Below are 141,335 nucleotides of genomic sequence, written 5' to 3'. Positions count from 1 at the left end.
GAACCATATCTAGTTGCCAAAATCCAGGACCTGATCAACACACTTGACGCACTCATCCAAGAAGCCTCCAGTTTTTACTGTGAACTCCAGCTGTAGGCTATCAAAGTAGCACAAATGGGCTACATAGCAGGCGGAGGCTTCAGCAGACTGCATACTGTCATACATGCGTGTTCAAGCCTCTGCTTAGAGCACCAGCTCTGATCTGATTGTTCTTGATGGAAATGTGACTGGACAGACGTCCTGAGATGAGCTCCAGTCATTGTTATGGCAGTACCCCCACCCTGCAGCTAGTTCAGCAGAAAGATGTCCCCCACCCCTCCACGCTGCCAGAGTAGTGCAGGCCCTCCTGGATGAGGAGCATATCCAGATGCTTCCTTGACCAGCATTATGTTGTAACAAGTTTCCTGTCGAGGATGACTGGGACATGCAGGATCAGCATGCTTATCAGAGCCAAACGCAACCGCTGCAAATGTCCAAAAATGGAGGGCAGTTCTTTGACAACAGATTGAATACTTATACAGTCTTTGCACAGACGAGTGACCACTTTCACCACATCCACAGGAGGCTTTACCTCATATTAAACACCTACCATATGGTCTATGATATCATTTGAAAAACAAACTTTAATTGAACTCATTCCTCAACATTACCTGACCGTCAGGTTTTGTATGTTTTTGAACTTACCTCAGTACAAGAGCGCAGCTCTGTGGCGTAACCAAACATGTCATTTAGTGGGATCTGTTGGAACAAACAGGATGACATTCGAGTTAAAGCAGGACAAGAAAGCGGGTGAAACTGGAGATAAGCACTGTATCGTTTATATTTACTGGACTTACATCAGCATAAAGAGTGAAGTATCCTTCACCCCCATCCTGTCCTGTGATGACGCCGTGGCGGCGGTTTACTCCAGCAATGACGGCTCCTTGAAACTCCTGGGGTGCAACGACTTCCACGGACATGATTGGCTCCAGGATCACTGCGTTGGCCTTTTCCATAGCTGTGGAGAAAACGGTGAACCCAGCGGCAACATAAACCAGATATTTTTCAGCTGAATCGGACACAAATGGAAAAAACAAACAGAAGGGCGTCCTCACCTTGTTTTAGAGCGCCCTCTCCTGCGCGGATAAAGGAGATCTCATTGGAGTCGACCATGTGGTGCGCTCCGTCTTCCAGGAGGAATCGGACTCCTGAGATCTTGTGCCCGCTCAGAGGGCCCTTCTCACAGGCGTCCTTGAAGCCCTGCAGCACGATGGGGGAAGGAGGGAGAAAATCGAGACTTTAAATTTGGAATCGCTTCCACTTGTGTTTAAAACTTATTCTGTGAGACCACGTGAAAGTGTTTGCATGCCTTTTCAACAGCTGGCACAAACTGCTTTGGGACGTTGGTTCCAACAGTTTGATCTTCAAACTCCAGTTTGGTGTAATGGTCTGACTCGAGAGGCTCGAGGACCCCGATGACTTTACCGTACTGCCCGGAGCCGCCACTCTGCTTCTTATGGGTGAAGTCAAATCTACGAGAGAGTGGGGGGAACACTTGTTAACATAGAGCGACACAACAGGAAGTAGATGATCCAAATGTATGCACCAATCAAATCAAAGAACCACCATAACCAAGAATACTCTTAAGAAACTAAAGTAGGTTTAAGTACTGGAATGTACAGTTTTATTTTGGGTTTATAACAAAGTATTTGCATATCCTAGGCTGTTTTAATGAGGAAAGATGAGATGTAACTTTAACTATTCAGTACTTCTGATGATTGATGAAATTGCATTTATAAATATGTCTGTTGGGGATCTCTAATTTACTCCAAATATAAGATTGTACCAATACCAAGTATACTTAAGCTCCAGCTCTATCCACTAAAATGTGAACATTTCCTTCATATTTTAACTGAAGCTGAAACTCTCCATTACTATATAACCAAATTTGACCTACTTTACTAAGTTGCAAACATTTGCAGAGGTCTGTTTGCTGTAAAGCGCTGCTTTTTTTTTTTTTTTTAAAGTCAGGAGGAAGTGTTAAAAAGGGCTCTGTCTCTTTAAAAAGGGGCAGTCCTCAGTGAACTCTACTGTCAGAGGAAGTGGGAAGTTATCTTTCCATTTGCGCGAGGAGCAGCTGACTCGGAACACCGACTGTGAGGGGAAAAAACATTCCAGTTGGCAGAGATTCACTCCCCACTTTAATTCAGTTTGGGACACTTCACAGCTGCGTATCACTTCACCCTGTAAGAAAACACATGGTTTCTTTCCTGTATTGCTCAGTGGCTGTTGTGTGCAAAGCTGTGTTTGTCTACATAGCTGCTCACACCTAAAGATCAAAGTCCTCCAGGAACTGGAAGCCCTGCACAATAACCATCTTCTGTTCTCATTCACTCCTTTTCCCTCTCCCTCCACTTTCCACCCACAGATAAAGGCACGGACAGAGGAGGGAGCCGAGGAGGATGTGATGGCAACTGGCGAGCTGAACCCAAATCACTACCCTGCCAGGAGGGCAGCTCAGGTGGTCCAACACTACCTCAACACCCGGTACGGTTCACCATTCAGGCTGATCGGAGTGCAGACGGTCCACAGTGGGAACGCAGAGGTCAGCTGACCTTCAACACTGAAATATGTGAATATGCCACTGTAAATAAAAAACAACAACAACAACTTGAATTTCCAATTTTTCTTTCAGGATGTGGCAGACTCCGGAAGAAAGTATCAGCTGGAGCTCTCGGTGAATGATATCATAACCAATGTAGGACTTTCTTTTTTCTCTTTTTCTTTTAACCACAATGTGAGGAAAAAAGACATAATGGTGGAGGAGGGAGGGGGGGTGCAGCTGCAGCTTCTTAAGAACCACAAAGAGTAATGATCCACCTCTCAAATAGGGTGGAGGTAATCTGAATAAATGTCTTCACCCACTCCCAAACACAGCGTTATCTGTGTTTGCTGCTGCCTATTGAAAGATCCTACAAATAAATCTTAGGTATGGTAAACAATCTCACAGCGTCTGGCTTAGTGTGAGCAGGTCTGACAAGAATGACTAAACAGCCTATAAAAGGAGGCTTATGTTAGCTTGTATGATGGTGTGGTGCAACCTCGACTCATCTGGGCTACATCCACTCCCATTTCTTGCTCACTAAGAATGCCTTTACTATTCGTTTTTTGCTAACTTTGTTTTGTTTAACTCCTTCAGACTACACAGACTTGCTCTGCAGAGCTTTTCTTTCCAAAAGGAAAAGGGCAACAGCCACCTGAAGTCAAAGCCTCGCTTGAGGAGCTCCTTAAAATTGACATTAAAGCTCAAGAAGAGGCTCTATACCAAAAATACAAGACCAACCAAACCCTGATGTCTGCACAGTACTTACCAGGTAAGTCCAATAAAACAGGCTTAACTGTCCAAGCTACTGCAGTTCCACCCAATCAACACTGAAAGTCAGATTTTGCACAACAGTTGCGTTCAGACATTTCAACACTGTCGGTGCTGCGGTGTTCCTCTAAACATTGACAACACAAGTGCTGTCATCATGAACGCAGGACGCTTGAGAGATGAGACGTAACTGAGAACTCTAAACTTCCCTCAGACAGCCACGGTCACATCGAGCCCGACATGAAGCCTTTTTGGCATCTGGGCATTCTGGCCTCCAGCTTCATCATGCTGAATGAATCCACTGAAAACACTCTGTACAACGTGGCTCAGGTGGCCAACATCACTCAGCTGGTAGGTGCTTTACAAAAATTTAAATATGAGCTTATTATAAGAAATTGATCACGCCCCCCCCCCCTTAAGCCCCATGTCTGCACGATTTACTGAATACATACAGATTGTCAATAAAAGTCCTTCATGTGGTAAAACAAGACAGGTTATGTCGGCCATATAAACAAATGTATTAAGCCTTTAAAAAAAATTTTTTTGTTTTGTTTCCTACAGACAACTGAGGAGGACCACCTGGAGTTTGACTGTCACACACTGCTGCATGAAGTGGTGTCCCAGGTAGACACTTGGCTAAAAAATGCCTTTAAAAAGCCTGAAATGCTAAAATAAAACTTTTTATAATCCTAATAGATTTGGTACTTGTGGTGTGTTGGAGTAAATTAAACATGCACTTTACTGCACTCATGCTAAACTTTGCTATTCAATCTGAGCCACATTTTTGCATCCAGGGATCTCGCTGATCTGACATTTTTCTGTGCCGATACAGGAAATCATTCACTGGAAGATGCTGTTTACCTGGTCTCCTGCAGAGGGGGTTAAAGTGGTGCAGATGAAGCGGCTGCCTCACCGCCATGAAAGGGAAAAATCTCCAAAGACTAACTAATCTGTGGGTGTTCATCACACAGCCAAGACCACTTATTTGTCCTCACATCTTGTGGGGTCAAATATTGGCGCATAAATGGGTTTTTTTTGTTGTTGTTTTTTCATGATGATGCTACAAGCACTAGGCACAGATCTACTGCTGAAACCTAGAATTTACACTCTTAAATGCTTTAACTCATAAGTATATGATATACTGAAATTGTTTTAAATGTCTGTGTTTGGTCTATTTTAGCTTAAATAAACTGTTTACAATGACAAAGTATTTTGTGCGTGCTTGTATGTGCGTGCGCGTAAGGACAAAGACTATCAGGACGTACGGTACGGGACTGGTGATAGTCTCTCTGAAAGCTACTTTGGGTTTTCCCATCACACAGGGGCAGTTGTATTCCCTCTCCATCCTCTGAGAGAAAAAGAGCAAAAATAAACTTGGATTAGATCATAAAGGTTACTCAGAACAGAGATCTGTTAATTTGCAGAATTAAAGCCTTCATGGAAATACTACTGAAGTACTTTACTCCAAACTCCAAAATTAGCCTGAGATAAAGCAACGCTGGTAAGGCCAAAGACACTCACTAAATTATTTGATTCCCTCACTGAATTTGTTAGTTTGCTCACAAAGAAATTAACAGCCTAATTTTTCTAGTAGTTTCTAAAGTAGAGAGACGGAACAAATCTGTTACATAAACATTAGAAATTGATTTGAATGTCCTTGAGCGAAACAAGTATTCGATCCCCTTCATCCAAACTGGGCACACAGATTACAATCAGTCAATCAATTACAGACTCCTGATATCAACTTGTGTGTTTAAAGCACACCTGTCCACACAATCAGTTTCTTTCCAATGCACAACAGGGAGAAGAGTGTGGACCTGCACGAGGCTGGAATGGACTACAAGACCAATCCAAGCCCGTTTGTTTCTTTTTAAGTGAGTAAACTTACAGATTCAGCAGGGAGATGAAATAATTATCCCCACGTTATATAATGGATTTGATGAGATGTCCCATGAAACGTGCAACCTGTCTGAGTACCTGTGAGTAGATTTCCAGATGCAGCTCGCCCATGCCTGAGATGATGGTTTCTTTGCTCTCAGTGTCATAATGCACTCTAAACGTCGGGTCTTCTCTGGTGAAACGGTTGATTCCTTTAGAGAATTTATCCAGGTCGTTCTGTTCAGTCGCACAAGAGGAATTAATAATAAGAGGGAGTGACAAAGAGGTGGATTTAAGACTAGAGTTATAATAAAAGGCACGTCTTTCAGGTTAAACGAGTATTTTTACCTTGTTGGCTGGCTTCATCGCCATGGAAATGACAGGTTCAGGGATGTGAATGGACTCCTGTGGGTGTTAAAAATTGACATCAAATGAAGATGCTTCTCATGAGGCACAAAAACACTTTAAAAAGAAGCAGGTTTCTTTGTCTTTCGGGTGTCCTTTGCTTCTTACCATGGACAGGTCAGCAGTTGTCTTGGATGTGAAAGTGTCTCCGCTGGCACAGTCGATTCCAAACAGGGCACAGATATCTCCCGCATAAACCTCATCCACATCCTTTCAAAGCAGAGAGAGAGAGCACAAAAAGCAGGATGATTGTTTTTTAAAAATGATGATAGGAATGACTAAAAAACAGTTTCACATCTTGTTTTGATAGAAGATGGGTGCAAACATGTTGTTTTGGTGTCACAGGGGATGTGGTTGATATCTACACACTTGATTAAAGCCAAAAAGAGGAACCCAATCTTTCTGACCAGTCATGCTGCTCTGCTGTTTAATGTGCAAACCACAGATGGAAAACTGTGACCTCTCACAGCCTGCTGACGCAACGCCGGTTTGCTCTCACCTCCATCTGATCAGCATGAAGACGCACGAGCCTCTGAACTCTGACTTTCTTGCTTGTGCGTGTGTTGTAAATATATTCTCCCTTCTTCAGACAGCCTTGGTACACTCGTATGTACGTCAGCTGACCAAACCTCCCGGCCTGAAAGACAGGAAATAGCAGAACATGGCAAACTGAAGTATTTCTATTGCACAAATGTGCAGAAATAGAGAGATCACGAGGACATGAGACAGAACAGATGCTCTCTGTCAAACTGAATCACCTCCAGTTTGAAAGCCAGACCAACGTAGGGGTTTGCAGAGTCTCTCGTTGGGTCCATTTGAATCTTTTTGGTTTCAGTGGAATCTCTAACAGAGTGGAAAAACCCGCCAATGTTAGTGGAAAAAAAAAACAAACAACTTTTAATCTGATTTTGATTTAAATCTACAGTTTCAGGACACTTTGCATGCAAACTGACGTTCCTCTTCATACTCACTCTTCATTGAGGATGGCGTAGTTTTTGACTTCACTGGGGTTGGGCAGGTAATCCAGGACGGCGTCCAGTAGAGGCTGGACACCTTTGTTCTTCAGCGCTGTGCCCACCAACACTGGGGTGAAGAGACGCTGCACCGTAGCCCGGCGGATTGCTGCCTGGAAGGCAGTGAGGTGAAAACTGATTGAGACAAATGCCTTTATCTCTTCGCTGATGTGAAATGTTAATCTCAAAATTTGGATGTGAAAATTCTGAATGATTTTCAGGATTTCTATACAAACTTTGGGGTAACTGGTGATGCCAAATTTGGTATTTCCAGACTGATCAAAACTGACTCTCAGATATGTTTGCTTCTTTGGATCGCCACCACTTGTATCAAGTCTGAAATACAATCACCGGTCACTTTATTAGGTACACCTTGACAGTACTGGGTTGGACCTACTTTTTGCCTTAATTCTTTACGACACAGGAAACATTCCTGAGGTATTTTCATCCATGTTGACATGAGAGGATCGCAACGTTGCTGCAGATTTATCAGCTGCACATCCATGATGTGAATTTCATGTTCCACCACATCGCAAAGGTGCTCTACTAGGTTGAGATCCGGCGAACTGTGGTGTTCATTTGAGTACAATGAACTAATTGTCACGTTCAAGAAACCAGTTTGAGATGATTTGAGCTTTGTGACATGATGTGTTATCCTGCTGGAAGATTGGTGCACAGTGGTCATAAAGAGAACCTGCACGGTCAGCAACAATACTCAGGTTGGCTGCTGCATTTAATCATTCCTCAGATAGTACTAAGAGGCCAAAGTATCCCCCACACCATTACATCAGCACCAAACTGAACTGCTGATAAGAAGCAGGATGGATCAATACTTTCATGTCGTTTATGTCAAATTCGGACCATCTGAATGTCACAGCAGAAACAGTCCTCAGACCACAGCACCTTTTTTCATGTAAGTTGTACCGTCAGTTGCAGTCTTCTGCTGCTGTAACCCATCTGCTACAAGGTTCAATGTGACGTACATTCATTATCTTCATTTCTTGGTTATAACAAGTGGTTATTTAAGTTATTGTTGCCCTACTGATCTTTTACCTATGGGATCAACAAGGCATTTACACACAGACGATTGCTGCTCACTGGATGTTTTCTCCTTTTCTGACTATTCTCTGTAAACTCTAGAGATGGTTGTGCAGGAAAAACCCAGGAGATCAGCAGCTTCTGAAACCAAGCTGGTATCAACACCCATACCACATCCAGAGTCACTTAAATCACCTTTGTTCCCCAGTCCGATGCTCAGCTTGAACTTCAGCAGGTCATCCTGACCCTGTCTACATGCCTAATGCACTGAGTTGCTGCCATGTGATTGGCTGATTAGATATTCAGATTAACGAACAGTTGAACAGACGTACCTAATGAAATGACCAATAACTAGTGACTATACCTCAGATACCAGCGGGTTTAATTGAGGATTTTTTTTGTTTGTTTGTTTTTGTTGGAGTTTAGTTGACACTGTTAGATTTCACACAAACTGGTCTCTCAAACCTTCAGATCATCTTTGGTTGGAATTTTTTCCTCCAGGAACATCTCTCCCAAGATTTCATCAGCATTGGCGACACACTCCACCAGTTCCTGCCTGCGGTCTGCGGCCTCAGCTCGAAAATCTGCCGGGATCTCATCATAGCGCATAGTTTGCCTGCAGGAAGCACGACGCAGCTTTAAATATTTTATACAGATCAGACTCGTAAGGAAACTTGGTCTTATCCACAATTTCTATGGGACTGATGCAGATCGCAACAGTTTAATTGTACAATAGCTGACCTTAAGTCTAATTCATGGCAGAGGGAAAATAAAAACCACCCATTTACACATAAATTCATCTTACCCAAACTGTCCTTCGAAATACATGCTCCGCTCCTCTATGAGGTCAATGATGCCACGCATGTTCCCCTCCAGCCCGATGGGGATGTTCACAAACGCTGCGTTGTGGTTCAGTTTGGATCTTAAAAAAAGTAGAAAATTTCTTTAAAACTAGGAAAAAATCCAAAGAAAGAAACACACAGCTGCTTACTGCAAGAACCTAAAGAGCTCCTGTATATTCTCACATTTTACTGCTCTTTGATTTCATGCAAACTAATAAAATAATAAAAGTCCAGGAAAAGAAACGTTGAATACACCAAATGTGCAAACAAACAGGGGAAAAATATTGATTACTACACTGCAATCTAGTGTGCAATGTGGAATATGGGTTAAATATATTTGTTTTATTGCATTTACAAGCTGTATTATTGATTAAGAAGTTAGTCTTTGTGTTTGCTGCATTAATGAAACACTTAACACAGTCAGTGTCAGACATGAAAAAGCTGAGATACAAGGACTGGTCTACATTTTCTCAAGGGATTCTTCTGGCTAAAGATCCAAAGACTGAAACATGGAGTTAAAAATAAAAGTCCAACTACAGTGTCACTTTCAAGTTACCTCTAAGGATTTAGGGAGTTTATGATTTTGTTTTTTAAACTGCAACCTATAATAAATACATCCTTTAAAGGCACCCAGGTCCATCCAAGAAGGTCACTGTGGCCCCTCAGCTGATATCTTAAAAGTATAAGTACAATTAAGTCACATGGTTTGGTAATGGAAATGTTAAATACACACATTGCTGATAAGTTAATACAATTATCACCTAATCTGTATTATTATCCAGTTAAAAACTGCTTAAAGCACCAATCGTGGTGCCTGAAGAGGACATTCATGTTGGAGAACATGGGCCTATGCAAGTGAGACCTTAGGAAGTCAGCTACTCCTTAAATAACTTGTCTTTAAAGCATGCTCTCACCATGAGCATACTGTGCGTTTATGCTTGTTATGCACACCAGGTCAAGATGTGGTTTCAGATAAGTTGTTTATGCTTCAATTTTGCGTAGGTTGTAAAGGTGGCAGAACTAATCTCTCCTCAGTTTTTCTACCGACGTCTCAAAGCCTTTCAAAGCTGTTTGCTCATCCAGTCCATACACGTTATTCTTCAGTCCTCAGCCCTGTGGTGTAACGGCAAACATGCCGATGCGTCTGACTGTTCTCTCTGTGTGACGTGCAGAGATGGGCAGTAACGCGTTACTTGTAACGCGTTACTGTAATCCGATTACTTTTTTCAAGTAACTAGTAAAGTAAGGGATTACTATTGCAAAAACGGTAATTAGATTACCGTTACTTTCCCGTAGGAACGCTGCGTTACTGCGTTACTAAAACCGTGATTTTTTTGCGAGAATGTCTCATGACAGTGACATAAGCGAGTGCGACGTTTGTGACAACAGCTGTGTGCAGATCAACAATGGATAATATATCGAGTGCGGGAGAGAGTATGAGCGTGCAGCGTTTAAAGCGTGGAAGTACTGACCTTACTTTGAGTTTGATTCCATAAAAAGTGACAAAAACATTAGTGTCCATTAGCATTGTGCGTGGGAAGAAAACATCTTTTTACAGCGAAAAAAACCCCTAAACTTCCAAGCAAGCTCCGAGTGCGCTATGACGTAATGGAAAATTCACAGAGAAACTGCCGTATCCTTCCACTGACCGCTGCGGCACACCTGCACCAGGGTAAACCTCCGCCTACCCAACTCCTGCTGTACAGGTGAAAATAGAGCAACAGGACCGCTAGTCTTTGATTTTATTTATTTTCTGCTGTGTTTTACTTGCATCTATTTGAAAGAGTGAGTGTAAACACAAAAAAAAAAAAAATTTTATGTGCTGGAATGTGCAGAAAATAGGTTTAAATATTAAACAAATTTCTTCCAGTCAGAGAATGTTGCATATAATTAAATTTTTGCTTGATGCATAAAGTTAAAAGATTAAAATTAATAACACTATAAAAGTTTTAAAAAGAGACTTTTCCATTTGATTACATTTTGTATGATGGATTATGCAGAAAAAGTAGAATTGGGCTGAAAGATCTATCGCTTTATCACCTATTCAGGTTGTAAATCGTGTTTTTAAAAAGTAACTAAGTAATTAATTACTTTTGAAAATAAGTAATCAGTAAAGTAACGGGATTACTTTTTGGGGGAAGTAATCAGTAATTAGTTACTGATTACTTTTTTCAAGTAACTTGACCAACACTGGTGACGTGTGTGTACAAACCGTACCTCATCTGCTGCAGGGCTCGTCCGGGGTTGGCGCCCATTCGATCCAGCTTGTTGATGAAGGTGAGGAAGGGGACGCTGTAGCGTTTCATTTGTCTGTTTACCGTCATGGTTTGACACTGGACGCCTCCCACCGCGCACAGAACCAGCACGGCTCCATCCAGCACGCGCAGCGCACGCTCCACCTCGATGGTGAAGTCCACGTGACCTGTGAGGCACATCGAGTTCAGACGCACTCAAAATGAAAGTGCTGAAAATGTGCCTTCACACCCCTTCACATTTCTACCGCTGTTAAAGAGTTGACAGAAAAAAAATGATCAAAGCAGGGACGTTGCAACTGCATGACTGGTTCTGATTAAATGATAGAAATGCTAACATACAACATAGATGACTCGGGGCCACTGACACTCTCTGTTGAGAAAAAAAATGTCTGGCTTTTACGTGAGACTATAACATTCAAAGTTCTTTCAACTTTTATCCTCTGTTAAATTTTTGGTGGAGGAAAGTTACAATTACATCAGCTCTGAATCACTTTTCCACTTCCAAACAGACAATGTGAGCAGCTTTAGATCCTCAGGTGCACAAAAATGTTTAAAATACATTACAAATAAACAATCACGCCTCACTCTACAACACCACTAAGGTGCGAAGACTACAGCACACTTTAATTTTAATTCACGTGGCTTCTGTGGCAAACCACACAACAAAATAAAGCCTAATATTACCTGAATACTAGAAAGGCTTTAAAGAAGAGCCTGAGCAAGGCTGGATTTTGATGCTGTTGCAGTTTTATAAAGAGCTAAAACAAACAAAAATATCAACCGATTTTGATATCGGATGTGTGTTTTTGTTTTGTGTTTTTGAACCGCGTGACTCAAATAAACTGATCAGGACAGAAGGAAAACCAACCAATGACATCAGTGCTGTGAAAATGTATTATCCCCTGCCTCGTTACATCATTAACTGTCTAACGACATTCTTTTCAATTTCATTACCCACAAACAAGTCTAATTTCTACTGTAGAATCAACAAATCACTGACACAGAACCTGTCTGACAAAGTGAAGTGATGCTAAATGATCTCAAAAAGCAACACATCATGTCACATCATGTCAAAAGCTGAGAAACAAAGTCATTGACATTTATCAGTCTGGAAATGGTTATAAAGCCATTTACAGTGGGGCAAAAAAGTATTTAGTCAGCCACCAATTGTGCAAGTTCCCCCACTTAAAATGATGACAGAGGTCAGTAATTTGCACCAGAGGTACACTTCAACTGTGAGAGACAGAATGTGAAAAAAAAATCCATGAATCCACATGGTAGGATTTGTAAAGAATTTATTTGTAAATTAGGGTGGAAAATAAGTATTTGGTCACCTCAAACAAGGAAAATCTCTGGCTCTCACAGACCTGTAACGTCTTCTGTAAGAAGCTTTTCTGTCCCCCACTCGTTACCTGTATGAATGGCACCTGTTTGAACTCATCATCTGTATAAAAGACACCTGTCCACAGCCTCAAACAGTCAGACTCCAAACTCGTCTGAAGTTTGCCAGAGAGCACATGGATGATACAGCAGAGGATTGGGAGAATGTCATGTGGTCAGATGAAACCAAAGTAGAACTTTTTGGTATAAACTCAACTCGTCGTGTTTGGAGGAAGAAGAATACTGAGTTGCATCCCAAGAACACCATACCTACTGTGAAGCATGGGGGTGGAAACATCATGCTATGGGGCTGTTTTTCTGCCAAGGGGACAGGACGACTGATCCGTGTTAAGGACAGAATGAATGGGGCCATGTATCGTGAGATTTTGAGCCAAAACCTCCTTCCATCAGTGAGAACTTTGAAGATGAAACGAGGCTGGGTCTTCCAACATGACAATGATCCAAAACACACCGCCCGGGCAACAAAGGAGTGGCTCCGTAAGAAGCATTTGAAAGTCCTGGAGTGGCCTAGCCAGTCTCCAGACCTCAACCCCATAGAAAATCTGTGGCGGGAGTTGAAAGTCCGTGTTGCTCGGCGACAGCCCCAAAACATCACTGCTCTCGAGAAGATCTGCATGGAGGAATGGGCCAAAATACCAGCTACTGTGTGTGCAAACCTGGTAAAGACCTATAGTAAACGTTTGACCTCTGTTATTGCCAACAAAGGTTATGTTACAAAGTATTGAGTTGTATTTTTGTTATTGACCAAATACTTATTTTCCACCCTGATTTACGGATAAATTCTTTACAAATCCTACCATGTGGATTCATGGATTTTTTTTTTTTAAATTTATTTATTTTTTTTCACATTCTGTCTCTCACAGTTGAAGTGTACCTCTGGTGCAAATTACTGACCTCTGTCATCATTTTAAGTAGGGGAACTTGCACAATCGGTGGCTGACTAAATACTTTTTTGCCCCACTGTATATTGGATTCCTGTGAACTACAATGACAGGCATCATCCACAAATGGAGAAAACAGTGGTGAACTCCAAGAGTGCCCTGACAACGCATCCAGGAGGTCACAAAAAAACCCAGAAAAATGTCTGCATGCCTCACTTGCCTCAGTTAAGGTCAAAGTTCATGACTCAACAATAAGAAAGCAGTTGGGGAAAAAAAAAAAAGGCACAAAGGCTCTTCTCACATTTGCCAAAAAACATAGGGAAATGAGGCTGCTTCAGGAGCGACTTGAACAACTTGCAGAAAATCTTGAAGGAGAATGTCTGACCATGAGTTGTGCCCTGAAGCTCAAGAGCACTTGGGTTCTTCAGCAGAACACACCAGCAATTCCCCCTCTGACTGGCTCAAAAAATAAATAAATAAAATGAAGGTTTTGGATGGGCCTAGTCAAACCCATCTGTCACTCCTACAACACATCACCACTGCCTTGCTGTCCTCATGCATGTCCTGCACCACCCTCACATACTTCCCCGTCACTCCTGACTTCCTCGGTATCTCTTGGCACCCTATCAAATGCTTGTCTAGATCCAAAAAAGACACAGTGCAACTCCTTCTGACCTCCTCTATACCTCTCTATCAACCCTCTAAAATCAAATATCATATCTGTAGAGCTCTTTTTAAAAATTAAGGCGCTCACTGATCATCCCCTCTGTTCTTAACCTAGTGTCAACAACTCCCTCCCCTAGCTTTACGGTCTGGCTCATCAACTTTATTCTTTGTAGTTACTACAACTCTGCACATCACCCTTTTTTGTGAAAATCAATGCTAATACACTTCTCTTTTCTTCAGGCATCCTCTCACTCTCCAAGACTGTGTTAAACAATCTGGTCAAAACGGTCCATTGTCTTCTCTCCTAGACATCTCAATACCTACACAGGTAAGTATCTTCATAGCTGACCTCACTTCCTCTGCACTAGTAGCAGAGCAAGAGGTAAAAACTGCTTTGGAGTGAGTGCGGATCAGTCTGTCGATTCATTTTTGACCATTTACTGACAGTTAATGAACAGGTAATACTAAATTACCCTACCTGTGCAGCTCACCTCAGCAAACGTTACTTTGTAGTTACACAAAGCACCACAGTAATGAGTTACATTTTTACTAGGTGTATGTCTAATTACCTGGCGTGTCAATTATGTTGATGTTGTAATCTTTCCACACGGTGTATGTAGCAGCTGACTGGATGGTGATGCCTCGTTGTCTCTCCAACTCCATGGAGTCCATAGTGGCTCCAACGCCATCTTTCCCCTTCACCTAAACAACACAGGTGAGGGAAAGCATTCGTGAGCCTCACCTAAACGGAAAAAGGAGCTTGATAAAGACAATGAAACGGACTCACCTCATGGATCTCTGCTATCCTGCCGGTGTAGTAGAGCACGCGCTCGGTCAGGGTGGTTTTCCCAGAGTCGATGTGAGCGGAGATCCCGATGTTGCGGATCCTCTCGCTTGGAAAGACACCGGAGGAGCAGCTCCGGCAGCTGTTGATGAGCACCTGAGGATATGAAACCATCACAGTTCACTCGATCTACCGACTGTGAAACAAACTGGACTGAGGTCAAGTCAGCAGACCCGGGTTAGATAATATTACCTTTTTAAGTGTGACGGTTCCTCGCGCCGAAAGATGCGTTTTAGCTAAAAACATGCCCGCTTTTAACACCCTCATCTCGGCAACAGCTCAGTGGAGTACAGCTTGGTCGTAGTATTGCCCTGTTTAGATGACCCCGGTGCTGCTGACACCCCGGTGAAAGTCACGCCGGGACCCTAGCTGCTTGTGAAACGACTGCTTCCGGGTTTACGGAAGCCCAGAAGTACCAAAATCACAAACGTTTAAGTTTTCTCTTAAAACGCATTATTTATTTATTTGTCCCCTTTCTTTCTTTTAATGTTATTTAAATGTTAACGTGTTTTGAAAAGCCAAACGTGTTTAGCCACGAATCTTAATTTATCTGTTTGATAAATTATTTTTTAGGAAATAAAAAATATATCTCCAACTTGCACATGAAAAATATCTGAACCTTTGTGTTGACTGTCATGTCTATTTTATTTATCACCTATAGCACATTTAAACAACAGAAGTTGAACCAAAGTGCTTTATAAGCAAGCACATTTACATTCCAGGTCTTAAAGTAACCCAGTTTCAAATTACATGACAAGTTGAAAGGTGTGTTTCGTTGTGTTAACTGATTATTGTGGAAATTAAATTCACAGTCGTTAAAATCAGAATTCGTGATGATTCATCTCATAAATCATTACACACTGCTCTTCCCTTCATAAGCCACCTTTATAAGTTAAAAGTATCGGCATCAGCATTGGTATCGGCAATGATGGCCTTGTATTTATTTGGTATCATCAATACCAATTTTTTCAGTATCGCACACTGCTAGTTCACCACTAAAAAGAAAAAAAAGAGGTAATATCTCAAGATTTCAATTTACATCTGAAAACTCCAAATTTTAGTCATTAAATCGAAATTTCAGCATATTAAGTTGTCATTTTTACTTACAGATAGATAAAAAGAAATCACGGGCATTAACAAATTTCCATCCCATACTTCTAAATGTAAGAAATCCAAAATTATTTCTGGATGGTCAACTTTGGTATTTCTTGAATATCAAACACAAAAAAATGCAAATATAATTTTTTTAAGCTACCTTGCTGTTACGATGTTTACGCTTTTGATTTATCAGACTAAAATTTTTTTTAACCTTTCTCAATTGTAAAGGTTACTAACGGTTTTTCTTTAGCGCCTAAAAAGCCAAAATTCGTGGTGCACTTGAAGGTAACTCCATTAAATGACCTGTAGGCCACCGTCGGATCATTTTGAGTAGGTTTGTGACGTTTTCTTAGACATAATAAAGATTGTTTTGGGTGACAACATTTTGTTTGGTCGCCTTTTTCTTGGGTCTTTTCTTATTTACCGTACTTGTGGTTTTTAACTGAGCTAAATCGTGTTTCTTTTTTGTTTTTTTGTGGCCGTTACGTCTTGTCGTTTGGAAGCTCGTTAGCTTGTGCCACTTCAGGTGTCTCTGGAAGTTACTAAGCCTGAAAGTTAACGACACTTGCCTCCGTTTTACCAGCGCTTCCTCTTTTACTTTAACCACATGCTGATACTTCACTTCGTGCAGCAGCGATTCGCACACACTAGCTGAACAGCTCATGATCACAGACACATCATCATTTTCACGCCCTGCCAGAAGTTTTTAAAAACCTCTGCATCCCTGTCAGCTATTTTTAACTGTATACCATCGGAGGAGCACTTCAGGATCAGTCAGGTAAGGTTAGCTCAAGTTTTTGTGTGTGTGTGTGTGTGTTATTTTTTTTATCCGTTTGGTTGTTTTGCTTGGCTGAAAACGCGCAGATAAGACTTGTCTCTTCTTATTGTTTGATCACAGGAAACTGGTACGCGTTTTAATCTAGGGCCAAGTTAAAATCAGGATTTTAAAAAGCTCTAGTGCTGCCCAAGCTCAAATTGAAAGTGTGTGTTAAACCGCCCTTTAAACAAATGACTTACTGATAAGTCTCTTCATTTAGATTGGCTGTGTTTTCCATTTTAGCCACAAAGTGTACGCTGCTGATTGAACAAACAGATGAGTGGTTTTGATGGCAGTGCTTTACTGCCATTTATCACCCTGAGATCTATTTTAAGGGAGTGTTGTTGTTGTTTTAAATTTATTTTATTTTGTTGGGGGTTTTTTTAAGACTTGTTTTGAAATGATCAACTTCCCATAAACTATGTGTCACTGTATGAGCCCCTGCGGATGGCACAACATTCACAGTTATACAGGCCAGCGTGAGTCATTATATAGGATTAGTTATTATTTAGATTATGAATATAGTGAACTGTGTGGTTCTGTATGAGCTGTATTTTCCTTTGTTATCCTTGCTGTCTCATTTCCTGTAAGCACTCCTTTTGAGCTGTCACAGCAAATAACAATCACTTTACCTCACCGTGTTTCATTTATAATGTCGGAAAGGCTTTAAACGGCTTTCTGATAGAGGAAAAGTCATAATTTGACCCTTTTTAAACACTACTGTCTTTTGTATTTACATGAGAAATGTTGCAAAACAGCAATTCCTATGAACAGATAGAGGAAGTTGAACCTGTGTTTTGACATAGCTGACTAGAACGACTGTAAATGCATTATTAAAGGGAACAACCTGTGCTTTTTCTTGTTTTCTATTATTTATATATAGTGAATGATCAAATTAAAAAATAACAAAGGAACAAAAGTTAAGTAAGTGGGGTTAGCCTACCAGCAGCCTGAAGCGTCAAACTGCTGGTACACTGTACATAAAAGATGGACATGGCCATAGTGACATCACCTGTTGTTCATGAGTTCTCATTTTGAAGCACTGAGCCTAGCGTTGTTTCCGTCGCCATCTTGGTGGTTTGAAACTAACCGTGATAACAAGGCGGATCATGCGAAGAATCCAAAGGAGGCTGCAGCCCCGTAGGCTGGTAGCTTGTACAGTCGTTTATTGGAGATAATTATTTTCAAAAAATTCAAGTTTGACTTTAACTCAAGAAGGCTTGAAACTACCAACCAATACCATCAACACATCAGAAATAACATTAATAACTGCTGTAACAAAACATTTTCCCAAGTATTGGATAAAGTGTTTATTGTATCCAACTTATCTTGAAAATAAATATAGAAAAATCAGAGGAGTCGCCCTCTGCTGGCCTTTACAAAGTATGCAGGACATGCTGCCTTCTTCCATCTTTTCTATACAGGTAGTGAGACTTTTTTTTTTAAATTTATTTATGAGGGGCAGCAAATCAGAAGAAATCTGAATTAAAGAGGAGGGGAAGTGGATCTATGAGTGTTTCAGATAGTAAATGACTTCACAGGCAGCACCAAGGCCCAGTATAAGATAAAAGTGGGTTATTTTGCATGCTGTATCAGAATAGACAAAAGTACTCTTGTAAAGTCCATGAATAAAGATAAGTTAGAAGGGATCTTAATAGTTTAACCCTTTAACCAGTGGAAACAAGTTACGTCATAAAAGTAGACCATCTATATGGGCGAATTTGCTGTTGCAGCGATGAGCATTTAACATTTGTCTTCTTAAATAATCAAATTCTTACATATTAATTTAAAGTGATTGTTCTTTGCCTTGAAAAATGTCCAAATTATGTAATGCTGACTATTTAAACTCCTAATTTAGACATATCAATGCTTTGTTATATGACCACTATTCCCTATTGGGGGAATTTTTTTTATTTTTATTTTTATTTTTTGAAAGAAACATAAGGATAGCAGTCTAAATGAAGCTTACTGGGACAAATGAATCGTGTCCAGACACAGGAGGGCAGTATTAGACAGACGTGACTAATGGTGAAACTGACTAAATCTCAGTGAAACTTTTACAGTTTTCCCCCACATCAGCCCCCCCTGTAATATTTAAATCTTTGTTCTTGTCATATTTTCCTGTAATTATACTCCAGTGCAGTTTCCAGTGAGCCTTTATCTGACAGTTTCTGTCCTGTCGTCTGGAAATAATATGTGACTTTTAAGGGTGATTAAGCACATACGAGTTGGCATTCTTGAATCAAGCGCTGGTTTAAATGTGCGTTTGTTTTTGTATTATCATTGTGTCATCGGGGACTCTTTAGGTAAGGTAAGGGTTTAGGGTTTTATTTGTCTATTGTCCTTGCAATTTTATTTACTAAATCACACATCATCTGCTTTTTCCCACAGATCAGTATAATCCCAGATGATTAACAGGGATTGATCAATAGCACTAACTGAAGTGTGTGATTAATGGATTACCGTTGCTTGATGGAGTCACTGGCTAAGTAGTTTCGACTGTTTTCTAAATCATACTTTGAGGGTGTGTCTGGGTCACTGCTACTATTACGGCATGCAGGATGGGCCAAACTCGCTCTGCTCTATCGCACAGCACTGCCACCCGTGGCAGAGCGAAATGGAAAGCGGGCGAGACAGCCCGTCGACTTCGTATCCGCAGACCTGGGAGCGGAGAAAAATCGAAAAGTGACCAGTTAAACAGGAATCCGATGAAAAATAAAGTGCTGTCGTATTTGGGAAGGAGAAAGCGAGACTCTAGTCAGGGGGAAGCGGATTTGGGTGGCGGAAACGCAGCTGGAGATCCAGCAACGCGCCGCGGCCACAGAGTAGGAAAGTTGCCGAGGGACGAGGTGGTGTCGGGGGTTGGGGAACAGCGAGCAGCCGCGGGTTGTTTTGACACGCCATCCGGGCTAGATGGAAATACTGAACCGACACAGCACGTCGTGAACCGTGAAGCAACCGCTGGTTCATCCGATGCACCAGGCTTGGAAAGTAAGAGCTGTGAAGTCAGCGGCGCGGGCTGCGAGGAGCCGAAACCCGTGCGAAAGAACAATGCCTCGGATCCCCAGACGAGGGCCATGGAAGATAAGCCACTGGGGGGAAGCAACCACGATCCCATTGTGTCTCAGGATCGAGTATTAACTGGAAATAGCACGCGTTCATCCAACTCACCCCCTCTGAAGACCTCTGACCCGGACACTGAGGGGATTTTGTCTAGTTTGGCCTCGGATCAACTTTTGGACTGTGGACTTTCAATTAGGGACGATCAAGCCGAGGCTACAATGACAAAAACCGACTGTAGCACCGTTTCATGCACACCCAAAGCGACCGGCAAACTGAACAGCAGCTGCCCGGTTGAAACAAAGAGCCAAACGGACTCTGATCAGACCAGCCAGAGTCCACCAGGAGGCCAAAGTTTCCCAGGAACCATACCCAAGCTCATCATAACCAGAGACCCCAGTCCGAACCGCTCACAGGTCGCATCGAACCTGCTGAGAATGGAGCCCAACACCGGCTGTCTGGAGCCTCAACCGGACGACGAGTCCCCCTGCTCGGACAGCGGCTGCGGAGGGTCTCCCGCTCTGATGCGGTCCCCCAGGAAGCTGTCCAACTCCTCTTCCATCGGCCTGTCCTCCGCCTCGTCCTTCGAGGAGTCAGAGGACGACTTCACAGGCAGCGACATCGAGTCCAGCCGGTCTCTGTGCAGTCCGGAGGATGGGACGGGGGTGAGTGTCTATTCAAGTCTTCTTCCGCAACAGACAACTTTTATAAAGTTTTCTGTTCAGTTGCTTGCAATATATTCTTCATAAATATTTTAAAAGACCTTCAGCTGGACTCTGACAAGAAACCATAAACTGGTCTTACTACCAAAGCTACCAAAAAATGAGTAATGCAAATATTGTGCAATTGACCATATATGATGGCATTACAGTATTTGAAGCTATTCTTTCCATAAACAAACATGTTGTTAGGTGTGACCACACTGGAACTCATTGTAAAATGAAAATCAATCAAAAAGAAAATGATACAAGTCGGTAACTGACTAGGTATTACATATTAAAATGTAGTACACACACCCTGCATAGGAAATGTACAGTAAACATTCCTGAGTCCTGTGTCAACCTCAACCACAAACACTTTATTTTGTCATCAAATGTAAACAGTGTGTGAGAGCAGGTGTGTCAGTCACTGCTGGTGCTATAAAGACAGTCAAGGAAAGAAATTTGTTTAATATGTGTCACGTTGATAATAAAAGGTCATTATTTGTCAGGAGGTGGAGATTTTTCAGCTGCTGTGGTGCAAATGAGGGGAAAAGGGCCCATTCATTCAGGAGAGACTTTTGATCTAATGTGTGTCATGTGTGGTAGAAGGCTTTGACTCACACTGCCCTGATAATGAAACATGACTGTAACAAATTTAAACCCAAAGGAGAGGAAAATGGTTATTATTGCCAGCCCCCACTTCTGTGTCCTTCCATCACCCATGCCACATGATCGCATGGCTTTGATGAGCTCAGCCTGAGGACCATTTAAACATTGTTTGAATGCATTTCTTAACTGCTCGTCATTCGTTTACAGTCAGCACTTTGAGCTGTGACCAGCCTTCGTTATTAGAGAGCTTAGCCTGCAGACCCAAGAGGCTTACAGATTTTCCTCTCCTCCGTCCGGGAGAAGTAGCTTAAAGTTTAGTAGGAAGTTGTGATGATTTCCTCCGGTATCAGGAAGCTTTGATGCACTGTTGACTACCATGCATGGAATGCTTTAAAAACAGGATGTGTCTATCAGTATCTTCTTATCATCACGGTAGCTCTGTGAATGCTGAATGTCCAGGTTTTCATGCAGGGCCACATTACCAAGAAAGATTTTCAGCTGTCAGTGTTGTGATTCATACTGCGATGCCCAGGACATAATGATCTTCTGGTGGATGTGGCGGAAAACCCACCCTTTTAATTTATTTATTCATTTTCATAGATCAGGAAAGATTGAGAAATGCGTCACCCATGAAAATTGATGCACTTTGAAATTCACGGTCATACATTAGACCACCCCAGAGTCTCCTCTTTAACATATATTACTTTTGCTTTTCTCCAAATTGTTTAGTCCTTCTCAAAGAGCTGCACCAAACACAGGCCTCTTGAGACCACCGTGAGGTGGAGACAAGCTCCAGTTGATGTTTAATGATTTGATTATTCCTGTGAGTGAGGATCTAAATGTCAAAATAAAGACAGTGTGGGCAGCTTTCTTCCTTCATGCATGATTTTACAAAACAAAGTTCAGCAAAAACTTAATATAACTCGTGTCACGATGGCTTAATTAGATTAAGTATAAAAATAACATCCATATCGAGTCCACCCATCTAGTGATCTCAATCAACTGAAAGATGAACATTTTATCCACAGAAGTTTGTCTGTTACTGTCACAGCTTTAGTTGAGATCAAACATTCTTTCGACTTGTTTCAAATGTAAAACATCACAAAAAAATGAGAAAAACCACACCTTAATCTCTTCTAAGAAGCCAGTGTGGTATCTTCAGATGTTTGTTTTTCTATGTTCTGCAGTCTTAACATGCAAGCAGTGCTATAAAACAGAAACACTTTAAATCCTCGCATTCAAAAAGGAAAAACGAAGAGTTTTTGCTTGAAAATTATAAAAAATAAAACGCCTATAATTTATAATACCCCCTCATGTTTACCGTCCCCTTTGTCAGTCATTCGTTTAGTGTAAAGTCCATAAAATACCTCTGTCATGTTCAGATACACATTTCTGCAAACATATTGATTCACATATTGCATGTTTTGAGTGAACAGGACAGCGGACAGTGTAATTTCCTGGCTATTATAACAACACGCAGGAAGTGAGCAACCTGAGTAGTTGCACTTGAGGTGTTGTAACAAACAGGATGACGCTGGCCTGTGGTTTCTGATAAGAGCTGGTTTTAATGGGCATGTTTTGTCATATGTGCAGCTGTGTGGAAAACGCTTTTGTTTGTTGTAATTAATAGAAAGAGGGAGTGTGTGTGGCCGTGCCGTCAGCTCACAAACAAACCTAACATTTTCTTCATGAGGTGACGTGAGCAGATACTTGTTCGCGCATGCACGCACACAGACACACACACACAGAGCGATGCCGTCTTGCATTCAGAGTTCATTGTGTGTCATGGAAAATTGGGCTGAAGGCTGAGCTGGTTGCTAGGCAACGTCTTTGCCATATATGGTGTTTTTTTTTCTCTCCTTGTGTTGTTCGCTCCACCAACAGTGTCTACTCTGTCCCTGACATTTGAATGCTATAAGATATAAATTCCTGCCAACGTCTGCTGTGCACAGCAGCGCCGATATTTTTGCATGATCATGTCTTCCATGTGAGACACTCTTTCTCCCTCTACAGTTTGCCTGCACTTATATAAAAAGGCTTAATATTTTCCTCTTAACACACTGTGAAACATACAGTGGAACGGAAAACAAGAGGAAAATTAGAGTAAGCAGACAAAAGAAGGAGCGCGCACAGATGAAAAAGATGCAGCGAAACTTTGAACACGTAGCCTACACTTGATGATTATTCTTATTTATGCATGCTTATTCACTCATGAGCCACAATTGCAGACTTGTTTTCCGTCCCACACATCACTCCCACAGCACTTATACACAAAATCCACGATACAGGAAAGTCCACGTTAGTTAAAAGTTAGCTTCGCTTTTATGTATTTATGTGCACAACACAGAATTACCTGATACAAGATGTATCAGGTTAAGATGTAACGCCCGCAATGAAATAAAATCCAGTGGTGCAGGAAGCACCAGATTCAGAGTATCAACGCCTCGAGTAAAAATTCTCCATTACTTCCAAGCAAATCATTTGCTTTTGGAACGTTGGCTGTTTCTTATCAACAATCTATTAAGGAAGTAAAGAGCATCATATCTCTTAACCCTATATCACACCTATAAAACTGTGCCTAGCTGGATCATTAAACATGTTGTCTCTGGAGTATTTTTTAGGTCGCTGTTCTGTTTTTGTAACTGTGCGCATGTGCTTTAGTTTTTGCAATGTGTGACATTTTTAATGTTATATGGTTATGCTCCGGATCTTATCTTTGAATACGTGCTTCTGCACTTTTGTTTTTCCTATTACTGTCTATTATTTCCATCAATCTCCCAGGGACAAGATATGAAAATGAGCATGTATGACTTCATCTGGCACATTCACACTATGGACAATGTACACTGTACACTGCCCCGTTTTTAACAAACAAACAAAAGACAAACAAAAAAACAAGACCAACAGCTTTTGAGTAAAAGTACTCACAGCGTTTGGAGGGGGTGGGGTGGGGGAATCATCATTTCCTTCATTACATAAAATTAAAAGACGTGCATACAGTTAAAGAACACAATACTGGATCACAAAAAAAATCCAAAACCTGGAAAGCAGTGAGACTTAACCTCCTGTCATAAAAGGTAGAACGCTGTCATTGATCCTTTCTAAACCAGCAAATCAAATTTTGCTCATATATGCCATAACCCCCACACATGTCCTCATGTGTATAAATAAGTAATTTTGTTATTATGACTTGATGCACAAACACAAACTTTTAGTGTGGTTTGTAAAGTACAAGCAAAAAGCCGACTTAACCAGCCAATACATTTAATGGACTCCCAAGTGAGATATTGCTCATTTTTTACTGAAGAAAGATGTTACCAAAAATGACAGTTCCATATAAGGAGTCCTTCACTCATAAATCTGCAAGTTAAATACTTAATATGCGAGCTGGAAAGTGAGCTGCTTTTCTTAGCTCAAGGTTTCACTGGAACTATATCAGATTTTATGTAAATAAGAGTTGCCAAAATAATGTTTTTATAGTTAAATGTGCTCCGCAAATAGAATCGGTCGTTAGTGGAAAATCATTAAACAACACACTGAGATGTAATGTAGGTATAAGAGGTCGAATACTTCCAAGTATTCAGGAAACGGTGATATTAAAGGGAAAAAGTAGCAAATCCAGCAAATACCAAATGTATTTTCATTTGTCAGTGATATCAGCTGATGACGTAATACCGTGTTTCTGGCACATGCAAATAAACATTTCAAATATTATCAGATAAAAGAGATATGTGAGTCTGTTTTCTGCAGATGGTTTTCAGGCGGAGGTTGAAGCCGGTGCCATCTTCTGTGCGTTCACTGGCCCACCACAGTGGAGCTTCATGAGCTCTGAAGACTTGAGTGAAGGGAAAGGGATGTGGTTTATATAAAGTAGTTTTGAGAAAAGGTCTCTAAGAGTACCTGAAAACACGGTTCGGGTTTGCATACAGTATGGTGTCACTCTTGTAGCTGACTGTCGCTTGACAGGTTTAGTTTTGTCCCCGTGCACAAACGCACAACTCCGTAGGCCACATAGTAGTCAAGACCTCATCATGCAGACAAAAGAGGAGCTGTGGGACTATATGGAAATGTTTGTTGGCTCTACCCCCACCTGCACTGAATCTGGCAGGAGATTGGCTAAGCATGAGGCTCAGGATAGGCCCAGAGGGGATTAGAGGATGAGAGAGTGAGACAGGAGAGAAACAAAGGTTTACACTGGGAGAAAGCGAAGACGGCTCGCAGAGTGGGGGATTTGCGCCTTCGGGGAGACGGGGTGAATGATTTCAGGGATGAACTGCGAGTAACAGGACTAGTTCAAACAGGCAGAAAGTGGCGAGAGCCAGAAAAGGGACAGCCTTAGGACACTTGGTGGATATGTTTGATGACGGCAACAAAGAAATTGAGAAAGCGTGAAGAAATCAAAGGGTGGAGTACTAAAATTCTGCAATGGTGCAAATTGTGAATTAGAGTGACAAAAAGGAGGTTGTAGAGACGCACGAGTGATTATTTATCGGGCGATAAAGGAGACAAACAAACACCAAAAATTGACAGCTTGACTAAAGGTGATTTACCAGAGGAAGACCGAGCAGACAGTGGACTGAGTTAAAGGACGTTATAGATGACTGTGAAGGATCTCACGCCCACAGGGAGGCACGCGTCCCTGACGTTTGATTTAAGAGACCCTGTCCTGATGGCGGGGGGCATTTTGTGTTGGTTGCGTTCTCGTGTCGTCTCCGGGGTCGTGTGTATCTGTGTCGGCACCTGCCTCCTCCTCCGCTACTGCTCCGTTTGCCAGGTAAGAAAAGGGTCCAAAAATAATTATTGAGAGAGCAGAGATACTGATTCAAATTTAACCTACCTCAGCCACTGTTATAAATGTACGCTGATGTCATGCTTCCTCAGAAACATGATATAAGGGGAGATTGTATCAAAGAGACTTGGGTATTCAAATAGAAATTAAAAAAAGATTGCTGTTGTAGCTGTTACAGCATATGAGGGCTATCTGGCTCGCGTTCAGCCACAAAGAACTGTATCTGGGTTAAGAAGCCAGTAAGCCAGTAGCAGCAGGCTCACCATGCTGTACACCAAGTGCTGCTATAACAGCTAAAAAGTAAGGTTTTGGAAAGGTGTACTAAATATTAACATTATAATTTAATAGCACCAAAAGTTGAAGTAGCTCCCACAACTTGTTTTACCCAGCTGATCATTACAGGCCTCATTATGGGCTATAATTATTGAAGATGGGTCTTTTTCTCCTGACCACAGTGGCCTTTGGTGGCGGCTGTGCACATGGCCACAAATGGTCTACATATATTTCAAGGCAAAGAGTCTGTTACATTACTCGTGTTATTTTTTGACAATTTTACAAGCAAAGATGTGTTTTAATTTTTGAGTAATTAAAAAAAAAAAAAACCTTGTTAACTGGTGAGTCTTCTTTAGTGGGCACTTATTTCTTTTATATGCTGGAAAATCGCCACTAAAGGGCTACTGAAGTGGCAGTGAAACACCTTCCTCGTCTTGGATGCATACTTTACACATCTAAAGCAGAACATTCATGGCCCTTGTAACGTCTCTTAGCAGCGCCATTGTTGTCATTGTCTGCTGTGCTGGGAAGTGTTAGGGCCGGTGACATTCCTGGAATTGGATCCCATAGGTCTAGGAAATATGAAGAAGGGATGGGAGCACTACAGGGGGGAAAAAAAGAAAGTGGTAAAAGCAAGGGATCTCTGTCTGTTTCAAAGAAAAAAATTAAAAATAACCTCAAATGGGGGTTGATATGATAACTTTGTATGTTTGTGTTATGTGTACAGTTTTCATGAGTTATATAAAAGAAAGTGGAGATGGCGAGGGTTTGACTGTGTGGGGTGAAATGTGACCTCAGCATTTAAAACGTGTTTGTGTGTGTGTGGGACGGCTTCTTCGCTTTAAACTGAAACGTCGAAAGCTCTTTATGTGCTCTTTGATGGGCTTCTGAACATTTATCAAACCACCCTTTTAAGAACGCCTTAATGTCCACAAGAATATTAGCAGCATTAGTATTTGGCAGTGCATCTGCTGTTAAGGAGGTGCATTCAGCTCCACAGAGGCAGCACATTAAGCTGTCAGCATAGGGCCATCAGAGAGCCTGACCTGGACGAGGAAAGTGAAAGAAGAGAGGCTGAAGCATCACGTTTCTCCCCGCTCAGGCCTTCTGTCACTGAACTGGTCTTCAGATGGAAACAGATGCTGGTAATGACTAAATATTAGTGAGGAGAAGAAGTAAAAGATTTGATAAGTAAACAGATTCTGTTTGGGCCACAGGTGAATGCTATTTCTGGACTTGTGCATTCAGAAAACTAATATTTATCTGTGATCAGTAATCACAGCACGTCGTTACAGCTGGCAGGAAATCTAGTCAAATATTCAACTGTAAACTAAAAATGTTTAAATAAAGGTCGAGCATGTTTTGGGAATTTTAAGAGTCTTTCTAGAGTCTCTGGTGACAGTTTTCTTGCCTGAGTGGAAAGTTGAAATGTCGCTGGCTTTTGTTGTGGGTTCATTTGGATATTTTCCCTTTGAGTTTGAATATAACCGTTCTTTTTGCAAATAAAGAGAAGAGGAGTTTTGCTGAATAGGCTGAGATATTTGTATTTATTTGAAGTCTACTCAGAGATTTCGGTTAAGGTAAAGATCAGCTCAAACACATCCTGAGAGACTGTATGGGGTGTCAACAGGCAGTGGAAATAAGCAGGCTAGTAAGAGAGAAAAGAGAAAATAGATAATAGAAGTGTTTCATCACTGTGATCCTGCACATCTATTAGTGTTTGTCTGTGGGTCAAATGAAGGTGTGGTTTGCTCAGTTAAGTGAGCAAGAGGAATTTTTGTCATGTTGAAAATTCAGTCGTTTACGTCACATGTGGTGAAGTGCTGTTCTTCACCCAGACGAGGCTGAGGTTAGAGTAAGGTGAATCTGTGGGTGTCGTTTAAGATTAAGTCCACAGCCGTCTCTCGTTGACTCTCTTCACCTTCGGCCTCTTGCTAAAAATCCTGGTAGTGACCTGCTCTCTGTTTTAAGCAGAATTTCTTTTTATTGTAGGCTTCGTGCCATCTCATGTTAAGATTAAACCTGTTATCCATCCTGGGATCTGAGGTTGAGAAACTGATGATAAAAGATTTAAATGCACACTCATTCTAGTTCTTAGAATGGTTACAAACTTACATGTTTGATTCAAGTTATCGCACTAATATACCAGAATAAATAATCCACAATTAAAGTAAAACCCTTTGGAAAGTTTCATCCCGATACGTAAAACTGCTCCTTCTCCTTCAACTAAAAAGTGTTTTTAAGGCTTTCAAACTGTTGCGAACAGTTTAAACTTGAAGCATTTTTTCCCCCTTCTTCTTCTTCATTTGAGGTAAACGCATACGCAGTGTTTCCAGTGTGTTTATGTTCCTGGATTAAGACTGTTTTACTGTGACAGTTTCCAAGAGCAGCGGGGGGAAGGAATGCAGAGCAAAGGGAAGAGCAATCTCTCTCTCACACGCATACAGAGAGAAATAATTTAGTTGTAAAAAGATAACTTTTATGGTTATGGCCTCTTGCATTTTATTACTCGCAGAAACCGGTTTTGTTGCCTAGTGCTAATTTTCTTTCTGCTCCTTTAACCTAATTGTCTCTGTGCTTTAAACCGGTTTGGTGCATAGAAGCATTTTAGGACTTAATCAGCTGAAATGTAAAACACACACACACACACACACACACACACACACACACACACACACACACACACACACACACACACACACACACACACACACACACACACACACACCCAGAACTGGCTGTCCGTTTGTTGTGATTTCCCACACACATGTTCTAATCAATCAGTATCAGGCGCCTCTCTAACTGCTTGCGTCAAAGCGGCTGTTGCACAGTGTCCTTGTTCTAGTGTTTCCCAACACAGATTACTGTAACCCACACACAGGCCCACAAGCTCGCAAACACGGAGGTTCTGTTTTACGACACCACAGCGGAGGCTTTGGTAAATGTTTTATGAATGGGCTTTGTCGTGTATACGGCACACCTGGCCTTGGCTGCAGGGGAGGGTCTGTCCAATGTCTACTGATATGTTTGTGTGGGTATGAGGACAGTACAGGTTGGGTTTTCCTTTTAATGAGTAATCAGTCTTTTGGCCTGCACTCAGCTCAGTACTGTTTGTCCAGGAAAGAAAGCTCCTTTTCTGATTAGTCAGAGCTTCAGATTTATTATGTGTGTGACCGCCCATGCTTTTTTAAAAAACAAGGCGATGAAACCCTCTATTGTTTTTTTTCATCTTTCAGAGTAAGTCCTGGCACAAGCTGAAGACCATGGTTCACTGGTCCCCCTTTGTCGTGTCCTTCAAGAAGCGTTACCCATGGGTGCAGCTTGCTGGCCATGCAGGTATGTGTAAATGCAGGATATTTGTACACCTGCATATCAGATGCATTTATATGGAGGTTCCTTCTAAGAAAAGAACAAAAGATTTATGCTACTGTCGTATCTACTGAAAGGCTGGCAAGCATAAAGTTTAAGGGCAACAGTGCCGGCTCTATCCTGCTCACTTGTACGCCTTTTTTCAGATCTGCAGACAAACAAAAATGCACAGACATGTTGTAGTTTCTGATCTTTCTGTCTCATGCATCATTAATTTTCTTTCCCTATCTTTCTCCAAGGTAACTTCCAGGCTGGGGAGTACGGGCGTTTGTTGAAGCGATACTGTGAGTGTGAGCAGCAGTGCCTGCAGAAGCTAATGACGGACTCTCTGCGCCCCTACGTGCCCGGATATTACGGCATAGTACAAAAAGACGACCATGACTACAACCTGATGGATGACCTGCTGGCTGACTTTGACTCGCCTTCCATCATGGACTGCAAAATGGGCAGCAGGTAAGACTTGGCACGTGACAAAGAGAGTGTATTTGTGTAAAAAGCATTTTTCCAAAAACAGCTTGTGCCTTAGGAAGGCAAAATGATTCTTGAGAGTTTACCTTCACGCACATTTACTCTTGAATCGTGTATGTAGAATGAAGGCTGTGCAAACATTTAAATCTAACCCAAACTCTCAGGACTTACTTGGAGGAGGAGCTGACAAAAGCCAGGGAGCGTCCACGTTTGAGGAAGGACATGTACGACAAAATGATTGCCGTGGACCCCGGGGCTCCAACAGAGGAGGAACGGGCCAAGCAGGGTGTCCTCAAACCGCGGTACATGCAGTGGAGGGAGACACTTAGCTCCACCGCCACCCTGGGCTTCCGGATCGAAGGCATTAAGGTATGAGGTCATGCTGAACACACAAACACATCTAGCCTGAAGACCTCAGCTTCAAGAGAATAAACAGCTGTGCTTGTTGCTGCAAAGACGTAAACCAATCAGTGGGAGTAAACACTTATCAGTTTGTTCACAAGACAGACCACGTGCACTGGGGTGAAATGGAAAATGTGGTTGGTTAACATGCAGTCATTAGGGGGACTGTTTGTTCTTTCGAAAATAAATCCGAGGCTGGTTATCAGTTTGTGCCAATAGTGAATTTGCATGCTACTCAGAGACTAAAGAAAAAATGTGATGACACGCAGTGTATTAAAGGCTCGCTGCAGCTGTATTTTCCAGTTGAACGAGTTCTGTGACTGTGGAATTTATTTAGAGCCATTTGTTTCCACCTCGAACCTCAACAAAACACAACTGTTAAAACCTTCTGTTGTCCAGATAGTAGCGTGAATCGGCATGTATAAGCTGAAGTGAGTCATTATGACATTTTTGATGGTTTCCTTTTTTTCTATATAGAGAGCTGATGGAACCTGCAACACCAACTTTAAGAAGACAAAACACAGAGAGCAAGTGATGCAGGCCTTGGAGGACTTTGTCGATGGCAACACTCAGATTCTGGTATGTTGTTCAATTGTTATGTTTTGTAAATGCAAAAAAGCAAAAAGCAGGAATCAGCAGCTGCTTAGTTTAACTCGGCCGGTGAGAAGAGGAAACGGCTATCGTGGCTTTGTCAGCTCCTCTGTAGGTCACTAATAGGTTGTTCTGTTATTTAGAGGAGTCTCTCACTGACTCGCATCAGACACACAGACAACAAGCTGTTACTTTGTTCTTAGATTTGTACAAATAAGACAACCAGATGTGGCATGTTCATTAGTAAATCTTAGAGATGCTGCTTTATGCTCCACCGCTTCTCGGGTCTGCACTGTGCTCACTCTATACAGGACTTACATCCTTGTTTCACGCGGTAGCACCTGCATCAAACAAGGATGTAAGGTTTTACACTTACCTTTAAATAAGAAAGAAGAACAAAAAGTGTTTTGTTTGGGTTTTTTGGCTCCAATTTGCAAATTCCCACAGTCTCAGTTTCTGTGTCCTTTTTTTCTGTTTTCCTCAGAAACTCTACCTGCAGCGGTTGGAGGAACTACGCTCAGCCCTGGAGCAGTCACAGTTCTTCAGGACACACGAGGTGAGACGGACTCCGTTCTGACTTCTTCTAACAGACCTGTTGTCTGTGTTGCTGATTTGTTACAATCCCATCAGCGCTGCATACTTAAACTCACTGGTCTTGCTGGTTTATCGATTGCAGGTTGTGGGCAGCTCTCTTCTGTTTGTGCACGACGCCTCAGGAAAAGCGAAAGTCTGGATGATCGACTTTGGAAAAACGGTCCCCTTGCAGACACCTCAAACTCTCGACCATAGGACTCCCTGGGTGGAGGGCAACAGGGAGGACGGCTACCTGTGGGGACTGGACAACCTCATAGACATCTTCAGCACCATGCTCCCGGAGACTCCTTGAGCGAGACACAGGACTGCAGTAAGAGACTGATGGGATGTTGAAGAAGATTATACAAACTAAGAGTGACAGAGGAATGGCTAACAGAGGGCCACCACTTCAGTTACTCCTTTCAGGGCTCACACCAAGTGACTTTATCAACTTGTACCAGTGTGAGAAGGGCGGGCGAAGTGGAATATGCCAAAAGGTTAACGTTATGCATTATGTGGAATAAGGGGGCGGATGACACGAGCTGTTAAATTTAAAGCACAATTGTAACTTTGTTTTGTTTTACTTGGGCTGTGGTTTATTTTCTGAGAGTACAGGCCTCTGCACTCATGGACCTTTAGCAGTCACTTTTTATTGCAGAGACTCATCTCGCTCCTCCTCACAGCTCCCTCTGTTGGCGAGAGGTGGCCAGAGCAGCCACCTCCTCAGCCGTGATCTTGACCAACAGGAGCGTGTTTTTGTTTTTGTTGTTTGTTTGTTTTTTTTAAACGAGCCTCTGAGGAGTGTTGGATTTTTGTTTTTTTTGTTTTTATCATGGACCACTTTTGATGACTAAGTATACAGCAACACTAAAAGCAGTGGTCAGACCACGTGTTAACTAACTCAGCATGTAAATACAGTTTAATTTAACTTTGTTTTGTTTTTTCCTGCCTTGGTATAGCCTTCTTACTGTGTTTGTATGATTTCTGTGCCTGGCTTTTTAAAAAAAGAAACTGAGCTATCTGATCATTCCACTTGCAGTGGACTCGTGCTATTTTACTTCCAAAAGAGTTCACCCAAGTATGAATCGATTTACATTGAAATCCCACAGTTTTAACTTTTCTTGGAAACAGAAAGTTTTTTTCTTAATTGGACTTTTGTATGAAAATGCAGTGATTTTTAGTAAGAAGCTCGACAGCCTTGTTTGTCTGAAGTTTGTTGCACTATGGATTCTCACAAAGCCATTGAACAAAACATGTCTGTGCGTCTCCAGCAGAGGTTTAAGTATTGGGTTTACTGTTCAACGTAAATATTTCTGCCTGTTATCTCGATTCGCTGATCAGTGTTGCTTTAGTCTGTGAAACTGGAATTACCCGATTAATCTGATCAGTTCGTGTGGGCTCTGACTTACACACAAACTCAAAACCCAAAAAAAATAAAAATAAAATCTGTGTATGAGCGATGACGGGTGTCTGAGTAAAACAGAGGTTAAAGGACACCGCTGTAAACATAATTAAGCTAGGATAGACAGGAGGAATGTGGGTATTTACATTTTTGTATGCAACATTGAAAGTTTACAAAGAAGCGACACTGTTATACGTGCAGGCCGTGCTTGTGAGCATGTGCATCAGATCCCGACGGGAATGTGACGCATTGGTGAACGTCAAGTGTCCAGTCTTCCTTTGACAGTGTCAGGCAGCACTGTTTAGGTGGGTGGGGGTGTGGGCGTGTGGTTAACTCGGCACGAACATTTCCCACACAAGTGCTGTGAACACGTGACTTAACAAGATTGGAATTCGAATTCAGGAGTTTAGATTTTTCATCTCCGAAGGGTAAACATGGCAGGAGAGACGGATAGTATAGTGTTTACAAAGTGTTAAAAACCTTTGCCCAGAAAGTCTCTATATTTGTAAAATGTCAAACTATCAGGTTTTCAAAGAGGGTGCTGCTTTGTAAGCAAGAAAACTGGATTCGTGACCACATTTTGTATTTCAAAGGCAGCGCTTTTCACAGAAAGAACAGACGGACTGATTGAAACTGTTTATAAACCTCTGCTTTGTCCAGACGGTCGTGGATTACAATAAAATGAAAGTGGAGAGTTTTCAGAGTTTTGGGGGATTTTTATTGTAATTTTTTTTTCAGTTCTTTGTGCAAACACACACACACACACACCAAATCATATACTTTTGTAAAAGAGCGCTGAATCAAGATGATCTAACATTTAATTATAAATTTAACACTACTGTAAGAATATGTCCTGTTCAGTCAGCTGTGACCTTTTATCACAAGTTTCTAAATAAAACCAGATGAATCATTTTGTGTTGAACTGTCCCTGAAAACTGAGATGGTGGAAACTTTGTGTAAAAACTAGATGACAATTTATTTTTGGTTGATAAGAAAATTAGCAGTCCACAAGTACAGAGACAAGAAAACCACCTTAATGAAGATCAGAATCAAAATACTTTTATAATCCCAAAGGAAATTATGTAGATGTGACAGAAGCTTCTTTTTTTTTTAAATTTTTATAAGTAAATTAGGAATCAAAGTGCTAGTTTATCATTTTGGCTGTAGAAATTTCACATTTAGATGAACTTGCATGATTTAGAGGTCATACTATGCCTCAGCGCTGAGGAATGGCTTGCGATTTCCATCATCTGTCAAACATGCTGGAGGCGCTGTTATAGTATGGGCGTATCGATGGTGTGACTGCTGACAGAAGCAGCAGGACGACTTCTGAAGTGTGCATGACTTCTGCTCAAATTCAGCCAAACGCTGCAAAACTGGTGCTTCATAAACAACCTACAAGCTTCTTAAGGGGGACAAACTGTAAGCTTATAAATGGGTTAGTCACAATTATTTAACTAAGCCGGATTTTTACTTGGTAACGGGCCTGCAGGGAGGAAATAAAGCATTTCATAACATCCAGCCAGGCTTCATGCAGTCGCCAACTGCAAATGAGGTTCATCGGAGCAGATTTTATAATTATCTTAGTTTATCTGATTGTCTTTGAGCCCATGGAAACTGATGGGCTGTTCACATTCATTTGTCTACTCACACATTTTAAGAGTGCATGATCAAAATGACTTCCGCGTCTTTCTTTTTTTTTTTGTACAACAATGGTTCAAAATTAGAGAGAAAACCATGATTTCACACACCAGTTACACAAAATTCTGACGGCATTGCAAAATCAACAAGTCTTCTGATCTTGTCACACGTTAATGGCCAGTGTGAGTTACGGGTTGAAGCCAGCATGTATCCTGTAGTGTCTGTAGGATTTGAGTTGAAGGAAACTGAACATTTATGGCTCTTATAGATGTTTCACCTCCTAACTGAAAGGCTTTTTCAGTTCTAAAGGCTAATGAGGAGTCTCGGGTATTCAGTATGTCTTCAGTGTGGTTTTTACCGTGGAGGCGGTCTTTAACTCACCCTGTAATCACGCGTCACTGCTACATGAGTCAAGATATAAATTCTTTGAACTGCCTTCAATTGAAGCGGTTAAAACTACCGTGATGTGGATGATTGAGGACCTGCACAACTAGAAGTATGTTTTCAGCGCCTGACAAAAACACTGCAACAACCAGCACAGGCTTTTATCGCCTGACATATTTTCTATGCTCTCTGCTCCATAAAAGCATTCATTTGAATGACAGAAAAGTAAACCTGTTTGATTTAGCAGTGTTTAAACAAGCTCAACAGCAGCCAGAAAAGCAACATTTGAAACCCTATTTCTCCACTCCTGTTTAAAGTGGGGGGTTTTTCACCTCACTCACTGTTATCACTGTCAGGAGGAATTTCCCCCGACATGCCCATCCTGCTCCTTCCAATATTTTCTGTCAAAATGTTTTTAAAGCCGCCTATACTGTGCAAATAAATGTGATAATAAGCGGCAGCATGAGACACGATAGCAAACACACTCACAAACATTATTGGACTGCTTTTTAAGGTTTTTGACCATTCTGGTTTGCTGCAACCATATAAAAAACTTATCTGAACAAAGGACTGAAGGTCATTTAACACCGAGAATGCTGCAAAAAAGCAACATAAAAGTCAGAAATTTCTTTATCCAAACTTGCTGGGTAATTTATATACACCGAACGTGTTGTGTTTTTCAAAAAACACTGTGAGCAAAATGAAGTAGATGTCAAACTGAGAGGAGCTGAGATTCAAACTGAGATTCTGGGTTCATCAGATTGTCACGAGAAGGAAGCAGCAGGGAGAACTTGATGGTTTGATCCAGGAGTTAAAGCTGTGTCACAACTGCTTTCGTGCATATTTCAGGATGTCAGTGGGGCAGTTCGAGCTCTTGTTGGCAGAGTTGGGATTGGTGGAGGTAGAGGAATCTTTTCAGAGAGCCGACTGACCCAGAGCAGCGTCCAGCTGTGCATCTGACGTAAAATAGTATTACGTTACTATTAAGTATATCATTGCATATTCGGTACTGTGCTATGAGCATGCTTTTTTCCAAAAGCAGTGATCTGATTGAAAAATTGGAAAGATTGAGCTTGGTTCGAGAAAATAAATGTTCCAAACAAATTCCTCCAGATAAATTACACGGTCTGTCTCCTTAACTGTTTATTTTAAAATCCATTAAGGTGGTGTAACAGGCAAAAATTACATAAACACTGTTCCTCTCCAAATAAATTGTGGATATTCTAAAAAAAAAAAAAAAAAAAAAATTTATATATATATATATATATATATATATATATATATATATATATATATATATATATATATATATATATATATATAGCTAGCTTTTACAGTTAAACTGACACAATCCTTGTTAGTGGAAAATTATAAGACGACTACACATTTTACAAAAACAGTGACCAGAGCATGGCTGAACATGTGGGTGTGGCTTCTCCCTGATAACCCTTACGGTACTTTAAAGCCCTTTTAATTAAATAAATAATGTGTGTCTGCTTCACTGTGTGGATCTTGTGTGGAGCATCACCGCCTTTCCAGCCAGACCGGCCTCCACCCCTCCTTTGGGAACCACATACTTGGTGCCATCACTGGCTCTCTGAGGGTCCATCATCCTCAGCTGCCCATTGCTCTGAGCTACAGTGTCCAAACTCCACAGCTGGTAGCGCATGCTTTTACCTTGCTTAGCGAGGATGTAAACATCTCTGAGCGCCGTGCTGCCGGCAGGACAAGATGAGCTGCTGTCGGCGGCGAGGTAGAGCCACGGCAGAGAGGGATCAGGCTGAACATGCTCTTTACTCACACTCCCCTGGTCCACACCGAGGAGAACGCCTGGAATGAATAAACTCTGTTACTGTGTGGTCTGATTAGTCAAACTAGGCTCACTTTAAGGGAAATCCTACATAATAAACCCTGCCTTAGGTTGGGTTAGCTATTCATTCTTACCTGAAGCAACTGCCCAGTGCGCTCTGTGGCCACTACGCTGGCACGGCTCGTGGTTGTAATCCTCGTCATAGCTGTAAAAACTGTCAAGGAGTTTTGCTTTTCTCTTTAATCACAAATCCAAATCTACTGCTTTTCCTTCACAGCAACCCTTTCCCCATGGTTTGGTCCAGGATACGGGATGAGAACAGGCTGTCTCCCCCACAGGTGTGAGATGATGGCTGCAGCATTATTACCACTCAGACCCCCCGAAAGGAGCTTGGCCTTGCAGCCACACACCTCTTCTGCCAGCAGGGCCATATTGTCAGCTGACAAAATAAAAAGCTTAATGAGAACATAAAGAAATCAAAATTCACCAGCTTGAAACTGAATGTTTACTTGCTTGTGAAACATTAAATTAAATATCGGCTGCAAAATGTGTCATAAAGTTCCAAATGTTTAATCACAGCCTCCACCTGTTTCTTTTGCGTTTTTTTTTTTGCTCCCAAATACAAACAGACCTGAAGAGTTCACACATTTTTATTTTATACCCGAGAACATTTCACCCTGAGCCGTGTATCCCCTGCTCAGAGCTGTCTGAACCACCGTCTCCATGTCGACACTCAGCCGCGGCTGCCGTAGGTAAGCAGCCATCCACAAAGCCACCAGACCACACCTACAAAGTTACCAGAAATAACACACTGAATAAATATGTCACCCACTCACGTAAAAGAAGTCAGGTAAACCAAATAACTAAAAACAATAAAATACTACAGAAGTTTAAAATTGTTGTGGAAACTGGCGTGCTATGCAACATACTTCTTAACCAAAAATAGATTGAGTTGTTGAGTGACAGGTATTACAGTGACACTTCACTTTAGTGACTTACTGTGGACCATCTTGAATGAGTGATGGCACGTAGGTGTTCGCCAGAATCCACTGCAGGTCCTTCCTGAAACTGAAGAACAAACAAATGGCACTGCATAACACGAAGGCATGGAGCTTGTTAACCGTTTATCTGCTGCACTTACACAAATGAAAAAGTTTTTTTCTCAGCCATGAATCAATTCTAAGCATCAGTTCCATATGTTGTGTCATATTATCTGCATCAAAACTGTAGCAGTTTACGGCATGTGAGTGTTTCCTATCCCCAACTGTTTCTAATCCCTGCTTTCTGATTCTTTTATAGTCACGTGTTAATCAACTGGCTGATAACTGTATTGGCTGCTAAGGTTTCAGGATACTTTGAGGAGTCAAATGCCAGCATTATAAAAAGCTTCTTTCACAGGACTATCATGTACAGTACTGTGCAAACGTCTTGAGCCACCCTTCATTTCATCCCGTTTTGCTATAAAATTTGAAATAGGTTGTCTTTGGATGATGACTGCTTTTCATTCAATTCAGTGGAATTCAGTTTTATTTATACAGCACCAGATCACAACAACCGTCGCCTCAAGGTGCTTTATATTGTAAGGTAGACCCTACATTAATACATAAAGAGTAAAACTCAACAACCATACGACCCCCTATGAGCAGGCACTTTGGCAACAGTGGGAAGGAAAAACTCCCTTTTTAACAGGAAGAAGCCTTGAGCAGAACCAGGCTCAGGAAAGAGCCGCCATCTGCCGTGACCGGTTGGGATGAGGGGGGAGGGGAGGAAGACGGGACAAAAGACATGCCACGGAAGAGAGCCAGAGATAATTAATAAGTAATGATTCAACTCAGAGAGGTCTATTAACACATAGTGAGTGAGAAAGGTGACTAAAGAAGCACTCAGTGCATCATGGGAATCCCCCAGCAGCCTACACCTATTGCAGCACATAGTTAGTGCTGGATCAGGGTCACCTTTATTCCACTGACACTGTGTTTGGAATCATTGTCATGCTGAAAATGAATTTGTTGCCAGTTAGATGCTTTCCAGATGGTACTGATGGTGGATCAAAATGTGATGGTATTTTTCTGCATTTATAATTCCATCTCGTGTAATTCGGCATACCTCAGCCTTTTCTCCCTGTTTTCCTTCCTTAAGAACAGCTTCTTGAAAGACACACTTTCAGTGAGACCATTTCTGATGAGGCTTCAGTGAACAGTAGATGGATAAACTGAAAGGCCAGATCCATCTGATTCTGCTTCCAGTCTTTAATGGATTTCTTCTTATTTTACAAGGACATTTCTTCCAGATATTTTTCATCTGCTGAAGTTTTTTAGGCCTTTCACTTCTTTTGTCTTCTATTTTGCAATTTTCTCAAATATTTAAGAACACACTACACACCAAGCAAAAATACCATTTTATGTCTGCCAAATTGTATTATCTGACACTTTTTCATAGATTCAACTAAAGAAATGGGAACAAATTATGTTTTTATATAATAGGCTGCTAGTAACAAAGTGCCCAAAGATACAATTTAAAATAAGTACTTTTCCAAGTTGTCTGTAATGTGACTCACACTGACAACGGTTTGAGTTAGGTTCCCTTTTTTATGCTATGATTCATAGGTCAATATTAAGTTGCACAAAAAAGATTATTCCTCTGAATAAACGTCAAATGGGAGGACTGGACTGAGAATGAGTGGAAAAAGCAGCCAATGCCCAAAGAAAAACTTTTCAAAGACCTTCAGAAAGTCTGAAGAACTATTGTTAAAGACCAATTTTAAAAAAATGACAAGAAGGTCTCACTCTTGGCTCAGGACTTTTGCCCCAATCTTGACATTCAGTTTTATTGACTCCATGTCAGAGATATATTCAGGCAACTCTCTGTTCTTGGGGTTAAGCTACAATGCAATAATATCACAATATAATAGGATAATGCAACTTTGTAGCAAAGTTGTAGTAGTACTCAATACAAAACAACATAACCATCAGAGAAACACACTCTTTGTATACAGTCCATTGTGGTGTCTGTGCGTGTACTATTTTTAAACTTTTTAATTAAATAACAAATCTCTCACTTTACTACTGTCTTTCATCCTTCCTGTGAGATTCATTTTCATCACTGCAAGCTAGTTAAGGTCTCTCTTTACTTTAATTCATAATTACAGCCATTTAGGTATATTACAGTTATTTGTTATATTTTGTAACTTTGTAGCATTATTTCATTTAGTTTAGCTAGTTACTGTTCTTAACGTCTTGGAGCAGCTGTGATCACATAATTACCTGTGTGATTAATAAAGTATCCTGATTCTGATTGTGGGACACTTATCGACTCATAAGTTCATCCGTTCAGACATCTGACCAGGATGCCTCCAGGACAATACAGGAGAGGTATTTTGGGCCGGCCCAGGACACACTGAAGAGATTATATCTCTGAGATTTTCCCGAGCAAACCCACTGTCCCCTCAGGAGAGATGGAGGAAGATGAGAAGGAGGTCTGCTGCCCCCACCACCCACATAAGTGGCAGAAAATAGATGCATATATTGCTCTGTCAATACTTTATCTCACTGCTCACTGGTTCTGGATTATATAACTGTACATTCTGAGATGTGTCCTGGTCCGTGGGTTTTGTTATGTTTTAGGTTTTCTGGACTTTAGATTTCTTTTCACTGTTATTCCTTAAGATTTTTATTTTTAAGCTTTTTACTTGAATTCTGGTTTATATTGGTTATTAATAGGTAACTCTTTGTTTAGCCTAGCCTCCCCACGTGTCTTCTTGTATCTTGTAGTTAAGTTGTTGTCTCTGTGTTAGGTGTCCCTCTGTTACATTACTCACTTGGTGAATCCTTGCCTCTTATGTTTGGTTTTTAGTTCCTGTGTCTTTGATTAGTTTAAGCGCATGGTTGTGTTGTTTGTCCCTAAAAACATCATCAAAGATAAGTTACACAGTCATGGCTGATTATGCTGCACATGGATTTTTAATCAATAACCTGTATGGCTGTGCTGGCAGATGAAACATTTGAACTGCACAATGGATCCGCTTGATCAACTTGAGCATGACTGTGTGTGACAAATGTCTGCCAAGCATGTGAGCACTTAAAAATGTGCAGATTTATGTGCAGATTTATCAATTTTCCACACAAAGCGAAAACATTCATGATAAAAACCTGACCTGGTCTCCCTCTGACTGATCAGCAAGCAAGCCTCTGTGTGATCTCCCTCTACAGCACGTCTACTGCTGGCTATAGTCTGATACAGCTTCTTCTTTGGTGCTGACGTTTGAGGTGGTGTACATGGAGCAGGTGGAGGAGGTGGAGGTGGCAGGGAGCATTCCATTGACATCTTCTTTTATCCTGAGGAATTCTGGACTAATAAAGTAGAAATTAGTTAGAAAACGGGGGCAAGCTGCAGCAAGCCAGTATAAACTGTAATTATAGAACCTGCAACTACCTGCCCAACTTCGACTTCTTCTTATAATAAGCTAATAACTAAACCTGTCAACATACAGGACCAAATGACGAACGTTATTCGATGTTGGAGACTATTTTAGTGCAAACTGGTGTGCAGAAATCATATACAAGTACTTGGTTTATGGTCTTTTGTACACTTACCCCACACCCACTTATCTAACTAGCAAAGCCAGCTAACGACACCCGGCTTGTCCCCATATTTGGCAGTACTACTCTCGCGCTGCGTCTTCTTCTTCTTCTTCTTTGTGTAGTCACTCCTCAGGAACATAGAAACATACCGCCCTCCAGTGCATCTAAATTATCTCAGTACCAACTGCAAAATTAATACATATGACTCTAACTGCTAGTTAAATATGAAGCTAAAGATAAATTATAAGAATTTAAAAAAGCGCTAAAATAACCCGGACTAAAATATGTGCCACACCATAATCTGAACTCTGAGAAGAATTGTATCAGAATGTCTGCCCCTATGTTATATTTTTAGCCAAAACTGTGACACAAAATGTTATGTTGCCACAATGATTGGAAACAGCTACAACAGGAAAAAAATAATAAAATGGGACACGGATGTTAAACATCGGAAGTTACGCTTGCACTGTTATCGCGAGAACAGAAAACGGGATTTGTGAAGACCGGGTTTTCATTCATCAGGTAGGAACGTCAAGCTAAAGACTTGAATCGTTAATTTTCTTATAAAGAAACACTTCTTCCGCGCTTTCATGTACTTAAATAATGCATTTGAGCTTTTTGTGACGATCTTAAGTATTTGGGTGATTAGTATATACATGTAAAACACCAAACAAGGTGTTAATTTGTAGTAGATAGCTTGCAGGCTAACCCTCCCCGTCACGTTTGGTGAGTGTTTGCTAACGGTCGCTAGCTAGTTAGCTACTTAGCATCTAATCTAAACTGTGCCTCAGACTGTCTCTAAAGATACAAACGTTCATCAAACGCTCATCAGCAGATTAAAGGATGGCCACCCCGGATGTCCGGCTAAATCATACTATCTACATCAACAACCTGAATGAGAAGATCAAGAAAGATGGTGAGGTTTGCACGTTGAAATCTCTTTCCGTTTAAATAAGCACAACCAGAGTAATCATTTTATGTTTTGTGGTGTGTGTGTGTGTGTGTGTGTGTGTGTGTGTGTGTGTGTGTGTGTGTGTGTGTGTTTTGTTTTGTTTTTTTACTGCAGAGCTGAAAAAGTCGCTGTACGCCATCTTCTCACAGTTCGGACAGATTTTGGATATCCTGGTGGCACGAAACATAAAGATGAAGGGTCAGGCCTTTGTTATCTTCAAAGAGATTAACAGCGCCTCCAATGCGCTGAGATCCATGCAGGGCTTCCCCTTCTATGATAAACCGATGGTAGGGTAACTAAACACTGAATATCACACAACTGCTGCTTACCATAGTTTGTGTGTCACATGTGATCTTTCTGTTTGGTCCTGCAGCGCATACAGTATTCAAAGACTGACTCTGACATCATAGCTAAAATGAAGGGGACTTACGTAGAGCGTGACCGCAAAAAAGAGAAGAAGAAGATCAAAGGACCCGATGGCACTGGACCAAAGAAGGGTGTAGCTGGTGCAGCCATGGTCGCTGGTGTGCCTGCCGCTATGCCTGTAAGTGGAGCCAGAGCTGTTTTATTGGTTATTTTGGCAACTATCATGTATTCACAAGGAGCTCTGAGCCAAAGTGTGGGCAGAGACACAAAGTATAAAAACCCTGAGATTTCGAACTTTAATATGTTGGAAAATTCTTGGTTATTTTGTTCTATAGAGTAGATGTTTTATAGTAGATTCCTACTGTTTCCTGGATCACAGAATACCCTAAAGAAAGGCCACAGTTTGTCAGGTGTGTTTCTGAGACATTAATGAGCAACATGAGGGCTCCACAGGGGACTGTCCTGGGTCCATGGCTTTCTACATTGCATACAGCAGACTTCGATATATAGATACAGAAAATCATTCTCTACAAATGGCAGATGAGCTGTGTCAAACATATGAATTTCCGTTTGTTATCAATGAAGTTGTTCTTATGGCTAAAACATGTTTTCAGCTCAAGTTGCAGAACAAAAAACATGATACTGAATTGGGATGAACCTTTTAGGAACAATATTAATAAATAAGGAAACAAAAGCAAAGGGAGAAAGTTTCTCCTGCATTTAGAACAGTTTGTGTGATTGAAAACTGACCCTATTTTCATTGACAAATGTAAATAGTAGCACACACATCTCAGAAGAGGAAAATGGACATCGGGTTTTCTATTAACAAGCTCTTCACTCTTTAGGGAATGCCTCCAATGAGCCAGGCTCCCCGTATGATGCACATGCCTGGCCAGCCACCTTACATGCCCCCTCCAGGCATGATGCCACCTCCAGGGATGGCACCTGGCCAGATGCCCCCTGGTGCCATTCCTCCTGGTCAGATGATGCCTGGGCAGATGCCTGGACAAATGCCCCAGCAGGTAGTGTTTTGTCACAGAGCATGTTGTGTCTTCATTTAATTTAATAAATTGATATTTTTCTGGTTGATTGATTCTGATATCCAATGTGTACTCGTAGGTTGCAGAAAATCCCCCCAATCACATCCTCTTCCTCACCAACTTGCCGGAGGAGACCAACGAGCTCATGCTGTCCATGCTCTTCAACCAGTCAGTAGCAAACCCATTCTCTAGATCTAGTTTTGCACGCTTGTGTCTGTTATAGGCTGAGCCTAACTGTTGGTGTGTGCGTTTTAGGTTCCCAGGTTTCAAAGAGGTGCGTCTGGTCCCCGGACGCCACGACATCGCATTTGTGGAGTTTGAGAACGAGGTGCAGGCCGGAGCTGCACGAGATGCACTACAAGGCTTCAAGATCACACAGACGAATGCAATGAAGATTTCATTCGCTAAGAAATAAGCTCTCAGGAAGGGTGGTCTTTGTTTTTTAAACTTGCAGTAAATCTGACTGTGATTTATTCTTAGAAATTGACTTTCAGGGTTGCACGTAAGTATGTGTCAAGCTGGTGTCTTTTTTTTTTATTTTTTTTATTTTTTTTTAATTTTTTATTTTTTAGCTTTACATCAAAATCCACAAGCAGCTTGATATGTCTTCTATATTTGTCATAAAGCATTGCACCCAGAGTCTGGTTTACCAGACATTGTACCTGGAGCTTTTCTTTTTCTTTTTATAAATAAAACTGTTCTAAGAATGTGCTGCTCTTCATTTAAGCTGCAGTTTGAGCTTTCTGCCAATAGGCGATGCTTTCTCTCCTCTTGTGTTAAACATTTTCTCTCAAGTCCCTGTAGTCAAAAGGATCTCATGTTTAAACAACTTCAGCTGCACAACATGTAGAAGGAGAAACCAGCATTGAGAAAACCCTGTGTTTTTTTATTTTTTTATTTTTAAAGAATACCAATGCTGTGTGCTGCAGTCTGAATTTAGACCGCATCTGCAGAAAATTTAGTTCTTTGGAGTCTTCTGATTATTACAAAACATGGAAACTTTATGGGACTCCATATAATTCACCGTAGCCATCCTACTTGTAAAATAAATGCACTGGAATCTCATTTAGTTTGTGCTTTGAAGTAGAACCTAGATCTCTGAAGCCACTTTCTCTCCCTGTATTTGGCATTAATCATTGGTATATTATTTAATGGATGGCTGGTGTTGCATTGTTGCAGCGTTTCGTCATCTGCTCCCCCAACAAATGCTCGCACGCTATTACACCTCCAAAACTGCAGTGTTCGTGTTGAGACTGGTGTTGTTGAAATGAGATAATGAAGCTGCTAATTGAAGATGTGTGAATGTGCTTCTCAAACCGCAGTATAATTGTTTTTGTGTTCGAGCCAGTAGTACATACCTGTCACAGATGTGAGGGCTGCTTTTGTAGAAAAAGGGTTCTGCTGCATTTCAGAACAAAGATATTATTTTTAGAGGATCATTGTATTATGAAGCAAACATGAAAACAGACTTGATTCTCTGGACACTTGCGTGAATATTTTGTTTTCTACTCTACTAAAAAAAATTTCGGATAAAAATTGTGCATTAAGTCACATCATAACATTAAAACAGGAAGGCTTGTTGCTGGAAATGGGCCTCCATACAGCTGTGTAGATATTTTACGGCGATTTGATTTATCATTGAACCTAGTTTATGCAATTTCTAGTATTTCAAAAAACAAAGGGTAGGTGGACCTGAAGTTTTAGGTTGTTCAGTAGTGATAACTGGATAAACTCTATACTGGGTACTGTTAGGTACACCTTGCTAGTATCTATCCATTCATGCTATGCATTCAACAAGGTGCCGGGAACATTACTGACAGATTTTTCCATGTAGCATCACACATTTGCGACTCTCCTGGTTCATCACATCCCAAAGGCCCTCTATTGGATTGAGATCTGGTGACTGGAGACCATTTGAGAGCAGTGAAGTCACTCATGTTCAAGTTCATCTTCAAGTTTGAGCTGATTTGAGTTTTTGTGACATGGTGTGTTATCCTCCTGGAAGAAGATGTGTACACTGGTCATAGAGGGATGGACATGGTCAGCAACAATGCTCAAGCAGGGTGTGGTGTTTAAACCATGCTCAGTTGGTACTATGGGGCCCAAAGCATGATAAGAAAATAACCCCCACACCGTTACACCATCACAATCAAACTCATCATACGAGGCAGGAAAGATGCATGGTTCATATTATATTTACTCCAAATTCATCTGACTATTCTCTGAATACCAAAAAGTTGATGTGGGTGAATGAAATGAAATGTTTGTGAGGCAACATCCCAGAAGATCAGCAGTTTCTGTAATACTCAAACCAGCCACAGTGACACACCCAGAGTCACTTAATTCACCTTTCTTCCTCCTTCAGATTTTCTGTTTGAACTTCAGCAGGTTGTTCTGACCATGTCTACATGCCTGAATGCAGTGGCTTACTGTCATGTGATTGGATGATTGAATATGTGCATTATTGTATTTAATGAAGGGATGGATGAGTGTATATTTTCATTTAAGTTTAAAATGTTGTCATGTAAGTGCAAAAAAGGTTTTTCTGCAATGTTCTGTAAGTAACATAAAATTAGGTGGGTAAACAAAAGTAGCTCAGAATCATGGACAATATGAATTATTGTCTCAGTAAATTCTTATTGTCTATTTTCCTCTCAGCCTTCACACGATATGTTTGCAGACATGCTAATAAGGAGCACGTCCTCCTCTCACAGACTAGATTCAGACAGAGTGACGTGTGAATTAGGCCTGAAAGGCTTAATTTAGACTCTCACTATCAGCTGTGCCCGGTGTACACAGGGCCTCCCTGTTATGTGCCCTGAGTAATTGTCTTCAGGTCAGCTCAACGGTGTACACAGAAATCCACATTCTTCTGCAGTTTCCCAAGCCTTTCCACACTCCCTTATTTTGCCTTGAGAAAGCACTGACCTCAGTCACCAGGGCGCCGTGTGTGTGTGTGTGTGTGGGGGGGCATGGTTTTGGCAACATGCCCAGTGCCTTCCCATTCACCAACACAGTAATCTTTCAGAGACTGAAAGGCAGCTTATACTTATCCAGCAGCTTATGCGTGGAAGCTGTTCCTGTCAGTACCACTTAAAAAATAAATAAATTTTATAAATCATCTCTTAAGTATTTTTAGTTTGCAAAGTATGGAAGAAATATAGTATCATCAGAATTCAACTATTTTTAGACATTGAATTTATAACACTGAATTTTTATCCTCCAAATTCACCTGCAAAAAATTCATACTGTGTAACTAAACTTCCTAAACCTTCAGATATGTAGGCTACCTTCAGTTAAAGAGAAGCATCCCAAGTTTAGAGGATAAAACTTCGGTTTCACTTTAATAGTTTTACCTCTATTTCACAGTTTGTAGTGTAAACAGAAAGCATGGGAAGTAAAGAAAGGACGGTCACATGCATCATAAGCTGAACTGATGATATTGAATTTGCATAATCCTGCATAGTGGAGGAAAGAAAATTTGATTTCTGAGTGGAAAAATGAAAGTTCTTGTATTTTTTGAGTTCTTTAATTTAATGTGTTTTTGGTTTTAGTTAAGGAAATAACAGAAATTCAGTTAGATAGAGGTTAGTGGATATTTTAGAGCTAATGTTCTGTTTTTATGCTTATTTTCTCTGTATGGTCCATTATTTGTTTGAAGTGGATGAAACATTAAAAAAAAAAATTAGACATGTGGAAATCAAATCTGATCTAAGCTCATTCTAAAGGCCCCGAGGAAGCAGGTTACTTATCTATATGCATTATTTATTAGTATTACATTTTGATTAAATAACTCCTAAATGTGTTTTTTATCCTAATTTGAAATGAGCCATTGTTTTCACGGCAGTTTAAATAGTGTTAAAATAAATAAATAAATCTGCCTTTTCAAATCCTGCGCAATAAAACGCGTATTGACCATTAGATGGAGCTAAATGCACAACTAACTGCATATCCGTTATGTAGGCACCAAGAAAGCAAGTGAAAGGATTACTTTTTTTGTGACTCTTCTTCTTCAGGTGAGCCACACGCTGCAACCTCTGCGCAGACCCAGTGATGCACGTGTGTTTCCGGATGCTTGGTTAGAATTCAGCTCGTGCTTCGAGGTCACTGCTTCCCCCATGCAAATTAAGCCTCTGCTCCTCAAGAGCCCTCTGTTCCGCTCCGGGGTCAACGCGGAGCGCCAAGCCGCGGAAACACCAGCGGTTGTCAGGGAAGCTCTTGAGCAACAAGCCCGTGATAGACTTTAAGATTGAGAAGGGGGAGGAGGGAGAATCTCATTAGATTTTCTCTGATAAAGAAGGTGCATTGTGTGGAGGTCTTGGGTCCAACAAGAGAGGACTGGAGGAGATATGGAAAATATGTGTGCCATGTGACCGCTGCCAATATTCAAAAGATGCCTACACACCCTACAGTTCTCTTTTATATTTATGCGCTCAGCCGGTTAGTATTTGCAACCCGGCGGCTCCATTAAGCACATTAACACTTTTCAGAGCCGCAGCTGTCGAAACAAGTTCAATCATAAAAGTGGGTTCAATTATAACGTGTCATAAGAAATCAGTCTGCAGGTGGGTGAGAACCGCGTAAGCACTTTTGCCCTGTGCGTCCTGACCAACAGAAGCCGCTTCACACCTTTCCTGCAGGCGTGAAAGTCTGTTTGTCTTTTGTAAACAACTTTTAGTACATCATCCGCAACAGCACGGGTGTTTTAATTAAGCTTGAAGGACAAATCATTTCTATTCACAGGTCTGAACAGAACTGTGAGAACAGTTCTGCCAAGCTGAGCTTTGAAGTGTTCCGTGGACTGCAGAGGTTTGAAACTGGAGGAGAGGAACCAGTGAGGCACAACAAAGGACAGAGGGGAAACAGAACACTCAGGAGAGGATAAAAGAGATGCGAAAAGCATTCAGAATACTCTCACACGTAAATATGGTATTGAAAAAAAAAAGAATGTTGGTCAAAGTGTGTAGAGAGAGAAAAGGGGATGAGAGCCCCGTGCGCTCTGGGAACCATCCGGACAAGGAGTGAAAGACGGATATTCCCTGCCCCAGGACACACCCTCATGCTCTCTCTCTCCCTCTCATTGTTTCCCACAGTGACTCCGTGGCCGCCAGCCTTCGTATCGGGTTTACAAATGACCAGCCAGCCGCTCCAATGACAAGAACACAAAAGTGAAATCATTCCGCCGGGGAGAAGCAACTTTGGTCGCTGCTTTGGTCACACACTCATCAAGAAATAGGATTCATACGATTGTCCCCTCTCCATATTATCTCTGAGAGTGGATTAAGCTTTGAGAGAGACAGGAGATGAAGAGAGAGTATCAGCTAATTGGGATGTGAGTTCAAGTCAAGTGAGCCGGCAGATTGGACCCGTAAAGCCTCTTAAGGCAGGTGGTGGTGGGAGGAATACACCAAGGGGAGTGTGTGTTTGTGAGAAGCGTGCGTTTGTGTGCATGTGTCATTCCCAGAGGAAACCTGCCTTGGTCACAGCAGCAAGGGAGGGGTTGATCAGGTGTGCGCGCGAGCGTATGTAGGTGGGTTGATTGCAGGGAGAGATCCAAGCTGAGACAGAGTTATGGTTTCTCCGGTCTGGACGCGATGAAGTGGCTTTGCGGGAGTTTCAGGGTTTAAACCGGCGAGGAAGAGGAGAGCTGGGCGGACGGAGGACACTGGAAGAGAGGAGTAGGAGGAGGGGGGACACCACCGCCACCAAAGCGCACAGCACGGTCCCCAGTCCCTTGATGCAGGGATGGAGAGCTCACGGGTGCACGGGATAACTCGGAAGAATCTGAGGAGCAGAGGTGAAAAGCTCAACGGGAAGCCAGACATGAGAGCCGGGCGACACCAGGGACACTTCCACCTGCCGCGGACTGTGATATTTTTCGTCGCGCTCACGGTGCAAACGCAGGTAAGCCACCAATTAAGTGCTATTTCGGGCTGCATGCACTTAAACGCCCCACGCGGACTCGCAACTGTGGTTCTGTCTGTTTTTTAAATGAAAGCTGAGAGAAAAATACTCAGGAATAAAGTCCCACGCACAGTGTCCCTTTATGCTGCCCTCTTTCTGCTCCTGCATGGCGCTGTGCCCACCTGTTGTTTCAGCCCGCTGGTGTATTATCCCACACAACAGAGAACGACTGTAATCCAATTGTAGAAGCACTGGATGCAAATATCAGAACAAAAATCCGCCTTTGCGACAGACGGTAAAAATCACATATATATATTTTTTTCTTGAATGAAAAAGAGTCAGTGTGCCACTGTTTGCCAAACAAAGACATGTCATGATAACACAAATCAATCACATTAGTGACATGTAGTCGATGAATGTGATTTATTCCATCATTTTCTGCTAAATAATGATTCTTAATCCCTTTTCATTCACTTTGGTATATCCTCGATCATTAATTGCGCATAAATTACACCCAAATTTCACACCGCACCCCTGTTAAGGTATTTTCCTTATTCACGGATCAGTAAATGAGTGAAAACATCTTCCCTTTTAGGCTCTTTGGTTGCTGCTTTGTCCATTTCATATATTAGTAACCATTCTCAGGTGTGGTCTGATTGTCTTATTTTCTCTCTGTCTGCATGGCTGCATGTATGCACGCTTTCTTTTTGGCATAACAGCAAAGTTCATTAATGACTGCGTAAATACTTCTGAGAAGGTGGTTATAACATTATGAGGACAATTTGTGGCTGTATTAAAGCTCTGGATTTTATTCCAGTGTTGTTTTGGGCATGAAAGCATAAACAAGCAAAATATTGTTCCCCTTTTCCCCCATGAGCTCTCAGGCAGCTGCTGGTCTTGTCACAATGTGTCTAATGTGTGACAGCGCTCACCAGTAGCAAGACCAGGCCCAGGGGTGCTCCGAAGCGTGCATGTGTGCACACACGTGAGTGCACGTTTTTTAAACACTGAGCTCACATCCAGCATCTGTGTCCTGGGTGTGTGTGGAGCCCGGGGCCACAGCCTCATAGACTCCGGGGCGTGTGAATGTTGAACATTCAGGCAGCTCTGCGTGCCTCTCTGTACCTCTGCAACCCTTTCACAGCTGAGGAACAACACACCCTGCTCTCTCCATTCTCCGACTGCACTGCAGTGTGAAGCACACACTCAAGATCCTTTGCATCTGCTGGTGCCCATTTATAATGCAGAGGACGGGGGATGTTTCAACCTGCAGTTCATAAATGAGGCTTCTTGACACTCTAGCGGTCCTTATGTGTTGTCTATTGTGCCACGCTCACACTACAGTACGCAAAGCATTTATGTTTCGCTAAATTAGACTGCCATTTTCAAACTGAAGCTGAATTTTAAAATGAGATTGGATGAAATTTATGTGCACATCATTTCTGTTTGAATGCTGAGCAAAATGCAGTTCATAAAGTGAATCAGCGACAAGAGGATTTCGACATTTAAATAAACAAACACTTAGAAATTTATCATCCGCACAATGCTTGAAGCATCCACCCAGACAGAATTTCAGTGTGATTGAAGATCCTGACCGTGACTTAACCGCAATACTGTGACAGTAAGAGACTGCAGTTATCAACAAATAGTTAAAATGCCTCTCACACAACACCATACATCTTCAAATACCCTATTTTGTCTGGACAGTAACTGGGAAATCAAAGATATCACAATCTCATAAGACAAAGGAATCAATCATAGACTGCTTGTTATGAATAGGGTTGCCAAAAATGCAAGGCTCGTTAAATAATCAGTTCATAAAATATCTGATGCAGTTTCACAGTGGCATTTAAAGTGCCACAGAAATATGCTTGAAATCAATGATGCCTTTCCGAAGAAACTTGTTGGCCTCGAGTACAAAGAAAGTCTCGCTTAAATGGCTCACAGCGAGCTCTGTGGAGTTCGTCGAATAGTAGCATTTGTTCCATGACAGTAGAAAAGTCAACAGATCATTTTCCGAGGCTTGAATGTCTTTAGGTACAGAGGATTGTGAGTTTTGCCCCTTAGAGAGCTTTAAACTGACGAAGCTCAGTTTCAGAGATGGGCTGAGCTTCGGCTTGGCTCACTCTCTCTCTGTTTCCCCTTCTCCCTCTCTCCCTCTGAGCGCTGAAATGCTGGTATGCAGGGAATGGCTTAGGCAGCGAGTGGAGGAGAGGAAGAAAGGAGGATGCAGAGTGATGAGCGCCACTGTATCTCCACAAGCCTTTTGATGTAGACAAGTTCACCCCACCTCCCTCCACCACCACCGCCATTACCCTGCGACCCCTCCCATCTCACCCCTTTCAGCTCTGGGACAGGGTGCAGGCAAGGGACACAAAACCCAGTAACAATGGGGCGACTGAGACTGTGGCTCAGCGTTGGGCGGCCTGGCTCTGGCTAAGCAGACATATGAGAGTTTCCAGGTCTCGGTGATAGCTGTCCATGATTGAATGCACCACACCTCTGGGAATACACGGCTTAGATCCTCGGCTGTAATGAGGTGTCACCAGCTCATTGTTTCAGATAGAAAGCCAAAAAATAATGTGAATTATTTACATTTATTCATCAGTGAGGGTTTAAGGACAAACTGATATAACAGTGGCCTTATTTTGGTGTTTGCTGTTGTTGGATAAAGCCAAAACCACAGAGAGGATCACATACACACACTCACATACACACACAGACACACACACAAATGCACACACGCACATACCTGACCCTTGTGCTCTGAGACTCTCAGGGGGTCTTGTTAAGTCTAGAGTGTGTGAGAGAGGCTGTGCGGTTTGTGTGTGTGTGTCCCCTCTTAACCCATCCCTAAACAGGGAGGGAACACAGACAAGAGAAAAGGAGGCAGATAAAAGTGAGGATGGGAACAATGTAGAAAATGGCTGATGGCTGCAGAAAGAGAAATGACAGGAGCGTCAAAGCTTGTTCTCAGATAGAGAAACAAGTGAAGTGGAGGAGGAGGGGAGAAGAAGCGTGTGAGCAGGATCCCAGTGTCATTGCCCCCTGGGAAGGGGAAGTGAGAAATAAGAAGGGAGTGGTGGTGACACACAGGAAGACTAAAGAAAGAAAGACAAGAGCCAAAGAAAGGCGAGTCCAAAGATAAAAGCTAGTGCTGTTTAATCCCTCGATAATTTAGGGAACATCTCTGTTCCCCCAAAAGTTGGCACACTGTGAGAAACGTAAATAAAAACATGGTGCAATGACGCAGAATGATCATTTATTCTTTCATCTTCACACTGTAAGAATCTGAGAACTGAGGACATCAGTTTCTGTAGTTTTAACATAGTTAACATAGACTGTATATGAAAGACGGGTGTAGCCTCTGACTTTTAATAATGGATTGCATTTATATAGCGCTTTTCTAGGCACCCAAAGCGCTTTACAATTCCACTATTCATTCACTCACTGATGCAGGCAAACCGCAGTTGTAGCCACAGCTGCCCTGGGGCAGACTGACAGAAGCGAGGCTGCCATATCGCGCCATCGGCCCCTCTGGCCAACACCAGTAGGCGGTAGGTGAAGTGTCTTGCCCAAGGACACAACGACCAGGACAGAGAGAGCTGGGGGATCGAACCGGCAACCTTCCGGTAGCAGATGAGCTTCCCAACCACCTGAACCACGGTCGTTTTAAACGATAAGCCATAAAACTGCAGTTTTTGTAATGTCTAACAGGGGGCGACTTCTGTGGGTGCAAAAAGAAGCCTGGTTGTATAGAAAACAGCCTATCAGCTCCCTTTATCTGTAACCTCAGTAAAACACTTTCCTGATGAGTTTTTAGTCTTATTTAATGCAACATGGTGTTCATTTTGTAAATTATGAACTTAATAGAGTCCAAAAGGAGTGTAAAGCAAGGTCTGCTGTAGGGTGGGTGTACCTTGGATTTAAAAATCGCTACTGTATGAGCATGTCCTTTGGATTCTCAGTCAGATCCACCACCTGCTTGTTGAGTTGAATTTCTAAAGGCACCAAGACAGCGATGGACAAAATGCTCAGCTTGAACTTTTAAGATGGGACTTTGGAATCCAATGAGTGATCTCACCAGCGCTTGAGATCATTTTTCTTTAATTTTTATGGGGACAGAGATATTTTTCTATTTCATAATCTGCTAAATGTTTTCGTGGGTACCAGATCTGGAATTCAGGCAGGTGACTTAATCTCACTTTTACGACAAAACCATGCTCTTGAATGCTTTCTGAATTTAGTCTGTCTTGCAGAAAAAAGAAAACCTGCTGAGAAAAAATGATATTATCTGCAGCTGTATATGTTTCTCCTAAACCTGCATATTCAGTATTAATGGTACCTTCACTAATGTGCACTTATGCACCCCCATATCATCACTGATGCTGGCTTTTAAAATTTGTCCTGATAAGGAACTTGATGGTTGCTCTTTTCTTCAGCTTGGAGGACAACATTTTTCACTGAGCGAAGGTGGCAACGTTTTTTCGATCTTATTTATATGTTGCTACTTTGTTCCCTCTGCTTGTTAAGGCCAATTCAAGGGCTTTAACATATGTTTCTAAGCCCATGAAGTTATTCATATTAAAAAAAATTAAGCTTTACTCCTAAAACCCCGAGCCTCTCATAAATGCTCTTTTAATACCCAGTCATGTTACTTGTTATCTAATTATGAAATGTTCCACCAGGTCTGTTTCATTCTTTTCTTTTTGTGTCCCCCCCCCCCATTCTAACTTTTATTCTTAGTTTCAATATTTTTTCCCAGTTACATAATTTTACTTGTTGTCTTTGGATTATTTTCATTCAAATATAGGTTTTTAATCATTTTTAAACTACCATGTTCTAGTATTTATATTCTATACAGCGTTCCAACTTTTTGGGAGACATTGGTTGTAAATGGAAACGTCTGTTTTTCTCTTCACTAGAGGTCAAACAAAGTTATGGGAATCAAAGTTATGTCATCATGTCTTCTTCCCCCTTTTCTCTCTCTGTTGCTTGCTTTTTGAACGCTGTTGTCTTGTACGTACTGATAAACAGATGGTGGAGAGGAGACATGCAGGCCGCTGCTGATTCCCAGAGGCACTGAGACAGTACATTAGAGGAAACACGATAGCCGTCTCTCAAAGTTTCATTGCGCATTTTTGTTTATTTTAACTATATGATGGTGTTTGAGTTAGTCAACCTCTATCATGTAAATTAATATCTAAACTATTAAATAACTGTGGATGAAATGCATAAATCAAGCTCAAGTGACTGACAGGGAGAAGGACTTCTTTTTCTTATATGTTATAAACTGCTGGAATCACATAATAAACTTTAACATGAAAAATCTCACTGTAAAAAAAAAGTCTGCTCAGCTGAACTGTCAGTGGAAGTGATTGAATTCTGCAATAAAGGGAGGGCATACATAGAAACATCTGGTGAAGCTGGTTATTTGTGTGAGGGTAATTGTTCAGTTTCAGAAATATTCTAGCTCTTAAAGCGAGTCTTTATAAATATTAAATATTCCAGAGGAATAGTTTGACATTCTGTGAAATACACTTGCATTTGCTTTTTCGTATTATGTGGGTAAATTGATATTTCACTCTATCGTCTGCACTAAGGCTGTCATGATAATAGAATTACAAATTTTAGACTGATACCCAGGAAAATGCTTGATAGTTATTACCATTTTCAATACCGTGGGTGAACAAAATGGCCCAAATCAAGAGTAATTTTTAATAAATATTGATTAGAACAATACAAACAATGATAATGTCAATGAAACTATTTGCAAGTTGCCTGAAATATTGCAGAAAGCCAATTAAGATAACTTTAAGGTATATATAAATATGTATATGACAAATATTTTAAACAAGAAAAAAGGACAATATTTTTAGTTGTCCAAGGTAATCTCTGTTTGTCATTGCTAAGGAGATAGTGTCAGTAAAGTAGGCTACCTGTTTTTGTCTACAAGTCTAGGTTCAGTCTAGGATTTTAAGAAAACACATAACACTTTTTAAACACGAATAATTGTGAAATCCTGTTAAATCCTTTTCTGTAGGATAAGAAGTCTTAACTTTCATGCACTTACATTCTTAGTTTTTCAGTAACCAGAAACCTCAGCATTCAGCAGCCATCTTCAGACACCTCAGTGCATTTGTTTGGGCAGGTATTTTAAAGTGCTATGTATGGTAAATCATTGATCACTGAGCCATAAAACTGGATGCATATAATCAGCATTAAAATCTAAAACCTAACATCTGAAAGGTTTACTGACATTCAGCTGAAATGAGCTTTTCCCCCTGGATGTTAAACTTGCACCACCATCTTTCCCGAGGCAGAGTTCTCCCATAGATTTCAATGAAGGTTTCTTTGATTGCCCTGTCTCTCTCTTATAACGTCTCTAATGTTACAGCTCATCAGAGGCTTCTCTTGTATGTTTCTGGAAAGGCCTGCGGTCCATTTTTTAAGATTAATTGGTTTCTAACTTTGCACCAACTGTAATTTAAACATTGTTTGATTTTATAAAAGATAAAAAGATAAAACAACTCCTCTTATAAATTAAAAGCTTTTGCAATTACCTTCTTTCACTTCCTGTCCTAATGAGACATTTTTAAGTAGAACTTGAAGCAAGACACAGCAATGACGTGAATTTTTACACAACCTAAAATGGCCTGTAAATGTAAATCACCTGTCATTACTTGGTGATCTTCCATCACTGCAGTGGGTGAGAATGGCCTTAACTGTGCAAGTTTGATAATATATTAATGTAATTCTCTCCTTTGCTCTCCTCTCTGCTCTCTCTGGATTCAGGCTGTCTGTGCGGTTGGGATGTTTGAGCTTCAGATCCGACACTTTCAGAACCCACATGGTCGTCTGCAAACAGGAGAATGCTGTGATCTCCAGGCCAGCGGAGCACAGCACTGCTCTGCCAGGGACCAGTGTGACACTTTCTTCCAGGCCTGCCTCAAGGAGTACCAGGCCCGGGTCGCCCCAACTGGAGCCTGCACCTTTGGTACCGGCAGTACGGGTGTCCTGGGTGGAAACTCCCAGTTGTTCCACCACAGAGGACACGACAGGGGGGGAGGAGGAGAGGACGGGAGTAATGGACACATTGTCATTCCTTTCCAGTACGCCTGGCCGGTAAGTACAGGGGCAGTGATGGTTAGCAGTATGGTTACCAAGGGAACAGGCTAAGCTTCAAGTGGGAAACAATACACTCAAACTGAGGCTAGAGGAGAATAACGATGACACTCAGAGCTTCACACTCACATGCTTTTGTATCACAATAACCACAACATATTTTTCTACTAGAGTATTACAATATGGAAAACACAGAATTTGCTAATGTGCTCATGAAAGAAAGATAATCTTCCTGGTGAATCACACATCTTACATCTCCCAGACTGACCCAAGAAGACCTGATCTAAGCTGTTAAAGGGTTATTAAAAGAATGAAATGAAAATATTTGACAGTGTTTGACACAGATTTTCTTGTTGCCCATGATTAGAATTTTTGGATATTTGTGATCTTTGGTTTATGAGCAAAAACACACAAACCTGAAAATGAGAGTGATGCAGCTGTGGTTCAGAATGAGTGTGACTATCACCCCCAAATTGCCTCTGATGCATCCGTGTCAGTGTGACAGAAAGTACATAAAGGCTCAGAAAAAGGTGCTGCGCGCATGTAGGTTTTGGGAGAAAGTCCACAGTTAGACTTGAAGACTGCTTGAATAGAATGAGGCCATTTACCAGCAGAATGGCTATTTTTTGTATTTAGTATATGCTAATCTTAAAGTTCTTCCTGCAATCCTGTAGCGGCCCTTGGCGACTTTCTGCTGTTTACAAGGGAGAGTACACTAGTGTGCATTTCATTCATCCACATTCTTGTGGGCCTTTTCACCTTTATTAGACAGTATAGTGAGGTGGAGAAAGGAGAGTGAGGGGAAGGGATGCAGCAAAGGGCCTAGAGTCAGAGACTGCTGCATTTAACTGTGCAGCATACGAGGTCCTGTTCAGTCTCTGAGCTTTATTCCAAATGCAATCACGGAGAAATACAGCTGGTGAAGCACTCTGGGTAATCAGTAAGACTAGAAGAAAACCTAGAAAAGCACGAAATGAATGCAGCCCATGTATCATTAAACTGGTGTCAAAATGTAACGGCCTCCAACATCTCCACTACACTAATGGCCACCACACTAGCCATTAGCCTGGTGGCCATTAGTGTGGTAATTACGTTGGTAACTGTCAGTGCAAAAATGACGATTACCAACATTGTCACCATAATTTAATATATCCGATATATGTTGGCTGGCTTCATACACTGGAACTGAAACTTTGTGTGTCTAAACCAAGAAGGTGAGCACAGTCTGCCTAAACTTGGTTACTTGTTTGGTTTGCTTTTCACTCCATTCCACTGTTTTTCCCATCACTTCCCATCTCCACATCTTTAAAACTTTCTGTTCCTTATGTTACAGAAAGTTTCTGGAGGTTTCTTCAGCTCATATTGAACTACTTGTGTCTTGGGTCCTCTTTACAGAGCAGAACAATTAATCTGCAATTAGCACAACAGTAGGCACGTGTGGTCAATTGATTATTCAATCTAACTTCTTTCTTCCTCCTCCAGTGCTCCATCTATCCCTGTTTATCCATTTAATTTTTGTTTCCCCAATAAAGCATCCAGAAGCTAAAAAGGCAACAAATATGTGCACTCACAGAAGCCTCTTTTAAAAAATGTGTATTTCTGTCTATTATATCATTTACATGTGCTGTATGTATGTAAAGCACTATGCAAAACTATGGTGCCAACCCTCATTTCTTTATGCTTCCAAGGAGCCAGACTTTTCTTGTAACTTTTTTTCGCAGTGGTCTTGAGAAGTAGTTTTTCTTTAGACATTGGCTGCCTTTTTCTCTGATCCTTCTACCTGACCATTTTATGAGGAATGTTTTTGATTGTTGAACCTATTAACATTCAACTATGAGTCATTCAAACAAAAAAGGGCACCTAACTTAAGGGATGAACTATTGTTGTGTGCACACATAACAGAAACCTTCGAAATGTAAATTGTATCTTTAGGAACTTTGTTACTTGCAGCCAGAAACATTTTTTTTTTCAAATTTATTTTATTGAATCCATGAAAAATAATAAAGTTTACACAGTTTGAAACGCATAAAATAGTTTTGTTTTTGCCTAATAAGATGGTTCAGTGTCTTATGGAGTGAAATATTAGTTTCAAATGATTGTCAAAATTTAAAGATGCAGTCAGGAAAGAAGAGCAACATTGAAGCATCTGTAAAACACAGTGGAGTGCTAATAGCAGAAGCAATTGATTGTTTTGGTAAAAATAAAAAAAAACATTCGAAAAGTAAGCACCTTTCAAGTGTTAGCCTTTTCAGAGGTTCGGGGGAAGGTGCAGCTGTTGGAATAAAACAGCAAGTGGGGTCTTCATGTGTCACGTGACTCTTAAAATGACAGGAGAGTAAAAAGGTTTAATCATAGTGTAACACAAATACAGTAATTAGGCATAGCACTTATCTCTTCCCATCAACCCATTTTCTAAGAATCCATTAGTCCATCTGGGTGCTCATTAGTCACTCCTTTACTGTACTTTATTCTCACATTTAACTCTTGTTTATCGGTGAAACCAGAGCTAAGAGAATCTGTTCAAAATGTCTTGGCAAGGACACATAGAAGTCATCCACAATTTTCCCGTGGATGTGAAAAGGTTTTGTTTGTTTCTTGCACTGAAGAAATGCTCCTGCAGTATTTCCTGTTACCCTTTCTTTGTCTTTGATCGCTCCCAGCTTGTTTCTCATAATGAAAGAATTACAGAAATGGCAGTCAAAGACCTCACGCTTCTAAGCCATAATCATATTATGTCGTAATAATGTTTGTTATGTAGCACAAAACCCCCAGGTGAGGCTTCAGAAACACACACACACACACACACACACACACACACACACACACACACACACACACACACACACACACACACACACACACACACACACACACACACACTCCTAATATGTCTGCAGTATTTCCTTCACTTCAGAGGACGTTACTTTGACTCACATTAATTTCCCGGAGACTTAAGCTAAACCTGAAAACTAACCCTTCATACTGAAATTAATTGATTTATGTTATGGGGGCTTGGTTATTGTTCCTGCAGTGTGACTGAAAACAGTTTATGTCCCTGCAACAATCTAAGTACAAACACACACAGAGGAATGTTACACAGCTTTGGTTTAGGTTTCTTTTTCTTGATTAGTATCAGTCCATTTACCTGTGAGACTCCCTGTCCCAGAGCCAATTATCTTCCCTTATCTGTGTATAGTTTGCTTTTGTGTGAGTTTTCATGTGTGCGCTGTATATCTAGTGCGTGTGTCACACTTTTCACCGGGGAAGTGCGTGACTGGCAGGTACGAGTGTGAGAAAGTTCTCCGTCAGAAAGCTTTACCTGGATCAGTTTCAGGGCCGGGCCGCAGGGCGGGCTGGGCTTCAGGGGAGAGAGAGCCGGGACACTCTGTGGCAACCTTAGAGCATTTTCAACTGAAAGGCCTGCTTTATCTGGCCATCTCTGGGAGGTGGAGGGTAGTGGGTGGTGGGTGAGGGAGGTAGAGTGATCCCCCTGCCCCAGGTGAGGGGATGAACAGGTGAGCAAAGTCATTATGAGGAAAGGTGAGCTCTTTCTGTCCCCTGCCCTCCGCTCACATGTGCAGTCTTCATTTCTCACACTAATCTCTTCAGGGAAATGCGCGCCTGTGTTTTTGTCTGCATTTGTTTATGTAGCTGTAATTTCTCGTGTTTTGTTTGGTTTGCGTATCATGCTATCAAAAATGACTGCAGGGGTCCATCGCTATTAGGCTCCTGTAAGTCTGTGCCATGATTTCTCAGCTTATGGCTAAATCAGCTTTTTCTATTGGTTTTAGAGCACCTGTAAAAGCTTTACTGAAAGGCAGCCTCTCTGAGAGGGTTTTATGAGAATAGTTCAACTTTTCGTTACATGTTCAATGTGAAGACTAATACCTTTCTCTTTAAGTTCATGACAGTACAATTAGAGAAAGACTGAATAAGCATGGTTTGTTTGAAAAAGTTGCAGAAAGACAGCTTCTTATCTCTAAAAAGATGCACAGTAACACATTTGGAGAAAATGCATAATAGAAGGAAAATTTCATATCAAACCTCATTTAAACTGTCAAGCACAGTGGTGGAAAGGTGATGATTTGGGCTTTTTTTGCAGCCACCTGCGCACCTTGATTGTGAACTCTAGAGTCAAACGTAGGCCATTTGTATCACAGCTAAAGCTTGGCTCAAATTGATTCATGCAACAGGATAATGATTGCAACCACAGCAGTAAACTACAGCAGCATGGATGACAAAAACAAAGAATATAGGTTTTGCAATGGCCCAGTCAACAACCAGACCTCAACCTGACTCAAAATACTGTGAAGGGACCTTAAGAGAGCTCTGCATAAACAAATTCCTGCAACCCTCAATGAACTGAAGCAATGCTGTAAAGAAGAGTGGTTCAAAATTCCTCGGCAAGAAAGAAAACCGCTACTTCAAGTTATTGCTGCTATAGGTGGTTTATATATAAATAATGCACTTTTTTTTCAAAAATTATGTCTTGATGCGTAAAATCTGATGTAAGTAGTGAAATGACTGAATGTAGTGTGAAGCGCTTTGGGGTCCTTTGGGACTAGAAAAGCGCTATACAAATGCAGGCCAGTTACCATTTTACCAAATGTAGCAGTGAGTTTGCATTGCTATCCTTTTGAAGTCTGAAGTCAGGTTTGCTGGTTTTCCCGTTTCCAGTCTTTACACCACGCTTAAGGTATCACGGCTTTAGCATTATTCGAGTCCCAAGTGGTGTCAATCTGCTCCTGACAAACAAGCTTATTTTTCAGTGAGGAAACTTTACAAAATGTCACATAGTGTAACAACATTTAATGTTTTTCGTTTGCTTATTATGTGAAAAGTGCAGACGAATCATCCCTCGAGTGACAGAGGATGAAATAGGATATCGTTGCTATTTTCAGTCTGTCTTTGAAAATGAAAATGCAGAGTTTAGCTTTGCCTCCTGGTTATCAGTGACGGTACAGATAGACTGAGAGACGTGGCTTTTTTTTGACCCCGGCGTTAGATGCATGGATACTCAGCGGTCTGGAATATTTTAGCTGTGGCGTTTCAGCAGAGATCAGAAAAGTTCAAAGACTTCGTAGATATGAGGTTGTTTCTTTATGGCCTTCATCTGATGTTCATTTCACTGGTGAATCTGTTTTCATGAAGTGAAATAAGAAAAGCAATGCACTAACGTAACGGTGAAAGTTAAAGGTGCAGAGGAAACAAACAAACGCAGAGACAGAAAGAGAGTTTTAGACAAGTCATCCAATAAAATAATCTTAGTAATTGTTTGTTCCTACTAATATCAGCATTTCTTCAATGAACATTAGAAGCATTTCCAGAAGAAATTGGACCTTTGACACGGAAACTGAAGTTTGAGTCTCATTTTTGATAGTTAGGCTTTAAACACACCTTTTTCAGTGTTGTGCAGATGTTATTAATCTCTACGGTACTTTCTAAATAATCGGGGTACTGATCTTTTTGCTTTGTCTTGAAATCAAAGATTCTTTTGAAATTTGAATTGCCTAAAAATAAGATCTGTGTTTTTTTTTCCATAATATAAAACGTGTAAGTAAATATGGCGCTTTAGAATAAGTGGTTATATGATTATATTCAGGGACATTCAGTGTTATCACATATAGCACAAAGCTTAGTGGTGGTAAATCTGAAGTTTTGTTGACAGCCTAACATTAATTAACCTTTTAATTTTACTGTATTAATAGTAGTAGTAGTGTAGAATATTAACTGGTTGAGTAAAACACATACCACATGCTTTTATGTACCACAGCATTTTTCTTCTGTAAAATTCCCAAAAAATAAGTTTGACTTTTTGTTGAGGGACCCAGGTTGATGCTGACTTTCAGTCAAAAATACGTCATCCCTGAAGCTCTCCACTTACAAGGCCACTGAAGTTTTCTTAACTTTAGGACAGACGTATAGATCGTATTTACCGTCGTCATAAAAGACCTATGAAGTCATTTTCTTGGGCGAGAGAGTCTCCTATATGTATTGATTCACTGTGAAAACGGCACTCACCAGACAATGTGGGACGTGAATCTGATATTTCCCGACCCTTTGTGACTCACAACTAGTTTATCAAGGTCTGGTTATGCCCGCCTTTTTTTTTCTTCTTTTTTTTTTAAACAAACTGCGACAAAGGACGATTTGATAGGTGCCACAGAAATCCTGTTAGGACAAAGTGAATGGAGTGAAGTCCCCGCCATTTGTAATCCTCATGTCAAGTGTTAAAACCCATTGATGGTCAGGTTCACCGCTAGAGGCTATAGCTGGGAAAAACTCACATTCAGCAAAGAGTCTGCGCACGAATGTGGTTTCGAGTGTGTGTGTGTTTAGTGAATACCGACTTCCTCTTGCCTTTAGTCTTGTCATTCAGGGTAAATGTATCTCTTGGGTTTGCATTGATGTGGGTCTTTCTTTGTGTTGTCAGGAGTAGAGATAAAAGCAGCACACCGAGCGCATGAATAGCAGAAATGTTGACCGTTAACAGATAATGAGTTGTTGTGATGCTGGCTGTAAGAACGTGAGCCAAGATGCCCAATTCTAAAAGCTCTGCCGCTCAACCCACAAATGGATTTTCATTAGAAACGGGGCATCACTTAAGGGTAAATAAACAGGCTTTTCAACAGCATAAGATTTATTGCCAAGAAGCTTTATACAACAAAGAGACACACGTTTTCTTACTTTTTGTGCAAGGCAAATTTATTTCCTACAGATTTTTAAAATGTTTTCTTCTAAAAACAAACCAGAAGATGATACCAGAGTTAATATTGCTCCAAATAAAACAAGGTCAGAATTCTCAAATATGTTTGGGACACTTGCTTTTGCACTTGTGCTGCACATTAGTCTCTGTTTGTGAGAACTAACTGTAGTCACCTATCATGTGTGGATTAAATTGTCTCTGATGTTGGGTTTCCACTACTTTTATATGTTGGTGAAAATTTTCCCAGTGCTACAAAAGTCCAGATGAGCATGTAAAAATGGCCATTCTTCGGTAACATTCTAGCGCTCATCAGCTGATATGCTTCCAGCATGTTATCCACAAGCTCAGTGTAGCTCTCTGATCTCTGATTGCCAAGAAAATTCTGGATAACCTGCACTAATGCTTCCCATGCTGCTGATTCAGTTGGCTTCAGTTTCCTTTTGAACTCATGATTAAGCATTAGTTCACAGATTCAGGATCAACCAAAACACATTCCTTACCGTAATTTTGGCTTCACCTTTCCTCACCAAAATTGTTTCTTAAATGCTGAAATGCATTGTTGAAATTTCTTGAAGTGCAGCGAAAGAATCCCAGTAGCAAAATGCGTGTTGACCAGTGTTGTAATCCAAGCAAAGTGTTAAGATGGAATGTTTTAACTAAGAAAATTTTTTCTTCCATTGGATAATTTCAGAAGTGATTAGTATCCTTCAGCTGGCAGCAGGTTATTGACCCCAGCTGATGCAATGAGTAGCTTATATCCTTTAGTCGTGTTGCCCTGTTTCAGAAAGAAAGCTAAGAAAATTGTTGAAACTATCAGAACTGTTTTAGATGTTATTAAAACCTAGAAGGAAATCAGTGAACCATCACCTTCAGTGGTTGGAAAAAATCTTGAATGGTTGTGAACAAAGAGCAGTCAAATGTTTGGTAACATAAAATTTTTAAAAAGCAGCTGTAGAACTAATGGAGAAGCCAAGAGACTGAGTCTAAACAGCAGTGCAGCCTTAAGAAAACCACCATCTCACCATCATTGAGGCTAGTTGGGAGAATAAAAGAGTCTTCTCTTTGCTCTGGAGCACAAAGTTCAAGCTCTTGAGCAAAGAAGGTCATGAGAAAGGCGAATGAAGTGTTGAGCCGGTCATGCCTATTGTGCACCGTACAGTCCAGGGGAGGCAGTGTTATGATCTGACTGCTTGAGTTTTTTAACCTTATGTGCCCAAAAATCAGGTCAGCTGACCGTCTGAATATATTTAACTCTATTGAGAATCGTTGGGACGGGATGGAGAAGACTACACGCAGTGGTTTGATCATGATCCCATCATCAATGGGATCTTTGTGAAAAATGAACGTAAGTCTGCATAAGCATAAGCATAAGCGATAAAATAGCAAATGTGTGCTGCCATCAACGCTAAAGGCAATCTAACTAAACAATAGAGGGTGTGAGGTTTTGGCAGCTTTGGCCGGGCAGTGTATCACCTCTAGATGTAAATCTTCATCCTCTCCATTCACTGTGTACTGTTTGATAAAGAAAATGAGGGAGGTGATAATATCGTTTTACTTCCTTGTTTTCAAGTTAATCCACCAACAAATTTCTCACATCTTAACACAACAAGTCTAATCCAACTTGGCTCTTCATCAGAAGAGCTATCGAGGCTATCTCGGGTCACATGTAGGCGAAAACAAAGGCTCTCTGCTCAGAGCAACATGCAAAGTGCAGGCATATGCAAATATCTTCACTTGTCATTTGTGTGACAAGTTCTTTCCCGTCAGCCTCTCAGCTCTCATGATAATCTGTTGTCTTTGTGTGTCTCTATCTGTGTTAAAGAGAATTAATTCAAAGGCCCACAGCCTGTTGTATTCTTATATGTGACATTTTCAGATGACATAGTAACAAAGGAAGAATTCAGGTTTAGTTTTTACAACAGGAGGTCGATTAGATAGATGGGTCAACAAAACACTGGACATCAACACGCAGTAGTGTTTGCTTCAACCACAGCTCTGTGGTGGCATCGTCAGTTTGAAATTAGTTTTCCAGGACAGCCTAACACATTTTCAGTTTTCAATTAATCATTAAAAGAATTAAGTCAGATAAGTCATTTTTTATGCAAACATTTTTATATCCATGCCTCCATAATGGTCTCTGATCAGTAGTTTCAAATGGATGGTCTGTGGATAGTGATTATCTATATCTACACGTCAAAATATACAATCACCGGCCATTTCATTAGCCGCACGTAGCTAGTACCATGTTGGACCTCCTTGCCAAAAATTCAACAAGCTGCTGTAGACATTCCTCAGAGATTCTAGTCTTTGTGATGTGAATCTCCTGTGTGATCACATCCCAAAGATACTCTATTAGATTTAAATCTGGTGACTGTGGAGGTCAATCGTGGCTCAAGAGTTGGCAGTTCATCTTGTAATTGGAAGGTTGCCGGTTTGAGCCCCAGCTCTGACAGTCTCGGTCGTTGTCTCTTTGGGCAAGACACTTCACCCGTTGCCTGCTGGTGGTAGTCAGAGGGCCCGGTGGCGCCAGTGTCCGGCAGCCTCGCCTCTGTCAGTGCGCCCCAGGGTGGCTGTGTCTACAACATAGCTTGCCATCACCAGTGTGTGAATGGGTGGATGACAAAACGTAGTGTGAAGCACTTTGAGGTCCATAGGGACTACGGTAAGTAAAGCGCTATCCAAATACAGGCCATTTTACCATTTATGTACAGTGAAGTCATTGCCAATATTCAAGAAACCAGTTTGAGTTGATATGAGCTTTTGTGCCATGGTGTTTTATCCTGTTGGAAGCACCCATTAAAATATGGATACTGGACATGGTCAGCAACAATACTCAGGTAGCTCGTGGTGTTTAAACTATGCTTAGTTAGGGCTATATTATTCCCCCCACACCATTACACCACCATCACCAGCCTCAACCACTGATACAAGGTGGGATTGGAGCCATGACCTCTGTTATATATGCACAATTCTGCCACTATCTTCTAAATATTCAACACTCATCAAACCAAACAATGTTTCTATAATCTTCTGTTGTTCAATTTTGGTGCACTTGTGCAGTTTCCTGTTCTTAGCTGACAGGAGTGGCACTTGGTGTGGTCTTCTGCTTCAAGGTTCCATGTTGTGAATTGAGAGATGCTCTTCTGTATAACTCAAAGCAGTCTGGTTTTCACCAAGAAGATTTCCACTTCTTGGATATTTTATTTCTTTTTCAGACCATTCTCTCTAAACTTGAGATGGTTGTGGAGGAAAATCTCAGTAGATCAGCAGTTTCTTAAATACTCAGACCAGCCCGTCTGCTTCCTGGTGCCAGACAGGCTGGTCTATGCAAACTTACTTAAATCGCTTTCTTCCCCTTTCTGATCCCAGGTTTGAACTTCAGCAGGTCATCTTGACCATGTCTCCATCCTTAAATATACTGAATTGCTGCCCTGTGATTGGCTGATTTGCGATTTGTATTAACATTCAGTGAGTACATTTGAATTGGTGAAACAAATATTGTCAAACCGATTGTTTATGTCATTGTCTTTGCAACGCTGGTTTATAATTAAAGCCATCTTGTGGAGTTTTAAACCTGCTATATACACAGGTTTGAAAATGATGCTAAAAATTAATATAAGGTTGGATTTGGTGACTTAAACACAGAGATCAGTAATCCAAAAACAACCATTATAAAGAAATGTACTAGCCTGATGTATATCAGCAGGAAAAAAAGTAAACTGACTGAAAGCAGACACCAATCCAGCTTGCGTTACTACATGAATGGTCCGTGTGGGTGTTTAATCCCATTTTAAGTGGCGCCTCTGTAAACCTCTTTGCTCATATATATGAGCAGTATCAAAGTAGGCAAACTACCTGTATGGATGATTAGGTTAAAAGAATTGAAGAACTAAGATCTTAGTGGAACAGTGGATGTTGTGGATGTTGTGGATGTGTTGTCCTAGAGACGCCGCCAGCTGCCTGGGAACCACCAAGAAATTGTTTGGATTTGTGTGTGTTTATGCACGGATTAAGCCAACAAAGCGATGCGGGTTAATTAGCGAGTTTGACAGGTGCTCAAGTGAGATTTTGTTGCCTTTGGCTAATTGTTTCCCCCTGTATGAAGTCTTAAAGCTCAGCCAAGCTAACTGTTAATAATTTCCTATTACAATCAAAGCCTGCAGAGGAAACAAATTTAAAAACTTTTTAAATGCATATACTTAGTTACTTTCCACCAGCGAAACCAGTCAGCGGTGACTCTCAAGACATCAATAGGACACACAGACAGCGACGTAACCTGCATTCCTGCTGTGTGGGAGCCGAGCGGAGGGAAGTCAGTGGAGGGAAACCAAAGGAGAGGAGCATAGTCGGAGCTTTCTTTCTCCACGGAGTTTCTCTTTCACTCTTTCTCCGCCTGTCGTTTGTGCTCTCCTCTCTTTTGTCCCCTAATTGACTCTCCTTGCATACCTTCATGTGCGCTGATACTGTTGTGTGCATTGTACACACACACACACTTCTCATTTCTCCTTCTACGGACACAACTGAACACACAGATTGTGAATCCTAGAGGCAACCCGCACACACACAGATGGAGAACACAAAAAGGTTAATTCCATCAGGATTTGAAGCTTGTGTTTTTTAGAGATAAGTTAATAACTCGGGGGTAAACGTCTCGAGGGAAGCGTGTTTTAATGATTTCATTTGTGTGCAAATTGGATCGGGAGTAGGAGTCTCTTTATTAGAGGAGAAAAGAGGACCTTGATTTACATGATCACAGTGAAATTACGGCGTGTCCCTGTTTCTGCATGTGTCATTGTGTGTCACTGAGAGCAGACTGCAGGTATACTATCCTTTCAGTGTATAAGAAATGGCTTCCTTTCAGTGCCATCGATTTGTCCTTGTCTTTTATCTGTCTCGAACATTTCTCAGACATCATCTTTCTCTCAGACACACCCTGGCTGTCTCCTTCAAAATTACTCGTTGAAGACCTTTTGTTTTCAGCAATCGCTCCCCTTCAACCACATCAGCTCCCCGTAGACTACACGAGCGCATAAAGTTAGAGCACAGCTGTCATAGAGCCTCCGCTTCTCTCAGTGGTTTCCTGTGTTGCCAAATCTCAACAGCAGCAGCCACAAATATTTTGAGGCATCACATTGTGAAATGTCTGAATCTGAGCATGAATCCCTGCTGTGATTTAAACCCTGCCTCTAAAAACTCAGGTCTCATGAGCTACAGTATATTTACCTTATATCGGCTTGGATAAATCGTAGGGTTGTGTCAGAAAAAATCTCTATTGTAAGAAACAAATCAAACGTGCTGATCCATCCACTGCGGCAATCCCTTGGGAAATAAGAGAGAAGCTGAAGGTTATTTATATTTACTTTATATAGTATCTTCTTGATGTAGGAACATTTAAGGCCTCAGGCTACATCCACACTAATGTGTTTTCCTTTTGCATCGTTTTCTCTCCGCTTTGGCCTCCCGTCCACACTGAGATGGCGTTTTCCTCAAGGAGAAAGGCAGCGTTTTGAAAACGCTCTAGAAAACGCATACATTTCAAAACGGAGCTGCCCCGTCGCAGTGTGGACACTCAAAAACACAGACTTTCTAAGACGATGAAGCACTTTAGTCATGTGATGCAGTCATGTGACCAATTAAATAAAGATAGCGGAGGGCATTAAACAGCGGTTGTTTTGATTGCTCTCAATTTTGACAGCCCTAAAAAAAGATTAACATCAGTTTGTACATGCTCCAGATAGATTTTCTTCTCACTCACATTTTCTCATGCACAGGACTGGAACGTAAGCGTTTTCGGCCGTTTCAATGTGGACGCACAACTCTGTGAAAACGACTGAAAACGCTAGTGTGGACGCGGTCCGTTTTCAGATGAAAACACCGTTTTCAAATCTATCTGGGCTAGTGTGGACGTAGCCTCAGTGATACAAGCCTACAGAGGCGGCAGTGGTCCCCGCATTGCCGCTGAAACCAACACATTTCAAAAGGTGCAGCTTTTACTTTGAAGGCAGAATTTCTCCTTTTTCTTGCACTTTTCAAATTTTCATTATCGCTTGGTGGGTAGTTGACGAGTGTTTCCAGACAAGTTAGTGTCATCCATGCAAACCTTTTGCAACTGTGGCAGCCTGCTGGAGGCCAAAGCAATCCTGAAGGGTTTTTTAGTGCAGAACTGTATTCCGCTTTGTGACCAATTTCACGCTAGAGAGTGTCAGCTACCTGCAGACTCCACTTGCTCACCAGCTTCTTTTCCCTTTCAGTCAGTGATTACCTTGCGGTCACTACATGGTATGTAGGCTGAGGGGCCTAACACTTTGGCCTTATAGGAAAGACATTACATAATAATTAAAGAATCTTGATGTTAAGAATTTAAAAAAAGATTTTGGTGACAAGTCCCGGCAAGCAAATATATCGTTAAAAGCTGAAAGTGGACATGTTAACATGAAAACATGGTCTTGGTTCTTAGTTGGCTTTCTCTAAGGTCTTTACACACCAAGTGTGCTTCAAAAAAACGACCAGAAATTCAGAACTAATTACACCTACATGTTTGTGAAAAATCCACCCCCACAAAGGCACTACAAAAAACACTGAAGGAGATATCAAGTGAAAATGAGCTGGTTCTGATGTTTCTGAACAAGAACATGAAGAAATGGAGATTGTCATCTGATTCTCACAAAAAGGCAGAATCAGGGAGAATTTCAGGGTTTGATCCAGGAGTTAAAGCTGTATCAAAACTGCATATTTCAGGATGTCAGTGGGGCAGTTTGAGCTCTTGTTGGCAGAGTTGGGACCACATCTGAGGAGGCAGAAGAATAATTTCAGAGAGCCGACTGACCTTGAGCAGCATCTAGCTCCGTGTCTGAGGTTAAACAGTATTATTCTACTATTTCAGTATATTCAGTGTATGTGTTTTGAACTACGAGTGCACTCGTTACCAAATGGTCCCTGTGGAACCAGAGCCTGTTTTTTTATATTTGTACATTTAAAGCATAACCAGTTTTGGAAATCTATGTATGCTCAGGAAAATACAAACAGGGTTGCTGTTTAGATTTTGCATGTTTACATTTTACTCAGGTTCATAAGTGCTGCAGAGAAGCATGCCACTTTTACTGTAGTGCAATGTCAGATGAATAATTGCAGAATTAGTGTTTGTTTGTTTTTTTAAATTTTCATTAGTGGAACTAGTATAGGGCGTAACTGGAATCCAGGATGCTAACATTTATCATGAATTCGGGGATATGCAAAGCTAGATTATCTGTGCTGCATGTAAATGTCTCCAATTTGATTAATCGTGGGACAAAGCTTGTAACCAAGAAGTTCATGCTCATTTTGTCCCATCAGATAAGCCTGTGCTCTCTCTCTGCCCGACTGCTGGCGCTGCAATATTCTTCCTTCACTTTTCATCTGAAACGACTGCAATGCTTTTAAATATGTTAAAATTCAGTCTGCGCAAGTACAACATAAAGCGTAAGTGGACCCACATGCTGGACACTGTATGTACGAACATGTAGGTGACTCATTACAGTGGGGCGATTGTGGCGCAAGAGTTGGGAGCTCGCCTTGTAATTGGAAGGCTGCCGGTTCGAGCCCCGGCTCTGACAGTCTCGGTCATTGTGTCCTTGGGCGAGACACTTCACCGGTGGTGGTCAGAGGGCCCGGTGCGCCAGTGTTCGGCAGTGTGCCCCAGGGTGGCTTGTGGCTACAATGTAGCTTGCCATCACCAGTGGGTGGATGACTGGATGTGTAAAGCGCTTTGGGGTCCTTAGGGACTAGTAAAGCGCTATCCAAATACAGGCCATTTGTCAGTTTTATGCTACTCCACTGATCTGCAGTTTGTGATAACATGACAAAAAGAGAGGATGCAAATGTGCAGAGAATAAATTAAATGCATTAAAAGTTAGAAATCCCTGATCCACAGTTCAATTCGCAGTTCAAATGGTAAATGGCCTGTATTTGTATAGCGCTTTTCTAGTCCCTAAGGACCCCAAAGCTCTTTACACATTCAGTCATCCACCCATTCACACACTGGTGATGGCAAGCTACATTGTAGCCACAGCCACCCTGGGGCACACTGACAGAGGCGAGGCTGCCGGACACTGGCGCCACCAGGCCCTCTGACCACCACCAGTAGGTAACGGGTGAAGTGTCTTGCCCAAGGACACAACGACCGAGACTGTCCAAGCTGGGGCTCGAACCGGCAACCTTCCGATTACAAGGCGAACTCCCAACTCTTGCGCCAGTTCAGTCCCAGGAAGAGACACAGCTCCCTTTTTGTTTGTGTCAGGAAGAGCATCCGGGATTAAAAAAAAAAAAGCCAAATCGAACATGTGGCACTGCACTGAACATGTGGTGTCTCGTTGTTAAAAAGCCAGCAGCAGACAGTGCTTTTTTTAAACTAGAAGAGAAACTTTGTAAACTCTCCAAAATGCACCTGCTTTTTCTTTTGTACCAAGTCAAAGTATCTGCTGTGAAAAAGGTTTGTGGCAAAGCTGTAATTTATCTGACTTAACAGGTGTAGCACAAGAGTGTCACTCCAACTGTCTGTGCACGCCCCCACAGGCCTGTGAAGGGGACTAATCAGACACATTACGTGAAAACACCTGTGGATGTAATTACTGATAAAACTACTGATTGTAAGGCCTCGGTGTAATAATTCAAAGTGCTCCCCTCAAAGAAGAATGAGTATAAGTGGTTTTAGCAAAACAGGAGCAAAAGTGCCTCTTATTTTGAAACTGTCTCACTGCTGCCTTCATTCTCATTAAACAGATTAATTAACAGAGTAGTGCACAATTAAATGCAGACAATAATGCGTGCAGAACACTGTACTCATTTTGTTGTTGTTGTTGTTGTTTATTAAAATAACACTTTTTACTTTAATAATCTAATTAAAAGTGATCTTTACTGTAAAATCACAAAAAACCACAGCCAGTGTCAATGTAAGAGCTGCAAAGATGAGAAATATGCGACGAGTTATCGCCACTTCTGACACTTTTACTGTTTATGAAGACTAGAAATCTGAGACCATATAAACACACACACTAACAAGACATCCCACTCTCAGGCTCGTCCTGTTTTGTCACTCGAATTGCCATTTTCTGAAAGTGCAGGCGTGGATGTGAAGCGCGCAGCGGCTAGACAAGGTAATTTCCTGCGGAAGTCGGCGAGCAGGAGGGTTTTTTTTAGGGGGGGGGGGGGGCTGAGGGCGCTCGGGTCTGGGTTGCGATGGGGCATGTGAGGGAGGAGGGGGAGGGCGGCAGAAAGTGTTGAGATTAATGGGCGAAAGGGTAAACTTGATGTCAGCTCTACAGAGGAGAGGCTGAGTGAAGAAAAAGGAAGTGAGGAGGAGGGCGGTTAGTAGGTCATCTCAGAGGGGAGCACAGGTGTTTTGGGTGGAGGTGCGTGTGTCGTAACCGCTTACGCACACTGCTGAGAGAATCATAGGCGGCAGGACGTAAAGACGGGCGGGTGGTGGGAGGACAGGATGAAGATGAGGCAGGGGGATGTGGAGGATGAGGACATGACATGTCAAGAGGTCTCTGCCGCTCTACGAGTTTTGAAGATGCCACATAATTAAGTAAAATAACCCCAGAGGAAGGAGAGCGTCAAACAGCAAGTCAGTAGAGATGCTGAGACAATCCTGGAAAGTAACTAAGTAGATTTACTCAAGGTCAACGTTCGGGTGAACAAAACCCTTTTTACTCCATAACATTTATCTGATCTGCAGATACAGGTCAGGTTGTTACATGAAAACATTGATGACACTGAACTGTTACCACTGTTTCTCCAACCTTTTTAGCTGCTAAAGAGTGCATTTCTCATCAAATGTTAAAATAACAAGCGGGACAATTTAAATAGCTACTGAAATTAGACTAAGATATGTTACACAGAGGCGTGCTCTGAAACCACCCATATTCAGGAAATCTGTGCCTTTAAAGATAATTACTTAAAATACATTCGTGAGGATAAGCAATACAATAGCAACCACACAATTAAGGTTGAAAAATCACTGGATTTTGTATTATCTGTAATTTCACACACAGTACCAGAGGGATTAGAATCCATTAATCATGATCCTCAAAATTTACAGTGTTACCTTTATGGAAGGAATCACACTAAAGTGCTTTGACTTTTAGCATGAATTCACTGAGTTTAACAAAAGGATTGTCTGACTGTTGAGGAATTACAGCCTTTTTTTATTCACAAATTCTTTCCTCGGTAATAAAAAGGTCTTGGAAAGTCAAGAACACTGTTGAGGAGTTAGATTTTAGATGTCACTTTGAAGTCTACAATCAAGAGATGTATTCATGAATACAGAAGGTTTACAAGCCAATGAAAAGTAATGGTTTCACGAACAAGAAGACCAGGTTAAAGTTTGCCAGAAATGATCTGAACAAACCGGCACAGTTGGGAGAAAAATTCTTTAGACGGAAGAAACCAAGAAGGAAAGAAACAGCTCATGATCCAAACCATAACACAGCATCTGTCTAACAAGATGGAGGCAGCGTTATGGCATCGGGACCTATGTCTGCTAGTGGAACTAGCGTTTATAGATCATGTGACTGCCGATAGAAGTAGCAGGATGAATTGTTAAGTGCACATGGCTAAATCTGCAAAACCAATCAGACAGCACTTCACTGTACAGCTGGATAATGACCCAAAGCGTATTTCAAACGCAAAAGAGTTTCTCGAGGCAACGAAACTGGATAGTTTTAAGTTATTAAATACAAACCTGAAGGCAGAGAGACCTACAAACAAGCAGCAGCTGAAGGGAGCTTTAATAAAGATCTCAATCGATGAAACCACATGTAGTGATGTGGATTCTACACTTCAGGTTTGTATGTTTGTAAAACTCTTAAACAGTCAGTGCAATGCTTTTGTTAGGCACTTTAAATTAAAGCTGAAAGTCTGCACTTCAGTCACAGCTTGACTGTTTGATTTGAAACCGACTGTGGTGCACCGAGGCAAAACCACAAAGAAAAGTGTCAGTGTCCAAAAAACTTGTGGACCTAACTGTATGTGTCCACTGTGACACAGACAATACTGACAGAGGGTGGTTTAGTTTAAGTGAAGATAAGTGACCTGGTTTTTATTAAGAAAATGACTTGACAGTAGATAAAAAATGGATAAATAAAAAAGAGTCACTGTTACTTTTGATGCTCAAAGTAAATTCAGCCAATAACACTTTTGAGCTTTTATATTGTTTTCACTTGTGATTTTTTGCAAAGTGAAGGATCCGAGGACTCTGTCCCCCGCAGGAGGGCAAAGAGTTCGATGGAAGACTAGGTGGAGACGATGGGGTGGAGATGAGGGCAGCACTGGTGGACACATGGAAAAGAAGTGAGGGCAAAGAGGGGAAGATAAAGTCTGAAGCTAATTATATCCACAATGGAAGAAAAACAAGAGAGACGTCGAGAATGTGAGAGCAGAGACGTGTAATTATAGAGACGGGGTCATGAGAGCAGGGTGGGGTGGACCGCTTCACTCTGGGGGTCTAATTCCTCGTCTCATACTGTGTGTTTGTGTTTTCGTGTGTGTGCTCGTGTGTGTGTGTGTCTTTTGCACCTGAGGGCAGGGAGACGGTCGGCACTGGATAATATCCACAGAGACTTTTAAAATTCACAAATTAGCCACCGTGCCGTCACATCTCCCGCTCTCCTGTGCGCTCATTGATTCGAACACAGTGATGTCTTTTCTTTGTTGTTCAAGTCAAGAATCAATGTCTGTCGGGAGCTTGAGTGGTCAGATAACGTTTTATTTTACACTTCATTTAAGCGGGCGCAGCTCTGACGCACTGACCCCTTCCAGGTTTTGACCTTTTGTTGTAGCCTCTAAGAGGAATAACATGTTTGTCACATCTACTGTATGCGCTTTATCATTATGCAAACATGGAGCTGTGCTGCTGGAATAGTAATGGCATTGTTACTGTGGTTACCACCACTACTAATATATAGTGCAGGTGAGCTGACAGCCATCTAATCAAGCTTGTGCACTACTGCTGTCATGACAACCGTTAGCATGTTCATGTGTGAGAGTCAATAATTACTGGAGCTGGTGATGGGGCGAAGCAGCACATGTTCAAAGGCAGATTCTAAATATTAAAAGTTGTTTGAAACATTGAACAATTTCCTCCGGCAAATGTTTAATTATTAGTGAGTCTCATTATTTTGTGTCTGTTTTAATGTGCTTTCAGACTTAGGCTCATTTATTTAATTGCTGCATGCTGGCTTTACTTGCAATTTATGAGGTTGGACATGGGGGAAATATTAATATGTTGTGCTTTAGTATATTACGGTCCTCTATTTCTTTGGAAATAATTAAAGAAGGCAGCAAAAGATGATCAAATGGGTCAAATAATATAAATAATGTTGGAATCTAAATCATTAAAACACACCGTTAAAACAAATATATTTTACATTTTAATATTTTCCTCTAAACTATAACAGAAACATTTTTACTTTTCTCCTTAATAATAAATTGAAATCAGCTTCTCACTCTCTGGACATGCTGCATGCACAAGGACGTTCATCTATTATTATGCATGCTCATATGGAAAAAAATGCTAATATGGTAAACAAATGGAAATATTGCATGATAATAATGATATCTGTATAAATTATTAGATATTTGGCAATTTACAAATATATAGGAAAGCTAACATGTTGATGAGCTAAAGCAGCAGAAGACCACATTGAGTCCCTCACTCATCAGCTGAGAACAAGAGACTAAAGGTTCAATTTACACACGGGCTCACTATTTAGTATAACAATAAAAGAAGTATTGCCGAGTGATGAAGAGTCTCAATTTCTCCTGCAACAGTCAGATTGAGGTGTCAGAATTTCGCCTGAATGACATGAAAATATGGATCCATCCTGCCTCGTGTCAGCAGTTTAGACTGCGGGTGATGTAATGGCAGGGGGGGATATTTTTGGCACACTTTGGACCTCTTAGGGTGTTTTTACACCTGTAGTTTGTTTACTGCGGTCTGAATCAGTTGATAAGTTTGCAAACTTGTAGCTATTGCCTGTGATTTGGTTTGCATATACCAGATATTTTTCTGGGTATTGTCGCTGCCCATGTTTATCCCTTTATAACTACATGGAGGCAGCCAATCGTCTGCTGGTTGCCTCTGTGAGGAAAAGGCAACATGTAACAAAGCTCAAATAATCTCAAACTGGGGTCTTGAGCATGGCAATCAGTTCACTGCACTCAAATGGCCCACACAGTAACCAAATCTCAATCCAATAGAGCTTTGAGATGTGGTAGAACTGGAGATTTACATCGTGGATGTGCAGCCAATAAATGTGCAGCATCTGTGTGATGCTGTCACATCAATATGGACCAAACTCCCTGAGGAATATTTTCAGCACCTTGTTGAATCTATGAGATGAATAATTAAGGCCGATTTAAAGGCAACAGGGGGTCTAACCCAATACTAGCAAAGTGTACCTAATGAAGTAACTTTACGATATCATAGTTAGACTTAACTTTACGGGGTCTGGCTTTTATCATTATTTCTAAATAATTCCCACCTATGTTTCATGGAAATAACTATGCGTTGTCTCTAATTAAACAGAAAAGTGACTGTTTTAATTGGTATCCCTCTACTTAATTAATTCCTGTTAATTACATGCAAAACCAGTCATGCTAAACATGAAAAGATGTGAAATTGTAATAAATCTGTCTGCAGGCAAACAAACTAAACTAGCTTCCTTTTAAATTTGAAATTTGAAAAAGAACATGGCAAATAACACTCATTAATTAACATCCCACTAATGTTATGTGAAAATGAGTAGCTGCTCCATTGAGTTACCCTGTTGTTTTTTTTTCTGTGATTAAACAGAAAAGCTGAGTATGCTGTGATGGCGGAAGTCAAAAAGTGCCGAGCAAAATTAAATGTAAATGTACACGAATGTTTATTTCACTTGAAAAATGTGATTTATTATGGTAAGTGGAGGAGTTGGTGCATTTCAGTCAGACTGCACTGAATTATTTTATCTTTCAGTCAACTTTCTTTTCATTCAACACTTTTTTTTTTAAATTTGAAGATATGTATGAATAGATTATATGCAAAGTAAATGTATACACTTGAATATTTATGTGAATTAAAACCAACTTTTTTCAGAAAAAACCTTATTAGAAACTCAACAAGCGAAAATAACAGCCTGCCATCCAGCAACTGTTTCTTTTCATACTGCTGACCCAAAAAATAAAGATTGTTTTTTGTGTGTTTTTGTAGAAAAAATCACAAAAACCTGTTTGTTGTCTAAAATGATAAATGACATGACATTTTATCTGCAACAATGCCGAATGATTTCAGGAGACAAATGAAAACACTGTATGTCGGAAAATAACATTGTCTTCCACAGTGTGTGTCAGAACTGCGTGTGCATGTACGCTGGCATGCGTGTGTTCGTGTGTGTGTGTGTGTGTGTGTGTGTGTGTGTGTGTGTGTGTGTGTGTGTGTGTGTGTGTGTGTGTGTGTGTGTGTGTCAGCTCTGAGGGGAAATTCCTCTCTCAGGGCTGGGAGTTTTTCCTGTCGTAGAGCTGTGTTTGTACAGCCTGGCTTTGTCGGGATATCCTATCCTGCCCATGTCTGAGAGAAAGAGAGGGAGGGAGGGATGGAGGGAGGGATGAAGGGGGCACTGATAAGGGCGAGGGAGGATGAGAGGTGTGGAGAGTCAGGACGAGAAGCTGGAGGGAACAAATAAGAAGTGGAGCAGTGAAATGGACAGCTAAGGATGGCAAACATTTTTAAACCTTTATTTAATAGAATTTGTCATGCATTGACGTAACATAGTCCACTTTAATCCTCAGCTTTCCGGTGTGAGGCTGCAGGCGAAGGGACTGTGCGAGACGACCAGACAGCCTGCAGCCTGAGGGAAGGGCCGATCTATCATCCAGACTAATTCTGCTGTTTTGATGTTGTCTTGCTTTTGGGAAACCCCGGTTCTCTCCAGCTATGCTAGACTCAAACATTTGGACATGTGACAATCAGAAAGAACATGCAGAGATACCGGGCTCAGATGTTTCAGAGAGGCTCGGTACAGTGAGTGAAAGACGGGAAGTGGTTTGGATAGAGGGACAGGGAAATAGGAGCAATTCCTTAGATGGACTGAATGTAGAGGAAATCGAATATCTCCCGTCTGTTCACAGGAAAACACACTGAACCACAGTTTAAGCATGCACTGAGACTTAAAGACAAAATCTTTGTCTGTCTTGTTCTGGTTATATTTAGGGAGGATGAGCTAAAATGAAATCCGAGATCCTACCAGGGGATGCAATAAAGTGCAAATCACAGAACTGTTTTAAAATCTCAGGTCACAATCTTCAGTGAAGATGAGAGAACAGCAAGAGAAACACAATAGAAACAAGAAATTAAACACACGGGGTCAAGACTTGAAATTCTTAGTCAATCAGGTTTTCATTTAAATCTGACTTTTATCTCAACAGCTGATTATTTCTTCCAAAGAGAGATAAAGGTCGTTTTAGGATATAAAACGGGAGTCAAACTAAGAAGGGAGACCGGCTATTTCTCAGGCACAGAAATTTGTAAAAAGAAATGGTACTGATATTAAATTTAGGTGAGTTATGTCAAGGAGAAATATACATGAGAAGAAAAAAATGTCTTTAATTTTTCTTTCCTTCTCGGTATACAGCATAAAATAGACAGAGGGAACAAGACCTGGAAGTCAAGAAAATTGTACCTATTTTAATTAGTCTAAATGCCTCCAATGTATTTCATTATTGGCTGGGGAAGGACATTGTTAGTTTAGACAAAGCAACACTGACAGAATAAAAGATGAATGTAGCCACGGCGACATCACCCCGTGGTCTGTGAAATCCTGTTTTGAAGACTCCTAATGAGAATTTTCATCATTGCAAGTCAATGAACATACCCCAGACAATCCTTCATTCGAAACTTAGATTGACAAAAATTTATATAATTGGCTTAACAATATGATAACAAATGAGTAACTGAGACCATAAATTCAATAGTATTCAATTCTCTGTACAGAGAGTACCATTTCCCCATAAACGTCTATTCTAACTTAGTGAGCAACTTAATATTATGTGGGAAACTTGCCACAATTAATTGTCAGGAGTAAGAACTGCAAAACAGGAGTGTTTGCAGTTGTTAAAGGAAAGACACTGTAATGTTGTTGTACATACAATGACAGTAAATAATTTCAACTTTAAAATAACAAAGGCTAACAGAAGCTAACAGTAGCTAACATAGACAAAAACAGCAGAATGCAGATTTATTGCTATGCTAAACTCCAACAGCATGAGTAATGATGGGAAGCCAATACATTGTTAGCTAAAGCTAAAAGTTAGAATGCTTTAGATATGATATCAAGTCAAAACTCTTTTGAGTCAGATATATATATTTGAGGTAATCTTGCCTTTAGGACTTTCTGCCCTGCTTTTTTTGCTAATTACCTAGCTTTTAGCTCCTTTCTATAAAATAATCGTTTACATATTCACCTTATAAGCTGAAGATCACTAGTTTGATCTCAGGAGGAGACATAAAGAGCAAAAATCCTATATAGTAATATTTAGTTTTTGTAAAGTTAAATTAAGTTTAGGAGTTGACAAGGACAAGGACTAATGAGAAGGACTCTTATAAAAAACAGGATGACATAGGGAAGGCAAGACTAATAAATTAAACTACAAGTAATCTAATAAAATTAATTTTAAGTACTAACAGAAGCTAGAATAATAAAATAATATATATATATTTAAAAAAAAACTCAAATTAAATATGGACATACAGATATCAAGGTGAAGCTAAATAAAATCAGAAAACTATAATCAGTAACCTAACTGAGTCACGGGTACAAAAAAACGACCCAACATCAAAATAATTTATAGAAACAAGGAAAACCAAAGAACTCCCATAACAAACCCAAAAACCATTACAGTCAGGCATGTTTCACAAACAGAGACATCAGCATATTTTATTTAAGACTATTACTATTAGAAAAACACAAAGGAGTTAAGCACATGATCCAGGCTGACAGAAGCACAGCTGCTACATACAAAAAGAAGTATGTGAATGTGTGTGAGAGAGAGAGTGAGCGAGGAAAAGTGCAGCACAAATTCAAACTGGCAAGTGTGATGACGTACATGCAAATTTCAGATCAACAATAGCAACAGGTCAGTAAGTTCAAGGCTCGTGTGCTCTGTTTTAGGATTGCTGCAAAAAAACTTTAAATCATTTTACAGGTAAAATCAGTCATTTTTTGAGGGTTTTTTAAAATGGAAAAAACTATTTTGTACTAATAAATATATGTGGCTTAATATATCATTACATCTTCCAACTAACTGATGTATTATCATAATAACCTTAACGCTAAACAATATCCATCTAATGTTAGGATTTCATACTTTCTATCTGATAAGCAGTTTGACAATGCTAGATCCACTTCAAATAAAGTTTTACTAATGCCTCTTTATAGCAGCTAACAGAGGCTAACAGTAGCTAGTGGTGGCAAAATCAGTGGTTAACAGAGGCTAACAACATATAATAGTGGCAAAACAGCAAAGAGAGGCTAACAGAGACTAACAGAGACTAACAGCAGCTACAAAGAAGCTAATAGTGACAAAAACTGTCGCTAACAGAAGTTAACAGCAGTAAAAACAGCCCCTAACAGAGGCTAACAGAGAATCAAACAGGAGTGCTCAACAACTCACTTCAGTATCCCTGTCATTGGACAGAAATTAGCATCACTGACTTGTACTGGAATTCTTTCACATAGTTTTTCAGCCTTCTCCAGAGTAAAGACATGGATATTTATAGATAAGGTTAACAGCAGAGTGACAGTCTACACTCTCCAATGAATGATGGCCAAAGTTATTTGTCCTACAGTGACCACCATAGCTAGGATTACGCTCTCTATTTGGGAAGGTTAAAATCTAGTACTGTGATTTTACCGCCTGTAATTTTAAAATTGTTAAGCTCTCTTACTGTTGTGAGAGCAGATGACTCATTCAGGAATGGTGTCATTATTTTCCAAATGCCTAATTTCATGTGTTTTGAGTCATTCCTATCAACTGTCCACATCTCAAAAGCCTGAGAATCTCTGATTTTTCTGAGAAAATTCCAGGGTGATGATATAAATGGTAAATGGCCTGTATTTGTATAGCGCTTTGCTAGTCCCTAAGGACCTTCCGATTACAAGGCAAACTCCCAACTCTTGAGCCACGATCGCCCCATATACATCTTAACAGGAAAACTGTGAAATTTTAGCACTCTACTGTTATTAGTTTGTTTATAAAAAACTATGCTCTTGTGGTAAAGTCAGGTGCCTTTTCAAGCTTTTCTTAAACAGAATTTTCTCTAGAGTCATTTTCAAATAGATATGTCTATATCAATCTATATCTATAATTTCTTCAGGTATATCATTCACAGGCCAAATACCTGCTGCCTTGATTTCAGGCATATGGAATTTCAAGAGTGTAGCTGAAGTTCAGCATCAAATAATGTGAGCATGAATTAGCTTGAAACAAAAGTAGAGGGTTAAAGCTTGTATCACAGATTTCCATATATGAGGTGTACATTATACTGCAACACTACAGTATAGTGTCACATCAGATGACTGGTCTTAAAGACAGTGTGTGTGTGTGTGTGTGTGTGTGTGTGTGTGTGTGTGTGTGTGTGTGTGTGTGTGTGTGTGTGTGTTTATATAAGTTTATTGTGATATTCCAAAGAAATCACACCATCATGAGCAAAACATTTTTTAATAGCAAACAAATAATGGTAGAGCTAAAATCTGGCAGTTTTTCTGTTAAGACATGCATCATCACCCTGGAATTTTCTCAGGGAAATCAGAAATGGTCGCGCTAGCTTGTGCGATGTAGGCAAGACAAGAATCACTAAGAAGTGAATCACCTCCATAACACTGAAAAAAAAGCTGTTTGCTTGGTTCCTTATCTTGCTTCTTTATCTTGTTAACCTGATATGCTTATATGCATTTTATCATCATCATAAATATGCAGCTTTTCCTGAAGACTCCAGGAGGTTGATTTGAAAAGTCACTTGTAGGTCCTAACATGAGGCTTCTTTGTTTAGCTGTGGGTTTCTTTGGTGTTGTTGTCGTTGTTTGTGGATTTTCTTTGCTTGATTGATTTCGCCTGTGTTACATCATAAACATGTTATATCATATATAAATCATATAAATCATGGTAATGTTGGTCTCAGGACAACAGACACTTTGAAATGGAACATGTTTTTCTTTTCCTGTTTCTAAACACACACACACACACATCTTGTCCATTTGCCAGTTCCTGCTATCATCACTTTGGTCATAATCACCACAGGCCGCACAAACATTATATTAAAAGGTTGTTTGTGTAGGGATAAAATAAAAATATCACTTTTGTTTGTGTTGTTTGTGTTTTTGGTTTTTTTTTTGTTGGGGTAGGAGGTTACTTTTCTCGATCCTGGCCCCTAACAGCTTTAGTCTTTGCGACATCTTCACCAAGTTTCTGTGGCGTGACTGTGCATGTTTTGGAAAGACAGTTAGGAAGTTTATATTGCTGTGATAATATGAATCCCTACGGACACAATTGTTTTAGCTGTTGTGACTTTAACTTGGCAACCATGGTTAGTTTGACCCTTGCTGGCTGCCATAAAGAACAACAGACCTCAGTGCAGATACACCCTTCCTTTATCAGAGCCTGGATTATAAGTTTGGATGCATGCAATTGTGGGAGGTGAGGGTGTGTGCTTTGCAGGCAAGTGAATAAGTTTTTGTCATAGCGTTGGAGCGAGAGTGTTGGCAAAAAAAAGTGCATGGAAGGAAGGGTGAGGGAGGAGGGAGGGTGATTGTAAAGATGATAAGGCTGAGGGGGTGTGTGAAAACGCTACCAGTGCATTTTATAGGAGTGGACAGTTCATCACAGTTGTCTTCCTAGTCTCAAAGCTCCACCTCCAGCATCATTTTTTTTTATCAAACTGCTGCTGCAAAGATGTGTCAACCTTATCTTCTGGGCAGTGCTGAAGAGCAACCAAGTGCATTTGCTTAGTTTCACTTGAATATTAAGTTTTGAGGTAGTTCATTAGCTTCATGCTGCCATAATTGATCTTTATGTAGGCTATAATTTGTTTTTTGTTTTTAAATAAATAAAATAAATAAATAAATAAATAAATAAATAAAAATAATTACTATAACCTGCAAAGGGTGACCAAGAGATTGTGTGAAAATTACCCACAACAGTTCAAAACCAAAACAAAAGTATTCACCACTTTGAAAAAATGAAAATAGTTGTCACAGGCTGGGTCTCCGACCCAGCACTCTGAGTTTTCTTTGTATTTTTGTGGCCTTGTTTCTGGCCCTCCGTCCTGGGCCCCCGCCGCCCGCCCTTGGTGGGTTGTTGTGGTTTTGTTTTCTGGGTGTTTTCGGGCGTCTGGAATCCGCCCTTGAGGGGGGGGCTCTGTCACAGGCTGGGTCTCCGACCCAGCACTCTGAGTTTTCTTTGTATTTTTTGATATGTTATTAGTTTGTGTTATTTCCTATTTTGCCTTTAGTTTAGGCAGTTATTGGTTATTGTTCCTGGGTTTTCTATGTTTTGGGGTTTGGTATTTATTCATCACGTGTTGGGTCTGTTGTGTTGTCATGTTTAGTTGTTAGTATTTCCTGTTTTATTTTGACAGTGTCATGTGTTCTTTGTTCATTGTATTTAGCTTTCTCTCCTGGTCCTGTCATTAGGTTTATGTCTGTCAGCTGTTCCCCCATGTGTCCCCACTTCCCCTGATCACCTCATGTCTGTATTTAAGCTTTTTGTTTTCTTCATGCCATTGTCGGTTCGTCTGTTTATCTCACCAGGGTCACAGTTTTAGTCATGGTCTTAGCCTGTTTACCTCACCTCAGTCATAGTTCTAGTTTTCATCTGTTATGTATTATTAGTCTTAGTCATGGTCTTTGTTTATTATTTTTCCACCACAGTCATAGTTTAGGTTTTGGTCTCAGTACCATTTAGTATTTTGTTTCTTAGTGTTTTGCCTGTTTGTTTTTGGTCTCTTGGTTCATTTCCCTGCCGTCATCGCATTAAAGGTTCACCTTTCTGTTAATCATTACAATTCCTCGTCATCATCTGCTTTTGGGTCCTGTTTCCACACACATCGGCGCACCCCGCCGTGACAATAGTGTTTCTATACAAAGACTGAAGCACAAATTCCTTGGACAGGCTGCACCACATAGGAAGCCACATTAATTTTTTGTTGTTGTTGTTGTTTCAAATAAGTTCAAGAAGATGTACCTGTTTGTAAACATTATTGTGCTGTAAAGTTGGACTTTTTAACATCAGAGTCAATGGGGACTGATGCACTTTTGGCACCTGCCTCCAGTGGCCAATAACGGAACTGCAGTTTTTGACACTTCCTGGCTGGCTTCATTTTTCAGTCCTGTAGGTTGCTGCTTTGATAGTAGTTTGTTCCACACAGAGTGTGACCACAAAAACACGCATGCCCATAAAGTGCAAACAATACTTGTTACCATATACAGAAAATGCGTCTATTTTAAATCCCAAAGAGATTCCATCCAAGCTGTAGTACCCAGAGTGTGCCTGTGCAGGTGGGAGAGGACATACAAACTCCACACAGAGAGGCTTCAGATAGATTGAGGATTTGAACCCAGGACCTTCTTACTGTTATGTAGTGGTGCTAACCACTGTGATAGACTTGACTACACTATTTAAACAGGGAAAGAAAACATGACTTTGTTTTTTCCTTTTATTCAAACTGAATGAGATAAAGGAAGCATTTTCATCGGTTTCAGCTCTTCTGTTTTAGCCATCATAGCAGAATAAACCCGTCTCACCTTTACAGCTACAGCAAGAAAGGCAAAAGCCCCCTTATAGGTGATTAACACAACTGGCCCAGAAAGGACTGACATAAAGCACGGTCCTCTGAACAGACATATAACAAACAATAACCAGATGTATTTAATGAATGCCTTTTCCCTGTGCAGCTGTGAGTTATAAGATAGCTCCCTGAACTGGCACTCTGTCACTGAAACCCCGTAATATAAATGAATTTAAATGATTGTCGCTGGAGCCTTGGCTCTTACACATTGCTGGCTCGGTATAAACACTCCAATAATGTCATATAAAAACACATAATAACATAATAAGAGAAATTTTGCTGTGGAATGGATACTTTTATTGTTAATATTTTAAGCACCATTTGCTGATAAAACTGTGTGTGTGTGTGTGTGTGTGTGTGTGTGTGTGTGTGCAGGATATCTAGTTGTGGAAAAAGTACACAACTGTAACGGTATTTCACTTAAGCTGAGGATGTGATTCATTCTTCCAGCACGGATCTTGTATGGAATTAATTTCATAAAAAGTCGTCTCAAGATCCAACAGTGTAGCTGTGAGCTGTAATTCATGAATACCAAACATTGCTTCAGGTGAGAGTTTTAAGCCAAAGCCTAATGAGTCCAGCTGGTCCATCTGTGGGTTACCCACTATCTCCCAGGCTTAATGAACTGCCCGTGAGCCCTCTGCAGCCCAGCACATCTCATTAGCGCCACGACATCCAAGTATAGTGTGTGGGAGTTCACCCACTTACTCAACTACCATTTCTTATCATATCACATCAGTTCTTTTGTCTTCTCCTTTAATCATCTCTCTTGTATCATCATCCGTTTGGTTTCACCTCCCTCTGACCTTTCTTCCATCTTCCTCCGGGCGTATATCTGAATCAGAGAAACTCCAGGACGCCTACAAATTATAATTATTCTACCACAGTGGCGTTTTTCCCCTGCTGTACCTTTCTGTGCCCTTTTCTTTACATATCCCCCAAGTAATTATCCTCCCTTCCCCTTTTCTCTGTCCTTTTCTCTATCTGTACCATCATTTGGTTCACCTTTTCCTCCCCTCTCAAACACACTGGATGCTCATCCTCTTGAAACAAATTCCTGACTCAGTGCTTTCCGCTGCACAATTTTCGCTCCCCTAACATTTTGCGCCTTCATTGCAACCCTTCATCTTCTCCTCTGCTCTTCAAATGTGCCTCTATCTGCCTCGGATGTTTTTGGGCCGACCTACCGCACTTAACCTCTCCCTCACTCGGTCACCTCCGGTGCCCATCACCTGCTTCCCATCCATTTGTCCTGCAGCACCTCACTTCCCACTCCCCACCCGGGCAGTGCTGTCCCTCAGCAAAGACGTGACCACACATTCATGTAACCCTTTAGAAGAACCTTACCCACAATGCACATGGTGGAGCGATTTGCATGACAGGCAGTGGTGCATTTCGCAGAGGGAGGGATCGGCCGGTGAATGTACAGAGATAGAGAAACCCATAAAGGGAGCGAGAAGAACTGTAATGTTGGTTTGAATTATTCATAGCTGGTCTATAGGACGAATAAATGCATCAGGAAAGGGGAAGACACAAGGAAGAGCACCTGTTATCTATCCAGAGTGTGTATCTCTGTAAGCCCAAAGTCATGTATGCTCTAGTCCTCTGCTACTGCACTATGAGATAAGAGTATATAGGCTGGCTATGTGTCCACTTAAAGCTCTGAATTTAATTAAAGTGTATTACTAAAGCTAGAAAAAAAGGGTGCACGTAACAGTCATTGAAGCGCCACACTGACTCCACTACAGTTATTACATTTATATCAGGCCAGACACCAGAATGGAGTGAAGTGATCAGCCTCACATGAAGTCAATGACAGTCATTTCATCTTCCCCATCAGGTCTTGTTTTTGTAATGAGCGAGTTTGTGCCTGAGGTTGCCAATAATCCTTTCCATTTTTCAGCATTCATAGCCTACTCAGCAAACCCATGTTTACACCGATGCATTTGTTTCTAGGACTGTTTAATCGTGAAAGCTAAATCCTGATAAAGACCAAAATGACACAAATTTCTTGGATTAAATTTGAAATTGAAAATTGTGAGCTAAAACATGTTCGAAAGTCTGAGAAAAGAGCCTGGAAGGAAGGAGAGAACAATTTCTTTGTGTAATTTAATTTATTTTATTTTTTTTAAAAACCCTCTGCATGTCATCACACTGACTGTGTTGTTTCTGTGTTTTTTTCCCCACAGAAGTCGTTCTCACTGGTGTTGGAGGCTCTGGATTATGACAATGACACATCGAGTTCAGTCGAAGGTGTGTTTGCACATACTTGCGTTCCTTTTTATTCATGTGTAGTCAGGAATGTAAATAAAAGGGGGGCTGAATTAAATAACAATAAACAGAAGGAAAGTTGTGAGGGTGTTATTATTCCCCTCATCCTCACACATGTCATGTTTTGAGGTTTGAAGCTAGAGAGCCTTTGTAAGATATACCGTCATCGCTTCAAACACCATTAAAGTGTTGAAGGTAAGTGACACGTTTAAAAAATGGAGCCGTCTTTACTGCATTTCCAGCTTTATCTTATCAAGAAAAGAGTTACTTGTGAGTTTAAATATTAACAATCAACAGTTTTATAGAGGAAAACAACACGGGTGCTTGTTTATGAGCGTTTGCTGTCTGACATGATGAAACAATGTGAAAATATCCTTTGTGTCTTAATGTCTGTGATCTAACGAGTTTAGTGGGCCTTTTATCCAGACCCTTTAATTTCCTGCTCATCTCAGTGCTGTTCCTCCTCATAATCGGGAAAAGCTCCGTGACAGGGAATGTGAGCGGCATGCTATAAAAAGCAACACACATACACACACAAGCACAGCCAGACAGATGTTTCTGTGCCTTCCTCATTCCTGTCATGCCACAATCCTTCCTTTGAGGGACCACTGCACTGCGGTCTCTCAACCTCGGTGCTACCCAGAACATGGCTGATAGGATGAGAAACTTTTCACCTCACATTTCTCTTTCGCCTTCCGTCTCTCCTTCGCTCTGCCCTCCAGCGACGCTCTTACATCTTGTTTGCATTATCTTCCGTTTCCACCTGAGCTCCTGACAGCCCTTACATTGGGCCTAAAGCTGTTCACTAGGCTGACAGCTTAGCTCAGCCCAAACAGAGGCGTTCGGTAGCAGTCTGAATGGACTTAGCGGGCCGTGCTGCAAATCAGAAAGGATTACCGAGCATAACTGTACCTTCTGAAACGGTTCTTGGAAATACCAAGAAAATGTGATGTGCTATGAGCACAGACGGTGTGACCTTCACAGAGTTTTCTTCAAATAAAATGTAGCTTAAGTGTTAATGTGCAGGGGCGTACCTTGATCTGTTAAAGGATAATTCCCGTTGGTTACAACTTTGGTCTTTGGCCTTTATGTTTTTGTTGAGTATACTGACAAGTAACCGTTTAGATAAGGAAACACGATGGTATCACAGCAATGAAATGAGATCAGTCAGACTATAAAACTTCATACATGCCTGCAGTAGTTCACAGTAAGTAGGTAATATGCAGCAGGTTTTGGCACCTTTATTTGGTTTTATTTAGTTTCTTTCAGTCGTTTTACATATTCTCTATCCCGTTTTATGTTTATTTTGAAGGACACAGTCTTTTATTTAACTTTATTGCACGACACAGACATATAGACCTGATGGAAACACCTGTCACTACAACAGTGAAAATCGAATAAACAGCAAACTGCAGCCTCCTGAGCAATCATCAAGATGAGTAAACGCGCTCTGTAATAACCAATAATTTAATGGAGGCTGGAAATTTTGCAACACCAGGCTGCATCAGCTTTAACTCATAAGTCAGTGACTGAATGTTTACACAAAGTACGATTTCACAACAACATACAGGATAATATACTCAGAAAATAAACATGTCATTAAGTACATAAAGAAAAAATGAAAAGGCCTGCGTTGATCTTTTGGGCCTTGCAGTTCTTGTAACATCTCATTTCTGCAGTGCTGCCATTTCCCCAGATTTCAAAGGGTTTTCTAGTCAACAAAAAATGTATTATTTAATTCTTGAACTAAATTTTCCTGCTCAGAAGTTTTGCAAAAGTGCCTTTGTTACTGCGTTACTGCCACCAGGGCAATAGCACAGAGAAAACAGTTTCTCACATGCTGTTGGATGTTTTGTGTACGCACCAAACATCAACCTCCGGGGCTTTAAATAAAGCTACAGCCTTCATAACACAGTTACAGTGCAGTTTGTTTATAACTCACTAATTAAGGCTTAAAGTTAGGAGCAGGTCTGCTTTAACTGACAGATGGACGCTGACACAGGCTGCTGCTTTTCCCAATTTGCGCTAATTAGTCACTGAACTAGATTTCTTAATCGTGTTTGTGCCTTTAATGAAATAATCTGAGGAAATAACTTGTATAAATCTGCGCTTCACTTTTGGAGAGTCAAATTCCATCCATCCATACATTCGTGCATTTTCTGCCACTGTCTGCCACAAAAAAACCAACATGGCTGTTGTCAAAATCCTAAATTTGAAGCTTTAAAACAGGGCTTCTGTACCAAATGCTTATAGTAACTACGTTCATCTCTTCCCCCTCACAGAACAAAAACCCCACAGGGACATTTGTAACTTTCTCAGCGAAATGTTTCAGTAAATATGAATCATCTTAAAATGTTTTTTTTCCCATGTTCTCCTTCTGCTCCCGTATTCATTGGGTGATTTTGACAGCATACTTGCTGCTGTGCTCCCCCGTGTTTCAGCTGTACTGATGTTACACCCACAGCCACAAAACTGCGAAAGCGGAATTCAATATTAGAAGCATTATAATCTCGACCAGCTTGTCACCAAAGTTCAAGACACATGTTTAGACTTAGTCCCCCATCCATGTGAGAATAGTTTCACTGGGAGTTTATACTAGAATGAAAACTGAAAATAAACATAGAAATGTCATGAGAACCCATGCACATCAAATTAAAAAAAACCTTCAGCTGATCTATTGGCTTCCACAAGGCTATTGATTCAAAATGAAGTCACAGGGAGGTGTTTTCTCTCCTGCAGTGTTTTCTCACCATTGTCAAGGGCAAGCACTTCACAGCTAATACAAGACAGTAGGGGGACAATCTCCAGAGACAAGAAAACGAGCTTTTTTTTAAAACTCCCTGCAGATACAATCTCTGTTTCTCTGCTGCTTATGTTTCTATAAAGTGTGATTTCAGGAAGAGCTCAGGGCTTCTTGTTTCAGCTGTTCTGCCATCAATCTTTCTGTCTCTTGCTCTCTCTCTTTTTTTAGGATGCCCATTAGCACCAGCCAGAGAGGCTATTCTTCCTGGGGTCCTCCACACCCCTCACATATTATTGTACCATCTTCTCTAATCACGTTACTGCGAAAATTGGGCTCTGTTACACACCTTCCCTGCTGTGCTGAATGATAATTCGCTTACTTCTATTTCTTTTCTGGAAGAGAAATGGTGATGATGAAATTAACCCCCGGCCATGCCAGAGTCATAAAATAATGAAAAACCCACAATGCACTGCAGTAGCATAATGAGTGTTTGTGAAACGGGGCCCTCGAGTTTGACTACAGGCGACGGCAGAGGAATCGAGCAGCGGCCGAGCTAACAGTCCGCTCAACGTCCGCTCTGTTCCCATCCCATTTTTTATGCTAAAACACAGACACAGACACACACACACACACACACACACCAACCACTGTGTATCCCTGTTTTCATTCCTTTGGGTCAAACCGCAGTGATCTCATCTCTCCATCAGGCAGTTTGTTATGCGTGTGTCCTAATAGCTGCTTCCCTTCCTCTTTGACTCTGTTTGCCTCTGGCAGAATCTCTCTCTCACACACACACATGCACACACTCGCACATTCTGTACACTCAGTCTCTCTTCACTGCTGACATACTTCCAATGAGGCTTCCTGTTCTGTCCTCCTATCATGCAATCTTTGCCTGTATCCTCACTAGCATCTCATAGATACACACATGGCATATACACTGAAACAACACACAGACACACTCACACCTATTCTGAGTACTGTGTGTCTGTTAACACCCTGTCAGAGAGCAATGAAAGTGACTTGGGGATACCAGTGCCTCTGGGAAATCCTCTCCGGGGTCAGGAGCAGCAGCCACTGCCCCACTGTTGCCCTGGGGCTTGTCTGGTCCTCTCTCTGCATCTCCCCCTCCTCTCCAATAGCTAATCAAATGTTAAAGAGCTGCCTCATAGGGATGATCCCTTGGATATTTGTGGTGTCTCACAGCTCTGCAGAGCATTTTAGAGCCTCATTGTTTTTATCAATCCCACAAATTCCAACATCCAGTGGTTTTCTTTTGTTGTTGTTTTTTTTTGTTTTTTTGGTGAAATAGCTCTCATAAATCACCTGTACACAACCTGCTCGGCACAAAATGGCAAGCACTAAAGTTAGTGATGCACTGGTGGGTAACTTGTCACATTAAACAGCTAAAAAAACAGATATTTTTCTTAGTGGGTGATGGAAAAAGAGCCAGACTCCATATGATGGTAATGTTGCTCCATAACTGCTCGATGTGTTAACAGGCGACTATTTGATTGAACTCGTGCCATATCAGCTTTGATGCTAATAATGTTAAGGAGTGTTTAGATTTATCTACTGAATGTGGACACAGTTCCTCCTTCCCCAGATGTTTGGCACCCTTTGATTTCCCAGTGTCAGAACAGCAAACAAAAGAAAGTATTTCTTCCTTCCTTCCTCCCTCAGGTCAGTTGATCGAGCGAATCCTGCTCTCCTCCATGCTGAACCCCGGTGAACAGTGGCAGACTTACCGTTACCACGGACGCTCTTTCAGCCTGGAGTACCGACTTCGTTTCCGCTGTCACTCCAACTACTACGGACCCTTCTGCAACAAGTTCTGCCGAGCCCGCAATGACTTCGTCGGCCACTTCAACTGCGACCAAAGCGGCTCCAAGGTCTGCATGGAGGGCTGGACGGGGCCAGAGTGCAAAATAGGTAAGAAAAGGAACACAAAGGAGTCCACTGGTGTTTCCTCAAAGTTGTGCATTTGTTTGTGTGTGTATGTGTTTTTAAAAATCCAGTATTTGTCACTACCTCATTCAAATATTAACACATAATCATTTTCTTCCTTCAATCCTCAACAAGACAATGTTTTTGCCAAAAATGCTCCCTTAAATACTAAGTAGGTATTACTGTTACCATCAACAATGGTAACAATTAAGTTATCCAGTAACAGGGGTACAGCATTAGAAAAATAAACCCAGGCTTAATGTTTGCTGCGATGGATTACACTACTAAAGCCTGTACTGGTGGGAAAAAAAACCCTTCAGATTCCTCAACACACAAACATATTTTGTAAACTGCCCAGATCAAAGAAGTCAACTAAAAATATTGGAGTCTGTCTCACACACACCCTGTGCAGGTTTGCCAGTTAATCACAGGGTCACAAAGACCCTTACTTCCACTTCAGAATCACTAATAATCTAACACACGTATCTTTGGAGTCTAGCAGGACTTATAAAAAGAAAAAAAATCCCACACAGATACAGGTTAGATCATGCAATCTTGACACAGAAAGGTCCCACCCAGCCAGGAGATACAAACACAGAGCCTTCTTGACCTAACCTGAAGTTAATCAAATTTTTCTTGAGATCGTCTTTGTTTTCCTGTCTAACTTTAGTCTTTGAAACTATTTAAAACTATTATTGTGATTAAGGTTTTGTGGATATGTCATCTAAATATTCACACACAGCTTTAATAGCAATCTACAAGGTGAGAACAGGCCTCATTAATAAGGAATAACCGCACACGTGCTTGTCTTAGTGTTAAAAAGACTTCAGGCCATTACACGGTTGCTCTCTGAAACAGTCCATCAGCAAAGACACGCTGGCTACCTTCTGTGGTGAGGGTGTGGAGGATTATTTTGTGTGACTCATCAACTGAGCGCCCTCACTCTGTGACCTCGGAGCGCTGCCATCATGTTGCAGCGGTTGAACTGAGTGAATGGAGGAAGCCAGAGTGGAAACCATGGGAACCCTGAAGGACACAGAGCTAGTTTAAGGACATCCTGCAACCCTGCCCATCTCACCCCTTTCTCACTTCATCTGACTTCCTCCTCGACACGACACTGATTGGACTGCAGGAAGGCAGGAAGCTCGCTCTGTTACCCCCTGCAGGTTACTGTTGATGATGAAGTTCAGGGCGTTTTCAGGGTTAATTAAAGGCATTTTTGACCCTGATATGATGTGGCAGATACTCTGACGCCATACACGCGTCTACTCCATAAAAAAACATTGTGTCATGGTATGATTCCAACCGTGTTTTGTTTTTTTGGCTTTGCAGCGGTGTGCAGGCAGGGCTGTCATCAAACCCACGGCTCTTGCGATGTACCTGGAGAATGCAAGTAAGTGTATACTTGTACCGATATAGAAAATTGGAAATATGAAATATTATTTTGACTGTTACAATATAAAAATTGAGTAATGAAAACTTTAGTCAATACCAGAAGATGACAAAAAATGTGATTTTATATGAGCAGGTTAACTTTTTAAACCTAACCCTTCAGTCATTCATTCATAAATGGCCAGCCAAATTAATGGGAGTTTTTCTTTTAATATACACTAACCTTATGTTCAAAGCATTCTGGTTGGAACAAACAGCCAATCAGGAGAAAGGTGACTTAAATATGATGAATTGAGGGACTCTACCAAGTTCAATCCAAAAATAATGCACAAAGCTGTAAATACACAAACTTAGTTCCCCTGTAAGTCCAGCAGTAGTGTTGTGGGTGTAGATTTAGTGAAGCTATTACATTAGAGGGATCTATTCTCTTTACAGATAAATTAACTTCAGTTGTAAAGTGGGGCTGAATGTACACTATATCTACAAAACCTAAGGGGCCACCTACATTGCATTACACCTGCAGGAGCTGCTTGGCTATGCCATGAAGATCCTGGTGCTCAGTTTTTACACCCAGAGAAAGTCTGGAGCTCTGTTGTTGAGCCAGCTGTAGACTGACTCTACAGCTGGTGACCCCGCTCTGTAACTTTATGTGACTTTCTACTTTGTGACTGAGTCACTGTGCTCCTTAAAAGCTTCCACTTTGCAATAATACCACTTACAGTTGATCGTGGAACAACTAGGAGGGAAGAAATTTCACAACCTGACTTGTTGCAACGACTGCATCCTATTACAGTAACACACTGGAATTCAGTGAGCTCAAAGTTTAAGAGGAGTGGCTCAACACTTTAGTCCATATTGATCTGCACACCAATGAGCTCCCACGTAAGGATTTAATTTGTGCTGTGCAGCATTTTCAAGTAACAGCTTCTTCCACAGAAGTCTAATGAAGCAAATAAAATCATCATCGAAACATCCCTCCAGGATTTCTATAACTATCATAGCAACAGCAGCTTCATAATACAGATAATGAGATTCGTGGTTGTTCCAATCTGCCTCTCTGCTCATGTTTTCTTCTTCTTTTTCTTTTAGGTGTCAATATGGCTGGAAGGGTCAGCTGTGCGACCAGTGTATGACGTTCCCAGGCTGTGTGTATGGGAGCTGCACTGAACCTTGGCAGTGTGTGTGCGACGTCAACTGGGGAGGACTGCTGTGTGATAAAGGTCCGACATGTGACCCACTCCTTTTCTGTAGTAGAGAAGAAGAAAGTGTTTATGTGCGAGCGAGGGGGTTTCCACCCTTTTTTTCCAGTATCTCAGATATGCAACTGGAGTCGTTGGTGTTTAGGATACTGCGCTGGCTTGTAGACACACAGAGTGATCAATCACTAGGTAAATTTAACCACACAGCGTAGCAGGCACTATGAAATTAAAACCAAGTAAAAGTTTAGACAGAAACTCTTGGAAAAAGCGAGCCGACTAACTCTCAGCTGTCCAGCTTTACTTCTACTCAGTGACCTTTTTGCACAGTTATACAGAATTCATGATTATTCATAATTATTAATCTTATTTCTCTTATTTCTTTATGTCATGCTAAAGATACTTACTGTGTCACCTTTTTAAATTTTTGATTGTTTTCTGTATATGAACTCGTAGGTTTACAAGAGTTTGGATTCAGCAACACACTGATGGATCCTTTGTTGTCCACAAGAGCTTCCAAAGACTCATTTAACATAAAAACACAGTAGAAGACTACATCATACGTAAAGATGAAAGTGCTCTGCCGTGTATTGTATGTTGACCAATAACTCATCCTGTCTGTGTGGCTCTGAGACAAAGAGAGAGGCATTGTGTGTGCAGTCTTAGTGAGGCGTGGTTCTTCACACTTCTCTCCATGCATGATCTTCTGTATAAGATAAGATAAAAGTCCCCGAGGATTTCGAGCGTCAGTATTTTCCCACCAAACTGTAGCAAAGTTCGCCCAGCATTATCCCAGCATATGACTCCTACCTCTGTCCCAGTGTGGGAGCCTAACCAGTGCCCACGGGACAGCGTATTGTGCAGGAGAAAGGTGATAGCCTTGGGTAAGGTGAACGTGAGCGGGGCTGGGCTGGCTGCTTTTAACTAGGTGGGGTCTTAAGCTGTTTCTGCGCATTCAGAAAGGCTCTGTAAAGAGCTGCAGTGAGACAAAGAGGCCTTGGGCACCGAGGAAATGATTAAAGACAATGGAGGAACAAGCCCTGCAGCTACTGGCCTGCACAGTCAGCCCACAGAACAGACCTGGATACACCAGGTCTGTGTGTGTGTGTGTGTGTGTGTGTGTGTGTGTGTGTGTGTGTGTGTGTGTGTGTGTGTGTGTGTGTGTGTGTGTGTGTGTGTGTGTTCGCTGGATGTTTACTTGAAATAAAGTCAGACTAAGGCATCCTCATTCATTTTTCTATTCGCCCCTATGTCACTTTGTTTTTGCTGTGAGCTAAAATCTAAAAACTAAACGCAGCTTTTTGTGGGTTCAGATCTAAACTACTGTGGCACCCATCAGCCCTGTAAAAACGGCGGGACCTGTACGAACACAGAGCCCAACGAGTATCAGTGTGAGTGCCAGGAAGGCTTCAGAGGACGCAACTGTGACATCGGTGAGTCAACGTCAACAAACAGCAAAAGTGCTCTCAGTAATGTTTGTTTACACAAATGTAAGAGATGCACAGAGATGGCCAAGACTACTGAGTGGCACAAGGAGGAAATATCATAAATTGTTGGAGTTATTTAGAAAATTCCTACTTATAAGTCGTCTTTACATGCACACATGTTAACCCCAGTGTAGCGTGTGACTCTACAAATTCATTCTTACTTCAACGTTTGTTTTCTAGTTTGTTTATATTATATTTGTATAAGCCATTCACATTTTTCCACAATATTGCTTGTCAAAGTTAATAACCGTTATGAGAGAAAAAAACTGCACCAGCTTTTCATTTACACTTTCCTCCCCTCCTTCCTCCCTTTAGTGGAACACGCGTGCTTGTCTTCCCCGTGTATGAACGGCGCGACCTGTGTGGAAGACCAAACAGGGTTCAGCTGCATCTGTAGCGAAGGCTGGACTGGACACACCTGCACAGATGGTGATTGTCGATGCTGCTCACATTCGTGTCTTACTGAGCTGAGGGGCTGGGGCGCTGTGAGATTGTCTGTGATTGGTTATTATTGGATCAAAGCCAGCGAGTGACTCTAATCAATGCAACAGAGGAAGTTAAATTAGCCTAAACATCTTTCCCTGTGTGTGTGTGTGTGTGTGTTTGTATTTGTATCACTAGAACAATCAAGACCCTCTGTTGGAGCACTTATAATCAGCGATTGCATTAATATAAGCAGAGGTGGCACTGTGAATTATTACATGTTTTTTTGTTTCTTTTTTTAATGGCAGTAATTTGAAGGTATTTATTATCAGGTCTTTTACTCATGTGAGCTTTTTCCCATGTAATGTGATTACTTTAATCGCATAATTGGGAATTTGTGGAGTGACATCCGGTTCTCTTGCGATGTGCGTGAAAGTTAAAAAATAAGAAGTAGCAAAGTGTCTGCCAAGTGAATGTAAGCTGAGACTGCTGCTAAACACAAAAACAATACACAGTTGTGTTCTGGATTGGTGTGGCATTGTTGTTCTTGGCCTTATGTGGATGTCAGTTTACTGTACAGTAGTCTGATGTTTTTCCTAAAAATATGCAAAGCCAGACTGTCTTTACTTTAATCGCACAAAGACAAGAGCAGCCTTTAAGGGCGCTGTGACATGCAGTCTCCTCTAACACATGCTGAAGCGTTTATTCAGACTCAGATTCTGCTGGATAAACACGACATCGGGCTTTCTCTGCTTCTCCAGGTGTCAAACACGAAGAATCAGCCTGGGAAAGACTCCAATCTGATCCACTGGATGGCTTTGGAAAATATAACGAATGGCATAAATTCTGAATTTTGTAATGTATTTTTAGATGTTTTACAGCTTTTTTCTATCGGTGAATTGCACCTCTTTTCCTTTTATCAAGATGGGACAGAAATGAAATGTTAAGTTAAACACCTTTACAGTGAGAGAAAGGGGACTTTTACTAGTCCAGCCCATTTCAGATCAAAGTGGCCTCACAATGTAAAATGAGTTTGACAACCTTGAGTTTAGAGGCACAGGTTTGGAGAAATATGAAGGATATAGTCAATTCAACTCAAAATTAGCACAGTAGCACATTTTAAACAACCACAGGTGGCCAAAATCCTATGAAAGATATACAAAACATACACTGTGTAGAATAGTTGTTAATTAAACAATTACAAATACTTAATTTAAAAAAAAAATTTTTTTTTAAATATTTTGATTTTACCTGTCTGTGGCTTGTTACAGCTGTGTGTTAGAGCTCAGTTTCATTTAAACGTAATCATTGTGACATGCAAATCAGGACAAGATGTAATTCTGCAATAGGGGTGCTGGTTTAGGTCACTCAGCTTACCCATATGTTGTAAAGCTAACACAGAGGCTCAGGTTTGCAGCTGGTCTCATTCCCAGCTTTCCCGTTATCTCGCCACTATTTTATTAACTCCATACAAAGGCTAAAAAGCACAAAAATATGAGAGCAAAAGCCATTCTGACATAAATGACAAAAGACAAATCCATTTTCAAATCTGTGCTCTGTTAGCTATAATTACAGCGGTGTGAAATGGACTTGGCAGCAAAAAAGGAGTAAGAATATAAAAAAAGATATTCATGTTCTGCATCAACCGAATGCACATAACTTCACTGCAGGGCTCCTTTCAGTGAGGCTAGTAGGATACATCTCAGGAGGGTGCCTGTTATCTATTTCGTGCTTACAGCATGTTGTCTGGAAAATAATTAGCCCAGTGAAAACCCAAACTCTGGTCTCCGGTTGTGTGGTTAGCGCAAGTTACCATGGTGAAAATAGAGGTGCCCCCCCCCCCCCCTCTGATCTCCCATAAACACAGTTTTTCTTTTTCTTTTTGTGAGTATGAAAGATGTCAAATCATTAAACGTAGCGGTTCATCCTTATATTCAGACACTGTCCCCCTTAAAAGAAAGACAGGCGGAGATATCTCCACTAACAATCACAAGTATGCATCAAGCTCAGAAATGCTGGATTGTATAGTTCCCATGATCCCAATCCTGTAATCTGGGCTTTCTCTGATGTTATCAGGGGATTTTTTTATTTTTTTGGGGGGGGGGGGGGGGGGGTTTGGGGTTATTTTTTTTGGGTTTATTTTTTCACTCATTATAGAAAGTTCCTTCACAGGCACAGATGACCTGATGCCTCTTTGAATTGCTTAACATCATGGTTTGGTGTAATACAAGTAAACCACACTTAAATATGTCTGTTTGTAGGTTAAATGTTTTAAAGACTGCGTTAGTTCCCGCTCACTCAGCCGCATACATTTTTTGATCTGCACGCGGCTAAAGGTCAAGCTGAGCAGAGCTGTCAGAACAGTCTGGGTTTCTTGGTCGTGTGGTCTGCAGTGTGTGTGTGTGTGTGTGTGTGTGTGTGTGGGTGGGTGGGTGGGTGTGCGTGACGGCAGGTGAGATTGGATCACACGGGTTATGGTCTTTCAGAGCTGTCTGTAAACAAGAACAGTTCCACATCCTCAGCTTTCACCTTGTGCAGGATAAACAGCGCTGTGGCATGTAAACAATTCAGCAGAAAGCATTTTTATCAAAGAGTGAGAGCAGAGGGATGAACGGGGGAATAAAAGTTTTGTTTATTTTTGCTCTTGTTGTTTGTTGCTCGCTTGATTAACAGTCAGAGAGGCGGCCTATCTCTGCAGGCTATGTGTTGTGCGGGGGGGGGGACTCTCCAGGGAACATACAGCAAGAAGATTGTTAGGCTTGCAAGGAATGACAACCAAAACCACAACATAGCTTTGTTTACAGACTAGATTTATATATATAACCAATATTAATTAAAGGCTTCTTTGTTTGTTATGAATTCTCCGTCTCATTTTTGGAGATGTGCCGCTAACTTGGCAGGATTATTGTTGTTCGGGGTCAGGAAAATGGAAAATGGTTCTTCTGTAGGGTTAGGTAAATGAAAAAAGGTTATGAGAGAGACAGAGATATACACCACAGAGATATGCATGGGAAACGTTATGATGCCCTCTTTAAGTTATGCATGGTTAACCCCTAAGTGGGGAGCTTCTCTTTGTTTGAATGTGATGTTTTTCCTGTTTTAAATTCCTTGTCAGATGGGTAGAACCACACATGGCAGCCTCATTTTTATTTCTGTCCAACCCCCGGCTTTGCCATCCTTTCCCTTATTCAAATGCACTCCTTCCTTCCTCCTCTTTGGGAAAGATTTGAGATGATTGTATTCATCACTGTTTGCACAGAAACCAGAGCAGCAGAAAGAACAAAAACACGAAAGCATCCAAGCTTCCTCACACCAATACTACCCTTCAGATCACACATGCACAAGCTGGCTCCTTAATGTTCTCACTCACGCTCCTGTCACACAGGCCAGTAAGTTCATATATATTATTCTCTGTTTGTCTTCTCAGCGGTGAAGCAGTGTGATCGCAGCCCCTGTGGCCATGGAGCAACGTGTGAAGAAGCTCCTGGAGGTTATCGCTGCCTCTGTCCACCTGGATGGACCGGCAGGACGTGCCAGCTGGGTCAGTGGGTCATCGTATGCCTGCTCTTCTTTATCTTACTATAATACAACAAATTACTCTCTGTCTGCAAACTCCTCCCACACAATCAGGAGCTAAGCAATCAAACTTGGCACACAGGTATATCTTAGGCCCTTGAAGGTTCTTATCTATCCCGCCTACATGTTGCCTAGAAACCACATACCAATGGGCTAAAATTCCCTTTTCTTTAGCATTTATGCACCTCTATGTGTTTTTAGCTGCTGCCTTATCTGCCAAGGAGTCCTCAGAGCAGATTGATCTGCTTCTTTGATTTGACAAAGATTTTATTCATGGCAGAACCCTCCCTGTTTATCCGGGCCCACTTTGCATGTAAGGTGAATGTGTTGACCGCGACACCACAGCATCTCTGCACCTACAACACCTTAAAAAAAGCCACTGTACCAATTTCGTTTCATAATAATGTCTAATTTCTATTTATAAAACTTGAATATTATGATATATTATGACTCCATCATGTTGCCTAGCAACCTCCTGGTTGGTATGTACTAGTGTTGTAAAGTTTGCATAAATATAGTCACTTTCAGCACAGGGCCAGTAGTAGTGGATAAGTAAAAGAGTAATAGAACAAATAGTAAATCATGTTAGTGTTTATTGACTTTAGTTGGATTATATCACATTTTTGTTGAATTTCTTTTACTCAAACTGATCACAGTTCATGAAAATAATGACCAGGTTAATGGTACAAGGTCCAGTTAGTATCTGCTCATGGGCACCTGCTCTGTTGTTTCATATATGCGGAGACTCAGGTTTCCATTTTTTTGAGTACTTTAAGTGTTTTTAGTCTGTGAACTGAAGTGTTGTTGACTTCACAAAAGAGAAAATAGTCTTGACTGTTCTGGAGCTTTCAGCTGGTTATTTTTTGGGATCATCTGAGCAAAATGATGGACTAACATCCACATGTAGATGTGAACATCCACATGGCTGCATATTTGTTTTGAAACCTCCGACTTGTCCACAACAATTTATATTATAATGCACCAACTACACAAAAGAAGGGTAACAGGAATGACTACTCGGCCGTCAGTTCTCAGTAGAATATAATCTAGGCTTTAGCAAAGCTTTCTTGTCATTTCTTTGAATAGTCTTCAGGACTAGTTTTCCAGGCTTCTTGAAGGACAAAGCTCTTCTTTGGATGTTGGCTGCCTTTTGTTCTGTTTCCTGTCAAGATGATCCCAAACTGCTCAAGTACTGTTGAAGGTCTGGGCTCAGGGGACTGATAGTGTACGACTGTGTTTTTTCAATCTTTTACTGCATGTGCAGTGTGTTTGGGATCATTGTCATGCCGAAAAATGAAGCTCCTGCCAATCAGATGCTTTTCGGATGGTATACCATGGTGGATCAAAATCTGACAAGATTGCCAACACTACTGGCTGAAATGCAGTCCCAAACTATGGGATGGCTGAAGACACTCACTGTTGTGCCTCTATCCTGACCTCCTCCGTACATGCTAACTGATACTAACTGATTTTTCCGTCCATTTCTTGGGTAATTTGGCATACCTCAGCCTTTTGTCCCTGTTTTTTCAAGTACAAGTGAAAAAAGTGTTGAAAATAGTTGGAAGATCTTTAAGAACTATTGGTCTGGCACCTTGGCTCAAAAAATATAAAGAAATGAGGGGTGGATTGAGACTTCTGCACAGTACTGTATGTGCATTTGACATCTTGACATCGTTGTCTTAAAAAACATTAAAATCTAATATTTTAAAAGGTTCAGGACTGCAATGCAAGTGTAAAAGTGTATTTTTATACTTTAGGGTGCAGAGATGATGTCTGCTAATGCTAAATCTGTACTTCTCCAGACAAGCTGCCATCACTGGGAATTAACCTGCACGGATATGTTTCGTTTGGGATCAGGATCTACAAGCTATTTGGGAAAAGTGTCACTAACAAGACAACTGATCAGAGATCCTTATTTTCAAAGGAAACTATTCATAGGAGTTTAAACAAAAATCCTCTGAGAACAAATTCAATCTGAGCTTGTTTTAAAAAGCTGGGAACGCTTGTGTTCCACTTGAAGCTAAATATGAATTTAAAGCGCAAATTAAAGAGGCAGAAAAGCCAGCAGCATGTTAATTTTCCCATCAACCCATGCTGCCTGAGAATCAGTAGTCTCTTAATGCACCGTCACGTCTCTTTGAGCTGCATTTGCTCATATTGACAAGCCTGCACCCAGAGGGTTGTTGTGTTAGATACTACAGCAGAGGGAGTATTGTATGGGCTCAGGTCAAACACACACGCACACACACACACACACACACACACACACACACACACACACACACACACACACACACACACACACACACAGTATATATACACATGCTGGGCTTTGGGGTGATGAAGTAAAAACTGAGACATATTTCAGGATGACAGCCTCTCCTACTCCTCGGTGTTACAGCGATATGTCACTCTGACACTTGATGATCCTCCATAGTTCCACATCACGGGCCAATGGCTCACAGTACAACACACACACGTGCGCGCACACACACACACACAGTGTTTGGACACATGTTATAAAACTCTTTATAGCCTGAGCCTATGAGCAGAGCATCAGCAGCACCTGAAACAGTAAAAGTCAATTACACTTGCTGATCAGTTTCACTCGCTTATAGCTGATTTCTGCACCCCCATTTTCTCCCACAGCAGGATGGATCCTCAGGCTCTTACCATTGATAGCCTTTCCATATTCACACACACACCCCCACCTAAATCCTAATAGGCTTCTGGCTGACGGTAAATGGTTTAGATTACCTATAACTGACTCACTACTTCCTCTTTATTCATTGAGCATTTCTTTCTAATCCTCCTTCTATCTTTTTGGAGCCAAGCGCTCGAGGGCTCCTGGCTTCAACACTCCCAGAACAACAGAGGGTGGGAATAGGCACTGATAAACTTAAAGAAGCAGGGGGTTCTGTGCATAAACAAATAAGATGCTGCGAGGTTTTTGCTGACATGCATCTGCCCAGCAACTCTCCACTTCCAGGTTCAAGCACCCAGTGCAAAACTGAACTGTTTAAATGGTGGGTAAAGATCATTTGAACTCAGTGGGAGACATGCAGGATTTGATTTGATGGGTTTTGTGGGCTGTGCGACGCTTAGATGGAGGGATTTAGGTGATGTTTTATCTCACTGAATTAGTGCGGTGCTGTTTGTATGTTCTCCAACAAGGTTACGCTCAAATTTTGTTTTTATTAATATTGGTCTTCTGTTCTGAGGGAAAAGTACTGGCACAAACCAGGGCCACCTGAGACAGCTCTCTGCGTAATCCCCAAAATGATTTGTGTTGGAAACTGATTGTCAAACTGAATTACAGTCATTGATACAAATGAATAAAAAACACAGACATGTCCTCTGACATAAAAAAAAAGACATGTTTCCCCAAAAGGATCAATAAAACTAATCTGGGCTTTAAATGTTTCTCATCTCATCACCTTAATGAGATTTTATCTTAACAGGCTTCAAATGTTTAATTTCTTATTACTTAAATGTTGTGTTAACCTTTATCCAATCAACTGTCTTAGTGTGTTTTGTGTTTCTGATAGACAAAAACATATGTTTATATATCTGGAATCAGCCTTAAGTGGCTCCGTTTTTGATCCCCTCATGTTGCCTGTGCTTCCATTGTGTAAAAGTGATAATATATGCCCAGATATGTTTTTATATTATCAAAGTTAATAATTTTAATAACTTTTTGATTAGTAATTCAATAGAAGGCACTGAAAGCTGTAAACTGTGTGGGGTACTTTTAAGGAGGTATTTTATCAAAATGTAAATTTATAAAATGTTCTTTGTTTTTTTTTTTCAGACAACAATGAATGTGAGTCAAGTATCTGCATCCACGCCCGCTCTTGTCGCAACCTGATCGGAAGTTACCTGTGTGACTGCCTTCCTGGATGGACGGGGCCTAACTGTGACATCAGTAAGTGCACAAGGATGAAAAAAAGTAACGAGAAGAAGGAAAATCATTTTATAAGTAAAGAGAGAAGAGACAATCCTGCGACAGATAGTAAACCATGAAGAGCCGTTAAACAGCAGGTCTGACTTCCTGTGGGCTGGAAATCATTTTACTCCAGCTCCAGTTTCATCAATCATCCTTCACAGCGTATCACTGCAGTGCACTGAAAATGCAACAAACACTATGTAAAGGTCTCTTTTGGCTGTTCTCTCCTGTTGCTTTGTGCTAACTTTAGTCTCTTCTGCCTTCACTTTGAACATGTTTGATTACAAAGTTCATAGATATCATAGATATTCTGTGTTTGTGGGAGAAATTAATGTGGCATTCCTCGTTTCCCTGCAGGGAACAGCAGCTGTCAGGGTTTGTGTTTGAATGGTGGACGTTGTGAGGTAAGACTCCTGCCTGCCAATCTCTGTCTAATTTGCCTACAGTCTCTGCACCTGCTTCGTTGTTCTCGTCTTAAGTTTTTCACTACTCAGCATTCACATTATCTTGATCATTTTTCAGTATTTCAAGCAAAATATTGATATATAATATAATATTCAATATGAGCTTTTAGGCATGTCAGCAGGGGCGCCACAAAGGGGAGAGGGGGACCACCCCACCACACCATGTGCCACTCCAATATTTTAAGTGGCCCCCATATGGCCACCCCACTGAAAAAAGTCTGGAGGTGTCCCTGTATGTCAGACATTATTCAGTACAAAGTTTTGAAGCTGCTGTGCTTTAGGTTAACTTAAATGTTCTCTTAAATATTATTCTGCCTGTCGCAGATCCTCTGTAACCCTCCCCAGTGCTCTTTTCTTCATGTCACACATATAAATTACACACAGTTGTGGTCAGACGATTAGATACACTCATCATGGGCATGACTGTCATGGAAATTTGGGGCTTTTAAGGTTTTTTGAACTGTTCTTTTCCTGGGTTCAATCATTGTGCAACTGTTTGAATTTATTTTCTACTTTCTCTCATCCACAAGAGCTAAGATGTATACTTAATTAAATATTTTAATAAGTGGTACTGAAAATTAATTTGATAAGACAGAGGCCTGTTAACTTCTTGTTACTGATCATGATTGACTACAACTAGCCAACATAAAAAGAAAAAGCACTCACTGGACTGATGAATACTCACGACAATGGGAATGTCCACGGGAGTTAGTGAGGCTCTAAGGAGTCCACAGTGAAGTGAGTTTTACATTACCATGGATTAAGAGGGTGCCAACCAAGAAATAAGCCCCTGCTCCAAAATCAACACAAATCAAATGCTTTCTTTTAAAAAGTTGTATGGTCAGATAAAGGTTGAACCACAATCCCAGGAGATATGTTCTTCAGGTGTGAAGGCTTTTAAATCTAAGAACACCGTACCAGCTGTGAAGAATGGAGGTGGTAGCATCATGCTTTGGGGCTCTTCTGCCACAAGTGGTAATGGTATATTGGACAAAGTCGATGGAATAATGAAGAGGAAGAACGACCTGTGAATTCTTTAACTTTGCCTCAGATCAATAGCTAGATGGTTGAAAGTTGGACACAGTTGGGTCTTCCAACAGGACAATTATCCTAAGCACACATCAAAATTGGTTTTGGACTGGATAAAGCAGGCTGACATTAAGCTCCTGGAATGGAGTCCCCATTCCTAAAAGCCAGGTCTGTGCCAGGAGACCAACCAGTTTAAATGAACTCTATAAAATCTGCCAAGAAGAGTGGTCAAACTGTTGATGATTAACGAAAGTATTTGGTTGAGGTACAACTTGCTAAGTGAAATTAACCAAAATATTAATGGGGCTGTGTGCATATAGTTGAGCATGAGTGTATCAGAGAAAACCCAGAATTAAAGTCAAACCCAATTCCTGTTTTTAAAGTCATTAAAGATAGATGCTGTACAATCATCAGCCTGGAAAAAGAACAGTTCAAGGAAGTCATTAAAAGCACAAATTTACCATGACAGTCATGCCAGTAATGAGTGGCTGTGAACATCTGACCACAACTGTATATTCTGACCCATACAGGACCAGGTGTCAGGGTCCAGATGTGTGTGTCCACCTGGATTCTCTGGAAAACACTGCCAAAATCGCCAACGTCTGTGTGATAGCGCCCCCTGTCTGCACGGAGGGCAGTGTGTGGAGAAGGATGAAAGAACAGTCACCTGCAACTGCCCCACTGGATATTCTGGAAACTTCTGTGAGGTTGGAGAACCCAATTTAATCATTTTTTAAATAATTAAAACTAAATGAGTTTTTTTTTAGTTGAACTAATGTGTGAAGATAATTTCTAGTAAAAAAGATGAAACAGGCATACAAGGTAATATTAGATGTTACAGTCTCTAAATCAAAGACTCAAGGGAACCTAACATAATCTAGCCTAGAAAGCTGCTCATATTCAATATACTTTTAATAATGTAAATATGATTACTTACAAAGAATAAACATGAATGAGGAAAATGGAAAACTTGGCAAAAATAAACAAAAGAGGAAGAAGATCATGAAACAACCATACAAAGAGCCATCAGATTCCATTTTCCCCTAAACTAATATTAATAACCTAAAATAACAGAACCAAAATCGAAAACATGACTCAACCCATAAACAAAAGCAGCAGAACGACATCACCAGTGCTGACAACGATCAGGAGACGAGGTACTGAGATGCCAACCAGCAAGCTCCGTGCTCCACCTTTTCTAGCTGTATATGCATGCCAGTGACCCTTCTGCAGCCAATCAGAGTGAGAAATGTATCAGAGGTGAAAGCAAGTTAATGAGGATGACAGAAAGATCAGAGGAAGATAATAGATGTGTGGGTGCACAGAGAGCGTGCATGACATTAGAGAATATTTCAAAAGAGTAATCCAAAAATTGATATGATGGATTTAGAAAAATTGGGATTTTTAAAATTTAGTCTTTATCAGAAGTTCATGTTACACAATGGTAAAATATGTATTTAAACCTGTTCCAGAAAGACAAACTTGAATATTTACAGTGCTGAATGTACTGCAAAGGTAAATGAAAAGCACAGTAACAAACGCATTATGCAGCTAATCTCAAGTTCAATTGGTTGGGGCGACGCGCTGTCCACATATACACTGGTATTTGGTAAACATAGCTTTAGTCTATGGATTTCAGCCTTATGTCCACACATACAACAACTGAAATGAAGATTTAGATTTAGAACGTTATCTACTTTTATCTCTGTTTTGACATCAGACTGTGCGGTTTTATCGTCTGCAGCCTTCTGATTGGCCAACATTTATGTTGCATAGAACCTAATGTTGTGCCTTTTTCTTTTTCATGTGGATGGAGATATTTTACAAAACAAAAGCAGAAAATCACTTTTAAAAAAAAGTAATACATGGACATGGACCTGAGTATAAATAAAACAGGCGATGATATCATGAACAAATGTAGAACAAGCTTATAATTAAAAATAAAATACAGAATAAAAATGGATTGAAAACTATAGACAGCACATCAGATGTTATTATTTATACCAAGAATAAACATGATTCGAGCATGTATAGCCCTATCAGAAGTACATTAAAGAGTCCACAGAAGTAAAACTTTTTAACAAAAGCCAAACAGTAAATAAACGTTTTTATAATATTATAGAGCCCTCCTAGCTCCAAGTTTAATGCCGAAATTTGTTAACTGTAAAGTGATTAGTTGAAAATCTCAAGTAATTACGTAAAATAACAAATCTAAAATATTCAGGTTTATATATCCAGTGTCTTTAGTCTTTCAACTTTCAAGTTCATTTTTGTTTGTTTATTTATTTTTGTTTAACAATCCCTGCTGAGCTACAGGAGAAGTCACACTATTAGGAGGAAATTTTACACCAAAAAGTTTAAAAATGCTAAAACTTTAAAAAAAATAATTGGTTATAAATGAACATTTGAGTTTTAGCATTGAAAGTGAAGTAAGAAGAGATCTTTTAAAGATCCAATCAGAAACTTCACTGGAGGTTAGAGAGAAGTGGATATATCTCTTAACTGTCTTATTGTTTTGTTTTTCCAATATTTCAGGTCGTGTTGGACTTGTGCAATCCCAACCCCTGTCAACAAGGCCTGCAGTGTCACATAATAGATGGCAGGAACACATGCATCTGTCCTGACGGTAACTATGGTGACGAGTGCATGAGCCTCAAAAATCCCTGCATTGGTCACCACTGTCAAGGTGAGACAAATACTTGTGCATCTTTAAACGTATAAAATCTTGATGAACTCTGGTCTGATCTTTGACGTCTCCACACCTGAAGGCGCCATGTCTGACTCAGCACACGGGGGCCTGAGCTTCTACATGATCCTGGTGGGAGTCTTAGCTCTGCTGACGGTCTGTGGCTGTGCCTCCTGTGCCTTCATCCTGTCCCACCTCCATCGGAAGCGGAAAAAGCAGCAGGCTGTCCCGCAGGAAGAAGGCATCAACAACCAGAGGGAGTTTGTCAACCTCATCAGAAACGTGGACCGTCCGGTGCCCCAGCTGCCCGCTGCCGCCCCTCTCACAAACCCTCCAGCCCCTGCCCCTGTCTCACGTTGCTACGAGGAGATTGAACTGACCCTACCACCCTCCCCGGCCCCTTCACACCCTTCCCCAGCACTAAAGCCAGCACATGCTGCCAAACTGGACATTTCAAACCAGGAGAGGGAGAAGTTGAACCGCCTCCACTATGCAGATAACCAAGAGCTGGAGGTCTGACCCCATGCTGACCTTTTAAAGCCCTGAGGAGCTGTTTTTTAAATTTACTTTGCGTCCTTAGCACTCTTTTGCTCACAGGACCCCTTCTCCAGTTACTTGCACTGTGTCGATGTTGCAGATATAAAAATTAAAGGTGACCCTCTGACCTTTATAAACACAGATGGCTGTGCTCAGACACCAGAGGAACAAAGGCTGCTAAGCGGAGGGGTCGAAAGAGCGTCGTCGCCATCGTCTTTGGACCTTCTTAACGGCCATGAAAAAGCAGCACAGGCATAAAGTTGAGCTGAAAGACTCAACAGTAAACTGAAAACTTAAAGACTTACAGACTTGCCTTTGAGTGCCTGTGAAACTGTCAAGAGTAAACAGAGGATCTTCCTCCATTTGAGTCCTGATACATTTCCTGTTCGGTGTTGCCATCTGACTGTTGTCCAAACCTCCACCGACAGAAAGGATCAGTGAACAGATGCCTATTTAACATTTTTTTTGTGTGTGTGGCTGTGTGTAAGTGTGTGTGAGAGTGAACAAAAGACTGGATATAGTTAGTTTTTGTGAGAGGGGAAACATTTCACTCTGCTTAGAGTGAAAGTGCATCCTCCTGAACCAAAGGCTTGCAAGCCTCCTGAGAACATTTTAAAAACTATACACTGATGCCTATTTTGTCATGTAATACTGCAGTTTGCCCGAGATGTATGGTTTTTATCATACTTGTGTGTAACATGGTTGTTTTTGTACATAAATAATATTGTACATATTGATGCCCTTTTTGTACTGTGATTCATTCTGGAAGTATCACTGTATTACTGTCCCCTGTTTTTCCCCTTATACTTTCCATTTGGAGCAACCAGCACATGTGGAATGTAATAAAAGTGCATTTACCAACTCTTTTATACCTTTTATTAAACACCAGGGTTTAGTTGTCCAAAATAATCCCTGTGAGCCAAAAGCTTAGGCTTCAGACAGCTCTAAACTCTCTGTTCCAGACAGTTTTCCCTTAGGTCTGAATAATGAGAGGAAGAGCAGACAACCCTAACATGGTCAACTGCTGTTCAGCTCTTCTGTTTTTGAGGGGCAGCTAATCAGAGGAAAGCTGGTATAAAGAGGGAGGAGCTAAAGATGACAAGATAAATGATTTAGGACTGTGAATAATGTAAAGCTGTGCTAGTCGATAATAACGCCTCAGTCTCTGTAGATCTGCTTTTGACCATAACCGTATATGTAACAAAAGGCACCCAAGCTTATTTTTAAGCTTTGGAATAGCAACATTAGTCTTAAATTACTTATATTTGTTTAAGAGTTATCAGTTCGTCTAGTTCCTTGTCTCCTTGTATGCATTTTTCAGATGTCACAACCAAGCTTTCTGTTTATAAATCACTGACAGAGTCCCATGAGAGGATCTTTCGTGTTGGAGCACAGGCACAATGACTAGGTCTGTAAGTCACCGTATACACAATGACTTTCACTAGTTTCCTTTTCTTTCTGATGCTGTCGGCGCCTGGAAAATATTGGAGACCACCTGACTGACCCCAGTTTTCCTAAAAAATAAATGTGTGGCTGCAAAAAAAAAAAATAACAGTAAGTTTCAAGAGCAGTGGGTTTGTGCAAACTGCTGGTCAAAATGCTGGAAACACTGGCAAATATTTACTTAAAGTTTCTGTTTTTAATGGGTCTGCAATGACTGAAGTTAAGTGTAACCATTTTTGCAGATATCAGACAGTCTATGTTGACCTAAATCATTACAGTAATGCATGCTGTGTGTTACTAAAATATAAAAAATTGTCAAGTGTAAGCAGCTCCAAGGTCACAGCATAGACATTTAATGTGCAAATAGATGTGACAGATGTGACCTCTGACCTGTGCAAACAGCGGTGGGCTGGAAATGAACATGGTTTCCTGTAACCATGCTGGTCATGAGGAAATGTAGAGAATAGAGTTTACACACACAAACGTAGCCGTATACATATACGTGCATATGTACAAGCCTCTTTCTGCACCTGCTGAGCAGGATGTCAAAGCCCAGCCAGCAGATTAGAAAGCTTCAGATTCAGCCAAGAGGTCACTGCCCCTCAGTGTGAAGGTGTTAAATGCTTGTCCTTAGGTTCTGTTATATATGCTTTCACAGTGCTGGATGGTTCTATTAACATGGACAAAGATAAAATATTGTGATCTGGTTGACAGCCAACTGTGAGCACAGAAGCCCAATCCACATCTCAATGTTAATGTCATTTTTTTCATATAGTACATTTAATTATTATTGTCGTAAAGTACTAAAACCTAACAAAGTCAAGTTTGCAAGAGAAATAAAATACAAGTTAAAACACACACACACACACACACACACACACACACACACACACACACAAACACACACACACACACACAGTTAGAGGTCTATTAGCATTATAGACACTGAGAAATGTTCCTGGGACTCAAACCTTTGTAGAAGGATTTAGAAGTGATCCTGTTTTGACTTCAGTACTGTGATGATATGTTCAGATTTCAGATGAAAGGACTCTGAATAAGCTGAAGTCATCCTGATCGTTTGGATAATCCAGCAAATAAAGCATTACAGTAATTTAAACTGTAGTGATATAATCTCTCTGGTGCGTTCGGGGTCTGCCTCCAGCCTCCTCCCGGTGAGACATGCTCGCAAACCTCCTTTCCATGCGGAGCAGTAGCATCTCTAGTCTGATCCCTCCCAGATGGATCCAAGTTACTTTTCTAAGGAGCTGTGTGATTACAGCACATTGGAGAGATAGAATATACTTTTATAAATAAAAGGTATTGTATATAATTTATTCATCCAGGTAAAAGTCTCATTGAGATTAAAATCTCCTTCTAAGGAGAGACCTGTTCAGGCACAAAATAATATAACAAGTAAAGGAACAAATATGACTGATATTCAAATATGCAAAACATTAAAAGCAGTCACACTGACTAAAAGAGTTATTCTCTAATTCCTTTAAAATGGTCTTAAACTCAGTCATATCCAGGTCTGACACTTTCAGCTCCGTTCTGACTCTGCAACAAATATCAGCATGAGATAAATAAGAGGAGTTGAAGATTCTTTATGATCATTTTGTAGTCACATAACAAAATGATGTGTGTTAGCTTTCAGCTTAAAACACAGGCAGACACACAATGAGTAAATATACATAACAGGGAAAGATAACAATATAGATACATGATGTAAAGTTCAGCTGTCTAGTGCATGCCTTGGTTTTTTAATGTATGCAATGTGTGTGTATGTATGTATGAAAATCAGCAACTCCAGAAGAGTTGATTTATACAGAAAAATGTGGTAGTTAAAATGAATATAACAGATTCCCTTTAAGGATTTATTTTAGTGCCCATCCACATGTGCAGCTGATGCACTGACCCAAGGGCACCTGGGTTTGTATTTCTGACAGGGATTCAGGAGAGTTTGACAAATCCACAAATACAAGAAAATATATGGCTTAAACACTGAGTGACTCTCACTAGAGCAGCATTAATGCATGTCCTGGTGCACATAAAGTAGTCATAGACTGGTACAGGGGCATAATACTTTGTAGAAAAAAAAGATAAATTTAATTATTTTTAGCTGGATTACCACAAATGTTTTCACACACAGTTTGCCAGTTCCTTGAAAGTATCTCTGTTTAACTGTGATAACTTCAAATGTGCATCTCTCCTGTCTTACAGGGACATCTTGTGGCCAAATACGGTGCACAACCTTAAAAACCACTGATCCGTTTTTCATACTGAGTTATTATGTAACTTTCATTATGAAGCCAACAGATAATGTAAATAAACTTTCGTTCAAAATAAAACACATATATTACCCTGTTAAAGTTTAAGGAAGGCTTTTTGGAAAGACTAATCTTTGTGCTGGAATAAGGTACTGTTCAGTTTCAGCAATAAAAAGAACTACATTTATTCAAACTTTTAACTATCATAGCAAAGTATAAACTATATCTAAAAAACCCAATTTAATCAATCTAAATATTTATTCATAATTTTTCAAAAGGACACCGAGCATTGTATTAAAACCATCTGTAAATTTAAAAAGAAGAAGAAAGCTGTCAAAATGTTTGTTTGTTTTTTATTTTATTTAAGATAAGATAAGATAAGATAACCTTTATTAGTCCCACACGTGGGAAATTTGTTTTGTCACAGCAGGAAGTGGACAGTGCAAAAGTTATGAAGCAAAAATTAGAATACAATAAGAATAAACACAGTACACAACTGTACAGAATAGAATACAATAAAATATTATATACAGTAGAAAAAATATACAATAAGATAAAAATAGAATACAAATGCTATATACAACTGAGTAAAAATACAACGATGCCAGAAAAGATTATTGCACTTAGTGTTATTGCACATGTGTGGATGTGTGTGTTTGATCAGTTAGTCTTTATTGTGGAGTCTGACAGCAGTGGGGAGGAAAGACCTGCGAAATCTCTCCGTCCCACACCGTGGGTGCCGCAGTCTCCCACTGAAGGAGCTGCTCAGTGTTGTCACAGTCTGCTGCATGGGGTGGGAGATGTTGCCCAACAGTGATGACAGCTTAGCCGCCATTCTCCTGTCACTCACCACCTCCACTGGGTCCAGAGGGCATCCTAGAACAGAGCTGGCCCTTCGGATCAGCCTGTTCACAACCATTTGTGATGCTTTGTATAGAATCTCCTCTGCTGTGAAGGTAGAAGTATTGATGGTGATTATTGTTTACTGTGTTTTATTATAAGGAGGTTTTTTTTTTTCAAAAGTATCTTCCCATTAATGTTACATACACACGCCTCCCCCGCAGCGCCCTCACAGGCCAGAGCCGGTACTGCAGCCTGTTATATATACGCTAAGGAGGCGTGTGGTTACGCTCCACTCTGCTAACGTCGCTTTTGGCCAACTGAAAACAACCCGAGTGTGTGTTGGCGATTAGTAAAACAGGTACACTGTGAGAATTTAGACCGCGCTGAATGCCCTGTACGTGTGTGTAGATTTCAGTGTTTCGTAGCTGCTTTTTGACTATTGTTCCCAACGCATTTGCAGATCAGCTAAGCTAGGCTAGTTGTGATGCTAGATAGCATTAAAAAGGCCCGGGCTGCATGCGCAGTCAGGCCCGTGTGTATGCTAACAAACTCCTACATCACTTTGATAACACAGACTTTTTTAGCACCCGGCTGAATCTGAACGCTGAAAGTGGGGCGTAGACGGGTTAAAATAACAATTTTTAGGACAAACAGCGTTGTAATGTAACCGTTTTAACTACGTTAATACTGGATAGAAAACTAGGTTAGCTTTTTAGCTTAAGACTGTTTAGCTACTGCTGTAAATTAAAAGTACGTTTAGTGGTGGGAGATGCAGAGGTGACACCTTGATTCACTGTAATTTATGTGATGTACCAAAATCATATTTTAGGTGTTTATTTTTTTCCAGTGAAATGCATTTTATTTATTTTTAAAAATATAAATCGGAGTATATTTGCTGTATTTGCTTGTTTGTTATTTCATTAATGTCCCTGTTTTAGCCAAATGAGGACTAGGAATCTGCCATAGAAATATATAATCTTGTTATTAGTGCGGATATGAGTTTCGTCAAACACTCCGAGAAATGCACTGGAAGTGTAGACACTGATGCAAATTAATTTCAAACGTATACATTTTTGGTTTTTCGTTACACTGAATTTCCCTCACATCTCTAATGTGACGTGTCACAACTTCAGTTATAGGAAGTGACCAATATGCCTCAGTTTACTTATGAATAGACAGACTACAAATAATTTGTGTATTCATGGCCTTTTAATCTCAGACTATGTGCCTGTTGTCTTGTTAGAAGTTTAGACGTCAGTGCGTGATTTTGGTTGTCAAGTGTTTAACAAGGAATCTAGGTAACGATTGCATTGCCTGTGTTTAGTGTGAAGGTTAAAACTGTGAATCTTCGTGAGTCTTGAGTGTTGATAGTGTGTTTGCAGATGTGCTGGTTGCACTCTGTAGTTGGTTCTGATCAGAGATATCAACTGTAATATGTAAGAGATACTTTCTGTCTGTATATCAAGGAAATAACGTGGAGTTCAGAGCTCTTGAAGTGCTCTGTTTATCAAGTCCAATATTTATTTATTTATTTTTAATCTTGCCCCTAACACCCCTTAATCTCACTTTCCCCTGTCTTCCATGATTCTTGCTTGTTTGCCCTGAGCAGCAGCCGTGCCCCGCCGCGCCCCCACCCCTAGCGGAGCCGTCATGTGGCAGGAGGCCCGCAAACATGAGCGCAAGCTCCGTGGCATGATGGTAGACTACAAACGGCGAGGGGAGCGCCGGCGAGAGTACTACGAGAAAATAGTAAGAAACTTTATCATGTAGCATTGCCACAGTGTACCACCGGGTAGGAGTGAGCAGGTCTGGCCTGAACACTCTTACTGCAGGATTTTTTTTTTTTTTAAAAAGGAAAGATTTGAGCAAATTTATACACAGTTAAGTGGATCCAAACTTTGTGGTATTTTTAAAAACATATGCATATAGTTGGCACAGCTTTCAGTTATCCTCATTGCATCAATGAACCAGTTACTGTTTTAAAAAAGTGTGAAGTTTTAGAAGTTAATTTCCATGGTTGTTGGTTTCAGTTTAATTAAAGTGCTGTGCAGTGTAACATTTTGTAGTTTTTAGATATTAGTCAATGCATTGCATTCTGACAGTTTCATTTTCTTTTGACAGAAAAAAGATCCTGCTCAGTTTCTTCAAGTTCATGGTCGAGCCTACAAGATCCACCTGGATCCAGCTGTGGCACTGGCTGCAGAGAGCCCTGCAAACATGTGAGGAAAATCACAAAATCCACACATAATAAGAGATGAGCCCCACCGCAGAGCTTATGATCACATGTTGCCTCATTTTTGTTGTCTGAAGGATGCCTTGGCAAGGAGATGCCAACAACATGATTGACAGGTTTGATGTAAGGGCTCACCTGGACTACATCCCCACCTACACTCCACCTCTGCTCACCACATCGTAAGTCTGAAAGTACTTAAAGTCACATTTTTAACATGGAACCCACATTGTGTGAACATTTTACGGTTATTTATTTACTTTTTTGTTGTATGATTCTACATTGGACAGTTGTGAGGAGATTCACACATTCACCATAGATTGTTGTACATATGCAGTACAGATTGTTATATATTCAACAGTAAAGATAGTTCATTCATATGTTTTCAGTTATTTTTTTGTTTTGTTTTGGGGTTTTTTTTTTAATTTTGTGGAAACATTTGCTCTTATATGAGGTTGAGCTGATCTGACTTTAGTGGTCAAAAGAGATGGTGACCCCTTTTTTGTTTGTTTGTTTGTTTGTTTGTTTTAAGAAAAAAATAGGCTAATTTAATTACTTATATTACAATTTCTATAATAATAAAGCCAAAACACCTGCTGCAGTAGTCTGTAGTAGTAGATTTATGACTCTTCAAGCACAGCTTTAGTGCTTCTGGTGACCCGCTCCTAAGACAGTGGCAGGTGGGGGCTTTGACTGGGGCAGTACATCTGTCCAAACTGTAATGCAGGTGTCCTAAGGTGAGCTCAGGGAGGACAGAAACCACCTGTGGAGCAGAAGAGCAACAGCTTGCATGACCTTGATTCCTAGTATGAATACAGATTATTAAAATGGGTCCTCATGGTCCTCCGGATTTCCTGGGTTTTAAGACTGTGGTCAGTAGGTGCTGGATTGTTGACCTGCTAATAGGAAAGTGAACTGATTTTTAGGCCGTTGTAAAACATTTTGGTGTTTCCCTGCTGATGATGTGTGGTTGTAGCAGTAATCCTGCTCAGTACGAGAGCAGTTGACATTATGTGTATGTCTTTGGACAGTGGTGTGAAGCTGCCAGCTGCAGGATTGACTGAACACCTGAAATAAGGTGTCAGCACAATCCTCAAATGCTGATCATAGCTGTGGTTAGTTTTACAGGTTCACTGTTTTCTAACCACAGGCACAGTCAGTCCATTGATTTCTCAAAACACCACCCATGAGGAGACTTTGTTGAAGATGGTTGCTGGGATGACCGGGTGACTACTCTTAAAACTTTCTCTGATAAATACCCCTCCTATTACATTATAATAATTTAAAAGACTAAAATTAAAAACTAAACTAAAACTGAACCTTTCTATAAAGTTAAAACTAATCTAAAAAATACCAAGCGATTCTGTAAAGTGATGGAAAACTGAATAGAATTAAAGAATTAAAAACAAAATAAAATTTAAAAACGCTGGTCATAGCACAACTGTCTGTTTCCATCTTTATGTGTTGTAATGCCGATTACTTCACTGACTGTTTGTGCTGGTGCATTGAAACTTGTGGTAATAACTGTAGAGTAGCTTTTTAGTAAGACTTCTGGTTCTTACTCTGTGATAAAACACCTGCTGCTCAGTAATTGAACAGGTCATCTGTGAGCTTGTATTTTTAGTCATCTTTCATGCTTGGTGAGGAGACAAACCAGTTTGGTGTGGTGAGATTTAGGCGTTCAGTGAGGTGTTTAATGTGACCAACAATCTTCTTTGTCTCATGCAGCACTCCAGAGCAGGAGATGGAGGAGAGAAAGTGTAACTATGAGCGCTACAGAGGCCTTGTACAGAATGACTTTGCCAACAGTGAGTGTTAACACACAAAATCTACATGACTATGTAATGCACTTAATAGTGTTGCACCTGTATTCTTAATGTGACCATGGCAGTGTGTTGACCTGCTCTCAGTGGGTATATTTTGCAGTTGTGTTGTGCTCTTTAAATCCCTCCTGTCCTCCTGCAGTCTCTGAGGAGCAGTGTTTATACCAGATCTACCTGGATGAGCTCTATGGTGGTCTGCCCAAACCAAATGAGGATGAGAAGAAAAAGTATGAACTAAATTTTAAAGTGATTTCTTTATTTCCACTGTGAAATCCAGTATTTTAAGTTGTGTTTATAAATCTTTCCTTGTGTTGTGCAGACTGGCTGAGAAGAAGGCCACCATTGGTTACACGTATGAGGACAGCACTGTAGCAGAGCCTGAGCCCCAGTCAGACAAGGAGGAAGACAATTCAGAAAACAGCGAATCCGAAGATGACGAAGGCATTCCAGATATCGGTGAGCGTGTTTCACTGGAGTAATCTATGTGTTAGGGAAATAAAATTCAGGAGATGACCAAATAAAACATTTAGAGGTACAGCTGTCCACAGAGAATGTGTTTGATCAGCTTTTCGTCTCTTGGATGTGCGAGAGTTATTCCACAGAACGTTTCTCAGAAGAGACTAAAATCTGAAATTGTCAATTTGACTGTGCGAGCTGGATTTGTGACATCATTTAATGCAGTGCAGGGTTCAAATGGCCAGATACACATCTGTGTAGCTGGACCAGGATTAGCTTCAGACTAACCCTCAAAATGGGCTTCAGCGAAGGAGAAATGTCACATCCCAATGAGAAATTAATGCTGTTGAACCAAGCAATTTAACAGCGTGTGGAAACGCTAGTTATTGAGAAATAACACTAGTTATCTTACACTGTACCTGGAGAAGTTTGTCTTTATAAACGTGATCCACTCAGCTGGAACTGCTCATCTTTTCTGCCCGGTTGCAGGTTTTTCTTGGTTATGTGATAATTGTGTTTTAAATGCTGTGAGCCGACGATCTGATCTCAGGTCAGTGTTCCTGTTTAATGCTTGGGTAAGAAATCGACTTGTTAAAAAAATGATGTGTCTGTGTGTGTCTGTGTGTGTGCTTTCAGATGTGGAGGTTGATGTTGATGAGCTGAACCAGGAGCAGGTGATGGACCTGAACAAAATGGCAACGCCATATGGAATGGCTGAAGGAGACTTTGTCAGGTAACATGTCATTAATGACATCATGATGTCAGTGGTTCTTGAAATTTTAAGTAGTGTCTTGATCAAAGTAAAGTTAATATAGCTTTTTGTTTTTAAATTCAGGGTTCTTTTGTTGTTGGGTTTTTTCCTGTGTTTTTTTTTTTTTTTTTTTTTTTAAGGTTTTAATTCTGTTTAAGTTTTTAGTCTTTTTAAGTATAATTGTATAAACGGCAGATCTCAGAGGTGAGATTTAGGAAAAGAATTTTAGGTATTATTGTGAAAACAGAACTTTTTGAAAGTTCAGTTGACTCAGTGTTTTAGACCAAATTCTTAGTAAACATGTCTGAATCTTTAGGGAAGTTGTGATACATTTTATCTATTTTATCTATTTTCAGAAGTCTGGTTTTTATTTTATTATAATTTTTTCGGTTAACTGAAATATTTTTTCTAATGTAGTCGTTTTGTTTTTTTAATGTTTTTTTTTTTTTTTTGTGGTTTAATTTTGTTAACTGTAATATCCTTGACCTCAAAGTTGATGTATTTGGGTTATATTCATTTTAATTACAAGCTTCTGCAGTGTTTTAAGTTCAGCAGATACTGTAAAAATACACACAGTAAAAAAAGGTATTTTTTTGTTTGCTTTTAAATTGATTGATTATTTAGAGGATCTCTTTCAAAATAAGTTCTGTAGAGTAAAGGCGAACTTTGAGCAACATGTTTGTATTCTTGGACTCCAGTGGAGTAGCTTTGTATGGTTCACAGTGCAAAATGAGCTTTTTCATTTTTAGTGTCGTCTTAATTGGCTTTTGTGCAGCCCAAATAAACTAGCTGCTCTCCTGGGGGGGGTAAAAAAAACACTTTCTGAAGTTGGGGAATAAGAACAATTTAAGCCTGAGCCATTGTTCGTACAGCCACTCTTGTTATTGTTTGAAACCATGGCAATGTTTAACGTGAGCATCTGACGTTAAAACATAAACCGTAATGAGTACACTGAGCCGTGGCTCCGACACGAACGCATGTATCTCATGCTGTTACACTGAGGATCGTTGGTTTTCTTTTCTTCACGTTGATGCGCTTCTGTGTTTAAATAATTATTTTTGTGGTTTTTGTAATGCTGTGATTGTGCTACCCATTTGTCAGGATGTTGAGAAAAGACAAGGAAGAAGTGGAGGCCATCAAACATGCCAAAGCTCTGGAGGCGGAGAAGGCCATGTACTCTGTAAGACTAAATCTGCTGAGGGAAGTGTTTGTGTGGGTTGTGTTCACAGGTTTTATAATGTTTGTTTGCTTGATCGTCTCAGGGCCGCCGCTCTCGTAGACAGAGGAGGGAGTTTAGAGAGAAGAGGCTAAAAGGAAGACAAATCAGCCCTCCGAGGTAAATTTGCGTTATTTTTCCGTAATGAACTTCACCGTACCTCAGAACGTGGTTATGTTAACTCGCCATTTCCTCTTGCAGCTACGCCAGGAGAGACAGTCCAACATATGATCCTTATAAACGGTGAGTTCACCCACTTGATTTGTCCTTCCCACTTTTCTGATTGGTTGTCTGCCTCTGTGTGTCTTAACTAAAAAAAATTCTGATCACTTTCAGGCCAGAGTCAGAGTCCAGCTCTGAGTCACGCTCACGCTCACGTACTCCCGGTCCAGAGAAGATCACCTTCATCACCAGCTTCGGCGGCAGTGACGAGGAAGCCGCGGCAGCACCGCAAACAGCTGCTCCTCACTCTGGCCACGCCCCTTCCAACTCGCAGCACTCTGCAGGTCATAGCAGGGGCTCCCGGTCGGTAACTTTCCCTCCTCCTGGTTTTTCTTCTTGCAGTCACTGTTAATTAAAATGACCGCAGCTGTTCGTGCAGAAAGAATATCGATTGTTTTTGTGGTCAGAAAGGTGGATCAGCTTTCAGAGTATCTGACCAAATAATCACCGACTATCAAAAAGGAACTATTGAAGTGTGCATGCGCATAAAGAAAAATCTGATTGGGTATTTTTCAAAGCTGAAATCTGTTATCAAAATTTTTCTATAAATTAAACAACATATTACATTTAAAAGCGGAAAATATGATGTAATGATAGGCTAGGTGCTAGCCTGTATTTATACTGAAACGCTGTCTCTGTTTATTCAGGAGACGAAGGTCATCCAGCAGCCACTCCCCTTCTACCTCCTCGCACTCTTCCTCTCGGTCCTCCTCTCGCTCATCGTCACATTCACGCCGACCCCGACGAGGACGCGGGGGAAGAGATGGGCGTCGATCCCGGAGTCGCTCGCGGTCAAGGCGGCGCTCTAGGTCCTACTCCCGAGGTAGAGGAGGGAACGGAGGATCGTGGAGGAGACGTGACCGGTCACGCTCCAACGACAGAGACAGAGAACGTGAGAGGGACAGAGAGCGAGAACGAGACCGGGATCGAGACAGGGATAGGGACAGAGACAGGGATAGGAGACGATACTCGGCACGTAGAAGAACAAGGTTAGCTTAATCTGTAAGCAGTGCTACATGAGCTGCCTAACAGAATTCTGTAGTTGAAGCCCTTTTGTCTTTCTATCAGGTCCCGCTCGAGCTCACGTCAGGGCGGCAACTCGAGGAGAGGGGGTTGGAGCAGTGGAGGACATCGTCGTGGTGACAGCGGCAGCCACAGTCCCTCACGAACCCCTAGCCGTCCTCGCCGTAGCCCATCCCCTGCCCACAGAGGGGCCCAGCCTGCTACCATTGCCATCTCTGACAAGTTAAGAAAGTAAGAAGACCCTAAAACACTTTAACAGAGTGTGAAAATGTAAATAATCAATATTATAGAAAGAGCGGTGTCTTTAATATCCAAAATGAAAGCTCCCTGGCCTTGTCAGAAATCTGGAAATATTCTGCCGATCATCCAAACCCTTAATCACACATAAATAAGACTAAGTGTCTCTAGCCTTGTGTCGTCACAGATTCATTTTGGGCTTCTGATGATTTCTTAATGGAGCATAATTCTTCATTATCATCTCTCCAGTTTAATTTTTTCCTCGCAAAATAATGAGAACAGGAGCGAGATCCATTTAAAAGACAAGAGAAATCTCTACGCTTCATCAGCTGTCATTTAAATATTTCCTGGTTATTTAAACATGTTTACAAAGACTTTAGTCACTGTGACTGACCTTTTGTGGCCTGACTGCTATATATTGTTCGTCCACCAGGGGGCCTTGCCCCACATTTTAGCAGATGTTCGTCTAAAAGGTGTATTTTTAGGCAAAATAGACACGTACATTTCAGGCTGCTTGATTAAAAACCACCAACAGTTTTCATCCTTTTACTGTTTTTTATCAAACTTTGTAATTTTCCCCGCTCTTTAAGAATGGTTTTGTCTCAGGAAAAGCACACTTTCGACTCATAACTCATTAGATTGGCTAATCAAAAGCTGAACAGCAAGTGTTCTTGAGTTTAATGACACACAAGACAAAAGGTTTGGAGATGAGCTGTGCTATAAAGTGGAAATATAAGTAGTACTTTATTGCTTTAGGGCTGACATGTCTCTATTTACCATCATCACTTTTCAGACTTAAGGCACCTGACTAGGCCTGTGCTGCACCAGTGAACAATAAATAAGTCCATAAATAAGAGTCTTAAAACAGTCAGTTTCAGTGTCACGAAGCCAGAACAATTTAACACCTGTTCTTTATTGCTTTTCACATTTAAAAGCCATCCTCACCCTTCAGCGTTACACCTGTTAGAAAGTCAGTATGCATATATAAATATGCCATCTTCACCTCATCGTGATGTGTTTTTCTGTCTTCTTCTTCTTCTTCTCCTCTCTCCAGGCCTGACACTTCGGGTGGTAAAGAGACGGGAGCTGCCAAAGTCAGTAAGAATTTGATCTAGCTGGGTTTCTTGCTAAAGCCTACGCCTCCCTCATCCCTGACAGGCTGACTTGGTTGTCCACCACACTGGGATGTAGAAGCCATTGTTGCCCACAGAGAACAGTTATTTTATTCTTATCCCCCTCCCCCTAAAGTGGACACGCCCTGCAAATTACACTACAGTATTCTTGCCAGATGTCTAAGTTAATGCTGCCATTTCTTTATGAAGTGAACTTTTATACGTCCTCTGAAGTCTTGATGATGATTTTAAACTTGGTGGTGGATGCATGTGTGCAGTTATCTTTATGCATCTGTCTTTAGTCTAAAATAAACACACTGTGACACATCAAAGGTCTTGAGATGAAGAAGATCACTTCTTCCTCTTATGACAATCTATAAATCAGTAATGAACACGTGAATGACGAACATATTGATTAAAGAAATAGTCGGACACTTTCGAAAGTACAAATGGACACAAAGATCAAAACAACAATTGAGCAAATAAGCAGACTTCCTAAATTTTTGAGCAGTTTCCTTTAAGAATAAGTCATCGAAACTGTTTTGTGAAATGTATTTCTGTCATGGACGACTTTTCTTCTCACTCTTTTCCTGGAAGAGAGGACGAGGTTTGAATACATCCCAACTGTCACACAGTCAAATAGTGTACATTTGTTATCAGCTCGTCTGTTGCCTGCAGCTTGTGACCTGCAGTTTTTCTTGCCTGGCCAGATTTGAACAGCCCAGCGAAGGGTGTGTCGTGACAAAACGCCACTGGCCAACTTTTTAAACTCACCGGACCTGAACTTGCTCTTGTTTCACTTTCTGACCCTCTCTCCTCCTCCAGTCCTTGTTTTTCTTTCTTCTCTCTGGCAGTGTTCGTACAGTTGCAAGAAAATCTTTGGGTTACCATGAGAATTATGATTTCTGCATTACTTACTCATGGGGTCTGATTTCTTAAACAGTTAATGCCTTTCTTGAACACATTGAGCAATCATTCATTTCAATATTTGAATTTTCAACTGTAATAATCCTTCATGTGTTTGTCATCGCTGCTTATGAGACAACACTGAGAGTCTGGGCCTGTTCCTCTCTACATAACTGTTTGAGTTCGTCAGTATTTCTGCGACGTTTGTTTCCCCATTGGCGTTGTTCCTTTGTCCAGGTGTGAACATGGTAATCACACTCCAGGTGTGGACAAAACAACCACATTGAGTCCCTTTGGAGATGGAGGTCTCGATCCAGATCAACTCTAGAGTAGTTTGTGGGACCAGATGCAAATTTGAGCTAAACGTCTTCCCGTAGCCAGGTGTGCTTTGCTTTCTGGGATGTAGCGGAGTAATGCAGCCGTGCTCAGTACACAAACTGTAAAATATTACCCATATAAACATGAATGTTAGGAATAAACTCTGAGTTATCTGCTGCTCCAGAGCACAGCATTTTCTTCCCATCTTAGACACATGTGGCCAATAAGCAGATTGAATGTTCTCACATCTTTTTTTTGGTTTGATTGGAGTTTTCTGTGTGTAAATAAACAAAACTCGTCAACTGATTTGGACCAGGGTAAACTAACTTTAGGTGTGAAAATGCCCTCAAACAGCCCTCCCCAGATGGATTAAGGTCAGGACGATTCTGCCTTGGCTCATCCAAACCTTGAATTTTCTTTGTCTTTGGTTCATTCTGTTCTTGGATTACCAGTCCTCTCCTTGTGGGTTTACATTTTCCAGTAAAATGCTTCGTAATTTGTTGCTCTCCTAACAATCGCGAGGTGTCCAAAACCTGGGGTAACAAGTCAGCCTAAAGCCTAATTGTGCCTCCACCGTGCTTCACAGGATGGTGTTCTGGTTTTTTGGGGTGTAGAGTTTGCAGAGTTGTGGTTTCCTGTGGGGTCACAATTAACCTTATGTCTAGGGAGTCCAGGGATTTTGTTGTTACCCTTGGGTGTTTTCCCCAGGACTATACTCTATATTCCTGATGCTATTTTTGCAGAGAGATAACCGGCAGTTCTCAGTTTCCTCGATTTGGAGACGACCCAAACTTCAGTCTCACCTTATCAATTGGAACGCCTGATTCCAATGAACTTTGGAAGTACTCTTCCCTACCTGTACTCAGTGATTACCCAGGTTGTTTTAAAATTTTAAATGCATAAAGATTGATCTTCATTTTGAAACCAATCAGTGCAAAAATCATAGTAATTCCAAAGTGTCCACAAACTTTTTCTTGCAACTGGTTTTTTTTTGTTTTGTTTTGTTTTTTTTTTTAAACTATATATTTGTGTTCATGTTGTTTTGATCCTGGCCTGTCTCTAAACTGTCCCACAGCAGTTGCAAGCTAAAGCAGCAGTCTGTCTACACACACACACAGAGCCTGTGTCTGTTGTTCCAACACACAAAATGTTTTCAATCACTTGTAATCTGTCACCCTTTTTATCTCCACCAGCTACTGTTCGTAAAGGTGATGGTATTGAATTTGTACAATAGCCCCGGTACCTCCCCCTCTCTCTAACACATGCGTGCACACTGACACACACACTTCTTTTTTTTTTTTTTTTCTTTTTTTTTTCCGGCCATGGAAAGCTGTACTAACACATTTGTGTCACCTGCAGCCCAAGATGACCCCACAGGAACGGCTGAAGCTGAAAATGCAGAAGGCTCTCAACAAGCAGTGTGAGTGCAGCCGAGCAGATCGCATGTGTTTGTGGTTAATGTGCGAATTAAGAATCAGCACTGTGCACAACTTGAAACTGTTGAAGATTTTCTCATATTATGCAAAGTGAAAAAGATGATAAAGATCTTTCTTTTGCCTGATCTGCAGCCAAGGCGGATAAGAAAGCCGCTCAGGTGAAGATCCAGCAGCAGGAACACAAACGACAGGTGTGTGTGTGTGTGTGTGTGTGTGTGTGTGTGTGTGTGTGTGTGTGTGTGTGTGTGTGTGTGTGTGTGTGTGTGTGTGTGTGTGTGTGTGTGTGTGTGTGTGTGTGTGTGTGAGAGCATGTCTGAGGTTTAGTAAGACAGAAGCGTCTTTGTCCACCTATTTCCTCTTATTGCTGGTTGTTTACTTTACAGGAGCGAGAAGGCGAACTGCGAGCCATGGCACGCAAGATACGCATGAAGTAAGTCCGTGTTTGTGTGCCTAGCTGGACCGTTTGGTATTTGTGTGTCGCAACTTTCTGACCCTGGCGCTCTGCGTTTAGGGAGCGCGAGCGCCGTGAGAAAGAAAGGGACGAATGGGAAAGACAATATGGGCGACAGAGCCACTCGCCTTCTCCTTCCAAATATGGTAAGGCTTTAGGTTTTTGATTGACAGCAGCAACATGGCTCCTGTGTAATTAGAATGTGGCTTAATGAACATGCAGTGTTTGTTCTGCAGCCTTGCATACTCGCACAGAAGTAACCAAAATATTTAATCAGCTCAGGCTCTGATTTGCTGCCATCAGTTTCTGCTCTGCCAGTTTTATGGGCTTTAAGATGTTCTGGCATGCAGTTGTTTTTCATCACGGCTCTGTCCTCTGTCCCTCAGGCCGAGAATGCAACTCATACAAAAGGTATGTGAGAAGCCACAAGAATCTGCACAGCCACAATGAAGCAGAATGAATTATGTCTTCTTTTTTTTTCTTTCTTTCTCTCTGTCTCTCTCTCTCTCTCTCACTCACACACACACACACACACTGTCTCAAAGGCTCATCACCAGGCCTGCAGACACCGTAGTTAAGCTATTTGTCTTCTCATCAGTTGCAAATTAGAGTACAGATTAGTGTTGAAAAGTCAGACTAAATGCAAAGAGGTCAATACCTTTTCAGGTAGTTTCTCTACAGCCACATGTGTACATCCACAGAGCACTTTATTAGGAACACTATAAGCTCGTCTACCAGTTGGAAAGTGAGTGGATCGATTCCTGACTCCCTCTGGTTATAAAGTGTGTAACTGAGTAGAAAAGCACCATTTAAGCACCAGTCCGTTTTTACCATTTAATACTCAGCTCAGGGCTCCCTTTACTCTCCAAACAGCATCTGTCAGTGGATTCCACATCTTTCTGCCAACACTGGGGGTTCTAGTCCTTTCATCTCAACAGCATTACATAATTTCTGTGTATTGGACAAACGTGCTGTCCGTCTGTAACCTTCATACATAGACGTGGGTCACGTGCTCAGTCTGTTGAGCTCCTTTTTGTGGTTATCTGACCTTTCTCATTGGATCTCCCTCATCTGTCCACAGATATCACTCTGTGTGTGTGTGTGTGTGTGTGTGTGTGTGTGTGTGTGTGTGTGTGTGTGTGTGTGTGTGTGTGTGTGTGTGTGTGTGTGTGTGTGTGTGTGTGTGTGTGTGTGTGTGTGTGTGTGTGTGTGTGTGGTTTTTTTTTGGTTTTTTTTTTAACTTTAGTGCCACTAGTAATCAGCACTGTGAGAAATATTCAAATCAGCCTCTGTGGCACCAACAGTCATGCCACAGTCGAAGTCCCTGAGAACAGCTGTTTCCTCATTACCTGCTCCTGACCTGTAACATGTTACACACTTCACTGCCACCACGTCAGTGGCCGATTGAGTGCCTGCTTGAATGAGCAGGTTTAAAAGTGTTTCTAATAAAGTGCTCAGGAAGTGTACTTTATGTTTATAACTTGTGTTTAGATGATCAGTTTAGGTCTGAAGTGAAGGCTGATGAATGATTTTGGATGAACATTGTACGGCCTGATGTAATGTGTTATTGATGTCTAGGGCTTGTTTACTTCAGGGATGTTTGTAAAAAAGAAGAACTGGGGCTAAACTACATGGACATGAATGCTTATTTTAAATAAATAAAAGAACTTTGTGCTAAAATTCACAATTTGAATTGGTTTCTAAAACTTTGGATATTTCCAAACCCCACTGACTGAGGTGCAGACACCTCTTCACTGACTTTCTATGAAAGTCATTCGGGTAGTTGGTTTGTAATACTGCTAACGACCAAACAACTGACGCTTACGCGCCTTGATGGAGCTGATAAGATGATCTTCACCAGATTAGAAACAAATTTTTAATCTCACACTAAAGCACAGCAGTCATATCTTTGTTTGTTACGCTGCTCTTTATACTGGAGTCTTTTCTTTTTTCCAGGAGGTCGCGGTCTCGATCGCGGAGTCCATACTACAGATACTGAGCGGATGGCTGGACAGCAGTACATCGGTTTCGAGCACATACTATCCAACAACAGCCTACATACAACATGGAAACATGAAGAAATGACTGCTGGCTAATAAACCAACACACAAATCTGCACCTGGATGTTCTCTGGTTTTGATCCTGTGACACCTTCAGCCCTTTTCAGACATGGATTGTTTTATTCACACTTGAAGGTCACACTGCTGCTTTCTGAGAACAATTGTGATGCCTGGCACCTGTAGCCTCAAACACTAAAGGTGTGTACTCACACTTGGCTACAGTGACTAAGAGTGGAATCTCTGTATGTGTGCTGCATGGTGCTTCCCCTTACACACAAGCTCAACATTCAGATTCCTGCTTTTCTTTTAAAGCAGAATTAAGTAAGAGAAGAATCTCTAAATATTTCCTAAACTTAGAAACGAATTTTTGATCGTGTGCAGGTTTCTGTGGTTCAGGCTTTAGTGAGGCGAACACCACAAAGATGCAGAAGGGCCATGTGCCTGCCTGTCCTTTCTAAAGCGACTGCATCATTCGACCTGCTGTGATGAATGTGATGCAGAAGGCTGCCGTGTTCAGGTGAAGGATGTCTGAAAAGGGCTCCAGTCACTAAATACAGTTAATTGGTTTAATTTCTCCTTGTAAAGACAGTCTTGTCAAATAACTAACTCCAGTTTCTCCACTTCTGCATGCTCTCCCTCTCCGTTTCCCTTTCTGAACACTTCCTCTCAGCACGGAGACATTTGTATCTACTACTAAGCAATACCTGCAGTTTGTATCCTCCTCGCTTCACAACCTCCTCCCACAGTTTGGCTTCTTTTTTTAATATGAAAACATTAAACCAAGGAACATTTTAAACGCCTCCTGTGTGACACGTCCATCTGAAACCGCCTCACAGAAAGCCGATGAAGTCAAAGTCGATGCATTTATTAAAGTGGCTGCTCTTTTTGTACCGTCCTCAGCCAGCTGTTGACAAAAGCAGAGAAGTCTTTGTTCTCAGTGATGTGGAATGTTAAATACAAATAAAATTTACTTTGAGTTACTTGCCTTTTTTCTTCTTTGTCTTCATTAATGTGACAGATTATGCACAGAATTATTTACTGAAGTCTCCGCGGGGTGAATTAAATATTTAATCAGGATGAGCATGCTGCATGTATTAGTGTAATGTATCACCATGCATTGAGATATACTGCCTGCAGTGCGTGGAGGCGAACGGTAGGAGGCGACAGCGTTCAGCGCTTCGCTGTCACAGAGCGTCTGTGAAACTTCGGAGGTGTTTTCCACGCTGTTTGTTGAAACGCAGTGAGCAAATAACATCAACAGCTGCTCGCAAGAAAAAGGAGAAATAAATATTTCTCTGGTTCCGGTTTGGTTTCAGAGACACCTGTGGAAAACCAACGAGGTATTTCCTCTGAACTGCAGAAGAGGAACTGGTGTTTGAGACCCAGTAACGGGGTGTGAAAACCCTGATTTAGACGGGCTACTTAAAGCTGTGTAAAACAAGCAAAACCGCGAGAGGTGCTCGTGGAAAAAAAGGTTTTAAAAAGTGACAGAAGTCCGTGTCTGCCGAGCCTGTTACCCGGGGAGGGCGGGGTCAGGGTCGGCGGGGCGGGCGGTGCCTCCTCTCGCCCATGCCCCCTCTTGCCCTCCGCTCGCTGCGGGGAGAGAAGCGTGAACTTGAACGCTGCCTTCACTGCGCGCTGCGAGTCCGGGCAGAGGCCACACACCACAGTCTCATCAGCTCGGGCTTCGGACAGTAACTCGGAGCAGGAGAAGCCGGACGGGGTCCGGTTCGGTTTGGGACCCAGAAAGGTGCCAGACGCTCGACGCGATGTCCAGGCGCAAACTTGGAAGCAGACCGCAGCACCTGAGTGCGATTCAAGGTAAGCCCGGAGGGAGAGCAGCGGTAGCGGACGGATGTGATGTTATCGAGGTGAAACGAAAACAAAAATCGAAGTCCCTGCTTCTTCTTCTTTTTTTCTCCTTTTTATTGGGCTTATCGGCAGTTTTGCGCGCGTGGTGTGTAGATGCGCGCTGGCACCGGTTATCGCACATTAAATGATGGACTTTTCCCCCTTCCTCATCTCACAGACTTAAAACTATATTTGTGTTTAGACCGATCTGAAGCCAAAGCTGATATTTAATCCCGTGTGCAGCCTAACAGGCAAATATTTAAATAAGAACTCCTAATGTTGGCGTTGTGTTTGTCCTGATGTGCATTGTTGGTGCAGCAGTTTCCACAGAAGAAGGACCGGTTTACTGGCACGCTGCTGTCAGCGGCTACAGGTCCGAACACGATGATTAATATTTTCAGGTTTGAAGATGATCAAGTTTCTCGCTCGGTCTCTGTCTACTTTTGAGAAGACATCACCTGCTGAAAGTCCCTCCAATAAAAGAGAGAGACTAGTCCTGCTTCAAACTATGCAGGAGTTTCTTTTAATTAAATGATAGGTTTAAATAAAGCATGTTAAATGAGGGTGGTAATTTAATCCCGATCAGATTAATCAAACATTAAAGTTTATTAAAGGAAAATGGGGGGGAAAAAAACGTGATAACTGAAAGGAAATGGGGACAGAAACTTAAATACCATTTGTTTTTTACAGTTCTCTACTGGAGACCAGTCGTGCATGTCTGTTGTGACCACAGGCCTTGACTCAACCCTGCGTGTGTGTGTGTGTGTGTGTGTGTGTGTGTGTGTGTGTGTGTGTGTGTGTGTGTGTGTGTGTGTGTGTGTGTGAGAGAGAGAGAGAGAGAGTGTGTAACCGCGCCTTGCAAGTCTGCACAAACAGCGCAGGCCTGAAACAGGAAAGGTGACATTTTTGAGTAACAACTGGCGAGATCCGACTTCAGACTGTACTGTCTGTACCTGTCCTGTGTGCTAGCCAGCTCAGCCTGGGCAGGTGGATCCAGTCCAGTCATCAAGGTGTGCCCACGCTGTGTTGAGCAATACACCGCTGACCCCCCTCCTCTCTCCCCCCTTCTCCTCGTCTCCAAAGAGCTCTGTCTGGTCTGAGCTGTGGGACTAAATGAAGAAATACCCAGAGTTTACAGATGGCTCTTCAGAGGTTTGGGTCTGACTTGTTTGCCACTGCTTGCAAACTGCACTTGCGTTTCAAAGTGCTAACCACATAAGATTTGTGAGAGTTGAAGTTGAATCAGATGAGCTGTCCTGTACATGTTTGCGAACTTTAAAAAAGAAAAGAAAAACACAAGGGCCGCAGCTCTTATCTCAAACACCTTCTGCCACTTTTTTCTTTTATTGCAATCCACTTCCTGTTGAGAAACTCTCGCTGCCTGTGGCTGGTAGGGCAACGTTTTATTTTGAGTGAAAGGTGAAAGGCTTTGCCTTCGCCGCTTTTTTAATTCACTGCTCCGGCGTGTCAGCACTCAGTCAGTGGCAGTCCTGTTAACAGGAGGTTGAAGTTTCTGCTGAGATGGACAGATGGTGCTCCTCTCTCGCTCGCTCTCTCTGCAGCCTCAGCGAGCAGATCTGTTTTGCGTTGGTTAAAGGAAGTGGTCAGTATTGGCTGAGCAGATTGGCCTCGTTGCTTGAGAGTTTACAACTGAAACTAGCACTTTCAATCACCACGCCTGCTTGTTGTTCCATTGAGGTCAACTGTACATTGTAAGTAGGCTAATTTATGAGAGCGAGGTCAGAAACTTGTCAGCAAGTCCAAATGAACGAAGTGCTCTCTGATTATATCAACCACCCAGCTGCTTTTGATGCAAAATACAGGTACATCTTCCTTTCTCTCTTTATATAGATGTGTGTATAGGCAACTCGCTTACAGACTCTAGGGGCATAAATTGGTCATGTGTATGGAACATAAAAATAAGTGCACATTAAAGAAACGCTTCAGAGAAAGCTGGTTGCTGTGGATGTTTTATAGACACTTTAAGCTCCCTGCACTTGATAAGAAAGAGGAATTGCACAGTTACACTTGCATAGGAAAAAAAACTGAGTGAAATGCTCTCAGGAAGCAGACACTGATTGATATTTAACCCCAAAGATCTTCATTTAACTCTCCGACAAGAAAACGAGACGACCTGAGAAGCCGTGACTCTTTTACATGTGGCTTCTTGTTTTAATTGATCTCTCTCTCTCTCTTTGTCTGTCTGTTATCTCCTGCCTCAGATGCCACCGATATGCCTGATGAAACCGGCCAATCAGGCGACCACCACCCACCCCTTCCTCCCCCTCTTCCCCAAAATCTTCTTCCTCCGCAGGTCCGGGCTCCTGACCAGGGTCGCGACCTTCTAACCTGCGGCCAGTGCTGTCAGGCATTCCCCCTCGCCCACATCCTGGCCTTCATTCAGCACAAACAGGGTGGCTGCACCGCCCGAAATCTCGCCTCCAACGCCGCGCCACCCTCGCCCGCCGGCCGAGTGCGGCAGCATGTTGCCAGCGCCGAGCTGGGCCCCGGCTTCATCGAGCTCAGGAGAGGGGCAGCCAGGGAGCCAGTCTGGGGGGAGGAGCCCGGCGTGAAGGTGAAGGCGGAGCACAGCAAAGCAGGTGAGCTCTTGGAAGAAGCAGAAGATGATGGCAGGTTGCTAATTAGTGACTCGGGGGGGGGGGGGGGGGGGGGGGGGTTTGTTGTTTTTTTTTTGTTATTTTTTTTTCTTTTTGTTCTTTCAACCGCCGCCTCTTCATTTAACAACCGTTCCTCCTCCCTCCCGAGTCCAGCTCATTAACTAGCCGTTGCCATTAGCAGACCTGCGTGAGTTAGTGACGCGCAGGCTAATTGTGTGGAAAGGATAGGCGTCAGGAACATTCGGAGGGCACTCAGGGTCCCCGAGGGCTCCACGCTGAGCACCTGAGCTCCTTCGCATCTCCCTGACTGTCAGTCTCTGAGGTGGAGTGGCCAGGTAAACATGTTTCTCCCTCCCTGTCATTCCCTGCACCCTGGACCTCAGAGACTGAATCCACATCTCCAAACCCCCCTCCACCCACCCCCCCAAAAAACATGAACACACACACAGAGGAGCGTGTCTCAGTATTCAGTGTGTTTTCCAGAGAGCGGCTGAAAGGCTCCTGTGTTAAACGGTCAGAGGATGCGAGGCAGGCAGATCGTGCTGGTTTCCTCGCTGTCATGACACTCTAACCGAGGACATTGCATCATGTGCGGCTCCTCTGCCATCTCCCGCTGTTCTGCCCCAGGCCGAGCCACCTGAGCTCCAGGGAATCTCCCTCTTCCTCCTCCTGCTTTTTCTTCATCTCACTCGTCTTTCTCCCTCGTCTTCTCCTTTATTTCCAGAGTCCTAACCCATCCCTCTCCTCTTCTTTCAATGGCACCAATTTTCTCTCCTCCTGCCTTACTTCCTGCTTTCCCTACTGCTGACTAAATGATCTTGATCTAATATTGTGTCTTTTTTAGGGTGGAGCCCATTAAACTCGATCAGAAATTCTTTATTTTCTTTCATAATTTAACTGAGATCCTTTTTGAAGAAGGGCTCTTCGTGTCCAGGTTTAAAATAAACAACCAAAGAAAAAAGAAAAAGAAACGTGAAGGCCACGTTGTAGCTCTCGAAAACGGACAGAGCGTCTCGCTGCAGACGCGTGTAAGGTGTGAGTGCCCCCTTTGCACATTTTGAAACTCTCTCTGCCACAAGTTAGCAGTTCCTTCCTTTGTGTAACGCTCAAGGGACGGCTGCACGCACCATTTCCGTTTGTCCACAACCCCTCTTGTTTTGTTTCTTCTGTTTCAGTGTGCTCACCTCTCTTGCTCTGCCTCTCACTCTGAGGCACAGAAGCACACCGGTTTAGTAATTTGGTGGCCTGCAGGATTATACAACAAACCTAACACGTGCATGAGGCGGAAGTGGAGAGCACGACAACATGTGAAAAATGCAAAAGAAGAAAAGCTTAGATTAGATGTTTTTATTTTTTTTTTAATTCAAGAATCTAGGTTGCTGCTTGTTTGGACATAAAAACAAAGTCTGAGCTGAAATGTGCAGAGTGTGGCTTTAATTGGGCGTCCGGCTGGCCCTGAAAAGTTCTAGTTGATGTTTTGGTTTTACTCGAGCGACGAGCTGTTTTTCTATTTTTATTTGTGGTAGAGAAATTGAACATCTGACAAGATGACTGAAAGCGAAAGAGCAGTTATCCCACAACAGACAGGTCCTCCATTTATTTTCCTGCATTCAAGAGCGGAGGGAAGGGGGTAGAGCAGGATGGATTACTGAAGAGCCGCGTGCATCTGTCTCATTCCTTTTTATTTATTCTCCTTGTTTGTTTTTTTTTTCCTCCTCATCACCCACCCCCTCCCACCAACATCCCCCCCCCCCCCATCTTCAACACACTTTCGCTTTGCCCTCTTTCAATTTCTCGCACCCCCCTCTCCTCTCTTCTTCCTCTCTTTTCTCCTCCCTCCTCCTCCCGAGGGAAAAGAGATTCTGCCTGCTGCTCGTTAGTGCTCCCAGCCAATCTGCATTTTTAATTAGTAGTTATTGCTTCTGCTTAATATTCAAGTGCTACCCCGGGCCAAATGGGAATCCTTACAGGGGAAAAAAAAAAAAGAGTGAGGAGTGAGCGGGGAGAGAGAGCGAAGGAAAGAGAAACCGGCTGGGTATTGTGTTTCACTCCAGGACCCCGAGACAAAAGCCCCACCACCCCCCCACCACCCCCCCTCAGGGAAAGATTTGGAGGGTACTGGGGGGCGGCGGGGTGAGGAGAGCCGGGGTTGGAGGATGGGTCTCAGCTCCAATCCGAAGGGGTGACATATTTTTGTGGCATCTCTCAGCCCCCCGTACTACATTATAATCTTTTTATCTCATTTTCTTTTTATCTCCTGAGCCCTGACCTACCTATCTCCCTCCCCTTCTTCTTCTTCCTTTTTTTTCCTGCTCCAGCTCCTCACCCTATTTTTAAAAGAAGTATCACAACTTCTCCTGGGTTTCTCCTCAGGCTAGGTTAAAGGACTCGAACACCGCAGCTCCTGTCGTCTCCAGACAGAGGGGATGGCGAAGGGGGGGGGAGAAACAGTTGCTCTCTTTTTCATCTTCACCCCCCCCACCCCCTCTCCCCCTCCAGTAAAATACAGAAGGATTTAACTTGAGGAAACATGAAAGAGGCTTATACCAGAGTCGGCTTTGAACCTCTCCAAAAAAAGAGAAAGAGAGGAGAGAAAAAAATAGTTTTTTTTTCCCGCAATTTGGGAATCTTCTCTCCAATTTTGATTTATGCAGAAAGGCCTCATTTGTCAAGCAGGCTGAGTCAGAGCCTGATTTACATAAAGCGTTCGTTTTCTGCGTTCTGCTAATTAGCAATTTGCAGCTTAATTGGAGAGTGGCTCTCGGTGAGGAGACAAAGCTATCCACATATAAAAATATCTCCAGATGTACTCTGTGACACAGCTCGCCTCGCTGTTGGACTTCCAGTTTCCGGATCCTGATTTCTCTTTCTTCAGGTCGCACTTTTGCCTCCCTCAGTTCTTCCTTTCCTTAGTTGGGCCTTAGGTCTTCTCATCACCTTTAATGCATTTAAACTGCAGCAGTCTGTCTGTACTACTCTTCTTATAGTCTTATACTGTTCAGTTTAATCGCTTCAAAGCATCTTTAAAAGCAGCCAGGACATTAAAACCAATGAGAAGTTAAAGCTTTACTGGGAAAAGAAAACTTGAGTCCTGGTACTTGTGTGGGCGTCAATTTGACATCTAAAGGAGGCTCAGGAGGTAAAGCAGGTCATCTACTAATCGGAAAGTTGGTGGTTTGATCCCTGCCTACTCCAGTCTTCATGCCCTGAGTCAACCCAGAGTTGTTCCCAATCAGTTCATCGGAGTTGGATGTTGGACAGAAAGCACTACTTGTATTAATGAATGAGAAATGTATAAAGTGTTTTGAGCGTACAATTAGAGTAGAAAAGCACTAGCACTCCCTGATGGCAGAAGCCTCTCCCTCCCACACACAAAGATCTGTAATTGTTCAGGAGCACAACATCCTCAGTCCGATCAAGTATCCCTAGGACGTGCCAGAACAAGCCCAATCCACCCCAAGCCACAACCCACAGGGTGCAGAAATACCACCTGCTCATGCCCAGTGGGTCACATGATATCAGGCGAGTGATTTTCATGTTGCGGCTAGTGGCTAGCCATAGCCTATCAAGCGGAAAGATCCCTGGTTTGATCCCGGGAGGAGACAAAAATCTCTTCGGTGTTGTGTCACAAAGTGTAAAAAAAATCTGTTGCACCAAACATGCAGAGCTGCTCGCTGTCGAGACCTTCGTGTGAAAAAGGGAGCGGCCGAAAGTAGCTTTGGTTTTAATGTTGTGGGTTATCAGTGGCTTTTTATGTTTAACCCTCTGAGGTCTGAGTCATCTTCCGTGATGACCCTAACCCTCTGAATATGTTATCTTTCACTCTTTTAAAAAAAGTTGCTCTGCAAAATTTTAAGTCCAGTAGCCCAAAGTCTTTGAAACTTTTTCCAGCTGTCAAAATGAGTTTTTTAAATTTACTTATTTAAAGCAGCAATGAGCCAGTAAACAATCAGGAACTAAAGATATATTTCACTGAGAAGGTGGTGGAGACCAAAAGTAGAGCTCGAAGGACAGACACACATGTGCAGGACATGCACGTATCCGAAATGTTGTTCCCCCACACGTGGGTGTGCACCTGGAATAAAATATAATTAATACATTTTTAACCAAGAACAGAAAGCTATAAGAAAATGAGATACAGATATGAAAGTAAATAAGGTTTTAAGTGTAAATATGAAAGTCAAAATACAATTATTGATGCCTGTGTATAAATTTATGGGGTGTTAATAAAGATCCTTATTGCATTATTGCAGAGAAGGTGTCTGTGTATCTGCTGGATGTGTGAAGTGTTTGTGGACACTAAAGCAGTGGTTTTCAAACTGACCTTGGATCCATTTCTGCTGTTAATGATTGACCTGACTGAATTGAATGATTGATCTTTTGAGAACCGCCTCTTCAGGTGGCTGCATGTTTGTCCTGTCCCGCGGTGGGTGCTGGACACTTTTAGCTGTACTCTTAGTTAGCGTCCTTTATCAAAACCACTAACTCACTTCTGTTTGGTCTGTGTTTGCAGTGCCAGAGGAGCCCTTGTATTTCATCTGCCAGCAGTGTGAGGCCGTCTTCCAGTCCGCGTGGTTGCTCTTACAGCACGCTCAGCACACGCACTCCTTCAGCATCTACCAGGAGGATGAGGGCGACGCTGTCATGGAAGGAGGAGGAAGTAGGGATCTTAAAGACCACAAAAGTGCTGCAGCCATTTTGGACCCACGACACCTGACCCAAGCGCTCGCTTCAGCCTTCCAACCCTCCGTCCCACGTCTTGGCCGTTCCCGTCAGTCCCACGGCCCCCTCTCCTCCTCGTCACCTGCCTCCTCCTCCTCTTCCTCCTCCAGGAACCTGCAGACTTTGAACTTTTCCGTGCGGCTCAGGGAGCTTGCCGAGGTGAATAACAACACAACAAGTGGCTCCCCCGGAGGCCTGGTGCTGTCGCCCTCTTCTTCTCCACCGGCAGCTTCTCCTTTTCCTCAGACAAGCGCCCTCCAGGCCGACTTCCACTGTGAGCTGTGTGACCAGAACTTCCAGTCCCTCCGCGCCCTCTCCGCCCACCGCCGGACTCACGCCTGCGAGCGGCCTTATCACTGTGGTGTGTGCGGCCAGGCGTTCGCCCAGAGTGGCCAGCTGGCTCGTCATATAAGGAGTCATCACCGGGAGGCCGGAGGAGGAGGAAGTGGATATGAGTCTGTGGAGATGGTCGAGGAGGAAGGAGGGAGGCAGGGGCCAAGAGGCAGGCTTCAGATTCAGCCAGCGGGAATCACGGGGAAGGGAGACCTGATGGCCCACATCCCCTCCGAGCTGGACTTGACCTTCCCCAAACACCCATCCTTGGCTTCAGGTCTAGTGCTGCTGCCCTCTCAGGTCAGACCACCAGAGAGGGAGCTGCTGAGGCTCTACCAGACCACCAGAGAGGGAGGTGAGGAGGAGACGGAGGTACATGCAGAGGCTCCACACACCTCGCCTTGCGCCAGCCCCTCTGAAGGCTCGCTGGAGAGCGGAGAGACGGGCGGCAGCGGCGAGAGCGGCATCGCCAGCGGAAACTGCACTCCAAAACGTCCTGAGGTGAGCGACAAGGTGCGAGGTGTGGGAGAGTGGGAGAACGAAAGAACGAAAGAGATCATCGAGAAGGAGTGGAGCTCGGCCAAAGTCAGCGAGGCAGTGCAGGAGTGGCAGAGGGACAATGAGCGGAGGACCGTGACGGGAAGCGTGAGCACAGCAGGCAGCGGCGGCGCGTCTGCTGGAGCGCCAGGGAAGAAGAAGAAGGACGAGGCCTGCGAGTTCTGCGGCAAACAGTTCAGGAACAGCAGCAACCTGACCGTGCACCGCCGCAGCCACACCGGCGAGCGGCCCTACCGCTGCGGCCTGTGCAACTACGCCTGCGCACAGAGCTCAAAGCTGACGCGCCACATGAAGACCCACGGAGCCCAGGGCGCAAAGGCGTCCTTCTTGTGCCAGCTGTGCGCGGTGCCCTTCACCGTCTATGCAACACTGGAGAAACACCTGAAGAAGGTTCACGGCCTGAGTCACGCCAGCGTGGGAGCATATGCGCAGGCCAGCGCCGCAGATACTCTGGCTGCAATAAAAGCAGGGGGAAAAGCTGCAGCGGTGGTGAAAATGGAGGACGAAGAAGCCGGATTGGATCAGATAGAGATGGAGAACAGAATGCAGAGTAACATGTCCAGCACCATGGAGGTGGAGGAAAGGCAAAGCCAAGAGTACATGGAGAGCAGCAGGAGTCCAGCCATAGCGAACGACCTCCCGCCTGAGAGCAGCACGGAGGCCCCTTTAGCTTTGACTCCTGCACCCTGAGAGTCTCTCAAATAAAAACAACAAAAAAAGCACTGTATAGAATTTAACCCCCCATTTAGTAAAACAAAAAGAAACTGAGTTAAAGTGCAGTTTAAAGAAGCTGCAGGTGTGTGCGTCTGTGTATAGAAAGCCGCCCCCAGAAGACGTTGTTCACGATTATGTGCGCAGCTGCCAGTTGAAACTAAGTGCCTACAGTTCTTTTAGACCACAGAGAAAAACAAGGCCATGACATTCAGCAGGGAGATTACCATAGCTCTCGAACAGGAAGTGAACTGCCACAGTCCACACCGACACAGGAAACTGATCACCATGTTGCAGTGCAGGATGCAAAAGACATGTGATTTATGTCTCTGGTGACCCGCTGGACAGGTGGAGGCAGATCTTAACTGCCACGCGGTGCAGAAAACGGTTTATGTTGAATTTAAAAAGAAAAGGGAAAAAGCCTGACAATAGAGCAACTTTAATATATTTTCAGATGGAGAGAGGTCATATTGTGCCGCATAGCCATTGCTGGTTTTCTTATGAGAAGACCTTTTAAAGGCTAAAGCGGTTTGAACAGACACAGAGGGGGGAAATGAATCCAAACACTGCCCGCCTGCAGTTTCTCAGACTCCTCTTTTTAAAGGCGCTTGCTTGTCACAACACTTGTCACTTAACGTAATGTTTACAAGGCTCGCGGGGCCTAAAGCAAGGTTGTGCTCCTGACTTTGTCACAGTGTGTGTGTGGATGACTATCTGTTCTGTTTTTGTTTGTTTTGGTTTTTTTAAATATAAATATAAATGTGAAATTAAGAGAATTTAAAGTCTACTGATGTTTTCCTTTCATTTTTTTCTATGCATTTAAAAATTTTTTTTGAAAAAACACAAGAAAAACAGCAATTTTACCTACATGTGAAACGGGTGTGTATTATTTTTGTTTTCTCTCAGTGACGGTTGTGATGGTAATATCTGTCTTTCATTGTTTACATCTGTAAATTACTGGACTGGTTGAAGCTCGTGCATGCTTTGCAGTAACTTGAATTTCTTTTCTTGCTTTCCTGTGTCTCAGTTCTTCCTAATTTATGGACGCCGCATGTTTCGCCAGGTTTGGAGGGCTTGCACGAGTGAGTTGTATGTACATTTTTGGGCGTTTTTTTTGTTTGTGTGTACATATCGCAGACTCTGCTTGAAGCCTCCATCCTGGGATCAGGTCAGAGCCTTCAGGCAGATTGCCCCCACCCTTTTTTTTTCCCCCTCTCGTGACTACTGTGATGACTTTGTCTGATGTCTGCTGCATTCAGGTCAAAATAAACTGTTGTGTTTTCTAAAAGTGGATTATGAAAGAGTGCAGTGTAACTGTTCAGGGATTTATTTTTATGTATGTATATATACATATATATATACTGACTTTATTGCTATTGCTTGCTGTTAATATTATCTCCCTACATTGTTTGCTTTTTTTTCTAGGTTATCGTGAAGCTTTCGCCGCTCCTGCTGTCTTTGTAAACTTGATGCCATTTTGTAATTGACCTTGTCAGTTGTCACAAGGAGCCTCAATAAAGTGTGAGGTGAAATATTTTACATTTTCGAGATTTTCTTCCCTCCTCGTCTGTCTTTCTGTTCTCTTAGTTCATTTCTTTTTTTTCTTTTTTTCTCCCATGAATATTTTGTTTCCTGTTCTGGGACAACAAAGCTTCTGAAACTATTTTTAAGTGTCCTTTCTCACCAGGATGTTGTCTTAGTCAGTGCGGGTCGTTCCTCTGAGGACCACAGTCAGCGCTGAGTTATTAATTTTTAATGTGAGTGTTTGGATAAGGGACCCTCAGTCCTTGTTTACATCCTTGTGATGTTACTCGCTTTGTCTGGAAACACTGTAATGTAATTCTGCCAGTTAGGAGGGGGAGTGCACTAGTTACTGTGTGTGTGTGCGTGAGTGTGTTTGAGTTGGTGTCAGTCACTCCACAGATTGTGCGATGGGTGCAGCAAGCTGTGATGGGACACGGGTGGCCAGGATTTCTCAGGATACAAAATTGGAGGGGGAGGCGGGTGCCTGGTGGCAGTTTGGTTATTGTTTGTGGGCATGTTAGGAGGCAGAGCAGGATGGGTGGGGAGTGTCAAGGGGTTGGGATAATTGCTGACTCCATTTTAAGGGCATAAAAACCTCTGCACCAGCATCTCTGGCCTTAACCCCACCACCCCCACCCCCACTAATGAAAATGAAGTTCTATGATCCCTCTAGCTCATTAACAGCAGGTCTTTTAATGAGCTTTCAACAAGGTGGGGGCTGGGAAGATGAAGAGGAGGAGTGGGGCTTGATTTGGGGGGGGGGGGGGTTATTGCACCAGATGCACACACGCCCACTATTACCAATTACCATTGTGTTATGGTGAATAAGGAGGAAGTGAAGACAGAAGCCTCTTTGGATCCGGATGAGTCAGTTTGTCCGTTTCTCTCCACAGAGACGAAGGGGGAAAAACATGAAAGAGGACAGTACAGGTGACAGGTAAGATCTCTCAGGTAAACTCTGCTCTGCGAGGCTGTTGGGTGCTGCGGCGGGCGCCATTTGGTGCTCGTATGATCCCAATTATGTAAGGCGATACAGAGCAGAAGACTGCATAGCAAGTGGATATGTGCCCTTTGTCTTCCAGCAGTCCACACCTATCCACACAGGTCAGCGTCAGTCCCCAGACCAGCCAATCACAGTGCTTGAAGAAGTCATCATGGCTCCCACTCTGTGTGTGTCTGTGTGTGTCTGTGTGTGTGTGTGTTCTGACCAGTGGGTGCCCCTGGGCGGTAGTAATGTGGACTTTGAGATCTAATCGTTGTCTCAGCTCAGAAAGGGAAAGCTTTTGTTTGAGTGGAAGTTAAAAGAGGACGCTGTGGGACAGACGCAAGCAACCAGCAGAGTCACAGGGGAAGTTAATACGCTGCACACACACTCACACACACTCTCACACACATCTGCTGTCTAAAAACAGGAAGATTTATTGACATAATGAGAA

General features: G+C 41.6%; 8 protein-coding genes across 19 annotated transcripts in view; 6 read left to right on the top strand and 2 right to left on the bottom strand.

Annotated features, from left to right (window-relative positions):
- Positions 1 to 4,559, top strand: part of lxn (latexin) — a 5,352-nt gene extending 793 nt beyond the window's left edge. The window contains exons 1-7 of one of the 2 annotated variants that reach the window (XM_026191525.2): positions 2,059 to 2,225; positions 2,408 to 2,584; positions 2,675 to 2,737; positions 3,179 to 3,353; positions 3,567 to 3,703; positions 3,914 to 3,976; positions 4,185 to 4,559. In XM_026191525.2, coding sequence (XP_026047310.2) covers positions 2,447 to 2,584; positions 2,675 to 2,737; positions 3,179 to 3,353; positions 3,567 to 3,703; positions 3,914 to 3,976; positions 4,185 to 4,301 — 693 coding nt within the window. In that variant the 5' untranslated portion in view covers positions 2,059 to 2,225; positions 2,408 to 2,446 and the 3' untranslated portion in view covers positions 4,302 to 4,559. Of the gene's footprint in view, positions 1 to 2,058; positions 2,226 to 2,407; positions 2,585 to 2,674; positions 2,738 to 3,178; positions 3,354 to 3,566; positions 3,704 to 3,913; positions 3,977 to 4,184 lie in introns of those variants that run through there. The other variant, XM_026191524.2, reaches the window with a different exon arrangement.
- gfm1 (G elongation factor, mitochondrial 1) overlaps positions 1 to 14,978 on the bottom strand; it is a 16,485-nt gene extending 1,507 nt beyond the window's left edge. The window contains exons 1-17 of the mRNA XM_026191519.2: positions 14,768 to 14,978; positions 14,519 to 14,671; positions 14,301 to 14,433; positions 10,746 to 10,950; positions 8,492 to 8,608; positions 8,152 to 8,302; positions 6,607 to 6,761; positions 6,394 to 6,478; positions 6,135 to 6,272; positions 5,744 to 5,845; positions 5,579 to 5,635; positions 5,330 to 5,467; positions 4,618 to 4,700; positions 1,349 to 1,511; positions 1,095 to 1,239; positions 837 to 997; positions 685 to 738 (exon numbers count right to left, since the gene is read on the bottom strand). Coding sequence (XP_026047304.2) covers positions 685 to 738; positions 837 to 997; positions 1,095 to 1,239; positions 1,349 to 1,511; positions 4,618 to 4,700; positions 5,330 to 5,467; positions 5,579 to 5,635; positions 5,744 to 5,845; positions 6,135 to 6,272; positions 6,394 to 6,478; positions 6,607 to 6,761; positions 8,152 to 8,302; positions 8,492 to 8,608; positions 10,746 to 10,950; positions 14,301 to 14,433; positions 14,519 to 14,671; positions 14,768 to 14,842 — 2,115 coding nt within the window. The 5' untranslated portion in view covers positions 14,843 to 14,978. The remainder of the gene's footprint in view (positions 1 to 684; positions 739 to 836; positions 998 to 1,094; positions 1,240 to 1,348; positions 1,512 to 4,617; positions 4,701 to 5,329; positions 5,468 to 5,578; positions 5,636 to 5,743; positions 5,846 to 6,134; positions 6,273 to 6,393; positions 6,479 to 6,606; positions 6,762 to 8,151; positions 8,303 to 8,491; positions 8,609 to 10,745; positions 10,951 to 14,300; positions 14,434 to 14,518; positions 14,672 to 14,767) is intronic.
- A 3,943-nt stretch (positions 14,979 to 18,921) lies between these two features.
- itpkcb (inositol-trisphosphate 3-kinase Cb) lies at positions 18,922 to 32,518 on the top strand. The gene is made up of 7 exons (XM_026191551.2): positions 18,922 to 20,215; positions 29,159 to 29,258; positions 29,531 to 29,744; positions 29,924 to 30,128; positions 30,639 to 30,740; positions 31,237 to 31,308; positions 31,429 to 32,518. The coding sequence occupies exons 1-7, from the start codon at positions 19,052 to 19,054 to the stop codon at positions 31,636 to 31,638; spliced, it is 2,067 nt and encodes a 688-aa protein (XP_026047336.1). The 5' UTR covers positions 18,922 to 19,051; the 3' UTR covers positions 31,639 to 32,518.
- Positions 32,519 to 36,094: 3,576 nt separating this feature from the next.
- actmap (actin maturation protease) lies at positions 36,095 to 41,570 on the bottom strand. Of its 4 annotated transcripts, none has more exons than XM_026191554.2 (8): positions 41,155 to 41,568; positions 40,994 to 41,037; positions 40,716 to 40,911; positions 37,562 to 37,630; positions 37,224 to 37,348; positions 36,872 to 37,001; positions 36,697 to 36,767; positions 36,095 to 36,582 (listed from the first exon to the last, which is right to left on the bottom strand). In XM_026191554.2, the coding sequence occupies exons 3-8, from the start codon at positions 40,883 to 40,885 to the stop codon at positions 36,251 to 36,253; spliced, it is 897 nt and encodes a 298-aa protein (XP_026047339.2). In that variant the 5' UTR covers positions 40,886 to 40,911; positions 40,994 to 41,037; positions 41,155 to 41,568; the 3' UTR covers positions 36,095 to 36,250. The 4 variants fall into 4 exon arrangements, with proteins under 4 accessions (XP_026047339.2, XP_026047341.2, XP_026047342.2 ...); XM_026191556.2 differs by having other exon boundaries at positions 40,716 to 40,906; XM_026191557.2 differs by lacking the exon at positions 40,994 to 41,037 and having other exon boundaries at positions 40,716 to 40,906; positions 41,155 to 41,570.
- snrpa (small nuclear ribonucleoprotein polypeptide A) lies at positions 41,554 to 44,207 on the top strand. 6 transcript variants are annotated; one of them, XM_026191559.2, is made up of 7 exons: positions 41,554 to 41,664; positions 41,934 to 42,058; positions 42,209 to 42,381; positions 42,468 to 42,638; positions 43,306 to 43,482; positions 43,580 to 43,668; positions 43,756 to 44,207. In XM_026191559.2, the coding sequence occupies exons 2-7, from the start codon at positions 41,986 to 41,988 to the stop codon at positions 43,913 to 43,915; spliced, it is 843 nt and encodes a 280-aa protein (XP_026047344.2). In that variant the 5' UTR covers positions 41,554 to 41,664; positions 41,934 to 41,985; the 3' UTR covers positions 43,916 to 44,207. The 6 variants fall into 6 exon arrangements, with proteins under 6 accessions (XP_026047344.2, XP_026047346.2, XP_026047345.2 ...); XM_026191561.2 differs by having other exon boundaries at positions 41,598 to 41,664; positions 41,978 to 42,058; XM_026191560.2 differs by having other exon boundaries at positions 41,601 to 41,664; positions 41,975 to 42,058.
- A 3,941-nt stretch (positions 44,208 to 48,148) lies between these two features.
- On the top strand, positions 48,149 to 109,649 carry LOC113036523 (uncharacterized). Its single transcript, XM_026192923.2, has 14 exons — positions 48,149 to 49,404; positions 56,200 to 56,529; positions 87,281 to 87,344; positions 91,789 to 92,037; positions 93,385 to 93,445; positions 94,534 to 94,664; positions 95,954 to 96,073; positions 96,443 to 96,556; positions 99,978 to 100,091; positions 103,938 to 104,051; positions 104,430 to 104,476; positions 106,096 to 106,272; positions 108,101 to 108,251; positions 108,334 to 109,649. The coding sequence occupies exons 1-14, from the start codon at positions 49,246 to 49,248 to the stop codon at positions 108,768 to 108,770; spliced, it is 2,268 nt and encodes a 755-aa protein (XP_026048708.2). The 5' UTR covers positions 48,149 to 49,245; the 3' UTR covers positions 108,771 to 109,649.
- Positions 109,650 to 113,561: 3,912 nt separating this feature from the next.
- On the top strand, positions 113,562 to 128,562 carry clasrp (CLK4-associating serine/arginine rich protein). Of its 3 annotated transcripts, none has more exons than XM_026191637.2 (21): positions 113,562 to 113,699; positions 114,951 to 115,090; positions 115,463 to 115,560; positions 115,652 to 115,753; positions 117,300 to 117,379; positions 117,537 to 117,621; positions 117,714 to 117,850; positions 118,487 to 118,583; positions 119,703 to 119,781; positions 119,864 to 119,937; positions 120,019 to 120,060; positions 120,154 to 120,342; positions 120,687 to 121,028; positions 121,108 to 121,293; positions 122,354 to 122,393; positions 124,995 to 125,055; positions 125,204 to 125,262; positions 125,455 to 125,501; positions 125,583 to 125,668; positions 125,909 to 125,933; positions 127,479 to 128,562. In XM_026191637.2, exons 2-21 carry the CDS (start codon positions 114,992 to 114,994, stop codon positions 127,519 to 127,521), a joined length of 1,971 nt encoding a protein of 656 aa, XP_026047422.2. In that variant the 5' UTR covers positions 113,562 to 113,699; positions 114,951 to 114,991; the 3' UTR covers positions 127,522 to 128,562. The 3 variants fall into 3 exon arrangements, 2 of the variants coding, with proteins under 2 accessions (XP_026047422.2, XP_080145433.1); XR_013901557.1 differs by having other exon boundaries at positions 113,633 to 113,735; positions 122,354 to 122,397; XM_080289307.1 differs by having other exon boundaries at positions 113,633 to 113,735.
- Positions 128,563 to 129,163: 601 nt separating this feature from the next.
- Positions 129,164 to 139,914, top strand: znf296 (zinc finger protein 296). The gene is made up of 3 exons (XM_075410391.2): positions 129,164 to 129,403; positions 131,656 to 132,033; positions 136,565 to 139,914. The coding sequence occupies exons 1-3, from the start codon at positions 129,352 to 129,354 to the stop codon at positions 138,352 to 138,354; spliced, it is 2,220 nt and encodes a 739-aa protein (XP_075266506.2). The 5' UTR covers positions 129,164 to 129,351; the 3' UTR covers positions 138,355 to 139,914.
- The last annotated feature ends 1,421 nt before the right edge of the window (positions 139,915 to 141,335 follow it).

Source organism: Astatotilapia calliptera, chromosome 14, assembly GCF_964374335.1.
Source record: "Astatotilapia calliptera chromosome 14, fAstCal68.1, whole genome shotgun sequence".
In the NCBI taxonomy this organism is placed as follows: Eukaryota; Metazoa; Chordata; class Actinopteri; order Cichliformes; family Cichlidae; genus Astatotilapia; species Astatotilapia calliptera.
This window is presented reverse-complemented; position numbering and strand designations above follow the sequence as displayed.

Excerpts from the sequence above, each read along its gene's own strand:
- clasrp (XM_080289307.1), top strand. Across the intron at positions 121,294-122,353 it reads ATCTCTGACAAGTTAAGAAA|GCCTGACACTTCGGGTGGTA; the intron begins GTAAGAAGACCC and ends TCCTCTCTCCAG. Across the intron at positions 125,934-127,478 it reads GAATGCAACTCATACAAAAG|GAGGTCGCGGTCTCGATCGC; the intron begins GTATGTGAGAAG and ends TCTTTTTTCCAG.
- LOC113036523 (XM_026192923.2), top strand. The coding sequence starts at position 49,246 with ATGGAGAGCTCACGGGTGCACGGGATAACTCGGAAGAATCTGAGGAGC. Across the intron at positions 92,038-93,384 it reads GGGGCCAGAGTGCAAAATAG|CGGTGTGCAGGCAGGGCTGT; the intron begins GTAAGAAAAGGA and ends TTGGCTTTGCAG. Across the intron at positions 93,446-94,533 it reads GATGTACCTGGAGAATGCAA|GTGTCAATATGGCTGGAAGG; the intron begins GTAAGTGTATAC and ends TTTTTCTTTTAG.
- znf296 (XM_075410391.2), top strand. The coding sequence starts at position 129,352 with ATGTCCAGGCGCAAACTTGGAAGCAGACCGCAGCACCTGAGTGCGATT. Across the intron at positions 129,404-131,655 it reads GCACCTGAGTGCGATTCAAG|ATGCCACCGATATGCCTGAT; the intron begins GTAAGCCCGGAG and ends CTCCTGCCTCAG. Across the intron at positions 132,034-136,564 it reads GGCGGAGCACAGCAAAGCAG|TGCCAGAGGAGCCCTTGTAT; the intron begins GTGAGCTCTTGG and ends CTGTGTTTGCAG.
- itpkcb (XM_026191551.2), top strand. The coding sequence starts at position 19,052 with ATGGGCCAAACTCGCTCTGCTCTATCGCACAGCACTGCCACCCGTGGC. Across the intron at positions 29,745-29,923 it reads GACTGCAAAATGGGCAGCAG|GACTTACTTGGAGGAGGAGC; the intron begins GTAAGACTTGGC and ends CCAAACTCTCAG. Across the intron at positions 31,309-31,428 it reads AGTTCTTCAGGACACACGAG|GTTGTGGGCAGCTCTCTTCT; the intron begins GTGAGACGGACT and ends TATCGATTGCAG.
- actmap (XM_026191557.2), bottom strand. The coding sequence starts at position 40,885 with ATGTCAATGGAATGCTCCCTGCCACCTCCACCTCCTCCACCTGCTCCA. Across the intron at positions 36,768-36,871 it reads AGACAGCCTGTTCTCATCCC|CTATGACGAGGATTACAACC; the intron begins GTATCCTGGACC and ends CAGTTTTTACAG. Across the intron at positions 36,583-36,696 it reads GCACTGGGCAGTTGCTTCAG|GCGTTCTCCTCGGTGTGGAC; the intron begins GTAAGAATGAAT and ends TATTCATTCCAG.
- snrpa (XM_026191559.2), top strand. The coding sequence starts at position 41,986 with ATGGCCACCCCGGATGTCCGGCTAAATCATACTATCTACATCAACAAC. Across the intron at positions 42,059-42,208 it reads TGAGAAGATCAAGAAAGATG|AGCTGAAAAAGTCGCTGTAC; the intron begins GTGAGGTTTGCA and ends TTTTTACTGCAG. Across the intron at positions 42,639-43,305 it reads GTGTGCCTGCCGCTATGCCT|GGAATGCCTCCAATGAGCCA; the intron begins GTAAGTGGAGCC and ends TTCACTCTTTAG.